This window comes from Diadema antillarum, unplaced genomic scaffold (genome assembly GCF_040938485.1).
Source record: "Diadema antillarum isolate AM-2024a unplaced genomic scaffold, OU_Dant_1.0 seq00000206_RagTag, whole genome shotgun sequence".
NCBI classification, from domain to species: Eukaryota; Metazoa; Echinodermata; class Echinoidea; order Diadematoida; family Diadematidae; genus Diadema; species Diadema antillarum.
Genome location: NW_027271265.1, coordinates 27,036 through 149,038, shown reverse-complemented (window position 1 = coordinate 149,038; position 122,003 = coordinate 27,036). Strand labels below are relative to the sequence as shown.

General features: G+C 39.1%; 1 protein-coding gene and 1 pseudogene across 1 annotated transcript; both read right to left on the bottom strand.

Annotated features, from left to right (window-relative positions):
- Positions 1–762: 762 nt before the first annotated feature.
- Positions 763–60,040, bottom strand: LOC139728949 (uncharacterized; the record flags this gene model as incomplete). The annotated part of the gene is made up of 38 exons (XM_071639878.1): positions 60,016–60,040; positions 59,593–59,646; positions 57,958–58,109; positions 56,879–57,074; positions 55,152–55,439; positions 53,562–53,882; positions 52,918–53,226; positions 51,604–51,948; positions 50,303–50,614; positions 41,149–41,451; positions 39,559–39,900; positions 36,940–37,248; positions 34,749–35,051; positions 32,042–32,416; positions 30,845–31,153; positions 29,844–30,152; positions 28,886–29,206; positions 28,285–28,593; positions 26,775–27,101; positions 25,098–25,406; positions 24,477–24,797; positions 23,716–24,024; positions 20,618–20,926; positions 18,774–19,130; positions 16,837–17,166; positions 14,558–14,860; positions 13,520–13,896; positions 12,929–12,950; positions 12,447–12,757; positions 11,192–11,516; positions 9,275–9,583; positions 8,144–8,446; positions 6,837–7,163; positions 5,197–5,520; positions 4,199–4,334; positions 3,571–3,767; positions 2,183–2,506; positions 763–1,086 (listed from the first exon to the last, which is right to left on the bottom strand). Coding segments are annotated over exons 1-38 (10,726 nt in total), but the record flags the coding sequence as incomplete, so codon positions are not given.
- An 8,822-nt stretch (positions 60,041–68,862) lies between these two features.
- LOC139728948 (uncharacterized) lies at positions 68,863–87,632 on the bottom strand (annotated as a pseudogene).
- Positions 87,633–122,003: the final 34,371 nt, after the last annotated feature.

Below are 122,003 nucleotides of genomic sequence, written 5' to 3'. Positions count from 1 at the left end.
GTATAACTGCGAATTTATGTCACCTGCATCACTTCATATTTTGCAACGTCTGGAACTGTTTCTACTGAGGAATAAAGTACACAGCGATGCCGGGTAGAGTAAAGTAATGCAAGGAAGCTTGCAAAATGTAGTGAACCAGGAAGCTGCAAATTTTTAGGTCATAGATAAGGTGACAGATGCACATATGAGCTATTCAATGATATGCGATAAAGAATTTATTGTCCCTGGCATCATCCACTACCCAATGCTTTTCTGCTCTGGGAAAAAAAATCAAGGTGTCCTCTTATCACACCTTGTTTATATGTAATGTAATTTGTTGTTTATCTTTTGTCAATATGTGTTTATGAATGAGTGACAAAACCAACTTTAAATGCCATGCTTTTATACATAATTTGAACAAATAAAGAAATGAACTGAACTGAAATGAAATCATCCATTCTTATTGTTCAGTAGATACACGCTCTAAGACAAAAGATACCCCCCCCCCCCCCTTCCAGGTCTGCCAACCTTCCCACATCCAATTCAGGGAGATTACACACAGCAATCAGGGAGATATCACTGTGTTACATGCATTCCAATGGGCAAAAATAACTCCCAAATCAGGGAGATTTTAATAATCTCATATTCAGACATGAACAGACGTTGACATTTTAAGGGAGACTCCAGCAGAATCAGGGAGACTTGGCAGCTCTGCTCTTCCCCTACCCCAAACCCCTAAACCTCCAACCCCCAAACTGAGGAATTAACCCCAAAGTCTCTCACCGTTCTGCAGCCTGCACCTCACACCAGCTTCTCGGGTAGTGTCGCAGCCCAGCCTGGAGGTCAGGAAACCCTGATGGGGGCACAGCACCAGCTGAGATTCACTGCCGTCACAGAGCAGGCCGTCCAGCACCACCAGTCCCGTCACCGAGTCTCCAAAGTGGGAGGCGAAGAAGACCTCCTCGGCCCCGCCCGGGTACCCCAGCTGGTGGCACACGACGTCCCCATCCTCCAGGCTCCACTCCTTGTCGCAGACCACCCCCCAGCCGTCAAAGTACTGGACCTCCACGCGACCCTCGTTGGGACTTGACCCTCCTGACAGACGAACTGGTAGCGGCAAAAAGGAGTATGTCAAAAAAAGGGTGATATAGTGCACTCCCGTAATAACGAGTACAGTTATAACAAAGTCTCAAGACAACAAAGCAAAAAATAAATTTGCACAGTTACACTGTAGCATTTATATCTTTCTTTACATACATTGCTGTTCAGCTATGACAAAGATTTGATATAACGAAAGAAAACTACCAGGCTTTAGGACTTCATTATAATGAGTGTTGCCTGAACACAAAAACAACTGGATGTAAGAATTCAGCTAGGTTGAATGTGAACTGAAGACATGCATTGTGCAATGCTAGAATTCTTTGATTTTAAAAATAGGATTGTGACTATCCGCATGTTCCTCTCACTGTCAGGGCCTACAGTCAAAAGATATCATCCCTACAGTGGAAAAACGTTGTGTCTCAAAAATCTGGATTTTTCAGGAGAGAGAATATTTCTTTTCATTTTTGCAACACATTTGCCAAATAGCATCGATTATAAAATCAAATCCTGTGGAAACTCTGTTTGGGATCACATTAAAAAATGTAATGTGTTAAAACTAAATTCATATATGGAGATGAAGATCAAAAAGATGGGGGGGTGGGTAGACGGGGGGTGGGGTAGATGGGGGGGGGGTAGGGGAAGAGAGATGAGAGGAAGAGGGAGAGGAGGAAGAAAAAAAAAAAAAAAAAAAAAAACCCTTTTGACTTTTTCCTTGATAATTTTTCAATGTGGAGACTTTTTTTCCCCCTAAAGTTTTGTTACTTTTTTTCTTTCATATCTTGTGCACAATATGAGACCTTAAGAAAGAAGGAAAGAAAGACCAGCAGTTGCGATCTTAACAAATTAATTTGTAGAGGGAGACAAAGTGAAGAAACTCGCATCTGAATGTGAGACCTTATTTGTGAAAATTGGGGCAATGCTTGCCGAGACATTGCACATCTTCATGACCAATGTCACCAAAATGTGACGTTCCCATGACTTTTGTGTGTACAATGTTGGGGGGGGGGGGGGAGGGGAGGGGGAGGGCACAGAAACCCTAATTTGAAAATAGTCCAGACAATGTTTGGTTAAAGAGGTGAAACAGGGAAATGGCGACACTTACCAGGGATCTCACAGCTCACTGAAACATCCTCCGAATGAGAACAGTCCCCTTCGGTGGCCCCAGTCCTGGGGCACTGCCACAGGTTCGCCTCGTCTCCGCTGCAATCCAACTCGTCCATGACGATGGAGCCGTTGCCAGGGCCGTACACAGCCGAGTGATAGAAGCCGACTGCCTCGGCCGTCAACAGCTGGCGACAGACCACTCTGGCGTCATTGATGTCAAAGTTGTCGTCGCACACCGTGCCCCACTCACCCTCATTGAAGATTTCCACCCTACCCGACAGGAGGTTCGGACCACCAGCTATTCGCAGATCACCCTGGAAAGCTGCAGAACAGTATCACAGAGAAACAACATACTAGTAATAACTGTCGAAGAATTAAAGAAAAAAAATACTATTTATCTATCTATTTGTATGAATAGCAGACTGCCTGTCTACAATGCAACTAACAATGATTCATTTTCTTTTTTTTTCAGATTTTTAATCTTTTTTGGGGATTCTAATATGCATACAAAGCATAATCCTAGTGATGGGAAACAAATTTGGAAATCAGGCCTGTAGAATTTCCCCATGCTACTATATACGGCAAATATTTCGTGAGTTTTTTTCCCGCGAATTTCACAAGTCCGGAGCTATTCACGAAAGTAGAGACACATGACAAAATTGACTCTGATCTCCATACGAATGTGACGTATTGGTATGCGCATTTCTCCATTCAGTTCAGTACTCCAAGATCGCAAATTTAACCACTCGCGAAATCGTCGGTAAGTTCCGATTTGCGAAAATTTAGACTTACTAAATATAAGGCATATACAGTACATTACTACTGGATGTACAGTGTAGACAGTACTTTATGACCAATACTGCTGTGGTAGTGTGGTGTTCACTTCAAAAGATTTATATCAGGTTATTTTCTATTAAAGGTGAAAAAACATGTTGAACTTATGGTCTTGTGTTGCAGATCCAGACAATGAAAATTACTTCTTTATTCCAACTGACTTGACAGGCAGAAGAAACTTGTTTAATATTCAAAGAGGAAGGGCTGACCACCCAGGGGTGGAGGTGTGGAGGGGGTAGGGGCATGCATCTGTACTGGTGGGGTCAAGGGGTAATGTAGTCATGTGGAACTGATCGCCATCTTTCTTTTCCTTAACACAGATATCAGTAACCTATTTGAGTTTTCCTAACTTTACTTGTTCATTATTGGTTTTATAAATCTCTGTCATGAGCATGATGAAATATGAATTCTTCCTTCATGTATTTCTTGTTTTGTTTTGTCTATTGTAAAGTTTAGCAAATCTATACTGCATAAAATTATGGCTACCAGCAGATATCATGAAATCATAAGAGCAAGGCAGAGCTCTGGGCTAATTTGTCTGCTCTAACTTACGAGCTCCGCACACGACCCCCGCCGCGTCCATTCCCGGGCGACACTGCTCGGTCGAGTTGCTCTCAAAGCGACACGCGGCGAGTTCGTTCTCGCTTCCGGTGCAGTGGACGTCCACCATGGCGTACCTCTGGTCGAGTGTCGGTTCTCCGAATCTTGAGTTTAGGGACACTTGGAGGACTCCCGACAGTCCAAGTTGCCTGGACGTCAACGATGAGGGAAATAAGCAAGTAAATTCCACTGATTCACAAAAGATGTCTGTTCATATGCTTTACAAAATGGGTGTGGAACAACATTTGAATAGGTGGCTTATCATCATGAGCTCATTTGCATTGAGCTGCATGTATCCATGAATAAAATACTGAGAGAAATTACAGGATGCATGGCCAGGCACAAATTTTGCTGGAAGGCTATTACAGAACAAATTTTATGGGTGCAAGGCTCAATACTGTAAAATGAATCCATGGACACTTTACTTCTTCCCCAAAAAGGCTATCTGACAGTAAGATTGCAGACATTTTGAGAATAATTCTTTAATGCGGTAGTCACACAAAATTATACATAGAGAACGAAGGAGGGATGAAATAGACCACTGCATGAGATACGGAGTAATTTGACCTTTGACACCAACCTGCACACCACAAATCCGTCAGCCAAAGTCCAGGTATTGTCGCACACCACGTCCCAATGGCCGTAGCGCATCACTTCAACGTTACCCTCGAAGGGCGAGTCCCCGCCGCTTAGTCTCACTTCAAAGTGGGGCAAATCTGCACGACATTCCCAAAAGGAGCATTAAGAGTCAAGAAATGAATGTTGATTTGTCATGATGTCAGCCTCAGCTCACCCATGTAGCACAAACATTAAGAATCTCAGAGCAATTATAACCCTCTGTGATCACTGTTAACCCGTTGAGGACGGATTGATTTTGCTACAACACGCATTTCCCATAGACACTTGCCCGAGTATACTCGGGACTCGTCCTCAACGGGTTAAAACCAGACATTTTTCTGTGCGTGGAACTTTCGTGAATTTCACAAGCCCAAATCGCAAAAGTACACTTGTCAGGTAAATTGCAGGTGTTTTGTCTGCATGATGCATTGAATACCGGCTTGAATTCATGAAAGTTTTATGCCACATAAAACGCTAGTGGCTTCAATTTGTGAACGTTTCATGCCACAATAGTGATATCTCCTTAGTGCAATATTTTCATATGGTAGGATGTCTTGTGATACAACTGACATAAACGTACGAACCACATGTGATAACTCAAACATTTTTTTTAAAATCACTGCCCCCTAATGGTAAACAATACCTTTGATTAAAGAGCCTTACTAAGTGAGCATACTTTTGGTACTAAGCTTCAGATCTCACACTCCCTGATTCTGCAGAATTAAAAACAAAAAGTCTCCTTCAATAACATTATGTGCACATGTGACAAATAAAGAGAACACTATCAATTATACACAATACAATCAAAATATTCCAATGAAAACAGAAATCCTCAATGTCGCTACTTTCACTTGACATTATTCCGCTAACTTATTCTAGAAGACCGAAAAGATTAAAAGCACACAAACAACATGCCGCAAAGAGCACGTTTCAAATATCAGGAAGAGACCCCAAACTCACCAAAGTTACAGACAACGCCCGCATCCTCACGGTGTTGGCAGTTGTGGGTCCCAAAGCCGTTGTTCCCGCACAACTCCACAGACGCCTCGTCCCCATTGCAGTTGACGTCATCCAAGAGAATGGGTCCGCTGCCCTGGCCAAACGTTGCCCCGTACGGCGCGGAGATGGCCCCAGAGTATCCCAGTGACCGGCAGACGACATTGGCGTCGTGGAGGTCCCAGGCGTCATCGCAGATCGTGCCCCACTCGCCCTCGTGGTAGACCTCAACTCGGCCAGAGTGTGGAGAGGGCCCACCAACCAGACGCACCGAGAGATCAGATGTATCTTAAAAGGAGAGCAACATTGTCATCCTTTGATAAATATCCCTTTGATAGGTAGAGGTCCAACTCCATAACCCACTGACTCTAGAGGTCATCCTCCATAACCCTTTGATATCTAGGGGTCAGCCTCAATGACCCTTTAACATCTAAAGGTCATCCACAATAACCCTTTGGCATCTTAAGGTCATACCGGTACTCAATAACCCTTTGACATCTAGAGGTCAATCTCCATAACCCATGGACATCTAGAGATCAACTTCCATGACCCATTGACTCTAGAGGTCATCCTCAATAACCCTTTGACATCTCGAGGTCATCCTCAATAACCCTTTGATATCTAAAGGTCATCCTCAATAACCCTTTGATATCTAAAGGTCATGTTCAATAACCCTTTGATATCTAAAGGTCAACCTCCATAACCCATTGACTCTAGAGGTCATCCTCAATAACCCTTTGATATCTAAAGGTCATGTTCAATAACCCTTTGATATCCAAAGGTCATGTTCAATAACCCTTTGATATCTAAAGGTCATCCTCAATAACCCTTTGATATCTAAAGGTCATCCTCAATAACCCTTTGATATCTAAAGGTCACCCTCCATATCCCATTGACTCTAGAGGTCAACCTCTATAACCCTTTGATATCTACAGATCAATTTTCCACCACTGAAGAAGGCAGTAAATGGCATGTAATTTCACTCAGTCCTGGACCAATTGATAAATTATCACAAATAGAGATGAAATTGCAAGGTAAGGGTGATAAGGGAATGAGAACAAGCAGGCAAATAGTATAGAAAGATTCGGCCAATTAGTGTTTCATGCATTGAACCTGACTTTGCTTCATCCGCTACATGCACAAACTTTGTAGGTGTCTGTCTTGTGCAGGAACATACTAGTATGCCAGGCATGGAAGTTTATTGGATGTAATAGTAGACATTTAAAAGCTCACCTCATCATACATGTACATCTATATTCAACAACACCTGCCTGATCCCCTTGACCCTGAATACACATGGTTTATTACATCTGGTGTATTAACAACCTTGTTGAAGTAAGGCAATTTTTGCTGGCCAGATACTTGTATTGTGACAGCCACTCAGCATCTTTTTCTGTGCACTATTACTTATTAACAAAAATGTCACCTCTAGTGCCTAATTTCCCTATGATGTGAACGCATGACATTTCCGAATTGGACCTGATAATTATTAGAAGTGTCTTGTTACTTTAGATGGTATAACCTTAAACTGAAGATTGACACTTATCGAAAAGGTGCTAGCCACAAACGGTGTTGTATCTCTTACATTAATGCAGAAACTTGACACTTACCTAGTGGTGTACACACCACTCCTGCATCTTCATAATGCCTGCAGTTGTGGTTCTCTCGTCCTGTGTAAGTGCACTGGGCCAGGTTGGTTTCATTCCCCCTGCAGTTCACGTCATCGAGGACAATGTCGCCCTCGCCTGCCCCAAAGTGTGCAAGCATCAGGGCTTCTTCGGCTCCGGGGAAGCCCAGCATGCGGCAGACGACCGCGGCGTCGGCCAGGTCCCAGGAGTCGTCGCAAACCGTGCCCCAGTCGTCATCGACGAGGACTTCCACTCGTCCCTCGTTGGCGCTGTCTCCTCCCACCAGCCGAACCTCGAGATCATCTGTGGGAAAAGGGGCATGCCAAACTACTGTAAAACCAAAGAGATTACACCACAAGAGGGCTTATTCCAGTAGTGGAAGCGGCCGCTCAAGGGAGCCTCCATTGCCCACATCCTGTACATTGAGCAGTAGATGGCAGCACACTGTTAAAATGGGCTTGACTTGAATACCGACACAGCCAGCCTTGCACCTTTTAATAGTTACGACACAATGTTCGAGTAATCATCATGCTCAAAAGCCATAATGTTGGTGATGTTGTCTGATTATATGGCCTTTTCATTCAAAGAACGCATGTATCCAAAACAAATGTCATAATGCTCAAACTACTTTCTAATCTACACTCAAGTTCCAATAGTTTATTTTGTTAATAACAAAAATGCCTAAACTCTAGTTGATGAAATGATATCATCATAGATCATGGTAGAAACTAACATCTAAACAATTAATCACATTGCGTTTCTGAAAAATAAAAAAATGTGTTATGAAGAACAAAGAGTCACTCCAGATGTGATATGAAAAGACAAAATGCCTCGATCAGAGAGTACGTGTGCTCCTTCTGCAATTTTAGAAGCCTCATTTGTACGCATACGTGTGGAGACTGCTTACTCTTTATATAAAATCTCTTTGTGTAAAACCAGAATTTTTTTTGTGTGCATTTTAATCTTGCAAATTTGTGTGAAAGCTGTCAAGAAGTACATTGTTTCCCCTTTCAACAGTAAACTGCAAGTGTACATTTTTTAACTACATAGATATCAAAGCTTGTTTGTTTCTACATTTGATTGTTAATTTACTTTTGTTGTTGTTGTTGTGCTATGTGATTTTTATTTGTAATATTTGCTATTTATAACAGGGCTCACTTGAAAAGCAGGCCCTTGGGCCCTGACCATAACTACCCCGTTCACTTTTGAAATAAGACTGAATAAAAATAGCGATAATAATGCAAGAGTTGGTGCGTGAGTAGCAGTGCATTGCAAACTCTGACCTGTGCAAACGACGCCAGCGTCCTCGCCATGGTTACAGTTGTGGTCGTACAGTCCGTTATTGGGGCAGTCCAAAATGGTCAGCTCCTGGCCAGAGCACAGCACGTTGTCCAGCACGATCTGCCCTTTGCCTTCCCCGAATCTGGCCGACCCGGGGGCCGAGATGGCGCCCTGGAAGCCCAGCATGCGGCAGACGACGGCCGCGTCCTCCTGGCCCCAATCATCGTCGCAGACCGTGCCCCAGCTGCCATTGTGGTAGACCTCTACTCGGCCCTCCAGTTTGTTGCTACCTCCCACGAGACGCACTGACCGCAGCGAGGAAAAAGAGAAAAAAATGTTTGCGATTTTGCAAGAAAGCCCAGATTTGACAGTTTTTATTGGAGTGTTTACGGACTCAGAGGATCAGAGGGACAAACAAATCAAACCACAAAAAAAAAAAGAAAGGTTGCTTTAAAAGTGATCCAGTCCATTGGGTTTGGTCAACAAATTACATGATGTCCACGAAATGGAGGCATCAATGTTTTAATTTCAGGTACGGCTTGACAGTTACTCTCTTTAGTGGATGAAATTGAGTAACAAACCTTATTCAATGATGTAACTATCTTTAATCTGTTGTGTTGTAACAAAACCTGTCAACTGCAAAATGTCTTTCACGCAAAGTGTGTTTCTCAAATCAAGTGGTACAATATATGATGCTCTGCTGAATGAATATTCATGTCTTCTTTGCAAGATGTTTTGAATGAATAAAGCAGAATATTAACAATCGAGGGTGAGAAAAGAAGGCAACTGCTGCCGTTTTTGCCAAAAATACTACTGATATTGTGGATTTTTTTTTTCCAGACTGAACTACATACTGAGCTTGTATGTCTAGTGTAAGAAAGGAAAAAAACTTTTTTTTTTTCCAACGAAATAGGGCTACAGTAGCAGAGAAAGTCAACACATGTAGCTTTGCGATCACAAGATATAAGTAGCAAATCTTGTGACTGGCAACAGATACACCTTTGTATTCTGTGAAGAAAGACCTTAATAAAAATGCTAAAACTATCATGAGTGAATCTATCATGTATTTCTAGATATGAGTAATTATTTTGTACTTTGTTTTCAGCATTTTTAGTAATCTAAAAATTCTTTACCTCCTTGCGAACACACGACTCCAGCGTCTTCACTGTGGCCGCAGTTATGATTGTACAGTCCATTGTGGGGGCAGGTCAAGAGGTCATCATCGTCCGGTCCACACTGGACGTCGTCCAGGAGAATAGCGCCCTCACCGTTCCCAAATCGGGCGGAGCCCGGCCAATCCTCAGCCCCTGGCAGACCCAGCATGCCGCAAACTACATTGGCGTCCGCCTCGTCCCAGTAGTCATCACAGACGGTGCTCCAGGTACCGTTGTGGTACACTTCCACCCTTCCCTGGCGGTACGACGCGGCTCCACTCAACCGCACTGGGAAGAAGGAAAAATAAAATGAAATCATTAACATAAAACAAGTGTTGATGTATTGGGGTCAAATGAATCCATACCTGAGATATGACATTAAAGCAGAGATATGTACTCACTAGCACTTCTGAAAAGTGAGAAACAGAAATGGCTTAGTCAGAAAAGTGTCTGCCCTGAAATCACACGGCTCGAATTTGTGTCCCATCAAGATTTAAAATCTGAGAATGGAAGTTAGTTAAACAAATAATAAAGGACATTTATATTGCGCAGCTACTATAATAATGTACTCTACTGCGCATTACAAAATGACATGCATACAAGAGATTCAAACAGAAAATACATTACTTCAAGAAATAACTTTTTAACCTGGCCTTAAACTCATTAATTGTAACTGCTTGTCTTACAAACAAAGGGAGATTATTCCATAATTTTGGTGCAGCGTACAAAAATGCCCTGTCACCAAGAGTCACTTTTGATTTCCCCGATGGATATTTCAATAATGTTTGATCCTGTGAACTTCGAAGATGATAAAATATTTGAAATGATGTTTTTAACTCTACAAGTTCCTGTATGTACACAGGTGCTGTACCATGAATACATGTAGCTCTATATACAATTAGCAGAGTAATGTAATGCACGTAGTAATGGACTACAATGAGAAAAACGTTTAAAGGTATTAACATATTACTTTGTGCCATTTGAGCAGAAGGAGAATCCTAAGAATTAGACAAAAAACATGAATCATTTCAATATTTCATCTTCTCTTGAGGTGTGCTGTCCGTTGGGGTTTTTACTTGTAGTAGTGAGTTTTAGATCTGATATGCGAGCTACGTACAATTATAGGACAATGCAGCCTCCTGGGTTGAGCAATAAAAACACCTACCTTGTGCATGTGCAGAATACTATTTTCACCATAAAATTGCCTCATCTTTAGCATTCGTGTCGAAGATCAACAGCTCGCTATTGTCAGTGGGGAATGAAACACTCCAATCTCAGGGGAAAATCTGACCCCTCATTCCTGCATGCACTCTCCTTGGCCGTCACATCGTACTACTGTAAAAGCGGAAATTTTCGCGGTGTTGAAATTTTCGCGCCTTTCGCGCAAACAGAAACTAGCGTGAAAATAAAAGGACGCGAATATTTTTGCTTGCCATAATGTTCCTGCGTGTGATATCTTAATTCTGCAGAATTAAAAACATCCGAAACTCTTCTTACCCAGCCAAGCGCGAAAAATTAATCGTGCAAAAATATCCACTTTTACAGTACTCTGGCATCAGTATTAATCCTCTCCGTGCCAGGGACTATGTACAGCCAGTGGGATACAACACTATGGGGATTTCTATGCCAATCTGCACCAAAAGCACACAAAGGGTTAAACGATGATTCTGGAGTAGTTTACTTTTCATACCTTCTGTCAATTCCCTTCTTGGATGGTAGTCCAGTGTAAACGTAGTTTACTTTTCATGCATTACATGTGCATATAATTAAAGCATGAATGGATTACAAACTTGCACCAAATGTGGAATATTGAACGCCTGATAAATAATCTGGAACACTCTCTTAGAGAAAGAAAAGAATTAGATTCATGCATCTGACAAAAGTTCCAAAGATCACCTGTTGTCCTACAAATGACCCCGGCATCTTCTGCATGCCCACAGTTGTGCTGATAGAGCCCCGAATGGCGGCAGGATGCCAGGTTGGTCTCATTGCCTCTGCAGGCGAGGTCGTCGAGGAGGATGGTTCCCGAGCCGGGGCCAAAGTGCGCCCCACCGATGGCATTATGTGCCCCGGGGAAGCCCAGCTCACGACAGACAACGTTGGCGTCTTCGATTCCAAAGAAGTCGTCGCACACCGTGCTCCACGTGCCGTTGTAGTTGACCTCCACGCGGCCCTCGCGATCGTTCCTTCCGCCGGCGAGATGCAGTTCAAAGTTCAGCTCCTGAGGCATGGTTCCTGTTGATCACAAAGTTGACAGATATGAATGAGCCATGATAACCTGCAGCCATCGAGGACGCACATAATGTGTGATCCCTTTATGGACACATTAATATCCACAAGATATGTGCGAAGTAGCACTTTGATAACACAATTTCAATTCTAAAGGCAATGACGAAAATGCAAAATATTGGCTAAAAGGTACGTTCAGCAACAGTCTTTGCAATCTGAGGACATATCCAATCATGGTTGGTATTTAAATAATCATGTTTTATACACCATCATCGTTTATCAACAAATCAGACTATAGCAGAATCCTTTAATCTTCCACATAAGAGCGAATCAGATGTAGCTTTTTTGGGAAAATGACTGCCAGGGCATGATTGATCAACTTTCTACCTATAGATTCACGGTTGGACAGAGAGGGCGCTTCCAGGAATAAATGTTGTATCCACATGTAATTAGAATTATTTCACCCTTTTGATTTCAAAATAACAGGAAAAACAACTCACTGCCTTGGCAAATCATTGTCAGCTACAGTTGTAAAAAGGTTTTCTTGGTAGACCCTTTTCATGTACCTCTAGCAAATTCCAAACGGTGGAAGATGTTTTTTGGCTCCTTTGGAAAAGTATGTTTCATATCTAACCTTACTAAATGCTGATGAACAGGGATGGCAAGTTCAGCCAAGTGTCTGGGCACATGAACGGTTGACAATATATTCTGTAATAGATTAATTCACACAAATTGTTGAGGACTGTGTTCTCTTGTACACAGTTCATAGAAACAAACTAGCCTCTATGTATACCACAGTTTGCCTGCTCCTACGGCACAGCCATCCCCCCCCCCCCCCAATCCTGCCTCAAAATGGCCTTTGTGAGGTTGGGAGATCATGCATGAGGAACTGTAAGCATGAGATGGGTAGGCACTCACGAGCACAGGCGACCCCAGCATCTTCTGAATGGCCACAGTTGTGCTCGAAGAGTCCGTTGCTTCGGCAATCCAGCAGACTCGTCTCGTTGCCGATGCATTCCACGTTGTCCAGCGCAATGCGACCCACTCCCTCCCCAAACCGGGCGGAGGAAAAGGCCAGGTTGGTTCCCGTGGTGTAGCCCAGCATTCGGCAGACCACATCGGCATCGCGGAAATCCCACGAGTCGTCGCAGACGGTGCCCCAAGTACCATTCTGGAAAATCTCCACTCGCCCCTCCTTCTCATTATCTCCACCAGCCAGTCGGATCACAGAATCTAGGTGTTATTTTTAAATGTAATGAGATTGCGAGAGCATTATCTATCATAATCACTTATCATTGAAACTTCTTTACCCGCATATGACAAAAATGCAAACAGCACTACAATATTCGGAAGGGTAAAAAAGTCAAACTTCTCGTTGAAAAAAAGTTTTTTCCCCTTTCTTACATTCGACATACAAGCTCAGTATCTAGTTCAGTCTGGGAAAAAAAAAAATCCACAATACCTGTAGTATTTTCGGCAAAAACAGTACAAAGTATTGCCAAAAAGCAGCAATTGCCTTCTTTGCTCAAAAAGTTGTGTACGGATTAAAATGAAACTCGCATAAAAAGTCAATATTGACACAAGGAACACCTCTTTCTATTTTGGTAGTGATCCAAGAATTTTTATGGATTTTTGAAGGATTTTTCATCTTTTGGCATATAAGGTCAATGAACTTGGGGTACAAGCTGCACGTACTGGAGGTTTACATACGCGCAATAAAGCGCATGCTCTGCTCGGGTAAGGCGCCATGCAATGACGTAAAGAAAAGGCTTTTATTTTGAAAATTGAGTTACTGGCTTGGCAGAGATGTCTGTGCTCTCCGAGTGCTTTTCTAGCAATGACAAGAGTGCTTTTCTAGTTGCCTCTGAAATCGTTTGCACCTGGGGGGTGTTTCATCAACATTTGTCGTCAGCACTGACAATTTCAGCAAAATCCTTGGTTTTGATTGGCTGAGATGCTCTGGTCACTGACTGTTACTATGGTGATTCAAGTTGTCAGCGCTGACAAATGTTGATGAAACATCCCCCTGATCGACTTGTGGTTGCTCTTACCTATCTCTGCGCACTCGACGCCCACATCCTCAAAGTGAGCACAGTTGTTCTCTCGGAAAGGCCGGCGGGAGCATCTCGCCAGGTTCGACTCTGATCCATTACAGTTCACGTCGTCCAGCAAAATGGCGCCCGTGCCCTCCCCGTAGAAGGCATTGCCGCGGTAGGCCTCGGCCCCGGGGTAGCCCAGCATTCGGCAGACCACATTGGCCTCCTCTAGGCCAAAGCTGTCATCGCAGACAGTGCCCCAGGTCCCCTGGTACATCACCTCGACTCTCCCTTCCCTGTTCGATGGGCCATCCACAAGCCTCACATCCACGTCATCTGCGTCACAAAACAAAAATGCAACGGTAATAATTATAAAATACTTATTCATCAACAGTTTCATAACACTTTACCAGATTTCCACATTTCTGATGGTGTGCTATTTCATAGTTTATTAGATGAACAGGCAAATGTTCGCACTGCTAAAATATTATTTCTGTTTTACATGTTGGGATTTATAGAAGTACGTAGAGTGTCAAGAACTGGACAGATTGTGAGTGTGTTCAGAAACATAACTAGGGGCTTGACCAACGAATGCCTTGTATACAATCCGCAAGGTCATAAATGATATTCCTTGCTGATTTGGAAGCAAATACATAAAATACATACAGTAATAAAACTAATAAAGAATATCAGTGAGTATGATGAATGGTGAGCACAGAGCAGTGAGGGCCATGTACTGCTGATGACTACAATCTAACTGTAAAAGTGGAAATTTTTGCGGTGTTCATATCTTCACGCATTTCATGCAACAAGAAACTAGCGCGAAAATAAAAGCATGCTAATATTTTTGCTTGCCATATGGTCCAGTAGTCAATGTCTTGATTTCATGGCATTAAAAACATACAAAACTCTTCTCATCCGGCCGAGCATGAAAAATTACCGCTGGTAGTCGCGCAAAAGTATTCACTTTTTACAGTATTGGAAAGTTCACACTCACCTGTGCAAATAACTCCCGCATGTTCGGAGGGTTGACAGTTGTGCTCGTAGATCGGTGAGTGGCTGCAGTCTATCAGGCTGGTCTCGTTCCCCGTACAGGAGAGGTTGTCCAAGATGATACGCCCATCGCCCTCGCCAAAGTGACTGTCAAGGAGCGCCACAGAGGCCTTGTTGAAGCCGAGCGCGCGACAGACGACGGAGGCGTCCCTAACGTCCCACTGGTCGTCGCACACATTTCCCCATTCTCCATCGTAGTAGACTTCTACGCGACCCTCGGCATCATTACTTCCATTTCTGAGTCGGACTGGTGAAATATTGATAACCAGTGAAGAAAAATGAAATGGCAGATAAAGTATATAATGTATGTGCCCGTGCATCACAAAACCAATAAAAAGTCGCATGCACTGACTTTGTGTGAGGACTCAAAATAGGTGAAATGGGTCAACCCGATCAATCTTGACTTTTCCATATTTCATGAGAGAACAAGTCTTCTTCCACATAAAGCTAAAGTTTGTGATCATAAAATAAGCACAAAATTAATTGTATTTTCAGCAGTTTTTCTACAACACTTTTTAAAATAATAATGTGATTAAGTGTGTCTGAGAGTCCCCCTTTCATTTCTTAAAAACTCTTTACACACTTATCCCCCTTTAACTCTAAAAACTTTTGAAAGATTGATGCTACTGCTTTGAAAGTTGGCATTAGTCATGGACAGAATGTGTCAGTAAAGCAATATTTTTTTCAATTTCAGCTTAATCTGATTATCCCTTTGTTGTTGTTGTTATGAAGTTTCACATCATCTTTTTTGTCCCATTCATTGCACACAGCCAGCCAACGGTCAGATTAAGCACTAGAATAGACCTTATACTCTAGAGAGTCTTTTCTCAGTACAAACTTTTCCAGAGTGTGTGCATTTTTTCCACTGTTTAGATAGGTTAAGAGAGTCCATTTGTATGCATTTATAAATAATTTTAAAGCTTTGAGTCGACTCTTTCAGAATCTGCCCTTACCTAAAAATCCATGTCTGGTCACTTTTTGTTAAATTTGTGATGCAGGGTCACATGTTATCAACCTTAATTATTTGAAGAACAGCTCAAGGACATTGCCAGTCTTGCTCTTATCTATTGAAGAATGCTCTTCATGTGAAATGATCACAAAAAATTGAATGTAATTCATCCTCTTTTCCCTATGAATCATAACTTCAAGATATTTTATTTTCATTTTTATTTTTGTGTGTGAATCTGTTATGTATTTTACCATTCAATGATTTGATTCGTTGATTTCAAGCCACATTTACAGAGTACATTCCATTCTATTTCACATTATTATATAAGCTGGGTTCCTTGTGGTGTATCTTAATCCACATGCAGTTTTTTTTTTTTCTTACACAGGTCTAGAATGATTCATATCTTCCAAATAAAGTACATCATGGAACGTGACTTGTCATTGGATTGAAACACAAGTCTATAAATACAGCATTTGTAAACTGCTCTGAGCAGTCAACCAAATGAGAGAAAGATTAAAAAATACAATTTCTGTAAAATGAAAAATTGGCTGGCTTTAAAAACATAATACACACAAGAAACTATTTTCTTCTCACAAGAACTGCCATTACATGACACTGATGGGGTTGAGTGTGCAAAGCAGGCAACTGACATTAAATAGGCAACCGTAGGAATTTATTTGTACATGTACTGTTAAAAACCAGAGATTTTCATGTGTATGAAACTTTAACATATTTTGCAAGGGAGCCAAGATTCCCCAAAATACTAATTCACACATAAAAGGTTCTGTTTGCTCAAAACATTGAAGGCCAGTGGCGATTTGCAAAAGTTTCATCTGGCACAAATGGCCACTGCAATGGCTCCACTTCATGAATGATTTGGGTTTTCAAGTTAGTTGTTTGTAATAATAAATGGGGCTCCTTGAAGATATTTTCTACTTAAATCTTCTTTTACAGCAATGAAATAGGAGCACCATATAGCCCTTAATAAGTTAAAGTTCAAAGGTTTTAGTCGGCACCCCTCTTAGTTTCATATGGTTTGAGGGGTATGGTATTTCCTTCCTTGAAGTGTCTTCTTTTGAATGATTTATATATCAGCTGTATATTGAGTATACACACAATAATATTCTATGACTTTTTAGTTGATTTCTTGTAATGACATTTGAATTGCTATCAACACGAGATTGATAACAATCTAGAGGAGACAATTGACATCATTATAATAATTAATAACCATACCATACTGATATGATGATAACTGAGTGCTGGTTTCAGACTTTGGCATGGTGTTCTTATTTTACCATTGATTGAGCAGACTGCTCCGGCATCTTCCCAGTGGCCACAGTTTTCCACGTACAAGCCCGCGTGTACGCAATCAAAGATATTGGTCTCATTGCCTGTGCACTCTACATCATCCAGAATAGTGGCACCTGTTCCTTCGCCAAACTCGGCGCTACCGGGGGCCTCTTCGGCACCTGGGAAGTTGAGCATCCGGCATACGACGCCGGCGTCCCGGACATCCCACTCGTCATCGCAGACGGTGCTCCAGGAGCCGTTGACGTAAAGCTCCACGCGGCCCTCACCGTATTTGCCACCCACGAGTCGAACTGTCAGTCAAGAGACAAATATATGCATTAGGGTAATTCCATGAAGTTGGGGCGGTGTCCATGTAGCATCGTGATATTTAAAAAATACATTTCAGCATAACTCAATATTAATTATGCTATACATTTATTGTTTGTAGGCTTTACATTTGCATTGAGGCCACACATTTTCCCGGAAATTTTGTGCCATTCAGACTCAGTTTTGATGAAGTTATTTAATATGTAACAGTGTCCTGTAGCATCGTGACGTGTCCATGTAGCATCGTGATATTTTAAAATTTGGTCCTAAGAGACAAATTATGGCAATTAGCTTGACCAAAATTTGATGCAATATGCATATTTACAAGATATGAATGAGATAGCTTAATATCTCAAATTTCCTGTACACAGTTTTAATTTAAAAAAAAATTACAAAATGTATCACGATGCGATGCGGTGTCCTTTTTTGTGACATTTGGTGGACACCGCGTAGCATAGTGACACATTGTGTAATTTTCTTGTGAAAGTAAAACTGTGGAGAGGAGAGTTAAGATATTTAGCTATCTGACTAATTTAGTAATTACGCATATTATATCAAATTTTGGTCAAGCTAATTGCATTAATTTGTCTTTTAGGACCAGATTTTAAAGGGGATGGCTAGTAACTGATCAGTGGGAATCAGTGTGAATGCTGAGGGATGATTGTTCCAATCCTTGTGGGATTCATTTTACAGTACATTATATATCTACTGTTGTGTGAAAATTATTTGCTTCAGAACGGTCTCATATTCAAGTAATGTGCAGATTAATGCCCCGTCACTGACCAGGCGCACTAACCTGGAAACATTAAACTGCACATTACTTGAATATGAGACCGTTCTGAAGCAAATAATTTTCACACAACAATAAATATATAATGTACTCTTAAATGAATCCCACAAGGATTGGAACAATCATCCTCTAGCATTCCCACTGATTCCCACTGATCAGTTACTAGCCATCCCCTTTAACTATCACGATGCTACATGTACATGGACACATCACGATGCTACAGGACACTGTTACATATCGTTTTAATAACTTCATCAAAATTGAGTCTGAATGGCACGAAATTTCCAGGAAAATGTATGGTCTCAATACAAATGTAAAGCCTATAAACAGCATAATTAGTATTGAGTTATGCTAAAATGTCACACTTTGTGCCCCAACTCCATGGAATTACCCATTAAGATTTGGGAATCCATGACGTAATACTGACAGTTAATTACCATTTTAATTTTATTTTTTTCCAGCTAGGCAGCCAATGCAAATGTGTGTGGATTGAATTTCTACATGTATATCATTCATAGAGTGCATACAAACTCGATGACACACAACTCCTTTGTTTTCTGGAAGACCGAAAAGGACATGTCCCCAGCCCTCCATTACAGCAAAAGAGAATGTTTTCTTGTGATCAATGTTTCGTACTGAACTGGGTAAAATGAATTCTGTTTAGCTGAACTTTTTTTTTTCCATTTCACTCCATTTGATGATGGACGTGAATACTTTTAAAATGTGTAAAAATGACGCCTAGCCCATTTTGCCATGAAACTCTTCAAGTGTTGAGAATTATCACGAATCCAGAATGCATACCGTTTCGCTGACACACAACCCCTGCATCCTCAACGTGAAAGCAGTTGCTTTCATACAGCCCACTGTGAAGGCAGTCCCCAATGTTGGTCTCGTTGCCCACGCACTGCACGTCGTCCAGGACAATGCGGCCCTCACCCTGCCCGAAGTAGGCCGAGGAGGTCGCCGCCTTCGCTCCGCTAAATCCCAGCGCGCGGCAAACCACGTCGGCGTCAGGTAGGTCCCAGGAGTCGTCGCAGACGGTGCCCCACTCCCCGTTGTGGTAGACCTCCACTCGCCCCTCAAAGTCCTTCTGGCCTCCGACTAGGCGCACTGGGAGAGGAGCACTGAGGGTTGCTGGACTTGGACTGACAGGCGGACCTAACCATGAAAAGGTAATGACGATCAGAGAGTGAAGTCACACAAACTTCACAGAGAACTTTCTAGTGCGTAAGTGGGCAACATATCACCCGTCCTGTCTCCCACCCACCCCCTCCCAAAAAAAAAACGAACAAACCAAACCAACCAAACAAAACCAAATCAAACCGAATCAAACCGAACCAAACTGAACCAAACCGGATAAAGCCAAGCCATAGCAAACCAAACCAAACAAAACCAAACCAAACAATATCTTATTCAAAAATTTGTGACCTGCTGCAACAAAAGGATCCAAAAGTCGGGGGAGGACAATTTTCTGAAAATGACATGATATCATTCCCTTACTCTTCCACTTTATTGTCATATATAACATGACTCATAAATGTACTCAGTTGCAGAGATATGGATGATTTTACTAGCGCATGTCAAGTGGTTTAAGAAATCAGTGTTTCAAGAAAACCGCCTTCAAAGTTTTCCTTCCGACACTATGATGATCAAGGCGAAGCAAGACAGTTTTCACCGTTTGACAATAGAAGGTACGCTCCTAGCAACCTCTGCGATGTTCATTCAAGCTTAGCACAAGTAGTCTACGCGTGACCAATCAGTTACCAGTTTGCCACACACTGACCAATGAGATCACTCCCTCATTGCTAGGGGCGGAGTCTAGCTGCGGTGCTAAGTCCAATCTTCGGACACGTTTCTGTTCCGTTGAAAGTCGGAAAATCATGGCCAAGAAAAATGTTATTTTCTTGCCTTTCCTTTGATCATTTAGCTCCGAAATTTTGGCAGATGATAGAAGATACATTAGACTACAAATTTATGTCAAAAACAGAAATCCAAATGTTTTGACGGATTTTGAGGATCTGATTTCAAACTCAATTTTCTCTGCTCACCTGTCAGCGACTTTAGGATCCTTTTGTTGTAGCGGGTCACATTTAGTTTTATAGGGTGCAATTGTAATGGGAGAGGTGTACTGAAAATGAAGGGTGCCCAAAGATTGTCCATCAGTTTTGCTGAGGACAATTTCCCTTTGAAAAAGGTAGGACTGTAAAGTCATACATTCTGTAGTCTTATCTTCACTGATGTAGTCACCAAATGCATGCCCATTTTTTTTTAAAATAATAATGCAATATGGGGTCCTGCACTTCTGAAACCTAAACTAGAAAAGGGGCATGGGCTGATTTTGAGAAGGTCTGGAATTATGTATTTTTTTGTTGATTTGGCTGAATACAGATTTTTTTCTTGACAGAATTACAGTTAGTTGTAACTTTACATACTCATGAATAGAAGATTAAGGTGTACCAAACTTCAGGTTAATCTGACAGTTCCTTTGCAGTGGTTACCAAGGAGTTAAAAAAGCTTTTTTTTTTCTTTTTCTCCACACACAACAAAGGTGACTGAGTCTTCTTGCACAAACCTCTAATCAGAGATTGAAACAGCTACAGCAGTCATGGTTTACAGAAGTAAGGAAGGTTTTCTTTCTTTCTCACCTGTTGGTGAACATGTGACTCCGGCATCCTCGGAGTGTCCGCAATTGTGTCTGAAGAGTTCCCTGTGTTGGCAGTCAAGAATGTTGGTCTCGTTACCCGTGCACTCAACATCATCTAGGATAATCCTTCCTTCACCCTGGCCAAACGATGCTGATCCCGAGGCACTCTCTGCTTCAGGATATCCCAGCATTCTGCAGACGACGTTGGCATCTTCCAGTCCCCAGCTATCATCACAGACAGTGCCCCAGGCATGATTGTAGTAGATCTCCACACGACCTTCTCCTTCTTGAGCACCATCAACTAGCCGGACTACAGTGTAAGTTAAGAAAAAAAAGAAAAGAAAAAAAAAGAATAGCAAAACAATTTGGTTTGCATCTGATTGACAAATCGCCCTACATTGACGCAAATAAGCTCTGCAGTGATAAGTGTCTTATACCCCCATCTAACCAGATGGCAATTCCGCTAGGATCATCAAAAATTGACAAAGCGCGGCGGATTGTAGCTTGATTGCTTTAAATCTTCTCCCTCGTATCTTGAGCGGTTCAGAAGCGCCGAGGGTCGCCACCATCGTCATGGTCGGTGACCTCGCTACAGAAGTTTTGAGCATGTCCAAAACTTCTGTAGCAAGGTCGCCGTGTGGTTTTAGAGCCCATCACAATCGCCTCACGAGCTCATTAAAAGCGCCACATTCGTAACTCTGACGGGGTAGCAACGCGTTAGGCGTAACTCAAGCGCATCGAAAGCCGCCCCCATCGCCGATGAAAATTACCACTTTTACAGTATTACGTAACAGGAACCAACAATGAATGAAAGAAAGTGATGCACAGACCAGGAAGGTTGACAAGGAGAAAAGCGTATATAATTTATTTTTCCACGTACACTTAGTACGAATCTACTCTGTTTATTAAATTGTTTGTTTGTCATATACCATTGCAAGTCAATGAAAGTAAATTAAGTTGATAATCTTTTCAAATATATCTTCATAAAATTGTCTCATTGTAGGATACGATTTGTAGTTTGCTCGTAAGCCAGTTCTTTAATATCATATCCACATTTTACCATTTTCGTTGAATGGATGACTTAAGTAATGGTGCAATTTCACATCAGGTTCTAGCCGGTGTGTTCTAGAATGCTAAGATGTAAGGGTAAAACCAAATTCTGCATATCCATCTGCCTGACGAAATTCAATCATGAAACCCATTTTATACCCCGATCGCTTGAGATTGAAGCATGAGCCCGGCATAAACGAATCACTGTCGCTCCGATCGTATCACTGTTATAGCAAGGTCTTGATAAACGTACGGATATCGCAATACAATCACTTTGATCACAGAAGCAGCGGGTCTCGTCAGCTTAGAAAAGCGGCAAAAACGTGGCAGCATCGTAGCATTATCGTGGCACTATCGCCTATAGCACAGGTCGAGCGTAGAGAAACAGTAGTGTTATCACCTCGGAGGCCAAAAATGGAGACGGACGGCGATCGCGCCACGATTTGTTAAACCGTCACAGATCGCCATGGTCGCCTTCCAAGCGAGATGGGGGCATTAGTGGTAGCCATGACAAAAAAAAATCATAGGCATTTATACTCGAGCAGGATGTGAACCTATTTCGTCCGACAAAGTTGTCGGAAAAATTTGCTCTCAGCCAATCAGATGCAAGGATTTCAGTAGCTTGTAACAGTTTGTCCAAAAATTATCTGAAAACTGCTTCATGAAATGCCCCCCCCCCCCCCCCCCCCCCCCCGATCTCTGGACAGGCGTCTTATCCTCTAGACCATGGAGCTTCTGCCTGACAGCAGCGCTGGTTCTAATTCTTATAGCATGCAATGGTTACTGCGTTATTTATCAGAATTAGTGGAAAATTGAGCAAAGAAAATGGGATTCCATCGGGATTCGAACCCGAGACCTCCGGATTGCTAGCCTGGTGCTCTACCAACCGAGCTGTAGAAAGTCCATGTTCATTGTTCGTCCCAGAAACCCTAAATTGGTTAGAAGCTATAGCAGTGTGTTTGTGTGTGACACACACGTAGTACACACTTGAACCTGGTATAAATCCCAAGGATAATTCAACTTGGGGATAGATATGAGGGATCACGGAAGTGATGCAGCTTTTGGAGTACGTAACAAATGCAAACAGGAAAACTGACCAGAAATGAATATCATTTATTAGTAGAAAATTGAGCAAAGAAAATGGGATTCCATCTGGATTCGAACCCGAGACCTCCGGATTGCTAGATTTATCAGAATTGCTAGATTTATCAGAATTGATGAAATTCTTCTGTGTCTGAGTTGATTTTATTGCAATTGATTGACAAATTGCCCGACATTAATGCAAATAAGAACAACTCTTTGTTCTCAATTAATTAGAAAAAAATTATTCAGTTGAATTTAAGACAACTAGATGGAAGGGTTTAATCAATTCCAACAAAACGGTTTGACACTCATGCTGGATGCAGATACAAGCATTTTTCCACAGCAAAATGGTACACTTTAGGGATGTTGCTTTACATTCTGTTTCAAATGTGCATTATCCCCCAATACAATACAGTCCTTTTAGAACAGTTAATAACCCTCTCTCTGCCAATGAGTCAAATGTGCACAGATTTAACACAAAAAATTACATTGTACGGACAGGAAATAAACTTGGCACGCAAAGTGATAATGAGAAATAACTTTGCCCCAGAATTGCTTCAAAGACACAAGACAATTTTTTTTCAAAAAAAAAAAAAAAATTCAAGACAGGCATCTTATCCACTGTGGATAAGGCTCCTGTCCAGAGATCAGGAGGTCGTATAGTAGGTTAGAATCCTGCTCGAATAGGTATCTCATGATTTCTTTGTCATGGCTGCTACTAAAACACTGATTAATCCAGTGCTTATCTACTTGGATGTAGGGCAATTTGCTAATCAGTTGCAACAGAGAGAGAAGAAAAACAACAACTCTCATCATCAATTTGAATTTGTTTATAATGAAACAAAACAAAGCAACCAAAACATTTGTGCCACACACATTTTGCGATTTTGAGCGATTTGCAGTCGGTAAAAAACTGCTGAAACAAAAATGTTTAGAGAAGTAAGTAGGATTTTCTTTTTTTCTCACCTGTTGGTGAACATGTGACTCCTGCATCCTCAGAATGTCCACAGTTGTGACTAAAGAGTCCTCTGTTCTGGCAGTCAAGAATGTTGGTCTCGTTACCCATGCACTCAACATCATCTAGGATAATCCTTCCTTCACCCTGGCCAAACGATGCCCCTCCCGAGGCACTCTCTGCTTCAGGATATCCCAGCATTCTGCAGACGACGTTGGCATCTTCCTGCCCCCAGCTATCATCACAGACAGTGCCCCAGGCATTATTGTAGTAGATCTCCACGCGACCCTCTCTTTCATTAGCCCCACCAACCAGTCGAACTACGTTCAAGACAAGGAACAAATAAAAAAATTTGGTTTGACATTCATGCTGACATTACAGAAATGGAGCCACATACAAGATTGTAAAATCTCACTGGCGGATCCAGGCAGAGGTGCACTGGGCATATACCCCATTTTTTTTTCCTTTTGTTTAAAAAAAAGAAGAAAAAAGAAGGAATGGAAGGGGGCGTATGCACCCCCTTTAATTTTGTAAATGCACCCCTATTACGGAATTCCTGGATCCACCCCTGAATCTCGACTCCTCCACTGCAGAGAGTTAGCTCATACTTTCACCTCACTCATACATCCTCCCTCTACATCCTGCAGAATTTGTGTTTAGATGAAGCTAATGAAGCCAGTGTCTCGGTTGAAACTTTGAAAAATGGACCTTGAGAACAATCAGATGTTCAGATGGTCAAGATAAATTATCCCATGCAGTAACAGTACATCACCTGATGGGGAGCATATAACTCCAGCATCCTCGCTGTGGCCGCAGTTATCGTTCAAGTAGCCATTGTGGGAGCACTGCGATAGCTCTTCCTCCGTCCCGTTGCAAGCCACGTCGTCCAGCACGATCTCCCCGCTGCCCTGCCCAAACAGAGCCCTGGAGACGGCCTGCTCTGCTCCACTAAAGCCCAGCATGCGGCAGACGACGGCAGCATCTTCCTCACCCCAATTATCATCGCAGACCGTGCCCCAGGCCCCGTCGTAGTTGACTTCCACCCGTCCAGACCAGGGGTTTGGTCCACCGACAAGGCGGACCTCCAAGCCAGCTGGTTCAACTGTAGTTGTAGCTGCTGGTTCTGCTGTGGTTGTAGCTACAATTACTGAAGAAAACAAACAAACAAACAAGAGAAATATGAAAGAATGAAAACAGTCCTTATACGCTTAAGGATGCTATTAAAATTGTAGCAGTATCTCCACTCTCATTACAGTGATCCTTTTGTTTTGCAGCCTGTAAGAGAGCTAACTTAACATTACAGTCTTCGTTTGTAAACTTCTTTGCAGTTTCAGTTTGCATTTTTCTTTTTTTGAGGGGGGTGGGGGTTACCTTTAGTTTCGTTCTTTCTCACCTTTGAGTGAACATGTGACTCCTGCATCCTCAGAATGTCCACAGTTGTGACTAAAGAGTCCTCCGTTCTGGCAGTCAAGAATGTTGGTCTCTTCACCCGTGCACTCAACATCGTCTAGGATAATCCTTCCTTCACCCTGGCCAAACGATGCTGATTCTGAGGCACTCTCTGCTTCAGGATATCCCAGCATTCTGCAGACGACGTTGGCATCTTCCTGTCCCCAGCTATCATCACAGACAGTGCCCCAGGCATTATTGTAGTAAATCTCCACACGACCCTGACTTTCATTAGCTCCACCAACAAGCCGAACTATGTAAAAAAAAAAGAACAAATCAACAATAAGGAATTGGTCGGACTACCTCACTCATTTGAGGAATAGAACGATATACACTTAATTGTACCATTGTAAATACTCCCCTCCTTTATTTCAGGGAGTTGTTTCACAAATGGTCCTCTTAACGTCAATCTTTAAAAGTTCAGATGAACTGAAAATTACAGCATGCTGAGTGCATCATCTTTTGATGAAAGAAATAAATTTTGGAGACTTTTTCATGCAGACATTAAATATACAAAATAATATAACTAACAAAGTTTGCAAGTGGCCACTTCTGTGTATCAAGAACCCAATAGAAGCTACAACAAACAAAAATACAATATACTTTAATTGATATATAATCTTTCTTGCATTGATCTCATAATGTATCTACATTTTGATACCTTTTTGGTTTTTCATAATATCCATTTGTCAATTCTTTGTTCATTTAGAGTTTGCAAAATTTATCTTTAAGATGCCCCAGACAACACTTTTAAAAATTTTCAGTTTACAAACAGGTATTAACTGCAGTTTCAAAATAATATTGGTTTCTTCCGAAAGCTCTAGATTAATCTTGTAATGGCCGCGTAGCCTTGTTTGATAGTAATACAATCTACAAAAACCTAAAATGCATGTTAACAGTTTAAAAGGACTGTACAATACTGGTTTAGGTGGGGGTTCATGTTTTGAACATTCCTAAGTGAGATACTGACTGAAATTTCTTATGAAATATGAAAGAGCATATAATTTCAAGAAGGATTCAACATTTATTTGATGAAAATTGGTTTTAAAATAGCTGAGATATCCAAAAAAAGTGATAACAACAAAAGATTACAGGCCATGCCTTTTATTGGGCTCTCTTTGTTTAACCTTGTTTTTGGATATCTCAGCCATTTCAAAACCAATTTTCATCAAATAAACTTTTGATACCAATAAGAATTGCATGACCTTTGACATCTCATAGAGTGGTTTCTGAATATCTCGCAAAACGGTCAAAGCTAAAATCCTCACCTTGATCAGAACTGCACACACCCTTTAACATCATAGCACTGTATTTTTCTCATTAAACTTTATGTCTTACCAAGTAACATCTTATTTCATCCACAACAAACCAACAAATCTCCTGGAAACGTAATCAGATTAAGTAAACATGTCTAGAAGTTGGTTGGAGTCACCATTCTCTTTACGTGGAGTAAACTCCATTCTAGGGAATGTTAAAAAAAATTGCTGGTGTGAAGCAATGAAAAGATATGATGACAATCAAAACAGGTGTACCATAGACATCGTGCTGCATTATAAAAGCAAGTCTGCAGTCAGCCAATTATTCAGCTACTGCAATCATGGTGAAGAGTAGTATTAGAAACCCTTTCTTTCTTCCTCACCTATTGGTGAGCATGTGGCTCCAGCATCCTCAGAATGTCCACAGTTGTGACTAAAGAGTCCTCTGTTCTGGCAGTCAAGAATGTTGGTCTCGTTACCAGTGCACTCAACGTCATCCAGAATGATGCTTCCTTGGCCCTGGCCAAACGATGCCCCTCCCGAGGCACTCTCAGCTTCAGGATATCCCAGCATTCTGCAGACGACGTTGGCGTCTTCCAGTCCCCAGCTATCATCACAGACAGTGCCCCAGGCATGATTGTAGTAGATCTCCACACGACCTTCTCCTTCTTGAGCACCATCAACCAGCCGAACTACAGTGTAAGTCAAGAAAACAAGAAAAAAAAACCCCCAAGAATAGCAACAACAAATCAGTTTGCATCTGACTGACAAATTGTCCTACATTGACGTAAATAAGCACTGCATTGATAAGTGTCTTAGTAGTAGCCATGACAAAAGAAATTATAGGCTTACATACTCGAGCAGGACGTGAACCTACAGCCTCCTGATCTCTGAACAGGAGCCTTATCCTCTAGACTATGGAGCTTCCGTCCGACAGCAGTGCTGGTTCTAATTCTTATAGCGTGCAGTGGTTACTGCGTTATTGCATTTCTTTTTTCCAATTTCATCCCTCTCCCTTAAAGTGCATTGAGACAATATGGTAGTGATATGCACTTGTAAGCACTGTGTTATGATCATTACTATTTTTATTATCATCAGAATTGATGAAAATCTTCTGTGAGTTGTTTTTATTGCAACTGATTCACAAATTGCTTGACATTGATGTATTATAAGAACACAACTCTTTGTTCTCAATCATAGAGAAAATCATTAAGGTGCAGTAAAGACAACTAGATGGAAGGATTTCACCAATTTCAACAACATGGTTTGACTCTCACCCTGGATATATAGATAAGGACATTTTTTGACAGTATAAGGGCACATTCTAAGGATGTTGCTTTATTTTTTGTTTCTGATTTGCATTACCCCCAATATACTACAATCTTCTAGAACACTTAATAATGAGAGATAATTTTGCCCCCAAATTGCTTCAAAGATGCCATGTATTCAAAATTTATGCCAAAATGGAAAAAAATAAAAATCCGGACAGGCGTCTTATACACATGTATATCCACTATGGATAAGACGCCTGTCTGGAGATCAGGATGTCATAGGTTCAAATCATGCTTGAGTATATATGCCCATTATTTTCTTTGTCATTGCTGCTACTAAAACACTGATAAGTTCAGTGCTTATTCACATTGATGTAGAGCAATTTGTTCATCACTTGCAATAATAAAAAAAATAAACTCACAGAAGAATTTCATCAATTTGAATTCTATAATTTGCTGGAATAAAACAAAACAAAGCAACTAAAAACATTTGAGGCACACACATTTTGCTACATTGTACTTTGAGCAATTTGGAGTCAGTTAACACAGCTATTAAATACAAATATGTTTAGAGAACTTAAGTAGGGTTTTCTTTCTTTCTCACCTGTTGGTGAACATGTGACTCCTGCATCCTCAGAGTGACCACAGTTGTGACTAAAGAGTCCTCTGTTCTGGCAGTCAAGAATGTTGGTCTCGTTACCCCTGCACTCAACATCGTCTAGGATAATCCTTCCTTCACCCTGGCCAAACGATGCCGATCCCGAGGCACTCTCTGCTTCAGGATATCCCAGCATTCTGCACACAACGTTGGCATCTTCCTGTCCCCAGCTATCATCACAGACAGTGCTCCAGGCATTATCGTAGTAGATCTCCACACGACCTTCTCTTTCATTAGCTCCACCAACCAGTCGAACTAGGATTCACAACAAGAACAAATAAAAAAACAAATTGGTTTGACAGTTGTGCTGACATTATAGAAATGGAGCCACAGACAAGGTTGTAAAATCTTGACTAATCCACAGCAGACAGACAGCTCGTACTCTCACCACACTTGCATATTAGAAACAAAAGTTTGTACATCATAATTTGTGTTTAGATGAGGCTAATGAAGCCACAAATTCTCAGTTGAAACTTTGGATATGGACCTTACGAACAATCAGATAAATGGTCGAGATAAGGTATCCCATGCAGTAACAGTACATCACCTGATGGGGAGCATATAACTCCAGCATCCTCGCTGTGGCCGCAGTTATCGTTCAAGAAGCCATTGTGGGAGCACTGCGACAACTCTTCCTCTGTCCCACTACAAGCCACATTGTCCAGCACGATCTCACCGCTGCTCTGCCCAAAGAAGGCGTTACCACGGGCCTCCTCCACTCCGCTGAAGCCGAGCATGCGGCAGACGACGGCAGCATCTTCCAAGCCCCACTCGTCGTCGCAGACTGAGCCCCAGGCCCCGTCGTAGAAGACTTCAACCCGTCCTGACCAGGGGTTAGGGCCGTCGACGATGCGGACCTCCAAGCCCACTGGCTCAACTGTGGTCATAGCTGCTGGTTCTGCTGTAGTTGTAGGTGCAATTGCTGAAGAAAAAATGAAGGAAGAGTAATGAAAATGAAAACTTTACTTCTCTAGATTCAAGGATGCTAAATTCCTACAGTACAGACTGAATCTCATCTTTCAGTGATTCTTCTGTTTTGCAGACGGTAAGACAGCTAGGTTGACATAAGAATCTCTTTTCAGTTATCATCTTTCCAGGTCCGGTTAGCTATTTTTTATGTCCTGGGCAGTACAGATATTTGGAGGCTACAGACAGTGAGATTATGGTTGTTCGATAATTTATTTGCAAAACATATGTCGGGAAAAGTGCCAGGCTCTACAGCCTTCTCTTGCCGGCTCCAAACGCCAGTGTCACAGCACAAACAGTACAGCAACTCAAGTGGAGCAGCAGCTTACCACATCCAATTCTTTAGACTTTTTAATACATACCAAAAACTAATAAAAAGGAATTGAAGGGGCACTTTAATGGTGAGCCATTATGTAACCTCAGTTTTCTCCTACAAAATTGATTAAGCCAGCAAGAATCTGTTTGCTGAAATTTATCTCTTTTATTTTCATTTTTTGTCTTTGCTACTTTTTTTTTTTCTATTTTCCTTTCTTTCTCACCTTCTAGTGAACATGTGACTCCAGCATCCTCAGAATGTCCACAGTTGTGACTAAAGAGTCCTCCATTCTGGCAGTCAAAAATGTTGGTCTCGTTACCCCTGCACTCAACATCGTCTAGGATAATCCTTCCTTCACCCTGGCCAAATGATGCCGATTCTGAGGCACTCTCTGCTTCAGGATATCCCAGCATTCTGCAGACGACGTTGGCATCTTCCTGTCCCCAGCTATCATCACAGACAGTGCTCCAGGCATTATTGTAGTAAATCTCCACACGACCTTCTCCTTCACGAGTTCCATCAACAACCCGCACTATTAAAAGAAAAAAAAGAAGAAAAATTATGAAGTAAAATCAAAAAATTGGTTTGACATGTAAGCAAATCACCAAATTGAAAGGGTTACTTGTCAATAGTACACAGTTGAGGACTTTTTATCTGTCTTTCCAAAATACTACATGAAACTTAATTTCTAGTTTTAAGGATTATAATAATGTGAATTATAATAATGATATCCATCCTATTGTGTATAACAATCACAGTTATAGGGAAATGACAATGCCATAGCACTTTCTGTGAAACCTTTAGGTGCGGACAATAATGATAAGTATCAATTTTTAGAAACACTTTGAATCCTTTGAAATATGAAGTATGCATGTACAAGGTTCCCCAAGGAATGGGTTAATAAAGCTATCAGAGTTATGCTAACAAGTAATGAAGAGTTTGTTCACAAAAGCCAATAAGTCAATTTTTTAAGATATTGAAGTACGGTTTCTGTCATAAAGTACAAAATAATACCTTTTAAATTATATATTGGTCACTACATAAAGACCGTATAAAGGTACATTCTTGAAGTAATTAGGGTCAGAAGAAGCACAAATTTTCTTATTATTCTCTTTATTTTTCTTGACCTTTAATCGCAAATTTCTCCATTTGGCAAATATGGACTCATTGGTTTTTGCAAACAAACCCTTCAAATATAGGCACTTGGCTTTTTTTCTTTCTCACCTATTGGTGAACATGTGACTCCGGCATCCTCAGAATGTCCACAGTTGTGACTAAAGAGTCCTCTGTTCTGGCAGTCAAGAATGTTGGTCTCGTTACTCCTGCACTCAACATCGTCTAGGATAATCCTTCCTTCACCCTGGCCAAACGATGCTGATCCCGAGGCACTCTCTGCTTCAGGATATCCCAGCATTCTGCAGACGACGTTGGCATCTTCCTGCCCCCAGCTATCATCACAGACAGTGCTCCAGGCATTATCGTAGTAGATCTCCACACGACCCTGTCTTTCATTAGCACCACCAACAAGTCGAACTACAGAAAAAAAAAAGGAAAAGAAAAAAGAATTGGCTTGACATTCGTGCTGACATTATAGAAACGAAGTCAAGTACAAGATTGTAAAATCTCACAGGTGAATCTGTGCGGGGGCACATTGGGCTTACGCCCTTATTTTTTTTTGTTTTGTTAAAACAAAAGAAGTAAAAAGAAGAAATGGATGGGGGCGTATGTATCCCCTTTAATTTTTTCAAAGGCACCCTTATTTACGGAATTCCTGGATCCGCTCCCGAATCTTGACTCCTCCTCTGCACACAGTAAGCTCATACTTTCACCTCACTCATACAGAAACTACACATCCTGCAGAATTTGAGTTTAGATGAAGCTAATGAAGCCAGTGTCTCAGTAGAAACTTTAGAAAATGGACCTTGAAAACTATCCGATGTTCAGATGATCAAGATAAGGTATCCAAGGCAGTAAGAACCTGATTGGACCACTCTGGAACAGCGAAGAGAAAATGACAGGCTAATTATGGTGTACAAAATACACAACAATCTTACTCATCTTTCAGCACAGGACTAAAGTATCAAACAGGTTACTCAGTCGACAAGAGCTACGCAACCATATACCTATCAGGTACTTGTACCTTACTCGAGAACAGAATCTCATCGCCATTTGTTCTTTTCAAGAACTATAAGAAGCTGAAATTCCCTGTCACCAAAAATTGTTTCAGTGCCATCTGTGGGATCATTCCGTATCCCACTAAGGGTTCATCACAGTGGCTAGTTATTTTCTTCAAATTTGTTATGTGCTTGTCAATATCTGTAAATAATCTGTATTATAATGTAAATAGCACAGTCTGCAAGAATCTTCAGCCTATTGAAGGAGGCAGACTTAATCAGAAGAAGAAGAAGAACAGTACATCACCTGATGGGGAGCATATAACTCCAGCATCCTCGCTGTGGCCGCAGTTATCATTCAAGAAGCCGTTGTGGGAGCACTGTGACAACTCTTCCTCTGTCCCACTACAAGCCACATTATCCAGCACGATCTCACCGCTGCTCTGCCCAAAGAAGGCGTTACCACGGGCCTCCTCCACTCCGCTGAAGCCGAGCATACGGCAGACGACGGCAGCATCTTCCAAGCCCCAGTCATCATCGCAGACTGAGCCCCAGGCCCCGTCGTAGAAGACTTCAACCCGTCCTGACCAGGGGTTAGGGCCGTCGACAATGCGGACCTCCAAGCCAGCTGGCTCAACTGTGGTCGTAGCTACTGGTTCTGCTGTGGTTGTAGGTGCAATTGCTGAACAAAACAAACAATAAAAAGACAAAAAAATAAAACTTAATGAGCTCTTTTAGAGGGCTGCACACCAACCCATTATTGCTACTGGTTAAACCTGTCTGTTGGACCAGAAGGTATACAGTTTTGCAATTTGTTTGTTTGGTCCATACCTAAAAATGTTACTGGTCCAACACTGGCATTTACTGGTCAGGGACCATCAGACCAGTGTCAGTGTGCAGCACTGTCTTTTCTACTCAGCTTTTAAATTATGTTAAATCTTTAATATGTGTCATGTGTGCACGTCCGACTCAGTCCACCTCATGCTATGTCCAGATATTCTGCTCAAACACACAAACCAGCCCAAACTATTTGATATATCGTCAAATGCCTCAGTACGATGAAAGCGTTTCTTGAGATTCAATTCCTGCTACAAGTAACTTGTATTTGATGTGGTAATTGACCATCAAGTGGTGTTCCTTACTTGACTTGCAAGTAAATTCTAAGTTTCAGCCACTGTTTTGCATGCAAAAGTCATGCCTGGATGATATACAGCTTGTACATAGCAGCTACTAGTGATTTGACAGAAAAATCATTTTAGATTTGTCACACAATTAATATCACAGCAAAACCTCAGGATTTCTTTACATTTTTGCTCATTGCATGCACACAAAAAAAAATTATAAAAAGTTACATGGACTTGAAAACTAGAGTCTTTCCCATAGCATGCCTGTGTTGCAGTCTTAGAATTATGTGGCACACATGCCAGGGGGTAAATCATGGTGTATTACAAGTTAATAGCAGTTATGCTAACTGCTATGTGCTATGTCATGTTATGATGATGGTCTCCTGAATTTCTGCACGTCAAGAATTGCTTAATTTGACTTTGAGCAAGAGATATACTGTAACTTATGTTTGCATAAATATATGCACAAAATAGTTTACTTTCATTTTGAATTGTGTCAGGGGAAAAAAAGTTGAATATCTGAATTAATCATTTATTTGTTTTAATTGTCACCTTAAATTTATACTGTGCTCAATCTGTTTGCTCAATTGACTATGTACTTCATTTATGTATGAAAAAGAAATTCAGAAAAAAAAAAATCGGAATCAGAATCACACACACAAACTAGAAATGTCGCTATGGCGACTGGTATGCCTCCGCCATAATGCATGATTCTCCTAATAGGTCTAGATAGTACATGTGGACAATGTGTGATTACATCTTCACAAAACTGGCAAAATAATGAAATGACAAGTTTGTCACAAATGTGTTGAATGTTCACCTTCCTTGACCTTGGTTTAATTGGATGAATAGGAGAGCATGTATTTGGGGATTTAAGGACTTTAACTTGACTTTGACCCATTCATACATTTATGCATTCAGTAATTTTCATGGTACCGGTATGGAGAAAAAGTGCAATTTCTATACTGAATAGTGAATTGTTACCATGTTCATCTGGCCTTTGACCCTAAAATTCATAAGATAATCACGTTCAGGTAGAACATGCATAAATATGCAGTAAGTTCCACGATAAATTGAGCCACTTCCGAGATATGGAGGAAAAAGTTAGTTCAGCACTTTCACTTGATCTTTGACCTTCTGACCTTTGAGACAAAAAGAAAAAGAAAAAAAAAACTCTCCAGAGAATTTCTATTAGGTTACACATGCATACACCAAGTGTAAAAAAAAATAATAATCCTGCTGGCATTGCATGAACATGAGGGAAGTGTTGCACTTGACCTTTGACCCCATGAACCCTACATTCTCTAGATAATCACTGCCAGTCAGTACATGTATATACTATGTTCCATGAAGATACCTTGAACAATTATCCAATTTACAGAGAAAAAAAAGAAGTTTTAATACTTTTACTTGACCTTTTGACCTTTGACCTTTGACCTCATGACCCAAACTTTCACCAGAGAATCTAAATTGGGTAATACATGTATACACTAAGTTTCAAGAAAATATCTTCAGGCATTGCATAGATATGGTGGAAATAGTGAAATTCTATGTATTTGACCTTGACCTTTTGACCTTTGACCTTGAGCACGTGCACCCAAAAGTTGATAGGCACAACTTCACCCCCTAATACACATACATGCCAAGTTTCATTAGGATACCTCAACAGGTTTTGATAGTTACCTTGTCCACAAAATTCATTACGGACGGACGGAAAGACGGATGGACGGACGGACGGAAGGACGGACGGACGGAAGGACGGACGGACGGACGGACGGACAACCCGAAAACATAATGCCTCCGGCACCACTTCGTGGCGGAGGCATAAAAAACAACAACCCTCCATTCATAATACCAAAGTTTTGCGGCTGGGGAAATGGTTCTACTGACTTGTGCAAACTACGCCGGCATCCTCGTTGTGACTGCAGTCGTGGGTGAGTGGCATGTTGGATGGACAGGCCAGAATGGTCTCCTCCTCCCCAGTACAGCCCAGCTGGTCCAGGACGATGTCGCCTTCTCCTGCCCCAAAGGCTGCTGACGTCCTGGCCTCGGCTGCCGCCGGGTAGCCCAGCATGCGGCACACCACGTTGGCCTCCTCGATGCCCCAGCTGTCGTCGCACACGGTGCCCCACGCCCCGCCAAAGAAGACCTCCACTCGCCCCTCGAGTTCGCTGGTTCCATTGACCAGGCGAACTGTTGCATACATGTGCACAATTACACAAACAGCAGACTTAATATCAGGCACATTTACAGTCTACTTATAGGAGAGAAAACATTTAAGCCTTGTGGTTTGAGATACATGGCTTATAAATATAGCTGAAGGAAGGAAAAACTTACAAGCTCAACTTTCACAGTACTCCTCTGTAAGAATCTTCAGCTAACTGAAGGAGGCAGATTTAACCAGAAGAAGGAAGAGATGGGCCACATGGGCGGCTATCAAAAACGATGTATACTAACTTTTTCTTTAACCCTAAAAAGGCCGGGGGGGGGGGGTTGAATCAACCCCCCCTCAACATTTTTCGCGACTACTCCGCCGCGCGAAATTTTTTGACTGCGCCGTTCGCTGACTTTTTACTTTCAAGTCTCGCGCATCTTTTGACACCATTTTCGCAAAAATCGCACATACCGTTACGACGCTGCATAACGTTTTATACATGCCTGTCAGACCAAAAATGGCTAAAAAACATGATTTTGTACGGCATAAAGTCTATGCAAATGGAGTTTTCTCTTCTTATTCATAAAGATAGGATTATTTTCACTTTCATAGGCTGAAACTAATTAATTTTAGCATAGTTATGCTTGAAATAGGTTCTGTCATGAAAAAAATGATAAAACAAAAGGTCAAAAAACAAAGAAATACATAAGAAATTCATAAAACAATAAAATACATAAGAAATTGATTTTGATACCAATTTTTTTTTTTTCAAGTACATTGCTAGGAATGCTACAAAGAATGTTTTCACCAAAAATTAGGATTCTACGAGCTTTAATTTCTGATTTAGAGCAAAATGTATGATTTTATGCATATATTAGCATAATTAATTAAAATGATGAAAATTTCCATTTCTTTTTGTATAGCTTGGTAGATTACGCCACAGGTAATGCACGTGCCAAATTTCATGGCGACTGCGCGATCGACGGCCGAGATCTCGGGGGGGGGGGGGGGGGTTGAATCAACCCCTCCCCAGCCACAGAACACCCAAAAAAGCCCGGCCTGGTTAGGGTTAAATCATTTTAAGGCTGTGGCACAATACGGTGTCTGTTTCTTTTCTGTTCAGAGTAGGTCCTTCAAAGAACAAAATATCTATTTTTTTTTTCTACCAATCTTGAATTATTAACAGATGTGCAAGAAAGTGGGGTCCTTGATATTCTTGGGCAATTCATAGACATAATATCTTGAGTGGGAAATATTGAAGTTCGCAATGCCCTCTCTCAGAGGTGCAGTAGTGTATGAAGACCTTTCAAAAATTTCCCTGAAAATAAAGAGGGCAGTTTTCAACCACCATGATAACATGCAAATTCTGAATGCACTTTTGCTTTAGAACTATTAGAGCATAAAGCAATCATAATTATGAACTGCAGGCATGGCATTGTATGAAACTCTCTGTAACGATTTTGAATCATTCATGCATGAAAGCGCCAGAAAGTGCCAGATATGCACCCACATGGCTTTTTAAACAACATGCAAGTTTGCATGGCTTCAGCATGTCGTGAACTAATTATGATTGATATCTATACCAGGGATCCACATTTTAACACTTTTGACCTCTTGCCTGTTTGGGCCCACTAAATCTGTAAATTTGAAACTTTGGTGGTGAGCACAAGGACAAAAAATGGTTCCCACTAAAATTAAATATAAACAATTGAGTTTGAATCTACTAGTTGCTTTAATTGCTTAAAACAAAATCAACCTTTTGGGGAGATTGGTGGCTCAAAATTAGTTTTTGATGGCTCTAGGTGAAGATTTATGAAAAGCACTGTTTATGTGACTGACAAAATGTGGCTTGAAAGCATCCCTTAGGAGCAAAAGGACCATGCTACTTCGACCCTCTCCCCCAGCTATGAAAGGAACTGCCTTTACCCATCTGTGAACAGGTGGCGCCTGCGTCCTCACTATGCCCACAGTTGTCCTCAAACAGAGGGCGGGCATCACAGTCGAAGAGAGAAAGCTCCGTCCCATCGCAGGAGACATCGTCCAGTATGATATCTCCCACCCCCTGGCCAAAGTAGGCCTGATCATGGGCAGCCTCCGCCCCGGGGTGACCCACCATCCGGCAGAGGACTTCCGCGTCCTCCCGGTCCCAGCTGTCGTCACAGACGGTGTGCCAGTCGCCATCGTAGTAGAGCTCGGCCCGTCCCTCGCGGTACGTGGACCCATCCGCCAGTCTCGCTGCAAGTAGAAACAGTCATCACCATCACAAACAATCATGGAAAGAAAAGCGAGAGTGGTTCAGCTGTGGCACAGATTCAACTAGAATTCCTCTCCTTTCTCACGCCATCACTAAATCTGCTGCAAGTACACATACATGGTACAAATACAGCCATTACACTTCATTCACACCTTAATGAAGCTTCAATAGACTTGCTCATACACTGACCAAGGATTCTGAAGAGTAAATATTCACCAGCTATCAATTACACAAAACAATTTAAATGTTACCATTGTACCTGCCAGCCGGAAGTTATGCTAACTTTATAGCTGAAATATATAGTATATCTGGCCAAATTTTGGTGATCTTTGACCGAAGTTGATTATTAAGACAACAAATTGTATGATAACATTTTCAGGTGGGGTAATGGCTAGAAATTACCAATGTACAGTAACCTTTCACTTTAACCTACCTTGTTCACCTAATGACCTACATTGTACCTTGCCCACCAACTGATGCCACCTGCCCTTAGACATTCCTAGCAGAAATAATTGCAGGGAATTACATCTCTGTGCAAAAGTGTAGCATCCTTTGGGCTTTGGCCATCATCTTTCACCGAAGTCATTTTACATTAATACTGCCAATATACTTTTTCATTTTCAAACTAATCATATTATTACTGGAATTCCCTACATAAGTTTTGGCATCATGGTTGCAATATTTCTCTCGAAACTGCTGGCGAAATTTCCAACTCAAACTAGAGACGCTTCCCAGGCCCCATCAATTTACTTGATCTTTGGGCAGTGTGAATGCTAATAACTGAATTTCCAGTCCACCATCTGCTTGCAGGCCGTACCTCCAAAGCGCATGGTCATTGTTACATCACAATCACCAGCTGTCAGATGGTACACTCTTTTCTTTTTTCATCTGCACGTGTACCAAACTTTGAGAACTTGAATATCGAGAAGTATGTCTGCCAGTGTGGATGGACAACCAAAGATCGCAAAGACTTCGTGATCTTTAACTTCGCGATCTTTTGCCAGTGTGACTGTGGCTAATTCACGAAGCACATATGGACCGGATATCAAAGACAATTAAAGACTTTTTCTTCATATTGATATTAAGGAGATATGGGTCACATAGGCAGACAGACAAACTCAAATCATAATGCCTCCAGCACACTCATGGTCAAAAGCATTTATCAAAAAAAAAAAAAAGAATGAATAGACAACAACTGTGACCACCAGCATGAGGACAAGTACCTATTCACTGCTGTTCAAATACACAATTCTCTTCTTAAAGTCATTGACATAATTATGAACTATTACTACTAGTTTGGTGAGTACAGACTTTATCATTGTGATTAGCATACAACGTAATCTACAATTAAATGCAACATCAACATCTCAGTATTGAACATGGATCAACCAGTGTACGATTGATTTCTCTTGCCTTCTGTGCACTTGGTGTGCATCGAAACACCTTTCAAGTAATTATTATAATTAACCCTCCATTTTCAACAAGATTATTTAGGCTTGCCCTCTGGACAGTTTGTGGACCAATGACTATGCCTATAACATGTAGCTGTTGAGGCTACATGACACGACTGTGCTCACAAGTTTGTGACTAGTCTATTAAATATCACAGTTCTCATGAACATCTTTCAGTATGGTATTCTTACCATTTCCTGTGTTGTTTTTTTCCTGCGGGAGTAAAAGCATTTTGAGCATAACAAACATACAGTCTGCTCTGCTTAATTGGGACAAATGGATATCGTGAAATCCATCTGTCCCAATTACACAAAATCAGACAGCAATTCTTTCAAATTCTGTATGAAGTTTCAGTGCATGGGCACACACATCACGTCACAACCTGAACACCCTGGATTACCACCACCCAGTTCAGACTACAATGTACTCCCATTATAACAAAGTCCTCTGACCGGTGGTTTTCTTTTGTTTTAATGCAATTTCATTTTAACTGAACCGTTTAGTGTATAAAGCTATATAGATGATAATTTTGGGACCTGAATTTTGATTTTGTCGTGAAAGAATTTTGTTAAACGGCTGTGCTTGTTATAACGGGAGTGCACTGTACTTTGGTATGTATGGTCCTGTATGTATAGACACCAATGACAAGTTTTGTATTCAAATTTTGCCAGCACATTGTCATTCTGTTTTGATAAACAGACTGATATGCACAGAGAACTTGCCAAATATGTGGCACATACAGCACATTACAACATAGATCTATTGATTATAAAGTTGTGTTCCTTTAAATACTTGAGTCACTATCTATAGACAGGACTTGTCCTCCATACGCATTCTCACCCATGGGATAGCAAACAACGGAAGCGTCTTCGCTGTGTCCGCAGTTCTCCACCAAGAGACCACTGTGCCTACAGAGGGCGATGTTTTCCTCCTCGCCTGTGCATCTGACGTTGTCCAGCACTGTGGCGCCCTCGCCCTCCCCGAAAAAGGCCGACAGGAGGGCGCTCCTCGCCCCAGGGAAGCCCAGTGAGCGGCAAATGACGCTGGCATCGGCCAAGTCCCACTCGTCGTCACACACAGTGCCCCAGCCACCATTGTACCTAACTTCCACGCGCCCCTCGGAGGGGCTGCTTCCAGCAGCAAGACGAACATCGAGGGCCAATTTGGCCACCTCTGTCGGAACTGTGCAAAATTTTTGTGACAAACTGTATTCACTCAGTTGGTAAGAGCATGGTGCCACCATTCATCCACCAGTCTTTTTTGTTATCCCTTCACATCATAAAACATCTCTTGAAGATGATGAACTCAATTTTAGAGAACTCACAAGTACTGAAGGGTAAGATGTTCTTGCATGATTCTTAAAACATCGAGGAAGAAGCTTCTCAAAAGTTTTGATGCAGATGGACCTATGGACTGATTTGTCAACTAGCAAGAAAACTAGCTGCACATGTTGAACTCCTGCACAGCCTCTCAAAACTTTCTATGGCCACAGTATTTTATGACTGCAGAAAGTGCACAATACAAGATTCTCTAAAGTAGGACTAGCATTTCATAACAAAGGAAAAAATGTAAATGAACAAGACCCTTTGTTGAGGTGACAAGGCCTTTGCTATCAATAGCAAAACAGAGGCACCTCTAGTGTGAGGTAGTTGTTGGGGTATGATTCAGAATTGCTTGGTTCACAGCAATTAAAAATCTATGCCTTCTGTGTTGACCATCTCTCACGTTATGTGTACACCAGTGTGTGTGTGTGTGTGTGTGTGAGAGAGAGAGTTTGTTTGAGACAATAAATTGAAATGCTAGCCGATCAAATATAATGTTCTAGGTCTTCTGTGACATACTGGTGCCCAGTTGATATTAATACCCACTTTATCAAAGGTTCTCTTGGACTGCAAGTATTAGTACTCTTCCCAGACTACTGCATGTATTACAGCTTTGCTAGTTTGTAAACAATCTGCTTTTCACTATATGTGAAGGCCTTGAATCATATTTGAATTATTTTTAAATATTTATTTAACAAATCTTTTTGGTGTGGAGCTTTTGACTTCCCCTGCAACCCCCTCCCTCCCTCCCCCCAACACACACACTGGATATAATCTTAACCCTATCAAAAACGGCTGGGGGGGGGGGGGGGGGGGGGGGGGGGAGGGAATCAACTCTCCCCCAGCCACAGAACAGTCACAAAAGCCCGGCCTGGTTAGGGTTAAACAAATGGCTGAATTGTGTTTGACCTACTTTGAATGGAAAGAATGCTCCAAAACTGTGCAACATTCAGCTCAAATACAAGTACTACCAATAGGGAGTGAAGCAAGGAATGAATTGGGTGTCAAGCCAGGGCACACTGCCTGTAATTGGGGCTGGCTGTGTTGCTCTTCATCGAAAGTGAAGGGTGCATGATGTGCAGAGCTGAACCCAGGCCATCCATCTCACCTAGACAAATAGCACTAGCATCTTCCATATGACTGCAATCATGCTTGAGAGGTCTTCCAGGGGCACAAGACCGTATGTCAGTCTCGTTCCCCACGCAGTCGACGTCGTCCAAGACGATAATGCCAACCCCCTCGCCGAACTCCGCCGAGGAGAGCGCCTCCTCTGCCCGGTAGAAGCCCAGCATCCAGCACACGACGTCCGCATCCTGGAGATCCCAGCCGTCATCGCAGACCGTCCCCCACTGGTCGATGTGGAAGACCTCGACGCGACCCTCATTCTCCAACGTGCCCCCGACAAGCCGAACTAAGGGCGGAGCAAGACATTCAATGCTCGTCCGAGCTCTAAAATGATGCTCAATCTTGAGCAAACCTCTCTACAACTTGCTGTAAGGCTACAACAGAATCTTGGGTACAGGGCACACATTTTCCAGGTCAGGGAACACCAAACATTGGAGATGTGCCCCAATAATGCACAAAAGGATTGTAAACCTTCCTTGAAAGAGCAAAATACTAGCAAGCTTTGACTCTGTGAAAAGTTGGAACCAGCAATTTACTTGTTTGTTTGTTTGTTTGTCTGTCTGTGACACATGTAATTACAATGCTATTCCGCTTTAGTGTTTACTTCATATGAAGAAAAGAAATATATTACAAATGCTGTATTTGCCTCCTTGACATAGTACAATGTACTTCTGGGACCCAATGTGTGGTATATGTGTGGTATATAATTCATATAACTTTATTTCCCCAATGCTCAGGCACAGCATATGATTCCTGCCAAAAATCACGAAACTCTGATCACACTTTTTGCATTGCGTCTAGTTCCTTTTTAAATGGGAATATATCATGATCATTCAATGTTTTGTATTTAAAGCAAAGTTCATCATGTGCTGCATATTTTGTAGAAACTACTTTTGAGTGCATTATGTTCAGCCATGAAGTAGATTTACGTTCATGAGTTGATTTTACAAGAATTTTACATGTTTCACATGTGGCATCAATAGGTGAGGTCCTTTATGAAAGGGGGAGGCAGTATTACGATATTTTGCATAAAAATTAGAGGTTTCAAGGTGACTTTTTAACCAACAAAAGCAGTAAGTTAAAATATAATATCTGTAATTTCTGGGATGCATACACTTACACAAAAGTGAACATGATTTATGCGTTTAGAATTTAGTAGTTAGAAGTGTATTACACAAAGTGTGCGCATTTAGATAAACCTTTTGTTTTGTAGGTAAATGATACAACAGTGCATGATTCAAAATGTAAATTTTGGTCAGCTATAGCATAAAGCATGTATAGGACAAGACAGAAAGTTTAATTAGATTTTGTTTGAATAGATAAAGTTTAAGGCAGGGTCCATACTTGAGTAAATTTATGTGGCAAGGAATAATAATTAAAGCTGTTCATGTTGCTTTATAGGGTGTCACTGATGTAGAAAAGAAGAATAGACAGCTAGACAGCAGTCAGTGTGAAAAGTATATCGAAGGCTGCATGTGTTACAGACGGTTAGTTACAGATTATATCGACTCAAATAAAGAATGGTATGCTATAGATAATATATCTGGTTTGAATACTGAGTAAATTACTGCTTTGAGTACATCACTATGCAGAAACAGTGTTGCAGAGCCAAGTAACATTTACCGAATCTGATAGATACAAATAATCATCCATACATCTTATTTCCACTTACTAGCTGGTGAGCTGAAGTGACTTACAATTATAGTTATGATCATGTGTAGCAAAGACATATTTTGTCCCTGAGATCTGGTAGAAACACATCCACTATACATGTATACGCAACGGCGTAGCCAGGATTTCATCTTAGGGGGGGCGGTTAGTCTGCGAGGGAGCTATAAGCGACCGAGCCCGAGCGAGCGGAGCGAGCGAGGGGGGGAGGGTGTGGGAGGGGGGTGTCCCCCCTCCCACGGTAAGAACTTTTTGCATTTTGATGTTGTAAATGGTGCAATTTGATGCATGCTTTTGTGCGTTTTATCAACGTGAAACAGTCCCACTTGTTTAAGGTAGCAGTTTATTTTGATGTAGATTATTATTGAACAATTTGCCTATAAAATGGTATAATTTAAATACACTTCTTGTATTAATTCTTTTCACTGAATATCATGAACGCAACTGAACCCGAGCAAGCGGAGCGAGCGAGGGGGGAGGGGAGGGTGTGGGAGGGGGTGTCCCCCCTCCCATGGTGAGAACTTTTTGCATTTTGATGTTGCAAATGGTGCAATTTCATGCATGTTTTTGCGCGTTTTATCGACGTGAAACAGTAACATTAAGGTAGCAGTATATTTTGATGTAGATTATTATTGAACAATTTGCCTATAAAATGGTATCATTAAAATAATCTTCTTGTATTAATTCTTTTCACTGAATATCATGAACGCGACTGAACCCGAGCGAGCGGAGCGAGCGAAGGAGGAGGGGGAGGGTGTGGGAGGGGGTGTACCCCCTCCCACGGTGAGAACTTTTTGCATTTTGATGTTGCAAATGGTGCAACTTGATGCATGTTTTTGCGTGTTTTAACGAGTTGAAACACTCCCACTTGTTTAAGGTTGCAGTATATTTTGATGTAGATTATCATTGAACAATTTGCCTATAATATGGTATGATTTAAATACACTTCTTGTATCAATTCTTTTCACTGAATATCATGAACGCGACTGAACCCGAGCAAGCGGAGCGAGCGAAGGGAGAGGGGAGGGTGTGGGAGGGGGTGTCCCCCCTCCCACGGTGAGAACTTTTTGCATTTTGATGTTGCAAATGATGCAATTTGATGCATGCTTTTGCGCGTTTTATCGACGTGAAACAGTAACATTAGTGTAAGGTAGCAGTATATTTTGATGTAGATTATTATTGAACAATTTGCATATAAAATGGTATCAATTTGAATAATCTTCTTGTATTAATTCTTTTCACTGAATATCATGAACGCGACTGAACCCGAGCGAGCAGAGCGAGCGAAGGGGGAGGGGGAGGGTGTGGGAGGGGGTGTCCCCCCTCCCACGGTGAGAACTTTTTGCATTTTGATGTTGCAATGGTGCAATTTCATGCATGTTTTTGCGCGCTTTATCGACGTGAAACAGTAACATTAGTGTAAGGCAGCAGTATATTTTGATGTAGATTATCATTGAACAATTTGCCTATAATATGGTATGATTTAAATACACTTCTTGTATTAATTCTTTTCACTGAATATCATGAACGCGACTGAACCCGAGCAAGCGGAGCGAGCGAAGGGAGAGGGAAAGGTGTGGGAGGGGGTGTCCCCCCTCCCACGGTGAGAACTTTTTGCATTTTGATGTTGCAAATGATGCAGTTTGATGCATGTTTTTGCGCGTTTTATCGACGTGAAACAGTAACATCAGTGTAAGGTAGCAGTATATTTTGATGTAGATTATTATTGAACAATTTGCATATAAAATGGTATCAATTTGAATAATGTTCTTGTATTAATTCTTTTCACTGAATATCATGAACGCGACTGAACCCGAGCGAGCGGAGCGAGCGAAGGGGGAGGGGGAGGGTGTGGGAGGGGGTGTCCCCCCTCCCACGGTGAGAACTTTTTGCATTTTGATGTTGCAATGGTGCAATTTGATGCATGTTTTTGCGCGCTTCATCGACGTGAAACAGTAACATTAGTGTAAGGCAGAAGTATATTTTGATGTAGATTATCATTGAACAATTTGCCTATAATATGGTATGATTTAAATACACTTCTTGTATTAATTCTTTTCACTGAATATCATGAACGCGACTGAACCCGAGCAAGCGGAGCGAGCGAAGGGAGAGGGAAAGGTGTGGGAGGGGGTGTCCCCCCTCCCACGGTGAGAACTTTTTGCATTTTGATGTTGCAAATGATGCAGTTTGATGCATGTTTTTGCGCGTTTTATCGACGTGAAACAGTAACATTAGTGTAAGGTAGCAGTATATTTTGATGTAGATTATTATTGAACAATTTGCATATAAAATGGTATCATTTTGAATAATCTTCTTGTATTAATTCTTTTCACTGAATATCATGAAAGCGACTGAACCCGAGCGAGCGGAGCGAGCGAAGGGGGAGGGGGAGGGTGTGGGAGGGGGTGTCCCCCCTCCCACGGTGAGAACTTTTTGCATATTGATGTTGCAAAATGGTGCAATTTGATGCATGTTTTTGCGTGTTTTAACGAGTTGAAGCAGTCCCACTTGTTTGAGGTTGCAGTATATTTTAGTGTAGATTATTATTGAACAATTTGCCTATATTTAAATACACTTCTTGTATTAATTCTTACACTGAATATCATGAACGCTGTCTGTTCAGCAATCAAACAGAAATAGCATGCACACGAGGTTGTAGATAGGGGCATATCCCCTCCCACACGAAGGGGATTTTGCGTTTTCAGACCTGAAATTCAGCGATCTGGTGCAAATTTTTGGTGCAATACTTTTTCATCGAAGTGTTAAAATCACGGAATTTAGCTCTTATTCCGAATGTGCACCATCTGTGTGTCAGTGTATAAAGTCTAGTGAGGTAGAGCTTAGGGGAAGGGGAATTCCGCCTCCCGCTCGCGGAGCTTTTGCGTTTTTAGAATTGAAATAAAGCGATCTGGGTATAGCCACAGTCTACTTATATGCATGGCGGAAGGGGGGGGGGAGGGGAGGAGAGGCGGGTGAGCAGGGAGAAGGCGTGGGCGAGTGTTATCTCCACCTTTCCCTTCCGATGGAGCTTTTGCCTTTTTAAGGTTGAAATTGAGATATCTCGTATACGCATAGGCCTATTTGATGGAATCAACATTTGGGAAATAAAAAAAAAAAACAAACTGATGGGGGGAGGGGACTGAGGGAGGAAAGGGTCGATTAAGAGGGGAAATTCCCCTTATACATGAGGGAACCTTGAGTTTTTGGAAGGTATGTGATAAGTCTTGTGCACTCAGAATTATTCATAATTTTTTTGTAAATCTAAAAAGTGTACTAAGCTAGGGAAAGAGGCACAGAGGGGGAGGGTTTGGGAGGGGGATACCCCCTCCCAAGCACGAGAGATTTTGCATATTTTGAATTGAAATTCAACGATCTGGTGCACACTTTGAGTGAAATATTCAAAAAAATATCTTATTTGATGAAAGGTTGCAAAGGAGACCTGCTTCATGTGCATGCATACAGTATACACGCATTTTTTTTTTCCGCCTCCCAAATCCCCGGTCCAAATCTTAGGGGGGGCGACCGCCCCCATCGCCCCCCCCCCCCCCCCCCCTGGCTACGCCAGTGTGTATACGTAAGTCACTAAAGAGCTAATTATGCAGACCTGTACAGCTTGCGTATTATACTGTAAACATGCAGTGTACTGAGAATAAGCTGCATGTCATGGCATATTGAATCAACTTTAATAGATTCATAGCTCAGCAAAGGGCACGGTAATCAAAGTGCTGCAACTAATGCAAAGTTTTGCTGGTTAGTGTGCCAGTCCAAATACCAATGAAGACAGAGTGTTACAGTGTAAATGTGCAAAATCTTGGCATTAACAGGTAATTGATAGTATAAATGTGCATGTAGTATAGAAGTCCTATTAAAAAAAAAAATGTACAAAAGCTTGATATGGTGTAATTTGAATTGCATTTCAAACATATCACAAGAAAAATAATGCTAGGGTAGTACATGTATATCATGCATAGATTTTAATGAGGGCTTTAATGGCATACACATATTTATCAATAGTACATTTGTAATTTGTGGTGATTGTGCGGTGTTTGATATGCAAATAATCATAAATACACATACATGTACATAATTACCTGCCATTGCTCAGTGTGGAAACCTGATAAAGCAACCAAATGGAAACTATACAACCGTAGTTCCTCGATGTTGATGATTTCAAATTCGCCAGATTCTAAGCTTTGCACGCATGCATACAATTTGCTGCACTTTATGCTCAAAGCGTTATAGGTGGTCTACTATAGAGTCCATTAATTTTAATAGCAGGCCATCACATTATACTTTTAACTTTGAGTACTACAGACCTGTGAAGTTTGACACAGGCAAATAGGCAGGACATGATGAAATTAAACACAATGAGTCCTTATTAGATGTTATGAAATGTTGTTTTGGCTCTTCAGTGCAAGGCTTAGTGTACATATGATGGAGTAAAGAAATCATTACAACAATATTTAATAATGACAGATTTACAGTATGCTTGCTATGTAATAATTCATTATTGTAATTTTGTATGAAAGTGCTTTAGAAACTTTGTATTTAGCATGGTCAAAATGTGTATTATCATAATCATTATCATGATGATTATTGATTATGATAATTATCATTACTGCAGTAACTGAAATTACATTATCATTTGTCAAGATCAGCTTTAATGTGATGATATGACTTTATTTCAATGCAATCTGTTACATGTAAGCTTTGGTAATATCTGTTTTTGTGACCTGTCACAAATGCGGTGTGCCGTAAATACAAAGTATGCAGCCTCTGGTTTGAAGACTTGTGCTCACAGCGTGGGATACATGTACAGTGATGAAGCTCATACTCTCTGTACGTGTAGATGATTATGGGCATGTGCAACAGGTTACTTTCATACATGTATGTACAAATATATGAGTTTCATTTTCTGTTTGGGTGCTTACATTGTGTAATTGGTACATTACATAATGAATGACATTCATGGAGAACGCTTGTTCTTTCTGTCCTATTTAAGTCTGTGACAGTCATATCATTTACATGTGACCCTGCACCTCAAAACAAACAAAAAGTCGCCAGACATGAATTTTTAGTTAAGACCATATTCTGAAAGAACAGACTTTAAGCTTTAAAATGATGTATAACTCAAATCAAATGGACTCTCCTAACCTATCTAAATATTGGAAAGAAAGCACAAACTCAGGAAAAGTGTGAACTGAGAAAAGAGGCTCTGCAGTACAGTGTCTATTCAAGCGCTTTATAATCTTTACCAAACCGTGCTGGCTGTGCAATGAATGGGACAAAAAACAGGAAGTAAACCACCAGAGTAACAACAATGAAGGGATTATTAGATTAAACTGAAATTAAGCATGCCTCATTAACACATTCTGTCCATAATTAATGCAAACTTTCAAAGCATTAGCACCATCCTTTGAAAAGTTATTAGAGTTGAAAGTGAAGAGTGTGGACAAGGTTTTTCAGAAATGAGAAAGGGATTCTAAAGACACACCTAATCACACTATTCTACCAAAAATGTTCGAGATAAACTGCTAAAAAAACACACTTTCCTGCCCATTTTATGATACCAAATTTTAGCATAATGTAAAAGAAGACCCGCTCTTTCAGAAAATATAAAAAAGTCAAGTTCGGCTAGGCTGACCCATTTCACTTATTTTCAGTCCTCACGCAAAATCAGTGTGTGCGACTTTATGTTCGTTTTGAGGTGCACGGTCACATATTGAACAAAAACCGACTTGGGTTCCCAGTGCATTGTCAAATAACCCAGTTTCTACTGAACAGACACACCAGCTTTTACAGTGTCTGCTACAATCTTTTTCTTTGGGCAATCCGGAAGATTGAAAGAATTTGCCCCTCTCCCAAACCTGACGTTACCCTTAGGTGTTCAGCAAGGCCAATATCCCACAGTCATAAAAACAGACTCAATATCATTGCCTTGAAGAGCATAAATATCCTGGCAATTACAGAATGTTTAATTGCCAAAATAAATATCGAATCCAGATAAAGAATACATGTGAATGAAAATACGAGAAAAAGAAGAAGAAGAAAATAAGTGCAAGTGGCTAGATTATACACATGCTAAAAGTAGGATTTGCTATCCCAAGGAAATTCACTTGGTAACAGCAGAAGCTCAATACATGTTTCAATGTATAGCAGCATTAAAGAGGAAGATCAGATCAAAAAGCTGCTGGCATTGTGACTAGCTATGGCAGAAATACAGCTTAGAGGTCAATATCTCAAAAACAAACACATCAACAACAAGTCATTCCAGGTGATAAGACATGAAATGAGAAACATCCCTTGTCTGCAAAAGCTACTCAATACAGCAATGAATATCAAGCCATAAAAGCTGTGAGCCCTTACATTACAATAAGACAGCGTGTGAGGTAATCTGGGTGTATACATGTAGATCCATTCCCTGCACACTGCATGCAAATACACTATAAAGCGAAGACTGACTATCGCATGCTTTATACTGTACCTCAGACACAGGTGGTGAGATGAACCGTGAATAGACTAAAGCTCAAGCAGCTGGTTGACATACATGTACATGCCAAATGTCTGATTTGCTTTTTAAATAACCTGGAGAGGACGAGTTCAGAGTATACTCGGGCAAGCGTCTATAATGGGAAATGCATGTTGTAGTAAAGTCAAACCGTCCTCAACGGCTAATACCAAGCAAAATGTACTGTGTGATTGGTATACAAGCGCAAGCAATAAAGCAGTACCAGGAAGTGCCGTCCGCTGGTTAAGACATAGACCAATATCAACAAACACACACACACACACACACACACACACAAACACACACACACACACACACACACAAAAAAAGCAAAAAAGAAACCAAAAAGGCCAGTTTAGCCCTGGCAATAGATATGGCTACAATATGAGAACTGTCTCTGGACCATGAGAGCCATATGATTGAGATACATCGCGGAAGATCCAGCTATAAACTGTAGCCTCCTATATAGCAGCGAGCAAGTTTCATAAATGGCACAAGATCACTATATACTGCACACAGCATGCAAGAATACAAAGACACACACAGATCGACACACACATATACGTATGTACATGTACACTGTGATATAATACTCTAGTAATATATCTGAAGATATCATTTAGCTCAGATCATATTATTGCTGATGTTGGCGTGATTGAGTAGCATTCTGTCTATGCTCAAAGCATTTGCATACATTTTTTAATGAACTGTTTACCATACAGATAGCAAATTCAGCATGCTTCGTGAATGCTTGCATACAAAATGAAGGCCGTTCCGAGATAACTGTTGTCCAAGCGGAATATACAGGAGAGAGGTATAGCGGCGGGAAAGCAATGCAAAAGTGGAAATTTTCCACTAAACTCAGCAGCAGGCTTAGGAGCAAAGTCTGTTGCAGTTGATACGGCTTAGCCTCTCGTCGGCTACTTGAATGCGTAATACCATTTGCTGGTTTTGATACCTGACGGTGAGCAGATCACGCCAGCATCGTCAGAGTGAGTGCAGTTATTCTCAAAGAGTTGCCCGTGACTGCACTCGGAAATGAGGTCAGACTCATTCCCGATGCACTGCAAACCGTCGAGTATAATGTCCCCGCTTCCGGGACTGAACCCCGCATCGGTTCGGTAATCTACCACCCCCGGCTGACCCAGCATGCGGCACACAACCTCCGCATCGCGGATGTCCCAGTCGCTATTGCAAATGGTTGACCAGTTGCCGCCGTAGTAGATCTCAACCCGCCCTTCTCGATAACTGCTGCCGTCCACTAGGCGCACTACATTGAGAGAATTAATGGCGCCAGAGTGGCAGAAGGCCACAGCAAGAGAGGAATGATGAAATGGACGGTGCAATAGCCTTAATAAATTTTCTAGCAAGCTGGTAAAGGTCGCCAAAATGAAAGACAAACATAAATGTTATGGATAATGACTGATGGCATGTCAAACCATTGCAGAAAAGAAGAAGATGAATTACAGTTCAAGTGGGCCCAGAATTAGTCAAGGGTCCTCGAGCTGTAATGATTGTAAGAAGGCATACAGAGGGTCTTTACGCAAGACTAATCAACCCCCCTGTGTGAGCTACTGTACAGTAGATGCAAAGTGAGGAACTTAGTAGATCTGTCCAAATTCAACGTACTGCATTTTGACACTATTGTTTGGTAATAAAAAAATCACAGCCAATCAGCAAAGCACCTTTCAAAGACACTCAAACTCACTTTCACTGACCTCTAATAAGGAATCAAACATTTTCATTGGTTGAAGTGAATATTACACTGAATTCTCTAGTGACTGCATTATTCAGTACGAGGGGTGTGTGGGTTTAGGCTTTCTCCCAGCCTCTTTATAATGATAGTCACAATCACAGATCTCACAATGCCCTGGCACTATGAAACACACACATGGCACTCCGCCTCCACATTTATCAACGTACAAATGTACATAGCTCTTCGTCAACCCCAAAATGTCAGTTGTTTCCAGCAGATTAATGTCACATAACACACATTCAACTCAAGATACGAACAAATAAACAATTTTGTGAACTCAGCAACTAACAGAGTCTACAAAAACAATCAAAGCAGAGAAGAAGATCCACTAAAATATTCATGATTGCCATATGTCGGGCATGCTGCACAAAATCAGCTCACCAACTGAAGTTCAGCCATAAGAGGAACAGTATGTTTGAGTCAAAAAGAGTGAGTGACAAGCAACAAATCACACACAAAGGTATGGGTGACATGTGATAAGTGGTATTGTTTTGCTACCTCACCTGCTGGAAAACAAACAACGCTAGCATCCTCGTGGTGGCCGCAATTCTCTACCAGAAATCCATTGTGGCTGCACTGGGCGATGTTCGTCTCTGAGCCATTACAAGCCACATTGTCCAAGACGATGTCGCCGCTGCCGTCGCCAAAGTGGGCCGAGAGGAGGGCCGACTGCGCCCCCGGGAAGCCCAGCATGCGGCACACCACGTTGGCGTCGTCGATGTCCCAATCGTCGTCGCAGACGGTCCCCCAGGCGCCATCGTAGTAGACCTCGACGCGCCCCTGGCGGTCGCTGTTTGCCCCTGCCAGTCGCACGTCAAGTGTGACCATTGGCTCCGCAGAGGTGGGAACTACAACAACACAGGAAGGACAAAAGAATCAAAAACATTACAAACTCAAACAATGATTACAGCAATATTCCAGTAATCATACATGTATGTCAGTGTCACACAGTATCAAACAAAATTAATTGGCACATATTGCTACAGAATCAGAAATTTTCGCATGGATGAAACTTCGAGTCATTTGCTGAGAGCCAAAATTCCTGTAAGTTTTTGTCTACCATACAATGCATTAAATGGAAACGTCTCATGCCGTGACAACAGCTGTTGGCTCCGATTCGCCAAAGATTCATGCAGCAGATGTTTCTTGGTTTACAGTCTTTAACACACAACCTGACAAACATGCACAAACTCGCAAGGACCCTAACTTCAAAGTAGATAAATACTAGATGATTCTGCTTTGAAATGTACATTTTGGTATGTGGTATGCTTTGGACAAATGCTGTTTCCTTTGTACAAATTTTTCTTTATTTCATTTCCACAACTCAAGAACAGAAGATAAATACACAAGAAGGAAGAGAGTACATAGGTGTACACATGCATTTACATGAATTACATCACATGCATTCCTGAAGGTCTAAAAGAGGTCATTCAGCCTAACCCGTTGAGGACGAGTCCCGAGTATGCTTGGGCAAGCGTCTATGGGGAAATAAGTGCTGTAGCAAAATCAAACCATCCTCAATGGGTTAAAGACTGCTCTCTTGTATAGGGATATACTGTATACGCCGACAGTATAGGGATATACTGTACACACAAAAAAACCTCTGATCCTGATGTGGATGTGACATAGGCATGTAAATTTCTATATTAAGTACAGGACTTCACAATCGCAAATTTAACCACTTGCCAAATCGTCAGGAATTCCCAATTTCGCAAAAAACTTAGACTCGCAAATCTATAATGGCATAATACAGTACTGAGGTATCAAATCAACATGAACCACTACACTAAAGGAATATTAATAGCAACTTTGCACACCTGTTTCCATGCATCGAAGCCCAACATCCTCGCCGTGTCCGCAGTTGTGGTTCCCGAGACCGTTGCTGGGACAGCTGGCGATGCTGTCCTCCAGGCCCGTGCACTGCACGTTGTCGTAGAAAATGCTCCCGCTGCCGGGCCCGAAGTCGGTAGTCAGTGCCTCCTCCACTGAATCGTATCCAAGCGCGCCACAGACGACCATGGCGTCATCCATGTCCCAGTCGTCGTCACACACCGTCCCCCATTCATCGTTCTCATACACTTCTACTCTCCCTTCTGCAGGGGTTATACCCTCCACCAGACGAATGGCTTTGATAAAAAAATAACCCACGAAAACTGATAGATTAGAAAGTCAGCATTGCTCCCTACACTGCTAATAGTCAACCAATTTCTGAAAATATGAAATCTTTCTCACATTCTAACTACATGCAAGCAATCTCTAGTACAAGTTAAAGCTTACTCTTTTGAACTGTGGACAAACACAGAATTGCACTTTGACCTGCTCTTTGTGGATTTTGAGCTGTGCGATCCCATATTCATTCCATCTTCTGCCTGTTGCTGTTGTTGTTGTTGTCTTTTTTTTTGGGGGGGGGAGGGGAAGGGTCATCCTGATTCAAGTGCAAACAACCAAACACATCACTCACCAGGGGGACAAGTGACACTGACATCCTCACTGTGGATACAGTTTGTCTGTAGGTATTGTGCATGCGAGCACTGGTACAAGCTGGTCTCATTCCCACTGCAATTCACGTCGTCCAAGATAATGTCCATTGACTCGGGGCCTGAGCCAAAGCTGGGCTGTTCCGGCAGGTTGTCAGGCAGGACGGACGGGAAACCGAGCCCCCGGCACACGACGTCGATGTCTGTGATGTCCCACTCGTCGTCGCAAACTGTTCCCCATTCTCCGGCGTAGTACACCTCCAGCCTTCCCGCATTCGGTACAGTCTCCCCCACCAATCGCATGTCTGTCGCAAGCCGAACGATTCAAGAACTTCACTGTAGACTACATCGATTGTTGAAAACCTCTTGTGGCTAATATTTTCTCAACCTACTCATTATTCAAGATCTTTATTTTAATGAACAAAGAGTGGAATACAGAATTGATTACTTTGCTAATAAACAGTCCTCCCCCAAATACCTATACATCATGCAACCAATCAGTCTTGAAAGAGAAAGCATAACATGTACCTGAAAGTCAATCAAAGTTAAAGGGGATGAGCCGTATTGGCTAGTAACTGATCAGGGGGATTGCTGGGGATGATTGTTCCTATTCTTGCAGGATTCATTTAAAAGTACATTATATATCTATTGTTGTGTGAATACTATTTGCTTCAGAATGGCCTCATAGTCAAGTAATGTGTAGTTTAATGGTTCCAGGCTAGCATGTCTGTACAGTGACGGGGCATTAAACTGCACATTACTTGAATATGAGACCGTTCTGAAGCAAATAATTTTCACACAACAATAGATATATAATGTACTCTTAAATGAATCCCACAAGAATTGGAACAATTATCCCCCAGCATTCCCACTGATTCCCACTGATCATCCCCTTTAAATAAAACCAAAAGAAAAAAAAAAATTCTGATACCAATCTGAAAACCACCTGATACCAACCAGTAATCCAGCTGATACTAATCTGATACCAATGTGACACTAATGTGATACCAAAATGACACCTCCATGTATCTGATAGCTATCTGACAATCATATGACAGGTATCTGATACCATTCTTACATGTATACCAATCTGATGCCAATGTGAAACCCACCTGACATTAATAGGATGCCTTTCTGGTACCTACTGTATGACCACAAATTGATCATGTGCATGAAACTTTTGCCAATTTTGCATACACAAAAGCAATTTCGGCAATTTCACTAGAAGATTGGCGAAAGTAAAATGTACACAAAAACTTTTGTCTACACAATGCAGTGAATGCCAGCGGCAATTCATGAAAGCTTCATGCCGCACAGAAGCCTGCCGGTTCCAAGTAAGATGCAAGCTTGATGCATGAATGATTCCGGTCTTACAGTATAATGACACCATCTGATACAAATCTGCTCTGCAGAATCTGTACTTCAGAGGCCAATTGATATCTGGGGGTGTGAGTTTGGCAGAAATCTGGAATATTTGCAAGAATGAGCTACTCCAACTTGTGAAGAAAAACAAACAAACAAACAAACAGACAAATAAACAAACAAACTTGATATCACAACCTCTCAGGACTCACCTCTGTTGCAAATGACCCCAGCGGCTTCCGATGGGCCACAGTTGTGATTCCCAATGCCGGTGCTGTTGCAGTCCTTGATATGGCCCTCTGAGCCGGAGCACTGCACGTCGGCCAGCAGGATAGTCCCCGTACCGCTGCCGAAAGTGGCCTCACTGGTGGCCCTGGTGGCACCGGGGTACCCCAGCATGCCACAGACGACACTGGCATCCTGGAGGTCCCAGTAGTCATCGCAGACGATGCCCAACGTGCCCTCGTGATAAATCTCAACAGTCCCCTCCCATTCATGGTCTCCATTCACAAGACGCACGTCTGTTGCAGATTGGTTGGGGAGGGGGGGGGGGGGGGGGGGAGGAGGCATGGTGGGGAAGGTGTGGCAATAGGGAAGAGAGGTTTGGAATGATGAGATACTGTAGGTATAGTTGATGGTAACCAGCGTGAAGTATCATATATCAAACCCTTGGTTTATAATGGACTGCCGAAATCAGCCAATCCGCAGAGAGGCATACTTTTATTATTATAACATTATTTTTATTTTTATTATTATCATCATTATTATTATCATCATCATCATCATCCTCATCATCACCATCATCATCATCATCATCATCATCATCATCATCAACATCATCATCATCATCATCATTTTTTTAGGTGACATTTCAAGCACCCAGTCTGATTCAGTGGATGCCTCACTACCCAGACGGCAGACAAGATAAGAGGTTACGTGTCTCCCTGGACTAACTTTCCATACATATGCGATATATGATTTATGAATGAATGAATGAATTGCTTTATTGTCCATAAAGGAAATTCTCTTTTCACTGGTTTTTTACATGTAGTCCACATAGTGAACAAGACAAAAAATTACAATTACATATTACAAATTAACAAATTCATCATAATTCAAAGGTACATATTGCATAACATATAATTCTGCATATATTTATCCCTCAATACTTATGAACATTTTCTTTGACATACTGTAAAACGAGGAATGTGCATTTCAATTTCACGAGTGCCAAGATTCGCGAAAATTAAGATGCACGCGAAAGCTCATCTACACTATATACATGTATGCATTGAACACCAGTGGCAATTTGCGAAAATTTCATGCCACGAAAAAGGCTGTCAGCTCCAATTCGCGAAAATTTCATGCCGCGAATATATCATGTTTTACAGTACATGTACATGTAACAGGGCAAGCCATTTCATTTGATGGGCTTTAATGTTTCACTGTTTCAATGGGGCGCCCTGTTGTGTTTACAGACAATCAAAAATAACAACACACACACACTAAAAAGACCACCAAATGTTTACATTATGCATAATAGCATAAATCAATCAGATAGAAAGTGGCACATTTGAACAAAACAATAAAAAGTAAAAGAAAAAACAAACAAACAAACACAAGCAAACAGGTGTAAAAAAAAACAAACAACAAAACAAAAAACGAAGAAATTTCTACAGCCAGAATCTCACTGACAGCGCGGTGTATTTGCAGTGAGGGAAGGGTTTGTTGAAGTTTGTATTGGAAAAAAGAATGGGCAGTGACGAAAAATTACCATTATGAAGCATCCCAGCTTGATTACATGGAAATGACATAATAACTCGTCTCTGTTCCTTTTTCTTTCTTTTTTTTTTTCATTAGTAGAAGCTAAATCAGCCCGACATGTAGAGTGGCATGGAGGCATAATGAGGTTATTGACGTAGTTGCCGTGACAACTTACCAGGCTCGCAGATGACACCGGCAATCTCCAGCGGGCTGCAATTGGAAACCCCGATTCTCCCTGTATTGCAGTTGAAAATGCTGGTCTCGTCACCCGTACACCTGACCTCGTCAAGATTGAAACGGTCGGATGTCTCTCCAAAATAACTGTTTGTAACAACGTGCCTGACATCTTGGTAACCAAGCATTCGACAAACCTGTAAAAAGAAATAATAAGCCTTGTCTTAACACTTACTGGGCTTTTTTTCTCTGATTGGCACCCATGCTGCAAAGGCTTTCTTTGTCAATTGGCACAAATAAATGGAAACTACATGTAATTATTCACTGTTGACAAATATAAAAGATTAAAGGCATCGTATAGCTTCGGTTGAAACCTACTGTAACTTCAGGTCTCTAACATTCAGTGGTGAAATAATGAGAAACCTCCTATGTATAGGAAAGAGCATGTAATTCCAACAGAAATTCACTGCTCATTTGAGGAAAATTGTTTTTTAAATGGCTGCATTCCTAATAAAAGGTGGGACCCACCTTTTATTACGATAACTTTGTTTTACTTTGCTTTTGGATATCTCAGCCATTTCAAAACCAATTTTCATCAAATAAACTTTGAATTCCTTGTAAAATGGTATGCTCTGTACTATTCAGTGGTTCCTTGGTATCTCACACAAAAAAAGTCAAAAGCCAAATTCCCATCTCCACCAATGCTATACCATCCCTTTAATACCTAATTCCCCTAATCCTTAATGCGTCACTTTACCATGGCCTTCCTGCAGAACCGAGGCACACACATACATATATGTACGCCAGAGTAGGCTTTTGTGTACTTTGTATTCTAACTAAAGTAAAGTCTGGATGGATAATAAAAGAAAGCTTCACAAACTAAACTTTAATGCAAGTGAATTGGCCCATAAAGGGTTATGGTGATAGCATTAATTCATTTTCATTACAAATTGAGCTGTGGGAGGGGGGGGGGAATTTGAGTGGGAGAGGTATTTTAACAGGTCTATAGGCCTACTGGTCATAACATATGACATGTATGATATTGTAACATCTCATAATTCGCAACAGTCACTGGCTTACCACGCGAGCATCGACCTCATCCCACGAGTCGTCACATACGGCACCCCAGGCACTGTCCCTCCTCAGACGGACCTCCACGTTTCCCTCGTATGACCTACGACCTCCCACCAGCTGCACATTGTTGGCTGGGTCTGACGGCGAGAGGGCATTGCCTGCGGGGGAGAATATTACGCAAGTGGCAGATGGTCACAAGTGAGAAGTCTACCAAGGAAACCTTTAACCCTTTGAGGACAGATTGATATTGCTACAATACAAATTCCCCATACATGTATATAGACACCTGCAGGAATATAATCGGACTCGTCCTCAACAGGTTAATATGGTGACAAACCGAAAAATAACTCAACAAATAAAGTCTTGTGAGAATGGGGGTAAGTTAAAGTAATTTTGTCATCATTGAATTGGCAAGTCTAAATTTTACTGTATATCACTGTATTATCAGCTAAAGGGAGAAAGATCTGATTTAAAAGTTAATTAAAGCTGCACGGAATACCAGACATACACTGTATATCTTTATAAAAATATTGCCAATTTTAGGATCAGTCACAGATTTAGCCATTTCCAGGCATTTGACAATGAAATTATGACAATTCATGGCACATGAACGAGACACCCTGAACTCAATGAGATTATCCATTGCACACAGACTAAAATGCTGATGACAGAAGTTATCAGCAGTTTAATTGTATTCATCATCTGATTCAGTATTCTCTTTAAAAATCAAATTAATGTTCCCCAAAAGCAATTGATGGGCCTGGACTAGAAAATGTTCCGTCAGCTCAACAGGTTTTTTTTTTTTTTAAATCAATGCTGGTGATGAGGATAGATCATGGCATTGGTCAGATACATTACGACAGATTAACTGCTTGAAGGCATAAAGGATATTCACATCTTCTATAGATGGGCAAAGTCCGGAAGAAGTAGATGTACGAAAAGATTGGCCCAGACAATGAAAGAAAACAATCTCAAGTTGCCTACGAGGTGACTAAACTATGCTGATTATCCTATCGGGCCGAAGTTTCTGAGAGTTCCATCAGTTGCTGATAGCCATTTACATTCAACCATTATGCCAGCCTACCAGTGCCATGCAGTACATCGAACAGACAATGAAAAGCCAATGGCATACAATTGAAGACCTGAATATAAGAACGACCCAAGTCCAGTTTTTGGCCAAATTCAGTTTGACATGGGAAATTGTAGCTTATGCATGGACTCATCTTGTGTACCCTGGTATAAATGATAAATCCTAATTTCACCCGGAAGCGCCTGAAATAAATGAGCTAAATCTTATATGAATGTAAGAATGAAGGACTTGGGTCATTCTTGCATTCATAGCGCCCTCTCTTGTCCTTCTCTCATCTCTATAGCAGAATATCATGTACCGGTATATGAATCAAAGAACGACCCAAGTCCATCACACAAAATGGCCTCTCCACAATTAATGTAAATGTTAATTGTCATAATAATGTATGTTCTAATTTGTATAAGCAATGTTGCCTTCCCATCACAGTTAAATAGAATATTATTGGACAAATAAAAAATATATGAAGTTTTTTTAAGTTTACTCGAAATGGTCTTCCATGGACTTGGGTCGTTCTTTTATTCATATTTTACTCAATTGTACACTGTACTTACGGAAGCCTCTTCCAATGGATTCACGCAACCTTTCTCTCAAGCTTCTTGCCTCCCCTGTGATGGAAATGGAAAAGAAAATCATGTAGACATAATAAAACCATCACACATTTTATTGTATGTCAAGCGAGGAGCATGCGGTGTACAATATCCTTTGTGACTTAGAGAATATACAAGACAGCTTGTGTAAAGTTGAGAACACAGGACACATTGTGAATGTAGTTTGGAAGTTCTTGCTTGACTTGTATGGATGGATCTATGCAACCACTTTGAAATTAGACCAGACACGCTCTTCCTAAACTTCATCAGTTTTATTTTGATGAATGTACAGTGCATCGTAATGATTATGATGATAATGTAACTCTGGTCACAAACTTTCATCAACATTGCTGTCATGATGTTTCTAATATTAATGTTTAGTCATACCACTACCAAGACCAACAAGTACCATTATTGACATATTATTCAAATCAATAAACTATTTTTATGATTCTCATTGTTTTTATCAATTAACAATGTAGATCCATAGAATCAAAGTCTGCCCTATTAAGAGCAACTATACACAGCCCAGTCGCTGTACATAGGTACGGACGTACCTACTATATGTACAGCGACTGGGCTGTGTATAGTTACCCTAAGAGGTATAAATTTTTAGAACAAAAAAAAAAAGTTTACGGCCTATAACACTGTAACAGCAATTAGGGCATGGTGCATTGTAGCCCGACCAGACGCTGTGAAAAATACAGCGATTGGGCAGCATATGATAGTTAGGTGCATTGATAATGTCATGATGATAGAGATTAGAGTATGTTCTTTTATGTGATACAAGGGGGCCCTAATGATTAATAATGACTGTGATGCTCTGTACGGCTTGGGCTGTAGTTAAAGTAAAGTGTTAAAACTAAAAGAAAAACCAAAACAAACTTTGATATTGCTCCAATAACCTGATATTGAGACCTTGATTTGTATGCTTTGCAAATACGTTCAAGTAGGTTTAATGATTAATTTGTTTCCTATGACATGTCAGTGTGTGCATGGCCTCTTGTACCTTTTTTTCTGACTCTTTGAAAGGTGGCAAGTCATAAAGGGCTGGCCATCTTCTCTTTGAATGAAATTTAAAAATGTCAATTAGAAGCCATGAAGATGATTATATTGTACTTACTGTACTCTGTAGTACTAGTATAGACCGATTCAAATGACTGTTCATGGAAGTGCGCCCTCTTAAGGCGACGCCATAACTGGGGGCCAACCAGGCCGGGTCGGCAAGCGCCGTGCGTGCGTGGCAAGGGTGCCAGCGGCAGCCAGTGCTTTTACCACCCGGCGCCAGCCGGCCAGCTACCTATCTCTGGCGCTGGCAGCGATCGACGCATCTGGATTTGTGACAACTATAGAGTCTACTTTTTTTTTCGTTAGCTTATTAATGAAATTAAACAACTTATACTGACTATGAGCGAATGGGTAGATGGCATATACGGCTGTAGCCCAAAGTTGAACTTCAAGGTAAATATCGGTACCATCCGTGAGTGTTTGTAGACTCTATTTCTTTTGCGATGACCTGGGTACTCGCGTGTAAGCCCCTTATAGATCTATTCACATTTGTGTAAGAGGATAAAAACACCAGAACTATGGCTAGGCGCAGACAGACGTCTAAATAGTAAGCCTAGACTGTTGAGCAGTTAACTGATATAATTAAATACAAATAATGAATCAGAATCTTGAGCTAGATAGTAGATATGGCGCTATCAAAGCAACTAATAATATCAGTGTTAGGCTTTTCTCGGACCAGCGGGGTAGAGTCTGTCTAACGTTTTTTAGATCTTGTCTAGAATTCTAGCCAACAGTCCAGACTAGATCTAGACACGTCTAGACCTATTGACTTCTAGATCCAAGCTACATCCTATATCATTTTCGGTTGTCACTAAATAAACTTCCGGCAAGTCTAACTAAGTAAACCAAACTGAAGGCAAATCTAGGCGTTTCTATAAAGCCGTATAAACTTAAGAAGTTAATTTACGTCGCCTGATGTCAACAATCAAAAATTCTACTGTTTGAGGTCTAAGTAACCTTGCATTTAACATCGCGCTAACGCCTAAAATTATAATCTACAAAAGTGATTTTCAAATCAAACTTTCTTAATATGAATTATACTTATGAAACGGATGTTTGCCACCATTCATAGCAGTTTAAAATCTATAAGTATCACTTTATCAAAAATGAAATCAAATTCAGAGTTCCAGGCCCAAATTGAATATGGTCAATTTAATGCTGAACGTTTAGTGAAGAAGTTAAAAATTACAACATCAGATTTTTTTTTTTACACATCTTGAAACATTCATTTGGCTGTAGTGTAGGCTTTGAAATGTTTGTCATATAGTATAATAGTAGCCAGGAAGTGTATTCTAACTTTTGTAAGTATTGCACCAAGCGTTAAAAAAAAAAAATAATAATTCATGAATTATCAAAATCTTTTTGTTCTGAAATGAACAACTTTATTTTACGAATATGAATATGCAGTGATTTACCCTATATTAAATAAAGAATCTATTAGGCATAGGCCAAAGTTTGTTTCGAAAATCTGTGCATTTTTTATACCGCTGTGTTTCAGTTAAGTGTATATATTCATCATGCGTCAGTGGTGTCTGAATTTCACACACTGACGTGCAGCTTCCATTTCCGGTTTTTCGCCTGTTATTTGTGCACCCAAACAACTGCACAATATGTGGGTTTCTTTTCTGATCCTTTGAAGCTTTCATTTTAGATCGATATGTCTGAATTACTCAATTTGTCCAAAAGAAAGGCATTAAATGCCGCTGAATGACTTTTCCACAGTGAGTAAAACAATCACAATTTTAGCGCGGCGGTCGCCGACCCAGCGGCCGCCGGCGGCGCATGCGGCTAACTATGCGCGATGGGTACGCTGGGCTGCTAGCTGCAAGTGCAACTCGCTGGGTAGCTAGCTCGCTGGGAGCCCCCGTTGGCCCCCAGTTATGGCGGCCATTATAGCGCCGCTAGCGGCGGTAGGTGAATAGGTCATTGAAATTGAAACGGTCTATATCATGCCCTGGTAGTCACAACAAAAGATAAAAACGACATAAATGCATGCATAAGATTTTAAACTTAGAGGAACTTGACGAACTCGGTCACGACCGACTTGGTTCCATCAACACTTTTCTGTTTCACTGTAAAAGTCTAAAAGGCTTCAAACAAGATTCAACGTGGCTTCTAAACGTCAGGATGGACATATTGTGGCACAATTAATGAGCAGACTTGGCCATCAACATAAGCAACGACAGGAACAAACTGTCACATGGACCAGTCGCACAGACCTCACTCAAGCTCCTCAGTACCTTGATACATACCGCCGGGAAGGACCGGACCGCTGTGTCTCCGGGCGGCTGCGGCAGCTCGCGCTGCAGCTGCCAGGTGGCTGCAGGTAGTTACTACACTGTATGTAGCGCAAGAACGTGCTGCTTATCAGTCAGCTATCATTTTGACCACCACACCCAGTGGCGCATCTAGGGAAAACGGCGCCCGGGGCAAGCGCGAAAATTGCGCCCCTAATTTTTTGAAAAAGTGTTCAACCCCAACCCCATCCCGGTAGCGTGTTTTTTTTAGACGGCACAGATTGGGGCATTTCTTCAAAAGGGGTCTTGAAACAGACTAATAGCGGATGTGCGCTTGCGCACCACAGAACTCTAAACACGTGAGCACTCACTGAACTAAAATTACTTCAGTGCAGTGGGACGTACGCGACGCCGTAGCCATAAGTGCACGCTGCAACGCATGCATGGGCAGTTCGCAACGCCTAGACTTTGCATGCATACGAGCCATTCAGGGGTGATACTTGTACAAAATGATTCCGAATGTTTACAAAGTTTGTTGCGATAGCGTACTTTACACAATATTAATATTGTAATTTGTAGCGACAGAGCATGCTACTTGTACAATTATGCATCACACTAGCTGGTTTCAAGAAGTCATTTACGTTCTACATTCTCAGATAAAGTGTTCAATTTTCGTTTCATTAAAACGGAAAAATCATGGGCCATGTATAAGTGCCTGTTGCTAGGGTTCTTTATCAAGCTTGGTACTATTAGCAAGTAACCTATCTAATCAACATAGAATTTTATTCCAAGCATAGCTACATGAGTCTCTGGTATGGCATAAAGCACGGTTTCAGTGATATAAATACATGTATTTAGATCACTGAAACCTTGCTTTATGCCATACTAGTACCTGTCCATAGACATCTGCTGTAATTAACATTTAATCAAAGTGAAACAAGTGTGCATTATATTGTTAAAAAATATTGTGCCTTTAACTTTAAAATAATAGAGTGCCATTTTGATACAGCTATTATACAAAAGCATGTCATCATTTTATTTGAATGACAGCACAATGAATGCCCCATAAATCCACGTCCTTAATTTGTTTGTATGGTTTTTTTTTTTTTTAATCTCATACCCATAAATTAAATAAATTATATTTCTCTCATCCCCTCCTATGGGACAAAAGCTACTCGAATATTAATACCTGTTTATACTATTCTTGTGTTTATTCTACTTGACGGCTTTCTAATATGGAAAAGTAATAATTCATTAGTCCCATTCAGATAGCATGATGCCAAACTACTGCCCCAACTGTTTGGAAAAATCCTCCAGCATCATTATCACAACTCACTGACCCCAACGCCATCCATCCACCCCTCTCCCACGATCTCTCTCTTCACACACACATGCACACACACACATACTCGTCTGACATTCTCTTCTAGGACACCCACAGTTTAGTCGACCCACAAACGTTTACGGAATAAAGCCACTTTCTATTGTTTGACGGTTGTGGGCCTATTGTTTACCTTTGTGGGACCATTGTTCTCCAGAATTTCTTTTGTTCGCTGTCCCACGACAGATTGTCAGACCTACCCAACACACACACACACACACACACACACACACACACACACACACTCTCTCTCTCTCTCTTCTTCCAAATGTTAGTTTTTTTAACTGAATTAAAACACAATAACATTTTTTCCTTTTTACATCTACATACCCGACATTAATCATTAGTCTTTTGTAATCGTCATACTCAATAAAAAATTTCAATTTCAGCTTTATTGTCCATAAAGAGGAAATTTAGTTGTTCCAAGTGTACAAATATGAATATATGTGACATTGACAGCACAATTTTCACAATACATATAATAGACATAAATATCAGAATATAAATACATTACCAGAATGAATAATCAAAGAAATAAACATTATTCAACCTACATAAAAGGAATACATATCAAAACAAATGCAGATATGCACCATTTACAGTGCGTGCATGTGTGTGTGTGTGTGTGTGTGTGTGTGCATGTGCATGTGTACATGTATGAGTACATGTGTGTGTGTGTGTGTTCAGAGTGTGTGTGTCTGTGCGTGTGCATGTATACATGTATGAGTACATGTTTGTGTGGGGGGATATGAAATGTATGAGTAGGCCTATAAATACATGTGTCTATGTACGTGAGTTATGTTACATTGCATGCATGCAACATATGAATGCATATATGTGTACATGAGGCAATTCATACGACAACCGCAGAAACTATGCCCCTATAGAGAATGGGACTCATTCAAATGAATTTAGGTATACCTACTCGTCCTACACTTAGGAGACTGCAGTCTCTTTCCAGACCTCATCCATAAATAATTTCCACTGGTGACTCTCACTTGAAAGAATATGCAGAACTTTCTTCACTATTCTCTGTTTACAAAATAATATCGTCCCAACAATATTGCCTTCCTGTGAGTTTGCCTGCCTGTTAATGAGTGCAATACAAAATAAACAATGGCAAAATGGCAAGGTCAGCAGTGATCTAATAATTCAAAACACTAAAAGAGCACTTACAACCATATCAATGGTGAAAATAACAATTAGAAGTAATAAATGAAATAGAATTATAAATACATTTGATAGAAATCCTGACAACATTGACAATGATAGTAATTACAATAATAAAAATTAATCATCATTATCATTTAAATGATAATTATTATACAGTTGTAATACTGATAAAAACAACAGTATATATAACTGCAGATACCGTCTAACAATGATTCATCCATTCTAGCTACATGGGCTGTGATTTGACATTTGATTTGATTTCAATTCAACTACTGTCAATTACTTTTAATTACATTCAATTACATTACAATAAAACTTAATTTGTTCTTCAATTTTATCTGGACTGCTTATTTCTCTTTCCCCTTAGGTATATAGTACTCTCTAGCATGTAACTGCATCATTTCCCATGATGTGGGGGAAAGAGGGGACACAATAGGAATTGATTAAAACACTATTTGTTTTCAAGAAGTGCACAAATTGACCATTTGAAATATTTGATAATTGCCATAGGTCATAAGTTTCAACAAGAAATTAAACTATGTACATTATACAAGCAAAATTACATTTCTTATAATCCTTTGTTGTGGGAACAGAAAGTCAAAATTGCAAAAAATTAATTCTAATGTTGCAGCTTTTTTCAAATGAGCATGGGCCTTAAGAATGTGTTCAGGCAGGCATAACATTCACTGCATGTATGTTGATTTCATGTAAATTACAGAGTAGTGGGATGAATTGCATGTTTTCCCCTATGTAGAGGATTGGTTATAGCCTATATAGTTCCAAAATTAAATACATGTAAGTCATTCATGTAGTTAAATATTATTAAGATTAAATCCCACATGATATTTCCTATAGCATCAGCACAAGGTTTTTCTCATCTGCATTGTCTACATGTGCTCATGATCCATCAAATGCCATAAGCATATGGGAAATACACAGTTCCAATAAATTAAACAAACTAGGAGGCACCACTTAATCATGCCACCACCAATATTTAAAAGCTACAGACTATTATTGGGGACCCTAATGGTAGTGGAATGAAAGCGAAATGCTGTCATTGTGACAAAGTAATTTCTGGATCTTTGAAGGCCACTTCAAACTTTCATACTCATATCAAGGTATGTATCACATACAACATTATAAAATTTTACAATCTTCAATATACTGGTTAACACATCCACGCACACGATTTATTTATGTACAAGTAAAGCCCATTTTCATCATGCAAATCGGCAACAAGTTTTCTTGATTTCTTTAATGGTACTTCCAAAAGAGGTGTATAATGCATTACAAATAAAACAAGAGCCCCCGGGGGGCAAGCCGTTCACCTGAGTAACGCGATCGATACACTACGTGCATTTTGCTGTTAAGGCCCCTTTTCCCACTTGTTTTTTTTTTCTTTTTCTTTTTTTTTTGGGGGGGGGGGGAACTGGGGAGGGTGAGGGGGAAACCCCCCAGGAGCAATGCTATCCTTGAAATTGCAAAGAAGAAACTACATTCTTTAACAATAGTACTATATAAGGGTTACTACATACAGCATATCTTCACTCCACTAGTGAAGGGTCACTGGAGAAGATTTTTAAAGTTTACTCCCTTAATTTCGTTGCGGGTCCAGGGGGTGCACACGCCCCATATTATATGAACGACTAGGGGTCCATAACCCTAAAGGATGATTCCCACTAAGTTTGAATGAAATTTGGCTACTACTTAATTCTGAAGAGTATGATGGAATTACCTTTTTTTTTCCTTGGGCCCTTCCCCCACATTTTAACCCCCTCTATAGGGGCCAAAGGGGGCATCCTATGTCTTTCCACAACAAACTATATTCTTCATATATAGAGGTATGTAAATATCTACATACAACATACATGTCCCAAAAAATTTTAATGACATTGTACATGGGTATAATATTAATATTACATCATTATATTGTTTATATCTTCACACCTGTAAACTAAAATTCATTTGCTACAACTGGATTAGATTTCATGTGATATGGTCTAATAATCACAAAGATATGATTTTTTTTTCATTAAACATCAAGAAATCTCTCCATCCAAGTTTTGAATGAAGTTGTATGTGTAATAATGTTCAGCTAACAAGATTTAATATCTATTCAAGTAGTGGAAATATGCTTGGTGCCCCCCCCCCCCAAAAAAAAAAAGAAAGAAAGAAAGAAAGAAATAAGTAAAAACACTAGGCAAGTGCCGAAATGTGTCTCGCCTACAAACGTACAACACACAATCAAAACGCACCCTTAAAACTTGACATTGGCCCCTAAAAGTTCATTGACCCCTGTCTGTGACTTTGGACCTTGTGGTGACCTTCAACTCCCGAAGAGACATATGTCTACCACCTACTTGGTTGCAAACAGACATTTAGATCAAAAGTTATGAGCCATAATAAAAACGCGCCCTAAAAAATTCACATTGGCTCTTAAAGTTCATTGACCCTGCCTGTGACCTTTGACCCTAAGGTAACCTTCTTGTTTGGTAAAATGTGTAACTTTCCATAACCACTCTCCTCTCCAAGTCTGATTGAAATTGTTCCAATTGAATGGGAATTGAATCACTTCCAAACTGTGAAAGTTATGATATAGCCTCCTGTAAACTTAGTAAAAACCTTAATATTGGGTTGCCATAGCCATGTATGAATCAACAAATATATTCCATCCCTGATGTGTTCTCTGCCTACCTTCTCTATAACTTTTGTATCAAGTTTTATAAAAATTGGATCTTCCTACTTGGAGAAATGGGCAAAAACGTATTTTTTAGACAAAGTTCATTGACCTTTGACCTTTGGCAAATTCCATCCAAATATTTTGAAATCACTTCCCTCTAAAGTTCATTGACCTTTGATCCTGGGCGAATTTGGCCCAAAATCTAATCAGTTCATCAAGTCATCTTGGGGTACCAGTGGGGCAAGTATGATGTAAATCCATCCAGGGGATCTTTAGATATCGCGGTAACAAGATATTCGGATGGACGGACGGATGGACAACGCGAAAACATAATGCCTCCTTCGAGGGCGGAGCCATTAAAAAATAGGGTATCAAATTTACAAAATCTTAATCCTCGTTTAGGATACTTTTCAGAGGGTCAAGTGCGAGGATGCTGTACTTAAATGGAAGATACCCCCTCCCTCGGGAATATTTAATACAGTTTTTTAGGACTAAGCTACAAAGAAAATTATTAAATCTTTTTTACCTGGCTGGATGGAACATCTACATCGTTTCCATCATAGAGATGATGACACCTAGATCATTAAATTTGGTTAGAAGCTTTTGATTTTGTAAATTTTCCCATCCATGGAATGGCATATCCTGGTTTTGAGTTCCTCATGAGCCCCACTTGAATTATATTGCATTTCAAACACTTATTGTGCACTATGAGTTTTTCCTAAAGCCACATTCATGCTTGTAGCATGACTCAAAGAGTGAGGAGCAGCAACTCGGGATCTCTTGGTTGCATGAACTCCAAGAACACGCTCCGTCCTTGTCCTTGAGTAGCCATGCTCTGCCACAGCTGCACGTTTAGTAGGGCGGCCAGATGTCAGATGTCTCCTCCCCCCCATTGCAGCTTTTCGCCGCGCTACTGCAGTTGGTTGTACACCAATACTTGGGCCATGTGACTTAAGTGGTGCACCAATGAACTTGCGTGGAGCCAAGTTAGTTGCACCATATTTTCCAAACATGAACATAGCTGATATGATGTTGCTATCTGTCATCTGTTGGAATGTACGAAACATTGCATTCACTGGCTCTTTGAAGGTTTCTGGGTCATGTTGCAGCTTGCTCTTTAGCGTATCAAACATCATGGCCAGATTTGCACATTCTTGCGACGTGTCAGCATCTGGGGGTTAAAAAAAAAATAAAGATATGATAATCGGATTTTTTGGAGAAACACAAGAAATCAAAAAATAACTAGTTTTATGTCATCACTTACTTTCATAATAATTCATTTTCATTTTTTTTTTTGAAAATGTCCATCCGTGATGCCATGATCACAATCACCACCTTTTAATGAACCCCCCGAAATTATCCCGTGTTTATCATCATCCAGTTTGTGCCTTATGAAGATATGAAATGAATTTGAGAGAACAAGCAAAAATAATCTGCAAGCTATGGAAAGGAGAAAAATTACTGGTTCTTTATAAAACAATATTTATACATGAACAGTTTAGCGATTTTATGTACAATTGTTTTCTAGATAATCATTATTTTCCAGCTGGAAATTTCAGAAGTAAAGATAAGATCTAAAGGAACAAATGCACCTAATTGATTTTTCAAAAGATGTTCTTCAGCAATATTAATATAGGGGTATAATTTTTAGAGGTGATTTGTCTGGAAGTGGACCAATATGTTGCTTATATGAGAGGGAGAGTAAGAGTATTGTCTAGGGTCATTTATCGAGAGGTAGTTAGTGTGTATAGAATAAATGATTGAATATATCATATAACTTCCTCTTCCTCCAAGAAAAATAAAATAAATTAAGAAGAAATACAGGAATAAATGAATACTTAAATGAGATGCTTCCATTCAGTCCCAGTCAGTTTCCCAGAAATATACCCATAACAATAACAAACATATTCCCCTTCAGCCCATATTGCAAATCTAGATATGAACTCTGAACTGTATGTATAACAATAATGAAATAATCATAATAAAATGACAATAATAATAGTAACTAGAGAAGCACTCTGAGAGCACAGACCTCCGCCAAGCATGCAGCTCATTTCCATCATTGATCTTGTTCTTCCATTATGCATATATATATATATATATATATATTTATATCAGTGACTTCCACCCATACGTACTTATACTATAGCATGCTGAAAGTGTTTATAATAGTGTGCTGAAAGTCTCCCGATTTCCAAATATAGAAGCTATTGTTACGTCATAAACCCTCAGCTGCACAGCGCGCCTCACCCTAGCAGAAACTAGAGCACTCACTTTAGTGCGCGCATGCAAACCTCAAATACGCGCAGCCTGAACTCCCAAGTTCATCGACCCTACCTGCTGAAATATCAAAAATCCTTCATAAATTCCCCCCAAATTCTCGGATCACTACCAAAAGTTAATCGTTTGTTACTTCTGTCATTCTCAACCTTTCCTGCAAGTTTCATCCCAATCCGTTATCTACTTTTTGAGTTATTTTGCGCACAGACAAACGAACAAACAAACGAACGAACAAACCAACGGTAACGAAAACATAACCTCCTCCCTTGGTGGAGGTAATAAAAATATACAAAATAATACTAGTACTAATAAATACCTGTAACACAAATCAAACAAGCCTTTGCAATTTTCATCGGTTTTAGAGAAGAAGATGAAAATGGTAAAAGTTTGCGCACGACGCACGACAGACGACGGACAAAGGACGGACAAATTGCAATCGCAATAACTCCCCACCTCATTTCTTACATGTCTCCCTTTACATCACATTACCAGTTATTAAAGCTCTGTCATTAATTCTTACCTTGGACATTAGCTTATTATCTTTAAATATTTGACAATTTACTATTTAATTGATAGCAAAAAAAAAAACCAAACAAATAACCATGTGTGGAGATTGGTTCTTCGAGCAGTTCATCTCAGCATTCTGTGGGCTGGTCAGTGGTTTCCTCAAGGAAGGGGTCTATCTCTTGTCTTTCTCCAATGTTCACATCAGAGGCCGTACCATCATCTGGACTGTCCTGTTGGCCTTGGAGTGGTGCAAGCCAATCAGCTGGGAAGGCAGTAGCATTGACTTTAAAGATACAAATAAATGGTTCTTGTTATATTTCACTAGCAGACATACCCATGTGTGCAGATTTGCCTTATCACATTTACTGGAGAACGCACAGTGATGATGTAATGGAAATGAGGTATCACAGAAATGTTATCTTGAAAGTTCTGCCAAGGAATAATTTGAAGCTTGTCTCATATTTTCACAGGAGTATACATGAAGAGTTTGTTTGCAAAAACCGATAAGTCCATATTTGTCAAATGGAGATATTTGCGATTAAAGGTCAAGAAAAGTAAAAAGAACAATAAGAAAATTGTTGCTTCTTTTGACCACAACTTCAAAAATGTACCTTTATATGTAGTGACCAATATATCATTTAAAAGGTATTATTTTGTACTTTATGACAGAGACCGTACTTCAAAATGTTCAAAAATGGACTTATCGGTTTTTGCAAACAAACTCTTCACATGCAGTTATTTGCAAGTAATTTTTTGTTTGTCCACATATGCAGAAAACTGTAATTAAAGTCATGCGGGTGTTAAATTTCAGTGATGTTTATTGTGATTACTGTTTTCTTTTTGTTTTGTATATTTGTTATTGGTTGTCTCAAGCATTGCATCACATGATCACAAAAGAATCTTTGCAAACATTTTGGAAATAAAAAAATAAAGAATTGATTTTTTTCATGAACTACATCTTTTGAATCTGTAATTATGTTTATTGCTAAGGCAAGACATGTAGAATATGCAGAATCAGCGATATATACTTATTACAACAGAAAGGTACATATTGTTCTACATCAGCAGATACGTAGTAGGAGTGGTTATGAAACCGAATGAAATTCAATTTGTATGTCATATTAAAACGGCAAAGGATATTCTCTGTAATTTAGATATTTTGTCGTTGCTATGAATTTGGAAAAAAACAAATATAAATCTATCGTTTCTATCGCTTAATGTATGCGGCCTCAGAGAATACTTTAAATGCAAGAAGGTGTTTAAATATTTACAGGATAGAAATCTTGATGTCGTATTTTTACAAGAGACGCATAGTACCAAAGAAGTGGAGTTATTTTGGAAATGCCATATGAAAGGTACACTTTACTTTTGTCATGGAAGTAACCTAGCCAGAGGGGTATTCCTTCATTACAGATGGGTTGGATTTTGAGTCGATACAAACGATCTACGATTCACAAGGGAGATATATTGTACTGTGTATCAAAATGTATGATCAAATTTTCACCTTTGTCAATATATATGCACCAAATATTGTTAAAGAACAAAAACAATTTTGGGCTGAGATTAGTAATACCTTGAGTAATATGGAATATATAAATGACTCAATTCTGATCCGCACTGGCGGTGATTTCAATGTGTCGTTGAATGCAAGTCTCGATCAAATGGGTAAAGAAGTTCATTACCGATCGGTTGGAGGAAATAGTAGACAAGAATTGATTTCTTTTTTAAATCAGTTTGAGTTATGTGATATATGGCGATTTTACAACCCAAAGGCTAAACAGTACACTTGGAGAAAACGAGATTTCACTAGCCAGAGCAGACTTGATTATTGGTTCATCCCATTTGAGCACCAGGATATGGTGTCTAAAGTTGACATAGTACCATCCGTCTCCACGGATCACTCTGCAATCTTTTTTCAATTAGAAATCAAAGAACAAAGATCCGGTAAAGGTTACTGGAAGTTCAATTCGTCTCTTTGTACAGACAGTGCATTCTGTCGCGAGCTGAAAGTTAATTTTCAAGAGTGGAGGATAGAAGCCAATATGTTCAATCCCAATTCATTGTGGGAATATTTGAAATTTAAGGTAAGACAATTTGCACAAAAGTACAGCAAGGAGAAAGCTCAATTAGATAGAAAGAAACGTAATAGATTAGAAAAGAAAATACAAGACATAGAACAGATGGGCGAGCAAATAGACAGAAAAAAGATGGAAGAATATGAACAGGCCAAACAATTATTAGAAGAATATTATACTAAGATTACTGAAGGTTTGATTATACAGTCTAAAGCAAATTGGATAGAATATGGAGAAAAGAGTAATAAATATTTTTTATCATTGGAGAAGCAACGTAAGAATAGGTCCATTATTAAAAGATTAAAGGTTGGTAATAAGTGTATAGAGAGTGAGACAGAGATACTTTCACAAATTAAATCTTTTTATGAATGTTTATATTCAAAACAGACAGTACAAACGAATGATAAAAATGCTCATGAGTTTTTAAACACTCATGGTATTTGTTTATCTAAGCAATCTATGTTGTCCTGTGAAGGTAAACTTACTCGAGAAGAGTGTTACAAAGCTTTGTATTTAATGCCCTCTGGAAAGTCTCCAGGTAATGATGGTCTCACAAAGGAATTTTATCTTCAGTTTTGAGATATCATTTCAGAACCTTTTTTAACTTCTTTAAATTACTCTTATGAGAATATGGAACTGTCGATTAGTCAGAAGCAAAGCGTTATTACGCTGATACTCAAAGCGAAGAAAGATAGAAGAGATTTACAAAATTACCGTCCAATTTCACTTCTAAATGTAGACGCAAAAATATGTTCTAAGGCACTGGCTACGAGAGTTAAACGAGTGCTAGATGAAATAATACACCCAGATCAGCACGCATTCATCAAAGGAAGGGAAATCTGCGAGGCCATATGTAATGTGCATGATATGTTTCATTTTTTTGCGTACTGAGGAAATAGATAGTTTTATTGTATCGATTGACTTTCACAAGGCATTCGATTCTATCGATCATGAGTTTATGTACCATGCATTAGAAGCTTTTGGATTTGGTCCGTCTTTTATTAGATGGACAAAAACTTTATATTCAAATATCGAAGGATGTGTACTTAACAATGGAACATCAACTGGCTATTTCCAGATAACACGTGGTGTCAGACAAGGTGATCCCTTGTCCCCTTATCTGTTTATCATTGTATTAGAGACACTAGCAATTCGTTTGCGCTCTTCACAGGATCTAGCCGGCATCACAATTAACGACAAAGAGTTCAAGTTGTCACTTTACGCCGATGATTTCTGTTCGTTTTGTTGCGATGCCTCCTCTGTCAAGAGTTTATTCAAAATTCTTGATCAATTCTGTAAATGCTCCAGTTTGAAATGTAACCAAGAAAAGACAGAGATTTTGATCGTTTTAAAAGCAATCAATATCGATCGAAAAAGAAGAGATTAAAAATGTGTTAAAATATGAAGTTCGTGTTGTTGACACGATTAAAATCTTGGGAACTTATGTTGGTTATAACGCAGAGCGATTTCAAAATGATAAAATGGCCGAATTGATGTCTGGATTGAGAAAATTGTTGAATTTATGGAAAATTAGGAAACTTACACTGTTTGGAAAAATACTTATTCTTAAAACTTTCGGAATTTCAAAATTTATTCACTTTTTGGCCTCCATTATCATTCCTAAGAAAATAGTAAAGGAGATTGAAAGAATGTTTTATGACATTTTGTGGAATGGCCCAGATCGAATCAAACGTTGTGTGATGATACAAGAATTGATCAAGGGCGGTCTGAAGATGTTAGATGTACATTCTTTTATCGATGCACAACAGTTGACCTGGATAAATATGATGAAACCTGAAAAATCCACAAGTATGGTTTCAAGTAATTGGATAAATTAATTAGATGAATATGGCGGAATTTTTATTTTCAATAGCAATTATGAAATGAGCAATTTCTCTCCGAATATACCCAGATTTTACTCCTCTCTTTTGCAGAAATGGCTGTCGATATCCATACCAATGGAAAATCAAGCTTTCATATCACAGATAATTTGGAACAATGCCGATATCAATATTGACAAAAAGATGATTTTTTTACAAAAGAATGTTGTGCAAGGGTATATGTCTGCTTCACCAAATTATATCCCCTGAAGGACATCTTAAAGATTTTCGTATTTTACAAGTAGAATTTGGTATTGATAGTAATGATTATCTGAGGTTACAAGGTATTTGGTCAGCTGTTAAAAAGAATACAGAATTTCAGGTTCTATCAGTTAGCACAGAATTTCAACAAGTCCTCAAAGACATTGTCGTCCTTCCGGAACGCTTACGTCAGAGTGCCCGATTAAAGAGCAGACATTGTTATGATGTATTAGTAGAATTTAAATATGAAACGTCTGTTAGTGCTCTTACAATGCAGTCTAATTTTGATATGACAGAGCAGGATATATATAAAGCACGTAAACTCATAGTGCAAGCGTCAATAGATGCAAGAAGTAGAGAATTTCAGTTTAAGATACTTAAAGGACAAGTTCACCTTCATAAACATAAGGATTGAGAGAATGTAGCAATATTATTAGAACACATCATTGAAAGTTTGAGGAAAATTGGACAATCCGTTCAAAAGTTATGAAGTTTTGAAGTTTTTGTTCAGTAACCGCTGGATGAGAAGACTGCTGCAGTGTGTGAATAACTTAGATGTCACATGCGTACAACAATATAAGGAAAATGTAAAGAGAATTTCACAAAATTTCATTTTTTGCAAAAAGTACACATTCCCTCGACTCGTTACCGACAAATGTTATGGGTAATATTATTCCCCCTGCCTTTAGAAAGAGTCAAGTCAAGTGCTCTTTTATTATGCGAAAAAAGTGAAAATATGTTGAATTTTCTTTACATTTTCTTTATACTGTTGTACGCATATGACTCACAAGCTGTAGTAGTCTCCTCATCCAGCGGTTCCAACACAAAAATTTTGGGTTCATAACTTTTGCATCGATTGTCCAATTTTCCTCAAACTTTCACTGATGTGTTCTACTAATATTGCTACATTCTCTCAATCCTTATGTTTACGAAGGTGAACTTGTCCTTTAATAACATATTACCATTAAATTATAAGCTGTTTAAAATGAAGTTAGTGTATTCCCCTTTATGTTCATTTTGATGCATTGAGAATGAAACGATTGAACACATTATGTGGAAAGCAGTAGCACTATCCTTTCAAATAGTTATTAGAGTTGAAAGTGAAGAGTAGGGACAAGGTTTTTCAGAAATGAAAAAGGGATTCTAAAGACACACCTAATCACACTGTTCTCTGTTTGTCCTTTTTTAAGGCTATGTTAACAAAATGTCGATACGGCATAGGCCTAGATTTCAATAATTTTAGATTGTGTATATGCACTTACCACTCGGCATCTTGTTAGCAACCTTAAGGTTATGTCAGTTTTTAACATTCCTTTCCATTATAAACCCACACAGACAACATACCATAAGAGAAAAATGTGCATGTATAATTAAGAAGCTGAACAAAATTTATTCTTTGTCATGTATCTCTCAGCTGTGATTACCAAAAATGTTCGAGATAAACTGCTAAAAAAACACACTTTCCTGCCCGTTTTATGATACCAAATTTTAGCATAATGTAAAAGAAGACCCGCTCTTTCAGAAAATATGAAAAAGTCAAGTTCGGCTAGGTTGACCCATTTCACTTATTTTCAGTCCTCCACACGCGAAATCAGTGTGTGCGACTTTATGTTCGTTGGAAGACAAACAACAAACAACACATTACCGATGACAGGCAAAAATGGATGGCAATAGCTTTTTAGAGCCTTATTGACTCAGGTGAGCTAAAAAAAACCCGAAATGTACTGAACCTGATGATCACTATTCCTGATGTATCTTGGGTTGTTGTATGGAAAATACACGTAGAACATGTAACTAAATCTAATCGTCTTGAATGAGTTACAACATGGGGAGAGTGGTTACATTTCAAGAGCACTATGACTTAAACATAAAGAAATACTCACTTCCAGTTGCTATGTTCAGCATGGTGGCTCGCTCCTCCGGTGTACTGGGTAGGAAGTTATCGCTTGCAACCTTGAGATGGAAGTGAATGGCAGCTTGGTGTTTACACGCATCTCCAGATAGGCCAGCATTGCAGGAGCACACACCAAGACTCATATCCACAAGGTAGGTACTGGAGCCATCACTACTTCTCACTTCATATGTCATTTCTCCAGTCTGCAGTGAGATTAAAAAATGTATACAATCATTGTAACATGGAATTGGTACTTGAAAGTACAATCACGCAACTACTTTAGATTGTGTCCATTATCTACGTACTCTGAAGTGAGTTTACCAACTAATCAAGCTGAAATCATTTATAATGAAAAGATTGACACCTCTCACAACAACCTTGGAGCTAAAAAGTCAAGTTTCATGAAAATAAATACTGATAGAATTCAAGGACAATGCATCAAGTTACACCATGGCTCCTTGCTCGCTGGTTTTGAATTTAATATAACTACATGTATTAAAACTAGTCTGACTTGAGGTGCACTGTCACATATGCAACTTGAGCAACTGCCCCATTTCAAATGAATATCGATCATACAGTAAACCGTGCCTAATTCAAACTCGCACAAGTCGAATAATCACGAAGGTCTTATCAAGTCCTCTTCATTTCATATTCTTTTATTTTTAACTGTTTACTCCTCATTAATATATGTTGAAGATTATAAGTCGAAGCTATAATTCTTTAGTCCAAACTCCCAACAGATTGAATTTAGGCGTGCAAGGTTGACTGTATTTCAAAAACTTTACAACATATCCCAAACACAAAGATCATCAAATTTGGTTTTGGAGTTTATTTTTGTGAGTTGTTAATTTTGAATTGTCACTTTCGAGATTTGACCGATTTTTAGTTCCTATTGACCGATTCTGTGACGCGCTATGTGTATTTTTGGCATAGGCAGCGCCATTACTTTGTACTCTGTTTTATAGCGCCTTGAGTATCTTTTTTTAGGTAGAAATGTGGGCTTTATACGAGTCTCACTATTACTATTATTATTTTCATTACGCGGTGTCTCAGCCGACCCCCCCCCCCCCCCTTTCCCCCACGCCTCCCCCACCGCCTTCCGCGCACGGAATGAAAAACTGATGCATGGTTGCTTTAGCCAATAAGCATCTCGTACTGAGTGCGCGAATGCTTGCTTATTGCGCGAACCTTTGTTACAAGTGCGCGATAAACATGTTGCCCGTGGGGTGGGGGAGAGGAGGGGGGGGGGGGGTCGGCTGGGACACCGCAAAATGAGGTAATGGCTGCTCCCAGTGGCGCTGTGGGCCCTCAACGAACCCGAATTGGTCAATTAACAGGGATGATAATGAGTAATGAGTGCAAACCCCAAAAATGAAATTTCTTAGGAAATCACTCCAACCAAATTTGGAGAATTTAGTGTTATTATAGTGACAAGACGTTGTTCTATCCGCAAAATGAAAAATATACACAATACGATCAGCATTGCCCTAAAAATCAATTATTAATATTGATTCATTAATCATGCCCCGAACCTCTGAATTAGGCAGTTCTCGAAAATGACAGTCCAAATCAAATCACTCATAACATCAAATGTTCTCAACCGAAAAGGATGATTATGTGTTATTTTACTCTCGGAAAACAGAGGTTCTTTCTACAGAGTTAAAAATTAATAACTGAAAGTTAAGGCGAGGTCCTGAAAATCCACTGATCCTTTTTTATTGGGCCACCCTTTACAAATAAACAAAGAAAGTAAGTCCCCCCTTTTAAAAAGGAGCATAACTTTTTAAAGGAGGGGTGTCCAGTAACAAAATTTGGCAGGAACATTTTTCAACATGTATCTAGCTACCTTGTGTATGAAAATCAATATGTTCCAATACTGCAGTATGTCATGTCTGAGTGCACACTCATAAAAGGGAAAAATGTCACTTTTCAAAAGTCACAAGGGTCTTTTTGTAAGCTCTTCTACAAAGAATTTCATGAATTTTGTTTCTCGTGTACATTCAAAGAGAATTTTTGATGTAATGCCAATCTTTAGACCCCATCCACATATCCCAGCAGTTTTTACGGTTGAACGGGCATAAATTAAAGGTGTAAATCACTTTGTTCCACCCCTCCTTTTCTGGCTAAGATCAATATTTGTGAAAACGCTGCAAATTGCAAATTTCCTTCAAAAAAATGTTTTTTTTAATGACCGTTAAAAATATCCAGATCCATGGGATAATGTCTGATCATTTAAAACATAACAAAAATAGCACTTGAAACATGCATTTGAAACTGAATTTGCCAATTTTTTGCTAAATCTTCTACCTAAAACAGAACACTTGTGACTTTTGAAAAGTGACATTTGCCCCTTTGATGTGTGCTCACTCATGCATAACTCAATGGATTTTTACACACAAGCGAGCCCATTATTTGAGGAACATTACTGCCAAATTGCATTGCTGGAAACCCCCTTTTCAAAAAGTTGTGTTACTTTGAATATAGGGGGACTTACTTTTTTGTTGTGTTTATATATCTATATCTATCTATTATATGTATATATATATATATGTATACAGTAGATACATTCAATATATACACTGTAGATACATTCAATTTTTATTAAGTTTTCCGGATCAGCAATTATGTTCGTTCGGCTGACTGAAAATAGATTTTATCATTAAACTTGGATCAATGAACCACTCAAAGGGCAGGTGAAGAATCAATGCTATTGCTATATGCTATGGTGGCAAAGTATAATAGCTTTAAGATATACCTTCGAGATATCTTCCTTTTTGCAGCTCGTAGGCCTCATTCGAGGAGAGGTCATGGGTCTTTGGTTTGCAACAGCAATAAGCCGTCTCTGGTAGTGTGGTTCAAGGCGAGACAAGATGAAGTGCACTAGCTGAGGGATGTTGAAGGCTTTTGTCCTGTGGAGAATGTTGTCTTTCAGCACCCTCATCGCAGCTTCGACATAATTATTGGTGTTGTTTCCACGGACAAGAAATGATGATCTGAATGACAGTCCCCACAGGGCTCGCCTCTCATACAGTGCATTCAGGTAGTCAAGGTACTTAGGAAATCTACAGACAATGAAATTAGAAGTTGAAGGAGAAAACTTACAAAAAATTCACTGATGTATGCGTCTGTATATTTCTCAACGTTCCATTACTGGAATTTCATTCACTTTTCCTTAATTTTCAAGGCGCATGTGGTGTGTTTCACACTGCGTGGTTGGTAGCAATGGGTTCACAATTAATCAGTATCCCACATACTGATTGAGGTAAAGGCTATTACAGATTTTGTTGGAGTTAGCAGGAGACCTAGCAGGCAGTAGCTGTCTCCATGTTCACATTAGATCTAACAGGGTGTGGTTACAATTAATACATATGTGTGTATGTTACGCAGTTCATACTGGCATACCAGTACAGATGCATGCACTAGCTGAACGTAGTACAGAATAACGAAGGCAGTGTACGGCTTAACACACAAGCTAGATGTGCTATAGCTATAAGAATGAAATAGGCAAGTGGCGCTAATTCACATAAGTATGTTAAAGTTGGATCATCTGAAAAGTGGAGAATTTGTGACTGGTAAATCGCATGTTTCCACATAACAATACATAACTAGTTTCGTCAAGTTAGTCAACGTTCATCATTATTACATGCATGCATTGTAACAGCTGCAAACAATATAAAGAGTAAGAAGACCTTTGAAGATAAATGGGCACTGCCATGCCAATTTCAAGTACACGTGTACTTTGATTTGCAACAGTTTGCGTTTGCACAGCTTTGTTATTCAAATTTATGAAGTTCTTCCGTCGTGATGTTTTCATTGCAACTGATTGACAAATTGCCCTACATCGACGTGGATGCATATGAATAGAGACTTCTATGCCATTACAATCGAATGGTGCTTGCTGCACAATGTGATAGTAGTGTGACATTAGAGCACGATCATAAGATGTATCCTTCTATTATACTTATGTAGGATATTACAATAAAAAACTTTGAACAAAATCATCTTCTGTTACAAGGTGTCTAGAGTCATGAATATGAGTGCCTCCTAAAACATTATATATCTTCCGAGTATTTTATACTGTGCCTTTTCCATTTACTTCTAATTTGTAAGCATGTCATTATACAGATTTCAGTAGGCCTGCAGTACCTGTGGAATCTATGAACACCATCTCTCCACTCTGCCTTGTCGTATGCACCCTCCTCATCATTGGTGTACAAATGGCTATGATGATGTGGTCATCCTCTTTGGCCATGGCTGCACACTTCATTCCCACCTCTGTGTTGTATGGGGTGATGACTCTATCTTCAATGGCGTCAATCATCCCTTGTCCATCCCCTGCTCCATAATTTTTGTTAAAGATATGGTAGTACAGTCTGCAGTGTAGAAATAATCACAATGTGCAAACTCATATATCATTAATTATTCCAAATTTCACATGTAACCAATATGGGAAGATCATCATTAAGCATTCCAATATAACTTGTGTGCCAGACAGTTTCTGAAGTCCTATCAACTTCACTACAAGTGTCATAAAAACCTTTACCCTAAAAGTGATGTGATTTAATTCAGTTCATTCAATTTTTAAAACAAGCATGAACTGATTGATTCTTTTCTCCTCTTAATGTTATTGCCATAAGGTTTATTGGTATATAGTTGCTCTTGTTTGTTTCTTCTACCCTGGCAGGTGTGTATTTCGTATTGTATTTTGTACTTCAAGGGTATTTTTATTCACTCAAAAATATAGTACAGACATGTGATTCCGACACTATTAATTCAACATATTTATGATAATTTTCTGTGTATCCTTTGAGGCAAACTTGAAAAATGAAAACTGAATCTTAAAATTGATTATTACAAAGATGATAATTTATTACCTATTTCTGTTTATATGCCGAGCTAGCTTCTTTTTGTTTTCTTTATTTATTTCATTTTGTTATGTTCTTGGCTACTTTAATTACCCATTATGTTATTATGCGAATTATGCAGTATTTAGTACACAATTTTATTTCTTTACAGGGGCCTATAATTGACAAGCATTCCTTTTAAATAGGCTCCTTCCACATCTTAAACTTGTTATACACACTAAATAATATAGAATCAATCATGCATAAAATCCAGTTCTCTCAATTCAATAGGCATTACAATAATTGCATGCATGACTGCATGTGTATGTGAATTTGGTACTCCGTTGTTGAAACATTGATACAATCTGGCATTTTCAGGGTCAATGCATGATGATGATTGTGATACTGGTGATCATAAGGGCAATGATAAGAATTGTTTACCTATAACAAAATTGGAGGTCGGGGCACACAGCTCTATCCGCAGACTTTGTGATGTAGCCCTCAGGGTCATCGACTTGCATATCACTATGAAGTATTGTGAGGGCGGTTTGAGGAGAATGCCCCTGTTCAAACAGTTATTGCAGCTTCTTCACTGCCTCCTCTCCAACATCCCTGTACTTGAGTGAGGCAGGGATGCTTGACGCATGATTGTGAGTCCAAGTGATACTCACTTCAGTTGGCCACTCCGGCATGTGGGTGTCTGAGCTCCTGCATGCAGAACCAAAAAAAAAAAAAAAAGTAATCATTTGTGCAGTGAATACAATAGGCTATGGTCAAATAGTCTATTCACTTGTCAACACTTGACAAGTTATTTCCAGGGCTAGCAAGGGTTGGCAAGTGTTGTGAATTTTGGATTCAGGTGATCTGGCCCTCTTTTACAAAATTCTGGATCTGCACATGCTCATGCATTCACTAAATGTAGTGCTTAAATTAGGTAAATAAGTAAAATATTGGTCACATAACCCAGAAGGCAAACTTAGAGAACTTGCAAGTTTGAGCAAGAAATTATTTTAATTGAAAAGAACTGTGAACATTTGATTGAAATCAGACCCTTCAACCCCTCCCCCCCCCCCCAAAAAAAAACACACACAAAGAGGTTATAAATTGTTGAAGTCTCTATCACAACAACAACAACAACAAAAAATATTGAACAGTGCCTATGAATATGCAAATGACTGAGTTGATGTCCTTGCCTCATAATTTTCCATTGACTTTGTACATGAAAATGACACTTAAGAATTCTCTTGAATTTTGTGATACGTCAAACATATACATGGATCTTAAATCTGTGGGTAAACATTTGTATAAATTCAGTGAACAACTGTGATGCCATGGCAGCAACACTCATTTCCATTTTCATTGCATTTTTATGGAATTTCAAGCCTTAGCTTATTGTGATTAACCCCTGCAGCTTCCTTGATAAAACACAACAAAATACAATAACTCTTACACTCTTCTCAATGTCTAGTTTATGTATAGAAAAGCATATGTCATTTTTTCTTCTATATTCACTACCAAGTAATTGTCATCTACACACATTTTATAACTTGACTATTCTACCCTACCCCTAGGGCCCTTGGGTACCTTGTGAACAACTTCAATATATATATATATATATATATATATATATATGTATATACTTTTTCTTCATTTCCTTATCTTTTATTCAAGTTTCATCAAATTTTCAGTGTTCTTGTCTGTTCTTGCTCTTTGTTTGAAAATTTACTTGGGACTGGCTTATACTTATCCTTTAAAGTCAAGACACCTGACTGCCTCTGGCTCATTAGATAGAACAGAATGACATTAATGAGTCATGTATTGAAAATTGTTTCTACTATCTTGACCATATGTGATGACTATGCAATGCTAGAGTTTTACCTACCTACTCTGTCTTTTCCTGGAAAACTCTGTCTTTCTGATGGTCACTGTCATGGTAGATGTACAGTCAGTGTTTTTAGGATGAAACTTGGTATACCGTTTTGTCCTCTGCTGTCCATGTTGGCATCTGTATTGTTTCTTGAGAGTCAAAAAAAGAAAAAAAAAAAGAAATGAATCTTATGCAATTTCAATTAAAAATGACTGAATAAAAAAGAGCATGTTATATACTTTGCATATGTTTCACAGGAATATAATTCAGGGTCGCACAAAATCATACTTACTGTCAACAATACAAGTACCGGTATAGAAAGTTTGTTACAATGGTAAAAATTACATTAGGTTTTGTCAATAACAAACACAATGATTTACAATAGTTATTTATATTTGTCATAACTATTTGACATACTATGCATTAATAACATTTAGAACCACAAACATCCTGTGCATTTTGTGCAAAACAGTTCAATTTACGACATGTACTTCATTTCTTCTTAGTTCTGGTTTGCTATTATTAAGTCCTTCACTTTTAGCTACATGTAGGTCTTTAAATGCTGCCACCCATTCTCATTTGATCTGTACTCTATTTTTGTCATCAAGTGTCATTCATTCCGTTCTTATTCAGAGGTGTTCATTCATAGCATCAAATGAATGAGGATACGTATTAATATAAAATGTACTAGTTATCAATATTAATTTATAAAATGTTAGGGGGAGAGCCTTATTTCATTTTGATATTTGTAATTATAAAATGAAATTTGGTGCATACTTTTGGCAGTTTTTATCAATATGATCTAACACCTTTTTTTTTTCTCAAATCTTGCTTTGCATATTAATTGAAATCAAGGAGACTGGATTGACGTTGGCTTGCTTTTGCTCCGTTCCTCTCTGTTCAATTAAAGAATGGAAGAAATTGAAAATAAGTATGATTGGTGGGTGGTCCTACCTTGAAAATTACAGATCTTCCATGTGCTGGCATGGTTGTCTTTACCCTCCATGTTACTTTTGTCTTTTCTTGAAAAGTAACCAGCCACTGCTGCCAGCTGTCAGGTGTTCTTGACTTCAGGCGAAATGTGGCTGAAAAGTTTGAGGCATTGTCATTGACACTGAAGGAACAGACATGTACCGGCGGCGCAACCGGGTCAACTGGCAATATTGCCTGTGCAAACAAACAATGGGAGAAACTTTCAGAAAGGGGCTTTTGCAATCAAATAATTGTAACTTGACAAATAAACATGCAAACTGATTCACATCGATCACTTCTTTTTTAATGTTCCAGAATTTGCTTTGAGAATATTCAAACTTTTTAGTGTAAGAATAAATAAAATCCCTCCCCCTCCCCCCCCCCCCGAAAAAGAAAGATAGGGTTCAAGTAAAATGAAGAGGGATGCTTCAATTCACTCAAATTTGAAAATATTTCAGGGATGGATTTTGTTTCTATCATTTCTACTCTAGCTAAAATCCCTTATTTTCCTTTCATTTCATCCCTTTAACTTTAAAGCCCAAACTTAGTTTGGTTTTAAGGGAGAAGTTTATCAATCTTTTAAAAACTGGAGGATTCTCACTCCAGACACCAGGAAATTAACTCAAACACACCGAAAGTTACTGTTAACGACAGATTTGAGTAAACAATGAATGACCACTAGAAGGAGCTCTGTATATATTCCTATGGTAAAAATCTCGGGTCCCTTTTAAGCAGTGACATGTCAATTTGTCATAGGCCTACAAATCTCCACACAAGATGTGCAGTCTGTATGTGACCGTGCACCTCAAAACGAACATAAAGTCGCACACACTGATTTTGCGTGAGGACTGAAAATAAGTGAAATTGGTCAACCTAGCCGAACTTGACTTTTTCATATTTTCTGAAAGAGGGGGTCTTCTTTTACATTATGCTAAAATTTGGTATCTTAAAACGGGCAGGAAAGTGAGTTTTTTTAGCAGTTTATCTCGAACATTTTTGGTAGAATAGTGTGATTAGGTGTGTCCTTAGAATCGCTTTTTCATTTCTGAAAAACCTTGCCCACAATCTTCACTTTCAACTCTAATAACTTTTGAAAGGATAGTGCTACTGCTTTGAAAGATGGCATTAATTATGGACAGAATGTGTTGATGAGGCATGCTTAATTTCAGTTTAATCTGATAATCCCTTCATTATTGTTACTTTGGTGGTTTACTTCCTGTTTTTTGTCCCATTCATCGCACAGCCAGCACGGTTTGGTAAAGATTAAGCGCTTGAATAGACACTGTACTTCAGAGCCTCTTTTCTCAGTTCACACTTTTCCTGAGTTTGTGCTTTCTTTCCAATATTTACATAGGTTAGGAGAGTCCATTTGATTTGAGTTATACATCATTTGAAAGCTTAAAGTCTGCTCTTTCAGAATATGGTCTTAACTAAAAATTCATGTCTGGCGACTTTTTGTTTGTTTTGAGGTGCAGGGTCACGTATATATTCCTATGGTAAAAATCTCGGTTCCCTTTTAAGCAGTGACATGTCAATTTGTCATAGGCCTACAAATCTCCACACAAGATGTGCAATAACCACTATTGAGTGTTTTTAGCTTCAGAAATAGATCTAGACTCTAGATCTAGACCTAACTTGCTTAGTATAGTCACCTATTAAACGTTAGAATTAAAGTTTTAAACTGATTGATCTTGTTATTCATATACCTAAAGCACAGTTAAGGCTATGTTACTTATCCTACTATTAAAGGACAAGTTCACCTTCATAGACATGTGGGTTGAGTGAATGCAGCAATATTAGTAGAACACATCAGTGAGAGTTTGAGCAAAATCGGACAATCCGTTAAAAAGTTATGAATTTTTAAAGTTTCTGCTCAGTCACGGCTGGATGAAAAGACTACTATAGCTTGTGATGTCACATGAGTACAACGATATAAAGAAAGAATAAAGAAAATTCAACATATTTCTATTTTTCTCGCATAACAAAAGAACACTCGACTTCTCTCTTTCAGAAGGCAGGGGGAATAATATTACCCTTAACATACGTCAGTAGCAAGTCAAAGAAATGTGCACTTTATTAAAAAAGTAAAGTTTTGTGAAATTCTCTTTTTATTTTCCTTGTATAGTTGTACGCATGTGAAATCATACACTGTAGTAGTCTTCTCTTCCAGCAGTGACTGCGCAGATACTTAAAATATTTGTAACTTTTGAACGGATTGTCCAATTTTCCTCAAACTTTCACTGATGTGTTCTACTAATATTGCTGCATTCTCTCAATCCTTATGTATATGAAGGTGGACTTGTCCTTTAAAGACAAGTATTAAAAGATACATTTTACCTACCAAAACATACCAAACTTCATTCATGTGAAATCTTATTAAGTTTAAACTTTAAGATCACCCCACAGCATTGCGTTGAATTCACATCCAGACAAAAACTCTGCCGCTCAGAAGGGGCTCAGACTTTGCTCCCAACTCAGTCATTTTTGTACACACATACAATACTATACTTATAGCCTTGCCCTATGTGCTAGGCTAGGTCTTCTACAAGTCACATGTCAAATCAGACACCCAGGGCCTAACTTTAATAATTTTAAAGTTTTACTAATTATTAAGCATTTACCCATTAACTTTAGAAAAAGTTAGGTAGACTAGGTTTAAAAGCCACTTCACTGGCATACGGCGGACTGCTTGTCACGTTCATGTAACATAGAGTCTAGACTTTGATATAGAAACCTCCCTAGTCATACATCCATTGTCATGGACATGGCATCATGCCCATTGTGTTGTGCGGATCTCTACTGCACTACTCTCAATGACAATGCATTTACTTATCATTATGGAAAATTATTTAAAAAATCACCGTGCAAAATGAAATCAGTCGAAAACTACCCAAACTGCTAATAAAACTTACCCTTAACTGAGCAGGAATGGTGTCTTAACACATTGTTGACACATTAAAAGACAGGTACAATCATACCGTGTTAGCCTTTACTTTGCCGCGAATATCAGATATCAACATCTGCGCTGGCGCTATATTATGCGCTGCGCTGGCGCTCGGCCGTGATAAGGCAAAGGAACGTAACTCAAAATTTGGGCATTTTGAGTTATGAGCATCCGGCTCCTAAATAAAATGTGCTCTTTTTAATGGTGAATGTCTCAATTCTCAAATGTTTACCATTTCAGAGATAAAAAGCGTATCTCACACACCTTTTTCACAACGTTGCCGTTTCCAGCTAGGCAAAACAACGTAAGCTGAGATACGTATAGAAATGACAAAGAAAGCATTTTCGCTGTTACGGCAAATGAACGTATCTTTACATACACTGTTTTTTCATGGTGGTTTCTCAAGAAAAAAGAAGGAAATTGTGACGCCAAAAGAACGTATGTCATCATACAGCGCTTTGCTGTGTAAAATCAGGGTCATGCGCGCTACAGTCAGCACGGCAAAAGAACGTATGTCATCACACAGCACTTTGCTGTATAAAATCAGGGCCATGCGCGCTACAGTCAGCACGGCAAAACAACGTATCAACATCGTGGCCATCACAACACACGCTACACTGCATAACTCTATGTGCAAGACCTACGGCTACGTGCTGCAGATCCATTTCAGCCGCGGCAGTGAGTGTAGTGCCGCCGCTGATGCCGGGCCGCTTGCGACAACAGCTGCAGCAGTGCTGCAGCAGAGTACTGGTTGACTGGCAGCACGGAAAGCTTTGCTGCAGTGTGAACCAATCTCTGAAGTCGTGCCAGTTGTTCTGTGTTGCAGTCATGGAATGGATATTCTCCTGACCAGTTAATGCTACCACAAAGAAAATCAGCGGTAACACCGGTAAGTTTTATTTTGTTTTTGTCAGGTCTAAGTTTGATCCAGCCCGACCAGACGCCGTGCGAAGTACGGCGATTGGGCTGTACAGAGTGGACGACAGTACGCTATGCTAGTAGGGTCCAGTACTTTCAATCATAGTTTTCACTAAGATTTAAGAAAACGATGAGTAAAAAAAAAATAAACAAAAAACACAGCAAGTTACGAAAATAAAGAGCAAACATAGATCTATGAGTATGACAGCCTTTCCTGTCGGTGGGCTTGGCAAAACGTGGCTCATTGGTGTGGTTGTGGTTCTACTATTAAAGGACTATGTAAATGTAGGATACTTGTACTACTACTAGTGGTCTAGTAGATCAAGTAGTGACTCTCAAAAGAAATTTACCTATGCGCATAGGAAGTGGACCCCAATATACTGTTATGATCATCGCATCATTCGACTTGAGGTCTTCTACCTCAAATTCAGTTTCGTAAAGTAACAGCTTTATAGTAAACAGTAGACTCGACTTCAAGCAAATGACAATAAAGCTTGATACTGATGAATTCCATTTAGTCTTTAGTGGCTACATGAACTGATGGCAGACGATATGTTCTAATAATGACATTAACATCATTACTTTGGCAAGAAAAGTAGGGATAAAATGCAATGCTTGGTCTACATCTTTGGTTAAACATAAGTAGTCTTAGATCTTGTCAATCAGTTTGCAATTTGTCAATCAGTTGCAATGAAAACATTTCGACGGAAGAACTTCATAAATTTGAATAACAAAGCAGTACCTGCTGCATGCTATAAGGATTAGAACCAACACTTGCTGTCGGGCGAAAGCTCGGTGGTCTAGTGGAGATGACGCCTGTCCTGTGATCAGGAGGTCGTGGGTTCGAATCCTGCTCGAGTATGTACGCCCATGATTTTTTATCATGGCTACTACTAAAACACTGATCAATTCAGTGCTAATTTACGTCGTGGTAGGGCAATTTGTCAATCAGTTGCAATGAAAAACATCTCGACGGAAGAACTTCATAAATTTGAAAAATAAGGTACTATTTAATGGTACTCTTTACCTGCTAACTATGGAGGCCTGATTTATTTTCTTTTTAATTCTTTGTGCAATTTTAGTCAGCTGTACATATTCTTTAAAACATTATTTTTTTTTTTCATTTCGATACGATATAATGCATTGTTGCCATGGTAGATCCTATACATGCTAATACGTTCCACCCCTCCCCCATAAAAATGTTGAGGGCAAAAGCTTATGGAATTCAAATATTTATTCTTAAGTTAGGTGGTTTTAAATACTATGTAAAGTTCAAATATTCAGACCCAATCGTCTACTTTAGGTGATATTAACATTCGTGTTGATATACATATTTGCTTGTCTCTCTTTTCAGTGTCCACACCAACCGCCAGCCTAGACCAGCACAGAAAAGGAATGCAGTGTATCAAGTACAATGAAAGGTACACGTTGAATAATCACCTATTAATTCATACAAAAAAAGTATTAGGAGAAGGGGGCAGAAATGAATCCCACCTTTGTCATTATCACTAGCGACACAAGCCGGCATTTGGAAAAATAAAAAAATAAAAATAAAAGAAAGCAGAATCCATGATGACTCTCTGATAATTTGAGAATACTGCATTTCACAGTTCATTCCTTAGCGATAAAAAATAAAAATATTAAATGAAAACTGATGAAATGGTAACCATATTCTGTCTCAAAACAAACACACAGCCTTGTGCATCCTCAAGGGGTATTTGTATGATGTTGTATAATAGATGTTGTGAGTGTATTTCATTATTTGAAGAGTTTGTTTGCAAAATACGATAAGTCCATATTTGCCAAATGGAGATATTTGCGATTAAGGGTCAATAAAAGTAAAGAGAATAATAAGAAATTGTTTGCTTCTTTTGACCACAACTTCAAAAATGTTCCATTTTATGGACTGACCAGTATATAATTTAAAAGATATCACATTGTACTTTATGAGAGAGACTGTTCTTCAATATCTTCAAAAAAGGACTTATCGGTTTTGCGAACAAGCTCTTCATAAATACTCATTCTCATATTCTTTGCTTTTTTAGGAGGGGGGGGGGGATCTGTGAGAGCGGATTTGTTACAAACAACCATGTCTAATGAAGAATTTAATCACATAACTAAAGCAGAATTGAAATTCACTAGCTTTCTTTTATGGAAAATACAGAGTGCTTCATTTTATTTTGTGTTAATTATCCTCTTGCGTTTCTTTTTCATTTTCCTGCAGTGGTCTACCGAGCAGTTCGAAAGCAGAGAAAGGAGCAACTATACAAATTTCAGAACAGCTCTGCACGCCCGTCGGAATCTAATGAAAGATGGAGTGGATTGTGCACTAGATCAATCAACTCTAAAAGAAAAATAATAACACTCGGATTGTTTACATAGGATCAAGTAAATCTTTCACAGTTAAATTAAGAACTCACAAAATTCAACTATGAAATGTGAATGACTATTCTTACGTTATTAAGGCACAAGAAAGATTTCTTTTTTTATATTAATATGAAACTAAAGATTCTATTTCAAAAAAGAATATGATGAGGGCTTATTGCCCTTTGAAATGATGATTATCAACTTTAGGTAAAACTATCACTTGTTCATATCAAATATTGTTGTAAATGCTTGCCCTCAAAATCAATATCATGTTGATTGAAACTTGTCAACATATTTCAGAAAACCAGGGAAATAATAACCTTTATTTCCTGCATAATTTTGATTTATTTTGAGCCTAATCTCTCCGGGAGCTCTCAGACAACGCAGATGTATTGCAGCACAGCAAATCGCTGTTGTGATAAGACGTTTATTGAAATGTGTTTAAAGTGAATACTGTTGCAAATTCTCCCTTCGTTTCAGCTGCCTGATAATTGTTTTTTACCCAAGTATTTACTTCTCACTACACTTGATCTTCAACAACAGTAAGGATTGAAAATACATCGTGTGCTATTTATAATTTGTAATTTGTAGATGTTCTGATCTTCCAAGGTAAAAGTTGATGCGAAGGTCTGATATGGTAATAGTATAACTAAGTATAACTAATCTCCAGAAAAAAAAAATGTTCTGTTCTATTGAAATTGAAAATTTTGGTCCCATGGTTCTGTTCAACTGTGGTACGCAATAATAAAGGCTACTTTACTCGGGAAGTAAATTACATTTTTTTTCTATTTCTTTTACCATCATAATAATGTTTATAGTTACTGCTGATTTGCTTTCAATGTGATAAAAGCATAATGGCATATCAAACTCTATCTTAGATTGTAAGAAGAAAGCGTAGATACCTATTTCATATTTTTAAGACTTGCAAATAATCGAACGATTTCTGTAATGCTGTTGTCTGTGAGAAACAGATGTACACACATTTTTTCCCTATAAACCTTTAAGAAAATGTAAATCCGTCTCTGCATCTACGTTTCTGTCATGTCTATCTCAAAGTTTTTCAACTGAGAGAATGTTTGCACCTCTGACAAGTCTGAGATGTGTGTGTGTGTGTGTGTGTGTGTGTGGTCAAGTTACACCTAAAAACATTAAAACCTGGATTCATACTTACCTGATAAATCATTGTTATTATTGTTGTTGTTCAAAGAATTGAGGCATTTTAACCTTACGGATACAATTCATGCAATCAACCAAACATCAACAACTTATAACGATAAACAAAGTACTTAATATTATTCTGTCTGTTCAAATCCTTTCATCTCAATGGAAATCGTTAAATAAATCAAAGAAAAGATAGAAATTAAAATGGGAGTCTCAATATTAACACATGCGTGTATGTGTCTTTGAAACGAAGTGTATGTGCAGATGTCTATACAATTCTTTTTTATACCCATTTTATTTTAGTTTTTTTTTTTGCCAGTTCCCATACAGTCATAATAGTTGCCACTCATGTATTTTCATACTAAAAATTATACATATTTCAAGTTCATCTTAATTGTAGCACATGGCATAAGAAGTGTAATGAAATCCATTTTCAGACTTTACCCAAACTCGTACTTTAGTTGTCAATATTAATCCAAATCCATGCTTTTGTTAGAACAACATGAATGATAAACCACATATAATTATGCTCCCAATGAAAAAAATCTTACATTAAGAGATAAAAAACATACACTTAAAGATAAAAAAAATGGACATCTCAATAAACTATAAACTGTGTATGCAAATGAAGTAAAACAAAAATAAACGGTAATTGGTAGATAGCAACTAATTACATTTTAGTACATACTCGGTAAGTTTTCAGAAAAAAAATGAAAATGTTCAATTGCATCGATAATTTTGCAGGCTAACGTGTTTTACTATTCCTTATGTATATTTAAAAACACATAACGGGACTTTTATCATCCAGTTAACAAAATTGTCAAAGTAAATAAATCATAGAGATTGTTGCCATAGAGTTGGGATACGTCATTCTGCCTAATTACATTGATGAAAGGGTTGAGGCGCAGATATTTGTAAGTCAAGATACGTTCTTTTGGCATACTGAAGTGGCTTCGCGGGAGAATGCTTACGCGCCGTAAGTCAGGATACGTTCTTTTGCCTAATTGATATGTTGCCGCGTGAGGATTCTCGCACAACGTAAGTAAGGATACGCTCTTTTGGCAAACTAGAATTACTCATCAGCACAGTGCTGTGATTCGGTAAAATGCTGTATCTATTCTAAACATGGCAATTACTCTAAAACGGGAAGTCCTATTTTACTGAAATTTTCCCGAGATATTCTTTATTGATGCCTAAGAAACTTCGCTGCTTCAAAAGTGTTTTGCTCCTATGACGGAAAAATGGGAACCAATTGAATTTTCAAAGTCGTTTTTCTCAGAACATGATATTCTGAGTTACGTTGTTTTGCCTTATTACGGCCGCGCTGAGCTGCTATAGTATTATACCATCCATAGACAGTACATACGGTAAGCGCGCATACGGTATTGCATTGGTCGAAAGTTGACTCATGACTACTGTAGTGCAATCATGACTAGTCTCACCCCGCAGGCACTATTCAGAGGAGGAAAAAACGTGTCCCATAGGTTTAACACGCGCCATGCCCCAATCTGTGCCGTCTAAAAAAAACACGCATCCCGGTAGGGACTTTAAACAAAGTCCACATGATATGCTTTTTCAAGCACTTAAAAGGGTTCTTTTGAGGGTGATTTAAATGTAATGAATTTTGATAAATTTTGGCGAGCGAGCCGAAAATTTTGTTATTTCACCTTAGAAAACATGGAATTCTTGTCATTTTTTGCTAATCAAATCTTACAATTCCAGTCAAGATATAGTGACGGCCTCATAGATAACGATTTATACCAACAAACTGCATGAGGAATTTAAAAAGTACTCTAAATGAGTACGCGCGAGTTATCCGAAATTTGTCTATTTCCACGTCATCATCACGTTTTGTTCTTATCTCTTTTTTCTTTTCTTTTTTTAGAAAAATTTTAGCGAGCGAGCGCAGCGAGCGAGCCGAAAATTTTTGTATTTCAGCTTACAAAACATTGAATTCTTGTCAGTTTTTGCTTATTAAATCTTACAATTCTAATCAAGATATAGTGACGACCTTATAGATAACGATTTATACCAACAAACTGAGGACTTATAATACTAGTACTCTAAATTAGTACGAGCGAGTGAGCCGAAATTTGTATATTTCCGCGTCATCATTACGTTTTGTTCTTATCTTTTTTGATTTGTTTTTTTTTTGCGCCCCCCCCCCATAAATTATGTTCGAAACCGTTGGCGTCCTCTCTTGATCCAATCGGCGATCGCTTCAGAACGAATGAAATTGCAGCCTCTGCTCCGTGTAACATTTTTCCTGCTTGATATAAAATGACATGTGTGAACACAATAGACATTGTCATTTTGTGCGCGTCATCGTCACGTTTTGTTCTTATCTTCTTCTCTTTTTTTTTAATAAATTTTGGCGAGCGAGCGCAGCGAGCGAGCCGAAAATTTCTGTATTTCAGCTTACAAAACATTGAATTCTTGTCATTTTTTGCTTATTTAATCTTACAATCCTAATCAAGATATAGTGACGGCCTTATAGATAACGATTTATACCAACAAACTGTGGACTTGAAAAAAATACTCTAAATTGTACGAGCGAGTGAGCCGAAATTTGCACGTCATCATTACGTTTTGTTGTTATCTTGCTTGATTTTTTTTGCGCCCCCCCCCCGTATGTTCGAAACCGTTGGCGCCTTCTTTTGATCCAATTGACGATCGCTTCAGAAGGAAAGAAATTGCAGCCGCTGCTCCGTGAAACATTTTGCCTGCTAAATATAAAATGACATGTGTGAACACAATATACATTGTCATTTTGTCCGCGTCATCATCACGTTTTGTTCTTACCTTCTTTATTTATATAAATTTTGGCGAGCGAACGCAGCTAGCGAGACGAACATGTTTGTATTTCAGCTGACAGAACATGGAATTCTTGCGTGAACACAATAAACATTGTCATTTTGTCCGCGTCATCATCATATTTTGTTTTCATCTTGTTTGATTTGTTTTTCTGCCCCCCCCCCCCACCATTCTCCCTCCCCCCTCCCCCTTTCCGGGCGATTTTTTTCTTCTTTTTCTTCTTCTTCTTTTCTTTCTCCTTCTTCTTCTTCTTCGTTTTTTTTCTTTTTCTTCTTCTTTTTTTCCCGTTTTTTTTTCGTTTTTTGCGCCCCCAAGGAGTGGCGCCCGGGGCACGTGCCCCCCTTGCCCCCCCCTAGATACGCCACTGACCACACCATGACAGACACAACGATATAAAGTAGTCTTATGTTGTCGAATGTGAATCAATATCTGTACAAAAAGCCGCATATGTACTTACATCATGAATCACTATGAACCTAGCAGGCATTCTTGCGATTTTAAGACACAATTTGAAGCTGACGACAGAAGTTTAGCAACAACACTACAAACATGCCCGTAGAGGGCAGACTTAAAAAAAAAAAAAAAAAAAAAGATTCGCGGGGCCGGCCGTCACGGTGTGGTGGCGTGGAAGATCCAGGAAAATATTTTAGGCTCTCAAATCTCCACAATATTCCTTCCCCAATACGCACATCCCGTCTTTCCCCATCTGCAATCTTTTCTTTTACTTCTTATCATCTTTTCATATTGTTTACCCTTTTCCTCTTCTTCTTTACTTCGTCTTCACGAGGCTTTTTGTAATATTGTACCTCGAGATGGTCTTTCGATTGCGACCTTTTTTGTCCTGTCTTTTTTTTTTTAAATGATGATCAAACAGAAACAAAACTGATGTTTCACGCTCAGTCTTGCATACATTTTTGTGGAGAGATGAAGGATCCCGTATGTTTGCAGAATTAATAATGCGGTTACCATACTTGGTATAAATGCAAATCTTTAGCACAGCTGATCCACTGTATTATGATGTGGCATGTCTGCGTTCACATGGTCTCGACGAGTGATGTGTTAACTAGTCTGAGCTAAAAAAAAAAAAAAAAAAAAAAAAACAACGAAAAATGAGTAACTTCCAAATGCCATAACTTCCTTATTTTTCATCCGATTTCGATCAACTTTATACCGTTGAACTCGTAATATTTTACTTTAATCAGGCTAACTTATATTTGGACTGGATTTCCCCTTTAAAGAGCTACGGATGAATAACAGATTCGATTAGCCTAGTATACAGTATTGTCACCTAATGAACAGCTTGATCACAAAACGGTTAAGCTTCATTTTTGAGTTCTGTATACGTCATCAGATAATGCATGATAAAATCTTTCAAGTGATACCTTATACGTGTAACATTACATGAAATATTCTCAAAATTTAGATCAAGATTATTTCATTAAAAAGATATGTGTGTGTGTGTGTGTTTTGAGCTTTAATCGGTAAATATCCTCGATTTAAAAGAATGTGTAGTGTGTGATAAAATCTTACCAGTGATACCTTATACTTGTAGCATAAAAAGAAATATTCTTAAAATTTTGGTCAAGATTATTTCATTTAAAAAACATGTGTGTGTGTGTGTGTGTGTGTGTGTGTGTTTTGAGCTTTAATCGGTAAACATCCTCAATTTAAAAGAATGGGTCGGTTAAGTCGTTTTGCCATCAAACCCTTTGCACTCATTCATAACCAAAAAGATGAAAAAATAAAAAATGAATAAATAAAAAAATAAATGAGAGGATGGGTGGTCTGAACCTTGCCGTTAAGGTCACGTCAATGCCAAAATTCAAGTTTAATGACCCTTTGCTTGCAGCGACATCACAACGATACCAATGCCCAGTTCCCTGGGAGATAGAAACACTGACTGCCAATTATAACAGCCATGAACTATCCCTCACAAACACAAAGTCAGCCCAATTGTCTCGTGATTCTCATTTTGATGTGTTTGTTTGTTTGTTTGTTTTCCTCCTCGTCACTTGCAATATCTGAACTTAGTTCGTCATCAGGACATGATAATGACCACCGATAGACCTATATTTACGAAAATATCATTACGTCTGCAATGCCCTTGGCCATAGTGACAAAAAACCAAACCAAACCAAACGCAAAGCACATTAACACTAGCAACTATAAATGATGTGGCAAAAGCAACCTTGGTGGACTGTCCATCTATAGCGATCTCGAAAACAAATCGATTCAAGCTTTCAAGGGCAGCCTTTTTGTACTATTATAGTATACACTGTACTTACTTACTCTGTAAATGTAAGCGAGCTAAATTTTCACTCTTTTTCTCGACCTAAATGTGATTAGCTCGAAAAAGACTGCAAATTCAGTCTTTTTAGACGGTATGTATACCTTTTCGCTCCCACCACCGAGGGAAACTTTTCTTCCGATTTCGAGCGAAACGTGTACGAGTGATATTCCACACTTTTTGGAGCTAATACCGGGTCCCTGGGGTCTTCCACGAGCTGACTTGTACCATGAAATTCTTTTCGCTCTCTGTAAAGGAGCTGTTTGTTGTGACGCTTGTCTGATGAGAATTCTCATTTCACTCGGTCTGGAGAGTGAATAATGGAGCATGCGCATATCACACAGGGTGACGGGTTTCTCACTTTGATTTTGGTGTGGATGTCGCCCCCAGCAACTAACTTCTTGCGACCTACCTACAATACGTACACGTAGGTCCCTAAGTAAGTAAACAGTGCAGTGCCGTCCGATCCGTCAGTAATAACGTACAACATACTCGCGTATATCGCCATCATGCACGTCTGGCCGGCGCACGAGAGGACGACTCGGTTCAATCAAGATATGGGAGCAACGAACAAAACCTAAGCCATAAAAGGTATTTATAATTCTGTAAGAAATTTCTGTGCCAGCTCTGACGAGCAGCTGGACTACACCAGACCAATATTTCTAGTTCTATTCTAACTATAAATCGCAATAAAGTGTGCGTAGTACGTTATCCCAACAGCCGGCTACGTGGGCCTGTCATGATCCTGGACGCGAGTGATAGACCCATGTAACATATAACTCTACCGCCAGTACAGGAATATTGTAATTCAAACAGACTGGGGCTTTTTCAGAGGGATAAAATAAACCCCATTTGGGATAGTCGAAGCTTTCGAGAATACAGGGGTAAGCCTACAGTTAAGTGTCTTGTCTCAATATAGTTTGCAAGGGGACTACCTTACCTGACCTAATAAAGGCGTATAGGGCCCAGGACGGGCTCCCGCGTGCGTACTTTACATACTCTTACTTTAACTGCGACCAGCAGCCCCAACGTACAACGTACAGAGCGGCGGGTCTCCAGGGCTACTCTTACATGTATCTGTGGATGCATGGAACTCGGGTACTGTAGGCTTCCGCTTGTGTGTGAAGCTGCTGTGTGTATGTGTGTGTGTGTGTGTGCCCGTCCGTGCGCGCGCGTGTGTGTGTCAATGTGTTCGTGTGTTCTTTTTTTTTTTTATTGTTTTGTTGGCCATTTCTGAGCAAATTTGGTTCTGACTGCTCTGGTACAGATCTAGATAATCTGACGTTAGACATTCTAACGTTAGAGGGTTACAATTAAGTTGTCAATTATATGTCAATTATCAGATGCTTATACGGTACATTTTCTGATTCAGATACAGATTATAGGATCTTTTTTATGCTTTCAAGTGATTTTCGTTTTACAGGAGGCCCTTTTTAGAAAATCACTATACTCAGTACTCTATCGTTGTATGTATTACTAGATCTAGTATTGCATTATGCTTTCTCGTTATATGATTATCTGTGTATTTATTTTGTATCATATTTTATGACTTGTATTTTCAAATTTTTCAACAGTATGAATTAAATTATTTGTGTATTTATTTCGTATTATGTTTTATGACTTAACTTATATTTTCAATTTGTTCAACAGTATGAATTGACAAAATAATCTGTATGATGTGTTATTTTTTGTTTGATGAAAATAAAGTATAATTGGAATTGAAAATGAAAGAGGAATAATGCAAACTCCTAGACAAAACACCCACTTTTCTCAAAATAGTCTCACTGACTGAATCCGTAATGCTGATTGAAACCATTTGACAACCCACTTCATTTAGGGTACTGATGTACACTAAAGATTGATTCAATATATTCCCATGTTTCACCTCAGCTTTGATTTCATACAGGTCTACTGATGTGCCGCTACGCAGATCCTAGTATGGAGTTTGAATTGATCAATCCCGGAAACGGCTCAAAATTCCTTTCAAGCTGGGGATCTGACATTGCTGAAGAATCCTTTCCAGCAGGTAGCCAAGTCTAAGGCCAGTAAGGGCCTCATCTCGCTGATTATGCCATAGATCTAGGTGAGTGTAGCCTCATAGCAAATTAAAATGATATGATTTAGTCACTAACATCACAACAAAAACAACTAAGATATTGAACCACTTTCACTTAATAAGAGAAAGAGGATTCTGAAAATCAGTGTCCCACCCTTACCCATATACAAGATTCTACTTGTTCTTCTCTTGCAGAATGTGACCCGAGTTGTTCAACTTCTATTTATTTTGTTGGATAAAACACATAATATGTATCTGGGTTCATGTACATGGAAAAATGCACTTAATAAAAGATGTGCGCAAAAACAGAGAATACCCCACATGATTTAATCGCAAGGAACACTGTACACTGACCCTGTTGCCTATCTGTCCTCTCTACTGTACTAATTATGTTCATGTGCAGATTAGTAATTTCCTCCATTGGCCATGTTAATGATCTTATGAATGCCTTTCTTTCTATCTCGCTCTCTCAAATTATTGTGCTTCCGAGATTGACTGTTGCCCATTACAATAGAATGTTTGGCAGGCTTTGAAAGCATTTGAATTTTATGTGATTTTAGGAGACCAAGGAGCCTCGGTGCTGTTGACAAAACTTCTGCCAACATCCTGCATCAAGACAGGGAGGAAAGAGTAAGGAGCCAACTGACAGTGCTCTCCTGCATCTCTTTGAAGAAAGATCTGTGAGTTCATTTACTGTCTTCCCTGTGACATTAATACCTGTTAAATTTAACCTGTTGATCTAAGTAATAAGAAACGTATGGTTCTTTAACAATATCCAATTATTTTTACAAATGTTTTGAAGTATACTGTCTCCAAGGCACATTGATGACTTTACACCGTTAGCACATTCTATATTTTTACAATTATGTTCTAGTCACACCTTTCCATGCCTTGAAATCATGGCATCATACGTCAGAATGTAAATGCATCTTTATTTATACACATTTTTTTTTTTTTTTTTGGTGGTGGCAGAGACTTCAACTCTCCCGTTTTCGACGGGAGATCTCCCGCCGAAAACCCATTTTTGCAAAATCTCCCGTTCTCCCGCTTGAGAGTTAATTTCTCCCGCCCTGGCTCTGTGTCTCCCGGTGGAAAGGATTTCTTACTTATTGCTATCGTATGTTGAAGAAATAAGCCTTATATAGCACGAGAGAGCATCTAGAACTCTAGGAACTTCGCGCTTCGCACACATCAACTTGGAGTCTCCCGTTTGCTAGGGGTTTCAGGCGGGAGAATCTCCAGATCAGAAGGTACTTTGGGTTGGAGTCTCTGTGGTGGTAGAGACGGTTATAATATTTAAAGTTTGTTCACAAGATATGGGAATACGTATGTCCATTAAATTTCCCAGACTGTGTTTCAAATTTAGATTACACAAGTAAATATCATCCAACAATGTACGCTTTCTTATGATGATCCACTGTCATACACTTAGACGAGAAAGAAAAAAAACAAAAAATTCGGAACTCTGGAGTTGCATATTCACATGTTTCATTTATATTGGTGTACTCTATTATTTACTCTGGTACAGATAATGATGCAGCAGCACAAGAAGAAGACCAAGAGTTTACCCAGCCCTTCTTGCTGTTTTTTTGCTGGTGGGCGGGAGCAACAACGGTATTTAATTTTTGTTGATGGTACGACCCTTCTTGGAGAGGAAGACATCTTTCAAGCTTTGGATCACCTGTTCACTTTCAAAATGGAATTCCCAACTATAGACTTGTCGATCACAGACTCTAGACATTTTTATATCCTTCATCTATGAATCCCCGCTGATATCAAGCCACTGGTGAGAACGTGCCTCTGCTAGATCGGCCTGATAATGGAGGTCAACAAAGGCACGTAATCATTATCATGTATGTCTTGTGACTTTGTTACTTGGATTTTCTCTTTTCCAGTTGTCTTGACAATTCACAAAATATGTGATGACAAACATGTATTTGAATGTATCTGAATATGTAGGCCTAGTTTTGAAAGTGATTTTCAATCGTGATCACTGAATGTTTGGGTAGATGATCTCAACGCTTTACAAAATGTACAATTGTGATACACTTGTACAGTATGCTGTTGTATTTTTGTACACATGAATTTTAGGATATTGCATTCTTCTAATAATCTTCACATGGATTTATGTGTTATTTGCAATTTAAAATCTAACGTTTCCTTCATATAACCTACTCAGACATTCAGATTTCCTTTGCAAATTCCAGCAAATTGGCAAAGTTCTTCAAGTAGGATGATATGATTGACTTATAAAGGCAAATGATTTTTTTTCTTTTATAGAAGGGAGAAAAATAAGAGTATTCATGTACTTTTTGCTGTAGGATAATCATACAAAATAATGTTTCAATGAATTTAGACAGTTACTGGAAACTTTCTCGACAAGAACTAATGAAATTCTTCTCAATTCTGTTTTTCCCACTAAGCTAACCCAAAAAATAGAAATAAAAAATAGATAAATTTTATAAAATAAGATAAAATTGTTTAAAAAGTTCAAAAATCTGTACATTGTGTACATGAATTATTCTAATTGCTATGGTCAAAGATGATATAGCCCTATGCTTCAATGGAGGAATGGTGGCAATTTGACGCGTTACTGTTGCTGTAAAATTAATTGTCTTGTTTGTGAATGTACATTTTATGTAATTCAGTCTTGTCTATCAGAGAGATAGTATGATCCAAAACATACACATATTTCAGCTCTTTCAAATCAGAGGTTGCATAAGGCTTTTTGAAACACCCGCCAAATTTTAGTGTCTGTACACCACCCCCATGATAATTAGAGTTTTTGCTATTAAAGTATTGTATCATTGTCAGGAAGAAATTTACCCATGTCTCTTCGACAGTTGTCTCTATCACTCGGCGACTCATTCATTTGTACATGCACTTGTATTCCAAATTGGGTTTTCAATACTGCACATGTAAAGACAAATGATCTGCTTATAAGTGTGTTCATAGATATACCCGCATCCTATTTGCATTTCAGGTTTTAATGTCCTCAGATCTGATTTGTTATTCTCTTAGTTTGGAATTGCCCTCAAAACAGAATGTTATTAAATTTGTTAAATATTGTACAATACATGTATTTCACATGTTCAGTTGTCTTATATTTGGCTAAATTAGACGAAATACATGTAGTTACATATTTGTTCAAAAGGCCACTTTTGGAAATATATTCACATTGTTTATGGATGTTTTATTTCCAGGAACTTATAGGAACTTTAAATGCTTGAAGCCACTCTGCATAATACATAATTAGTATTTGTTGTGAACAATATCCCTGACATACCAACAAGTTGTCCTACAAGCATCAGACAAGCTTTAACTATATCAGTTTGTCAAGATTAAATTTTGTTAAAATGATATGCATAGAATCCTGAATATTAAAAAAAAAAAAACAACACACGAAATAATGCAAACGAAATAGTACATGCAGTGTATTATTCATGTAAATGTGTTAGTGACAGAGTGTATGTATATTTGCATGTACCTGTACGTTGGAATATGTATATGCATATGTGTGTGTGAATGCGTGTGTGTGTGTGTGTGTGTGTGTGTGTGCACGCTTGGACGTGTGTAAATACCAGTGCAACAAATAAAAACAAAAATCCCCTGGAACCAAGACTAGCATCCCTCTTTCAAAGAGCGAAGATTCACTCTGAAAAGAGTGAGGATTTCCCCTGTAAATGAAAATGATTTCCCTACCCCTTGAACCAAGACTAGCGCCCATCGCTTGAAGAGCTAAAATTCACTCTGAAAAGAGTGAAGATTTCCACTGTAAATCAGAATCATTTCACTCGAATGAGGAGCTAAAATTCACCCTTAAAAGATGTAGATTTCTCTCTTAAAAGACGAAATATTTTCACTCCCTGGTAGAGTGAAAATTTTTCGCTCCAAATTTCACTCCAAATGGACTGGTCCCTAATCACGCTCCCTAAGGAGCGGGAAAAAGAGCTAAAATTAGCTCCGTAGCATTTACAGAGTATGACTTTCATCTCTAAGGCATCAATGATACATTATACGTCACATTGGTTTAGTATTCAGAACGCGATGACGAAATTGTCTTAATGATTGTCTCATCTATCATGACAACATTGAGATAATAGGTAGACATTAGAATCACAAACAACATCTCAATTATTGATTGTTTTTGATTTTTATCCCAATGAGCGCCCCCAACCCCGGCGACGCAAATATTTCACTACTAGCATGACTACCTCAGGCTCCATCAGTACTGAAGTGGGGATCGTGCAATGAGTGGTTGCAAATGTCTTGGACAGCGAGTGAGTGATGTTGGGAGAAGAGGGGGGGGGGGGGGGGGGGGGGAGGGAGGTTGGGGGAGGGGAGGGGGGAAGGGGGGGGGGCTGTGAACTGTGAACACAACGATCAATGACGGTTTCAGATGGAGAGCGAAACCTCACTCCACGGTGATCAGGAAACTGACGCGAATACAACGAGGACATCGCAAAACGTGATGAGAAATAACAGAGCGCCCGCTTTGCCTTTAGATTGGGTCCTGCCTCCAACAAGTACAAAATCCGCGCACGGACAACCTTGTATAGGAAAATTGCGCAGGGTTTGCTTCCTGTAGATGGCCAGGGTACATTTCCTGTGATGAGGTTACACCTGTTTAAGTTGAAATAACATGTTTGTGCAACAGCTGATTTGTCTTTAATTGTTTCGAATCTATGACAAACCGTGATTAACATTTCCCCATATCCGTTTTATGGCTACGTGGGCGAGCAATATCTTGTTCCTCGTTCACTCCTTTAAAGGACAAGTCCACCTTCATATACATAAGGATTTAGAGAATGCAGCAATATTAGTAGAACACATCAGCGAAAGTTTGAGGAAAATTGGACAATCCGTTCAAAAGTTAAGAATATTTTAAGTATCTGCGCAGTCACTGCTGGAAGAGAAGACTACTACAGTGTATGATGTCACATGCGTACAACTATATAAGGAAAATAAAAAGAGAATTTCACACAACTTTATTTTTTGAATAAAGTGCACATTTCTTCGACTTGCTACTGACGTATGTTAAGGGTAATATTATTCCCCCTGCCTTCTGAAAGAGAGAAGTTGAGTGTTCTTTTGTTATGGGAGAAAAATTGAAATATGTTGAATTTTCTTTATTCTTTCTTTATATCGTTGTACTCATGTGACATCACAAGCTATAGTAGTCTTTTCATCCAGCCGTGACTGAGCAGAAACTTCAAAAATTCATAACTTTTTAACGGATTGTCCGATTTTCCTCAAACTCTCATTGATGTGTTCTACTAATATTGCTGCATTCACTCAACCCACATGTCTATGAAGGTGAACTTGTCCTTTAAGATTTGCGTTTTGTTTGTCTTTTTATCTCTCTTACTGTACAGATTTCCCTCACAATTAATGTAATTGTTTCTTGCAAAAGATGTATCCAAAATATATAGCGCAACCTAGGAAGTATGTATTTTATACAATGCAATATCATCTTATCAAAAAAAAAAAAAAATAACCTGACTTAACGGAGAGAACGTGCCTCATATCAATATCATTCGTTAAATGATTCGAGATGGGTGCATTTTCCTGGTCTGGTATTCACCCCGATGCATAATCATATAGGGCCTATATGCACACACACACTAACAATGGAGTGATGATAACGAACTTTCATGGAAAAGAATGACACAACGATTACGACACTGTGACCTCATGTCAGGTGGAAGTCACACATTTTTGACGATGTATTTTTTTTTCCATAAATGAAGAGTTTGTTCGCAAAAACAGATAAGTCCATTTTTGAAGATTTTGAAGTACGGTCTCTGTCATAAAGTACAAAATAATACCTTTTAAATGATATATTGGTCACTACATATAAAGGTACATTTTTGAAGTTATGGTCAAAAGAAGCAAAAATTTTCTTATTATTCTCTATATTTTTCTTGACCTTTACTCGCAAATATCTCCATTTGGCAAATATGGACTTATCGGTTTTTGCAAACAAACTCTTCAAATATTTCAAAAAGTTTGAATCGTAAGCTCTAGCATGATGTGTTGATAAAACGTTATGAATTACAAATTTATGAATGAGTTACAAATTAATTATAAATAATTAGCTCAACCGAACTTTTGAGATTCAACGAGGGCGGATAGGGGAGGGGGGGGGGAGGGAGGTTCATCAGGGAACCAAACACACATTTTATTTGACGTATAACATACAATGGAATCGCTCTTTAACGAATCAGGAAGGAATGTGTGAGGTCCCTGGCAGAGGGGTCAACCAGCTTAACGGCACATGGGAGTGGAAGATTAGCCATCATTGAATAACGATGCAATCCAGGTCACATGACAGCCACGCCACCGCCAATCAGCGCTCTTAATTCCTTGTTAAAAAAAAAACACGTAAAAAACAATGGCAAGCATGGAGTTCTACATCTGCAGCTGTGTTTTCCTTATTTCTTTTCTTGTATCTTATCTGTGTTTTTGTGTACGCCCGACATGGTCTCTGAAGGCAAATGAGATGAAGAAAAAAAGTACAATGGGACGTTAGGTGATAAATGCCGTACCGGACTGTTGTCATTTGCGATTGAAAGCTTCCATAACCTAACAGGCTGATCAACGACGGAAGGGTTGCTGTTGTTTTACCCCCTTGGATTAAAGAGTTTAGAATTCCCACAAAATGAGATCGGCAGCTGCCCTATCCCAGCTTGCAAGTATACTAGAAGAGAGTTGTAGATATCTCACTTTTATATCGAAAGGTGAAATGTTCTCTATAATAGTTACCTCAATAAGAAACTCTGAAAATAAAATGTTTTCCAGCTGACTAAAAAATAACAACAGCTCACAAGATTTTCGCAAGGGTTCAATTTTTGCCAGGGTTTAATTTTGGCGAGTTTTGGCGAGTCACAGTTATATCGCGAATTTAACAACACGCGAAAATGTCTCCATGCGCTTTGTAAATACAGCATTAACGAAAGCGTCGTCGTCGATTCGCGAAAACAACATTTCGAGAAAATGTGTATGACCTCGTCATTCGCGAAAATATTTGTACGCGTATTCAGCAGTAGTTTTCGGTCATAGGTATAGCATACACCGAATAAACAGTATCCTTTGATAAGTTGTCATTGTTAAAAAAAAAACAAAAACAAAAAAAAAAACAAAAAAAAAACAAAAAACAACAAAAAACAACAACAACAACAAATCATCAACGCGGTATGATAACCGATGCTACAAATATATCTTCTTCTTCACTTCAATATCCCTAACTCGGAGGACAAGGGTTTTAGTGCAGGGAGGGGAGAGAAAGAGAATGAAAGAGAAAAAAGAGGGGGAGCTTGGGGATGGAGAGATTGAGTAGATGGTCACAATTATGATGACGAAATAAAGAAATAAGTAGTTGAAAAAAAGGAAAGAACCATCAGAGCCTTGAAAACATACTACCTACCGGTATATATAATTATATGAAGAGTTTGTTCGCAAAAACCGATAAGTCCATTTTTTAAGATTTTGAAGTAGAGTCTCTGTCATAAAGTACAAAATAATACTTTTTAAATGATATATTGGTCACTTTATTATAAAGGTACATTTTTGAAGTTATGGTCAAAAGAAGCCAAAATTTTCTTATTGTTCTCTTTATTTTCCTTGACCTTTGATCGCAAATATCTCCATTTGGCAAATATGGACTTATTCGTTTTTGCAAACAACCTCTTCATAATACCATGAAGTCTGCGGAAAGTACTTTTCTTTTCGAGAAGTAGTATTAGAGGAACCAGAGAGGTCTCACCTCCCTGGAGGAACTGAGCACCAGAGTCTGATATCGCATTGTTATTGCAACACAAACCGCTACATTTTATCAGCAAAAGCGCATCATAGTACTTTCGTAACATTTTTTTTTCTTTTTCAGAATATCATATCCTCTTATTCTTGATCATTTTTTTTTCAATTTGACTCCGAAACTCATATTCTTTTTTTTAATCTTTATGTTCGTTTCTCAGTGGAGAATTAATAAAATCATTTAATATCATAACGATTATAATCATAATAATAACTACAACATAATGATATCACTCATATCCGATCTCGCCCACAGTAACTCCAAGCTCCATGCTCCAAGAAATTACAAGAAAGGAACAATCCTTTACAATTATGCTGTAACTGAAATCAGCTTAGACTGAGGTGATTGAGAAAACACTTTTGGAAAGAACTATACATTTTTTTTTTTTCAAAAGAACTCCTCAAAAACAAATATGCAATAGATCACGGTACTCTCTTAAAAAAATCGAGTGAAAATATTCACTCCTAAAAGAGTGAATACAAAAAAGAGTGAATTTAGAGTGAAATTGGAGTGAATTTTGAGTGAAAATGAGTTTCACTCGTTTTAGAGTGACCTCAGGGATCACTCCAAAAACTTCGAGTGATCCCTGAGGTCACTCCAAAATGAGTGAAAATTAACATTTTCACTCAAAATTCACTCCAATTTCACTCTAAATTCACTCTTTTTTGTATTCACTCTTTTAAGAGTGAATATTTTCACTCGATTTTTTAGAGAGTATATGTGACTTATTTCTGGTGAACAGAAGCCTTAGAAAAAAGAAAAATTAAACTCTGACGTTTAATAAAGATGAAAGGGGCTATAATATCATCCTGATAATTTTGTCCCCTTTCGATATAAATGGACCGCAATAGAGAGTTGTTTACTATATTTGAAAATAATCATAATACACAATAATGCAGGGTTGGACATGCGTGATAGAGTGACCCAACAGTTTAGGAGAAGAAAACTGACCCAGGAATCTGTAGCAATCACTGGCGATCTCTCTGTACATGGAAGTTTATCAGGTATCATGCTGCATGTCTCATTTGCGTGCCGTACAGCCTCTTTGACCCTTTAGCAAAAAGATTCCGTACGTAATGGTCTATTGTTCCCTGGAAGATAGAGCAATATTGCTCTCATTTCCACAACACTGTCTGAATTATGCAAAATAGAACACCTCATGTTTGTTTTTGTCTATCATAAGTTATGTTTATTTGAAAGTCTATTACGACTTTACCAAGACACTTGTGTGTAACAGAAACAATTCTGACATACTTTTCTTGACCATTGACCTCTTTCAAATTATGTACTCTCTAAAAAAAATCGAGTGAAAATGTTCACTCTAAAAAGAGTGAATACAAAAAAGAGTGAATTTCGAGTGAAATTGGAGTGAATTTTGAGTGAAAATGCTCATTTTCACTCTTTTTGGAGTGACGTCAGGGATCACTCCAAAATCTTCGAGTGATCCCTGACGTCACTCCAAAATGAGTGAAAATGAGCATTTTCACTCAAAATTCACTCCAATTTCACTCGAAATTCACTCTTTTTTGTATTCACTCTTTTTAGAGTGAAAATTTTCACTCGATTTTTTTTAGAGAGTATAGTTTACAGATTATTCTATATAAAAAAACAATAAAAAGTAAAAACAAACAACAGCATAAAAAGCGGACAGGCGGTTCCTGGCGTTTTAGGGAGTAATCTGACGGAGAGGCTCAGTTGCTAATGGGTTAAAGGGATGGTACAGTACTGGTGAAGATGAGAATTGGGCTTTTAACTTTTTGTGAGATACCAAGAAAAAAAATTATCAAATAGTACAGAGCGCACCATTCTAAGAGGAATTCAACGTTTATTTGACGAAAATCAGGTTTGGAATGACTGTAACATCCAAAAACAAAGTAAAACAAAGCGATCGTAAAAAAGTGTGAGTCCCACACTTTATTAGAATCGCTCTGTTTTGGATATCTCAGCCATTTGAAAACCAATTTTCATCAAATAAGTTCGTTGGATTCCTCATGGAATTACATGCTCTTTCATATTTCATAACAGATTTCTCATTATCTCACCAAAAAAAAAAAAAAGTTAGAAACCTGAAATTAGGTCTCAACCAAAACTATACAATCCCTTTAAGAGGTTGTAATACAATACGACAGACTGATCTCGCCGATAAAAGTTTGACATCGGTCAACAGTGCAGCATGTCTCGAAGCGGAGCGTGGAAAATCGGTAGGCGGTGTTTCCGGTGTTTCCAAACTTATAACTGGCTTGGAGTATCTTGCAAAAAGTTAGAGGGCGAATCCTCACCTCAATCGATATTATAAAATCCCTTTACATTAACTATACTATGCTGTATTTTGTCTCGTTTATATGATATCAATGTTTTGTTTGAATGATACCACGACCAAGCGTAGACTTGTCCCGTGCTAAGACAAAAGCATATACGTTCAATTCCCAAACGTTTCTGTCTGCGAAAAGTCTGCCGATCGTTGCTAGTCGTTTTTACGAGTATATCACAGCGTATATATATATATATATATATATATATATATATATGTTGTCTGTCTGTCTGTCTCTGTCTCTATCACTCTTTATTGATGCCTATTCATAGCAGCTTCGAATTATTTAATGTACTACAAAGACATAAAAAATGAAAAAAAAAATAAATCAAATTGCGTATTAGAGCACGATTGCTCTTGTGCAACTAGATAATGTTGACTTCAAGTGCTTGTCAGCAACGGGCCGGCTGGTCTTGTACTGATTGTTTAAAGGGGAGATTAAATTGGGATGTCACCTGAACTTCCATCGACCTTTTTGCATATTAAAGTTCAGGAGACAGTACAGGGTCTTTTTCTCATCAAGCTTTCTCCGCAACATCGCGAAAGCACGTGAAACTCTACACTGTCCCGATAATATTGGACTTTTGGGTGTATATCAAGCTTTCTCCGTTACATCGCGAAAGCATGTGGAAGTAAGTGGAACTGTACACTATCCTGACGGTTGGACTCTTTGGTGTAGATTTGCTCTTAAAAAAGAAAAACATGCTATTAATAAAAAAAAAGGGGGGGAGATAATCATGTTTCACTTATGGTAATGACAAGGTTATGTTTTATCGCCGCTTCGTATTGCTGTTCTATTTTCCTAATGCGGGCGGAAACGTTATAACGAGTCCTTGCCACTAATTGCGTTACAGGCTGTTCCAAAGACAGAGGAGATATATTAATTGGGTTTATTCCTACTCTGGTATTGTTTGGTTGATGCATTTGAGAGTTGTTCACTAAAGACAAAAGGGAAAATTTTGCGCGATAAAAACAAGCAGGAAAACCAAAACCAATAGCATATTATGGCTGGGAATCTTTTCTTTTTGTTCTTCTTTTTTAGTCACCGTGTCGCAACCTGCAGTCACATGGCACCGTGGAGCAATTATTTCATTTTGAGGTTAAGGTCGCACTTGTAAAACTTTGGTCTCTTCAGCAATGACAACAAGGTATTTTAGCCTTGAATTTGGTTATCAGTAGCAAACAGAATAAAAAAAAAAATACCCATAAAGGTATTCGCGTTGGAGAGGCTATTTTGTACTTGAAGTTTTGTTGCAAAGTGAGTTAGTTCCATTCTGGTTAATTTGAGATTAAACCTGCTTAAAAACAAAGAAATTATTTGGAAAACATGAAATAATTCTTTTCCTTTTAAAATAACTTCCAGCTTACTTCTGGTTATGCAACTAGTGAGGTTTCTTCGGAAAAGCTTTGTTTTACTCTATATGATGATGGATTAAAAATGTTTAAAAATTGCGCTTTAACTCTTCATTTGTAGTGTTTCTTGAGCGTTATTTCAGGGAATTATATAGCTCGTTCTGTCAGAGTATTTGTTACAACATCACATAGTACTTTCTGACAGGGCAATCTGTCGTTTAAGAAACGACAACAACAAAACAAACTTCCCTCCATTGAATCGTATAAAGAGTGAAGGACAGGTGACGTTAGCTGTGACCAGACACCTCTGGTTTCAGGGCACTTGAATACAATTATGTAGAAACACAATCCAGTGGAACCGGAGATTACATCACGTGTTACATGTTGACCGTTGATTGATTGACTGATTGATTTGAATTTGCGGCAAGGACCAGCTGAAGAACAGGCATTGGCTGACGCATGCACGCAAAGAAAAACTGAACTGAACTTATTCCACTTTGAGCGAAGAAACAAACGCAACTTAATTACATTGATTATTATTATTATTTTAATTAATTTGTACCATTATCATAACACAGATTAGCAATCTACACCAGTCCAATATACTAGTAACGCTGCATGGCTGAATTTCAAAATGATAGTTCAAATCTTGTTCTTGAATTATGCAAATTTTACATTTATCAAATGGGCGTGACACATCGCATAGGCCCTACCCCACAAGACATCAATCAAAATAATAACGTACGCTGACACGCCCCTATTTTAAGCCTAATTATTACATCGCATGGAATTAATTGAAAACGTCGACTTTATCAAAATTAAGTTTGTTAAATGGCCATCTCTCTCTCTCTCTCTCTCTGTACCACGGTTTAACATTTTTTGATTGTTTAAAACTGACGTTTCTGTAACTGATACTGTAGAAATGGCGTTGAATGCCCAATTTGGTTAACTGAAGATTAATTTAACTCCTATCACCGGAGAGAAGACATGTCAATTGCAACATTTTTGCTTGAATATTTTTTTCACTTTTTGCAAACAGAGTCGAAATAGTATAGAATATCAAAATGTCCTATAACGTGAACGTTTTATTCGTCATAAAAAAGGAAAAACAAAAAACAAATCCCAAACATTCGTTATCTCTGTGTTGAACTACTAATTTCGATGTTTTATATCAGTGGATTATTTCATACACTTTCTTTTGTTTACCAGAATTTGTGAACTTACATAAACTGTTGCAAGATCATTCTGCTGCTGTATGATAACTGATGAAATTTTGTAAATCTTTTTCGTTCATTTTTGTTTTAATTTTTAACTGGAAAGCTTCACGGAAAGTCACTTACCAAATTAATGATGTCTTGCGTCATTCTGGGAATATTTTCGTATAATGATTACAATAAAAATGTCTAAAATTAGAATGTGGGTTTGCGTTGAAGAAAGTGCAATGCCATGAATACCCAAAGCATAATAGCTGAAGAAAAGAAAACGCAAGGACGAGGGTTTATACGCATGCTCAGACTCACTGCGATAATATGTTAATCTCGTCCTGTATGTAAGCTGCTTTTTGCACGAATTCGCATGATGATGGAATTAAGGCTCAATGTGCAATAGTCACGACCATTCCTTTCCGGTTGACCTCTTAAAGGGGGTCCTGACTTCCTTTATCCAGTAGCCGTAAATGAAACAAGTCGCGAGGGCAAAGCTAAGAGTGCCATGGAATTCAAAAGTTTCACATACTATTTTAATGGTGACATCACAATACGTATTCAAGATAGGCAGAGGTGTCATCGTCTAAAAGTTGTTGTTTTTTTTTTTTGGTTAGTTTGTATCTTGAGTGCAATTACACCTATTTTTATCATACTTCTTCATCTGTGCGATTTTTTTTGAATATCTATCTCTTCATTTTTTTTTTTTTTTTTTTTGGGGGGGGGGGGGGGGTAGGTTGTGGGAGGTCAGCTTTTGTATTGACAAAGCATCCGAAACACTTTCCTTGCCAAAAGTCACCATCACGATGGTTGCTTTATAGTCCAGAATGGACGTGAACGATATTCTGAATTCTACCAAAAGCTGCACAAAATCAAAAGGAAACACGATCTTTTAAAAATCCATTTGAGAGAGCAACATAAACTGTGATATTCAGAAATGTGTAGTGTAGACCCTGCTACTGCACGGGTAAGTTGATAATCAAAGGGATTTAGGTTTTCCGGTAATTCTGCAATCTAAACAAGGAACGATGTGTGTATATGTACCTGATTAGGAAATAGAGTTTTCATTACAACTCATGACACACTAACTATGATAGCAACGTTATCATTCTGTAACCTGGAACCACAGAATTGTAGTTTCCGGGATTTAAGAGGTTAAGGTGACATGTCATGAATTCAGTTAGATATGCACATTTCGTCCCAAGCAAATTAGTTATGCACTTTCCCTTTGTTCTATCGAGAACACATGTCAGGTCGCTCAAGCGGTCGATTAATTTAACAAAGTGAGGTCACTATTAATCTAACTCACGCAGGTGGACTCAATGCGTGGTAGAGAGATATCACACCTGTGAACACAATGGATCTTTCCGGAACCTATCGCACTGCACACGCCAAAGATACGATGATCATGACTTGAGGAAAATCCTGGCGAACAGTATAAGTAAAGCTGCCAGATTCAAAATGACCTGTCAGCCGTGGTCAGTGGAGGAGAATTCCTAAGTTCCCCTGGTATAATCGAGCCCACGTGGAGGCTCTTTCCTTCAGAATCTCTAGGTCGGTATGTAACGTTGGTTGCTATCTATTGAACTACTCTAATCACATTGCTAGAGACAATTGTATAGATTACTTTACCAATATGACATAAGAACACTTTTGAGCATTAAAGATTTTTATGACGCGTCATCTCATTCCGCTATATAATAGTTTATTATAGTAAGATACTCAAGGTGAAATGTAGACGAAAAATACACAGCTAAAAAAAAAAACAAAGAAAAGAAACACCAATTATAAGACCAAGTGTATGGGAGAAGGATATATATACATGTGTATATATATATATATATATATATATATATATATAAAATCATATATGTAGATATACAAAACATTTCATACGATAAGAGAGGGAGAGAGAGAGGAGAGATGGAGAAAGAAAAAAATGAGCATGAATTCATGAAAAGCAAGATGTAAAGTTATAAGACATTGAAAGATCCAACGGATAGAGAATTAATATTCGTCTCAGAAGTTCAATTCAGAGCAGCGGCCTTGCATGCATGTCAGGCGCCATTACACTGGGGTTTAACTCTTCGGTATAGTGGATGGTAGTCTATAAAAGCAGGAGGTACTGATAGGGTTCTTTTTACCCGTCGTGTGACATAGGTGCGAATTAACTTGACGTCATTAATTTCCGATAGGGTTCAGGAGTCGGTATGTTTGAAACTCCACGAATAATCTACAAGTACAGTATCATTTCCGTCGTGTGAAAATTTTGAAAGTGGCGAATTATGACCAAATGTAGTTTGCGCTAAGTTCGGTCTGATTGGACCTAATCATTGCTCACTTCTGAAGTCCAATGACATGTTTAGGGTTGATAAATTTGAGATGAGTGAAATGACGAGCAAGACTTTCTTAAGGAGGTGGAGCCAGCGTGCATGATAGATCAGTAAAAATCAAGAAACTTCATCAAACCAGTAATGCGTTTTTCTTTAGTTTTCATAATATATAGATATTCATTCACTCTTCAAATCATCAATCTATTCACTTCTACTCCGAAGCTGTAGCAGAATGTACAGTATGCAACAATGAGAAATTCAAACACTTATATATACGAAGGCACACAATAATCCATTAAAAAAAAACTTGAGATTTTGGTGACAGAGGACATCATCCGGTTTACATGAACATTGTCGCGCCCACAGAAGAGAAGCTGGCAGCTGTAAAATTTTGGGAGGGGAATGTGCTGTCAATATCTAATTACTTGTCGGTGATTGGTCATAATGCAATCACGTGACTCTATATGGAGTGAGGATCGAAATCGTTATATTGCATCAGAGACGTCACGTCAGGTATAAAATAAATTCAGATATTTGAATTGCCGCAGAAGGGGTTGCAATATTAAAGATGATGTGCAATATATGCAGACCCTAAGATCATAAACATAATCATATTGCCTTGTCTATCCTTGCAACAAAAATGATGATTATTATGGTATTTATAAGCAGTCCCTCGGGAGTTATAACTTCCCTCACGCGAGACGACGATTTGAGGAAACTCCTGTGGGGATATCAAGGGTGATATTACGCTTCTATAAAGTCAACAACTTATACCAATTCCCTATAGTTCCAACTTCTCAATAATCATATGCCCCCAATCCTCTTTCTTTCTCTCTTTCTTCCTTTCTTTCTTTTCTTCTTCCTCATCTCCTCTTTTTCCTCATTTCGTTTCCTTTTTTTCTCTCTCTCTTACTCTCTCTTGCTGTCGCTTTCCGTCTCGTGCTTTAGAAATCCTATGCATACATCTCTCGGCTTCCGAGAAATAAAACGTCACATTAAATTGTGAATTTACCTTGCGGCAGGACAGCTGATAGAAGAACACCGACAGCAACGGCGAATTTGAGAGCGGAATGCATGGCAGCTTTGGCGGCACGCCCTCCCTGGAATGATGGATGAGTTTTCGGGACACTGAGTCCTGACCAGTCCAGATTCCAAAGCCTCTAATTGGAGGCCCGGAATGCAAACTCGGAGACAAGCCTTGGAGGAAACGCCCGACGGTAGCGGCGAAAGAGCTCCAGTAGCAGGGCAGGAGCGACTAGGGCCGAAGTGTTCCGCTCCGATCGACCATCTCCAACTGCACGGTTCTCCGAAAAAAGCCACCGCGAAGATCACCTGCATTCATCCAGGCCACTGCGTTAAACAATTACTTTTTTCTTCCCTGCGATCTGATTGGCTGACGTGTGATCCAATAAGAACGTGGAAGCGAGAGACATTGACTGGTCACCACATGACCAGACGAACAATGTTGGTCTAAATTCTGAACTTTAATACTTCCTTGACACCATGATTCTCAACGTTGATGTATCAAGGTGAATTCAGATAGGCTACAAACAGGAAGTAAATCCGCAAGTCAGTTTAAGATAGTCAAACACGTCTTTGTATAATGCAACAGTGCCGATGCAGTTGTTTGTCAGGCAGAGGGAAGAAAACGAAAATTCAAATCTGGCGCTGGAATCGAGACTAAGGTAATGACAGCCTATGTTCGTAGTGATGTAATAATCTGCACAACTCACTCACAAGATTTGACCTTGACCTCTACTTGCGGAAGTTGGTAACCTCATGCACGTCTCTGGGACCTCTATACTTCCGGCATCGCTATGACATGCATAATTGGAGCTTAAAAGTATTTTATCCATTATACTCCCCGGTTGGTCCATTAATCATTCAGCAATGCTTATGATACTTTACGCATTTAAAATATTGACTTATCATATTATGTGGAAACTGCAAGGTGTATTGTTGATTTTATCTTCTTTTTTATGAGGCAACATTCGTCAATAAAGAAGAGTCCTAAATTTAGCTACTTCAATAATAATACCCTCTCCAAGCCACAAAAAAATATCATCCCGCGTACTGTGCAAGCTTATACAAGCTTGTACCTTGTTATTTATCCACAGAATATTTTGGCGTTGTCTGGTCATACAGTTAATGTCGGACGTTTACGGTCCAATTGAATATCGAGTTCAAGTTGAATATTTAAATGAAAACAGTTGAATGAGACCGTAGTAGAGAAATGGTTAATATTCATGAAAATTGTATCTTTCAAATGAGAATCTCACTGAAAGCTTTCACTAAGAGTGATATAGATTCCAAGAACACTAAAGTAGGTGAGATGATGAAGTGAGCACTTACTGTTTCATAGGTTAATTCACACAACTATCATGAAATCATGCTTTTAATGAATAGTTTAACTGCATATAATTTTCCAGTAAAACAGACTTTTTTGATAGAAATTGCAACACAGACATTAGAGGGACGAATAACGATTATTTTCTTTCTATTTCTTATTTCTTCAACAAGAATATTAGAGGATAGCTTGTGATGATTAAGGTACAGGAAATTAGAGATTTGTGAGGCCATGAAGACATTGCCTCATTTGCTTCACATACACGATTTATATAGACAAACAAATATTACTGATTCGTGATCACTGTGACATTGTAAATTTCCACAATTACAGCACATAGATGCTTGATCGGCCAGTCTGGGATCAATGAGTAGATTAATAGTTATCAACGTCTGTCTGTTTCTTTGTTTGTTTATTTGTTTGTTTCTTTTTTCAATTTGAGACTGGCTCCTTTTAATTTTTCCTTTTTCCCCCGAGGCCCACTTAGACAGAATACAAAAACTTTCTTGCAACTGATTGACAAATTGCCCTACGTCGACTTACATAAGCACTGAATTGATACGAATTTCATTAGTAGCTATTATAAAAGAAATCATGGGCGCACGTACTCCAGCAGGATTCGAACCTACGACCTCCAACTGATCTCCGGACAGGCGTCATCTCGGATAGACCACTGGGCTTCCGTCGGACAACAAGTGCTGGTTCTAATCCTTACAGCATGCGGCAGGTACTGCGTAATCAGTCATGAATTTAATGAATTTGAAAGAAAAACAACTTTCGTATTCATTTCTTTTTCCTTTTAGCAGACACGCGGCCCACCTGAGAGAGATTCGCGCCTCACCTGCTGAGAGACGGGGGGGGGGGGGGGGGGGGGGGGAGGTATACCACCCTGTAAGAAGCTGATCTTCTCAGAGACGACGCGAGAGCGACCGCTCGGCAGTAAGATCCTACAACAGGGAAAACTACGTACGCCTGCTGCCAACTTGATATTCTACTCTACTGCATGGAGTATTTTGTCAGAAACTAGAAGCCGTTCGATATAGTATAAATCAAGTGAAGTTCAGACTATATCGCACATCCTACATCGAGCTATGTACTGTAGGGACATATCCACAGAGAAGTAAACGGAGCGGAGCTGACAAAGTGTCAAGAGACATATAACTTGAACAGTCGTGTGAGACGTTGTGACATCAAGGTTCTAGCATATCGTTCTTATATCATAAATAATTATCTTCTGTTATCAAACAACCGAAAATAATTGAACAGAAACTGTGGAAGTCTCTACCTAGAATATGAATTCACGAGAAATTGCGCTCTGAAAATAAGATATCAAAAGTGATTTTAAAATCTTCAAATTAAAAGATGTACAAGCGATGCGTTGGCAAGACAATCACTGATATCAATGATACAGACCATTTTTTTTTCTGTAGTAGAACAATCTCCAGGTATTCGTCATACTTGAGTTTGCCCAGCCATTGCACAATAGTTGAAATAAGGTCATACGACAGTGTTGTAAGAAGAAGAAGCAGTACTTTTCGTGGCAGAAATCGAAATTTATGAAAATATCCCCACATTATTTAACAATCTGTCAGCTCTGTTGCGGATGACTCCAGGATGTTCGTTCCAATTAAGTATGTTATGGATTGTCACACCAAGACATTTTGTTGAGCAAACTTAATCAAAATGTTCCACTGGGGAGACAAAAATGTGAGAATCTTGGCCTTCTCTTCCTTATAGTCAGCCGGAAGCGGAACGGAAATGTGCTCGCGTAGGTGATATTTCGATGACAGTATACAGACACGTTTTAGGAGAGTGGGTTTAGCAGCCAGGAAGACTAGAATAGTTTGACCAAAAAACAAAAAACAAAAACAAAATCAAAACAAAACAAAACAAAAACAAAAGCAAAAACCAATCCCCCCATTAAAAAAACTGCATCGGTAATGTGCAAAAGTAAACTCAGTAAACTCGAAATAATCACTAACGAGAAGAAGGGAGGGGATTACGGCGTTGTGAGCGAAAATAATCCTCTTTTTTTCATGATTATCTTTTCCCCCTATTCTTTGAAATAGAATATAAACAAGACACCCTAAAAACTTGACAAATAAAAAGAAGGTAGGAAGAAAAACACATGTACCTCATCAGAAAATAAACGAGCTTAGTTATCTCCACTTCAGACTTACGGATGTCTGCCAGGTAAGATGAAAGAGAAGAATTAAAAGTTCCTTAGTTGAACCAAATTACAGCGTTCCAGTGTTGAACTCATCGTGAACCATTCAGTGAAGCTAATAACAGATCCACAGAGGTCACAAGAAAACAAATTCGGGCAGGTTCCTTTTGTCATTTAGCCGTCCAATTATCACAATCACTGTTTTAATGTACCCTGCCAATCGTGTTCCTCTGAAAGGAAAACATCATTCAGTAGTAATCAATTAATAAAACAGCTGACATTTCAATGGCGGTGACACAGTCCGAGATCTATGGTAAAAACTGTTTAAATTAAAGTCTTTCTTCTGTGATACTCGTGATACTTCCGTCGACACTACCCACATTGTCACTCCTTTGTTGCAATAACCATAGTATCCAAACCTGACTAAAACATGCATTTCGATTTTAAACTGTATTTTTGTTTGTGTGTTTGTTTGTTGTTGTTTTTTTTTTCGCATTCGGTTTAACGGGTTGGTCATCTTGAAATTTGCCTGTGACAGTCGTCTACGAGCGCCAGTGATAGATAGCGCCATCTAGCGCTGAGCTCCAGTGTAGCCACTCAATCAAATTTCAGTCTCGCAGCTAGTCTGTGTGACGTTTTGCATTTTTATCAAGAGACTACAAATGACAGCATTTCGCAGTTTAATAAAAGTTTAATTCACATCATTATGTAGGTACAGTTTATGTAAATGTTGAAGTGCTATTATTGCATTGCCGATTTTTATTTATGTACTGTTTTTTTAAGGTCACCGATCACTTTTAGGAGAAGGTTTTTTTTTTTTTTGAACAACGTTGACGGTTGAAAGAGGGGATTACTCATGTTTATTGGTTCGCAAAACATGTACATTATCAAAGCATTGATATTTATTACTCATTATATCGATGGTGACATTCGTCACGGTGGAATTACTGACATTGTTCTAGCTTAAAAAACGCACCCCCCCCCCCCCGAAAAAAAAAACGAAAAAAAAAACAAAAAACAAATCAAACCAACCTTTGGGTCAAATCATGTGACTGAAAAAAAAAAAATGTCGTAAGAATACTAGACAAATTTGAGGTCAAAGAAAGGTAAACATGTTTAACATGATTATTCTAACATGAAAGAATAATAAAAATTTGGTATCTCGTAAAGAATTGCAAACATCGAGTACTAGGTATTTTGTGAGAGGTTCAGAGTCATCAATATTTAGGGTTGGCATTTCTCTGGTATGATCAAAATGATACAGACATTTTTTTTTTTTTTTTCACATAGGATATCGCGCCCTCTGTTGTTATTAACAACACTGCGTCGGCTTCATGCCAAAAGGGCCCTAATAGTGTACAAAGTCTATGGTGTTAAGGCCCTTTTGGCATGAGACCGACGAGTCCGACGAGGCCGACGAGGCTTAAATACAACTGCATGTACAACACTTACTGAGTGTGGCAAGGAATATTGCAAGTATGTTACCCCCAAAAACCTCAAAAAACGCAAAGCAATGACTAGATTCGTATCATATTTCTATTTACTTTCCCATTAATAAACGTTGAAAATTATCACGATACCTCACATTACATAACTCAAAGCAATTGTGACAAGAAGAGTATGCCTCGGAAGAGGATATCTGGAATGAAATAATATTTTGTATCATGTATTACGCAGTCCTCATTATAATGTGTAGCAAGATTAAGACTCATACAGCTTAAGAAAAGCCAACCGTTCCTCCTTCACCCCACCACACACCACAGAACCATTATGTTTCAATATCTTGTATCAACCCATTACAACAACAACAACAACAACAACAACAACAACAACAACAACAACAACAACAATAGCAACAACAACAATACTTACACTTTGTGACATACCATATCATTTCCATGAAGCGTTGAGTAGTATTTTCTCCCAGTGTTCTGCCTTGCTTATGTTTACTTTTGTTTTGATGAAAAACACACTAGGCCTATATTGCTCCTAAGGATGAATAGATAAAGGCAGGGCTGGATATTTTTTTTTTGTGTGTTGCTATTATCCTTTCAATTATGCTATGATTGCTGACTTTTTGCTTCATTTAGCTATACCGAATATATATATATATATATATATATATATATATATATATATACATATGTATATATATATATTATTTATATGTAACTGCTGGTTATTGCTACTGACTGTTCAGTGTAATATGCTGTAATGTATAAATACTCGGGCTTCTTGGCTGCATACTAATCACGCCAATCTTCCGCCGACCCGTCTCCTGATGATATCACACATTCAGTCATCACATCAATCATCACATACTGATGCTCTGTACACATGCTCTGCTCTGGTACTAGTACTCACAAACTTGTAGCGAATCACAATCAATAGTAGGGGAAGGTGGGGCAAGATGGGACACGGGGCAGGATGGGACAATGCGATAACTATCTAAGTAAGCATCAGAGGGCACTATAATCTGCACTGATAAAAAGCACGCTATCAGGAAGCCACGCTCTGTGAAGCTGAGATGCTCTTGAGCTGTGGAGGACAAACGCAAAAATTGATATCGATGACGGCAGAATTTCTGAGGTTATGAAATGTATAGTATCCCTGGCATGAAGAAAGGTAGAACGTTGATATTATGTGGTTTTTATAGTATAGGAGGCCTATACATCAAGTTTATTTCACAAAATGTAGGCAGACTGTATGTCATTGCATGTATTGTGTAGAGCTTAGAAGTGTAGTGTGTGTAACCTCGGGGCAGATTGGGCGGGTGTCCCATCTTGCCCCATCATTATTATTTGATAAGGTTAATGTATATGTTTTATTCTTTTTGCAGTTTCAGAATGGTCCGGAATTACAAACGAAAGAGCGACCGTTTCAAGTGGAACACGGAAATATGCGTCTTCATTGTTTGTCCCATCCTGCCCCACGTATGTGGGGCAGGATGGGACAGATTTGGCTATTTTGAGATGGCTATTACGTAAAATAAAAGTAGGCAATTACGATGATATTACGTGTGATAGTGTTGCCTTACACAATCTTTGTAAATCCTGTTTCATGTGGAAGCTTGTGACGTAGTATTTGAAATAAAGCACATTTAGTGAAATGTGGCCCATCCTGCCCCACGTTCCCCTACTGTGGTATTGTCGTTTGTGTTCTTTAATGCATCGTTTATGTCTGACTCACTACACTTGAGACACAAGCATCAATGAAGGTCAACACGATGAATTCCCCGCT